General features: G+C 40.2%; 2 protein-coding genes and 1 non-coding gene across 3 annotated transcripts; all 3 read left to right on the top strand.

Moving 5' to 3' along the window:
* The first annotated feature begins 11,694 nt into the window (after positions 1-11,694).
* Positions 11,695-11,766, top strand: trnav-cac. Its single transcript has one exon. It is a non-coding gene; the product is annotated as a tRNA-Val (tRNA).
* A 4,182-nt stretch (positions 11,767-15,948) lies between these two features.
* LOC103181210 (DOMON domain-containing protein FRRS1L) lies at positions 15,949-29,508 on the top strand. The gene is made up of 5 exons (XM_007897519.2): positions 15,949-16,207; positions 18,607-18,691; positions 21,142-21,280; positions 24,538-24,784; positions 27,371-29,508. The coding sequence occupies exons 1-5, from the start codon at positions 15,949-15,951 to the stop codon at positions 27,541-27,543; spliced, it is 903 nt and encodes a 300-aa protein (XP_007895710.2). The 3' UTR covers positions 27,544-29,508.
* Positions 29,509-35,547: 6,039 nt separating this feature from the next.
* tmem245 (transmembrane protein 245) lies at positions 35,548-88,382 on the top strand. Its single transcript, XM_007897518.2, has 17 exons — positions 35,548-36,114; positions 41,018-41,135; positions 42,784-42,882; positions 43,909-44,022; positions 45,980-46,171; positions 48,367-48,536; positions 53,690-53,794; positions 54,799-54,881; positions 56,018-56,108; positions 56,595-56,693; positions 57,740-57,871; positions 67,955-68,077; positions 69,767-69,912; positions 77,431-77,531; positions 79,053-79,227; positions 79,965-80,159; positions 85,219-88,382. The coding sequence occupies exons 1-17, from the start codon at positions 35,548-35,550 to the stop codon at positions 85,259-85,261; spliced, it is 2,553 nt and encodes an 850-aa protein (XP_007895709.1). The 3' UTR covers positions 85,262-88,382.
* Positions 88,383-110,792: the final 22,410 nt, after the last annotated feature.

The raw sequence follows: 110,792 nt of genomic DNA, 5'->3' as shown, positions 1-110,792 counted from the left end.
AACTGTCCTGTAAAGCTCCTCCCACTGCCTGAATGCAGCTGTCTCCCAAATAGCTGATCAGAAAACACTGAGGCTTGGGGCAGTAGCTACTAGAAGGTTACCTGGAGTCTAAGTTCGTGAATACGTATTTGTACATCCAGAGTTTGGAATCCACCTTGATTGGTTTGCAGAGTGGAACCACTTCCAACTGGTGGAACCATCACTCAATGGAAAGGGATGCATGTCTGAGCTGTGGGCAGGAAGACTATTGCAATGCTCTTACACATTTCATGCTGAGCTGTGTTGCCCACCTGGAAGCTCACAGGGAATTCCTGTCATTCAATCTAGTGAGGGCTGAAGCCCACATTTGTCAGATGTCAAATGACCAACTGGTGAAGCAACAACACCAACTTGCATTTATATAGCATCCCTAATAATAATAATCCTTGCATTTGATATAGCGCCTTATCACATCTTCGAGACATCTCAAAGCACTTCACAGGATACACTAAAGTGAATTGACCGTATATTTTGTGGGCAAAACGCAGCAGCCAATCGCTTACAACAGTGTCCCACAATCAGTCGTGGATTGAGTGACCAAATTATTATTTTTTATTTATTTATATGTCAATTTTCTCCCTTTTAATTTTGAAGCAAGGGGAAAGGGTTCTTTGGGGTCAGGTTGATGTGTGGCAGGGTAGAATATATTCACAACCAGCTATTGAGGTATTCCATTTCATTTTCCATTGACCTATCAATTCCTACAGCGGAGAAGTGGTTACCCTGCATTTACCCTAATGGTTGTCTGATATCAAATTACGAACTAGTGAAAACCTTTCTTAGGGCAAGTAAGGAGGAGAGGGACTTTGAGCTGATCTGGCTCCAAGGTTACATCTTTGGCAATGGAATGTCAGAATTGAGGCAACCCTCTGGGGTGGTCTCTGTTGTCAGTTCCTGAGCCAGGTGGGTGCACAGTACAGTTCAGGGCACTGCTGATAATAGCTGACTCATTGACAGGACTTGAAAGGGAAGATGAGTCACTGGGGAGCAGGGACTCTTTCCACTCAACCTCTATTTTTGCTATAAGGCGCTATATCAAATGCAAGGATTTTTATTATTATTAACCCTGCAAGCCTAAGACCTGACGGGTACAGTGGTCCTTGCTGGACACGCAGCAGGGAAGCTTGCCAGACAGTGCTTTCAATGGCAAGAAAGGCTGTTTGCGCTGGTTAGACTCCAGGAGTGCGCATTCCATTCCAGTAAATATCTTGGTAATTTCCATGTTTCCAGGATTCTTGGAACTTTGTTTAGTTTGATTATTCTTCAGCATGGTGATGGGTCTCCATGTGTATTAGACATCTAGCTGACCCCCTCACCTCCACCTCCTGAAAAAAATCCATATGCATTAATACCTTTATTTCTCAAATATCTATCTGTCTCCCTTTTAATAACTCCAATTGATTCCTCGTTCTGTTCGTGTACTGTGATCAATTTTGAGCATCTCACCTTAGGACAGGCAAAGCAATATTAGACAATACAAAGGAAATTCAATAACAACTTACATTTATGTAGCGCCCTTCACGTGGGGTAGAATCCCGGAGCGCTTCGAAATTCATTACAATGGTACGAAGGATGAAGGGCTTTAAATGAATCTAAACTTGCACGAGAGACTATTCTCTATTAATACTTTACCAATCTTATCCCCTTTTCCTCCTCTCACAGAGATGTTGATTCTTGTTGGGATACAGTTCCAGTACCTCACAAATATCCGATAATCAGTGTGAGCCTACACTGAGTAGGACACTGGACATGTGTATTTTCCAACAGGAGTCAGTGGAAAGCAATCAGAAAGAGAATTAAAGTTGTTTTTTCCTCCCTGGCTCAGGGAACAATCAAGGATGAGAATTTTCTGTTACCTTCCAGCTGCTTACCCTCAAATACCCCACCTTACCCAATATATAATAAATTTTATTTTTTAAATGTGGGTTTTTAGCTTCTTGTTTAATTTGAATTGATATCCCGAGTTCCCTATATACCATTTCTACCCTCAATAAGGTTTCCTCTTGACTCTTTGAAAAGCTTAAATTTAGCACAGAAATACACACTATGTATCAGCACAGAATTTAATAACTAAAAGAGCTTGCATTTTTACAATGCCTTAACTTATATAACATCTCAATTAGAAAGAAAATGGAAGATTACTTTTATATAAAAAAGGCAGCTCAAGTTCATAAGAGGTAGATCTTATCTGATCAGCCTCATAGACTTTTTGATGTGTTGAAATTGAATAGTGTACTGCACTTAGACTTCCAAAGGTCATTTGACAAAATAACAAATGAGCGACTCCTTCACAAACTGATGTCACTGGTTATCCAGAGTAAGGCATGGGAACGGATTTGAAATTAGCTGAAGGAAAATAATAATTATTCTTGTATTTGATATATCTCCTTATCACATTGTTAAAAGTCTCAAAGCACTTCATAGGATTTACTGTAAAGTGGTTTGACTGTACTTTGTAGAAAAAATGCGACAGCCAGTTTGGGCACAGCATTGTCCGACAAACAGCAATGAAGAGTGACCAATTTTACTTGGGGGATTGTTCGCTAGTGCCATGGGATCTTTAATGTCTATCTGAACGGGCAGCTGAGACCTCAGTTTAATATCTCATCCGAAAGATTGTCAATCTAAGCTGACACTTCAGTGTAGTGCTGGTGGGGGGTGGCATCTCCGAAAATGCAACCCCCCCACCCACCCAACACTACACTGGAGTGTCAGCTTAGACTGACACTATTTGATACCTCCTCCTCATCTCAGGCACTGACCTTTTCCAATTCGCTGTTTGTTTACTCCAATTCACAGAGCCTGCTCAGAACCTCAGCTTTTGTTGTCTTTAAGACTTTCTTCCGGACATTGACACAGTCCACTTTCTTCCATTTCCGCAATATTGCCCACCTATATCAGTAACCTGCCCCCAACTCAACTGAAACCCTCATCCCTGCCTGCATCACCCCCACACTCGACTTTTTCAAGTCGAGTGTGGAGGTGCCTTTAATGTCTCCCCTACTCCACCATCCACAAACTCCAGATCATCCAGACCCTGCAACTTGCATTCTGTCCCACACTAGGCTTCACCAAGCCCATCAACCATATCCTCGTCTGGCTAACTGTATCCTGCCCGATCAATTTTAAGATCCTGTCTTACCTTCAAATCCCTCCACAGTCTTGCCACACCCTATCCCTGCAATCTCCTGCAATGCTACTCGCATGGCCACTCTCCACTCCAAAAACTCTGATCTGCTTCGTGACCCAATTGGTGAGCAAGCTTTCAGTCACTTTGCCTCTGACCTCTGGAACCCTCTTCCAAAATCCATCTACCTCTCCCTTCCCTCTCTACACAAATTGCTTTGAGTGTAACTTCTCCATCAGCCCTTAACCTCCCTCACAGCTTGGGCTCCCACTGTAAACCACTTTGAGGCATTTTCTCTATGTGTAAGGTGCTATAAAAGTACAAATTGGTGTTGTATAAATTGGTGAGTATAACTCAGCACATGAATTATATGCTGAATGCTGATGACAGGATAAGAAACAGACTAAGTGAATAGGAGTTGATGTCAGGGAATGGCAGATTCTAACTGAGACTCTGATGCTAAAATTACATTTCACAACCACAGGGAGAAGTGTGTTGGGGGTGGTGGGGGGGGGGGGGGGGGGGGGCGGTGTATGAGAGCAGTGTGGTTGCAAGGACATGCTCCACTGAGAGAAGTCTGGCAATGGCAGCAGTGATGACGGGGTTGTGGATGGTTGAGCTGGGGAGGCCAATGAAAGATGACTCAAAAGTTAAGACTGGAGGTGATGAAGGCATGAATGAGGTATCAGCAGCTTGAAAAAGGGTCGGAAGCAGGTGTGGGATGAGGCAAAAAAGCTGTCTTGCTCAGGGACCAAATTTGAGAAAGGCAAGCGAGCTGAGCATTGAACTGAACATCAAGACTGTGCAATACCAGAGAAGGGCGAGCGACTTGGGTTTGTGGTGACCACTGCATTTATGAATTATTGCAAAACGTAATTTCACACTGATGCAGTTAATGTTTAAGTACTTGTTAAAAGTTACACTGCTAGTCAGAGTCTCCTGCTATATTTCAAGAATTGTTAACCCTTACCTTGCTGATCTGGGTATGATGTGCTTTGATGGCTTGTTAACCCTCACATTGCTGACATAGGTTATCTTGCTACGTTTCATGACTTATCATTTAATGTGCTGGTTCTGGTAAAAATGTGCTTCTTTTTAAGACTATTTAACCCTTAACTAGTTGATAGAAACTCACCAAAGTTCCTAATCAAACACAAGGTTAAGTGCTGTATTGGAACTAAGTGATGGTGGATAAAGAAATAAACCATCAATGAATTAATAAATCAACAGCTGCATTTGCTAACTGCATTATCACTTATGTGTTTAATATTTTGGTGAAAGTATTTTTTGTAACCATAGAATATCTGTTACTTGCAGTGTCGATAATTTAAGGCGCGAGCTGGAGAGAGAAAAGATGATGAAACGTCTTTTGATGACTGAACTCTGAAAGGGCAGATTGGACCAGCTGGCAAGGACTGTGGACCAGGGTCTCTGTGTGCCTTTAGTCTGCTTACATTCCTTTTCCCGAATGTCAGACGAAACAGCTTCAAAGCGTGCAGTTTGTTACTCATTCTTCATTGCAATTCATCAAATGTGTTTATCTTTTATTATGCTGAACTGGATGTTTACATGATGTTCCTGGTTTCATCAGGAAGGCAATCTCTTACAGGGAGCCAGTGCTCACTGTATAAAGGGTGTCACACATGAAACAGTGAAGGTTTGCTCTCATTGAAAGGCCAATCACAACCAATGCTGTACAAGGTACACATCTCGGCTCACTTGTGTAAGAAAACAAACCTATATATATTTGCACTAAATTTTGGAGAATATTTTAATAAGACAATGGAAAATGACAGTCATTTTGTACAACCAAGCTATTTCTGAGCCATTACATTTTGCTGGTCTAGTTTTTACATGAAACCGAGAGAGTGAACTCACTGTAGATCTATTAGTATTTAAGAAATGTTTTTAAAACCTGCAGCAGCCTTAATGGAACCAGATGTGGAATTGCTAAATCCAAACTCGTACTTGCATTTCTGTGTTATACAATTTCCCTTCATATATTTCTATGAGAAGGTATATTTTAAATTGAATTCAAAACATTGGCAAACAGATGGGTGAGATGCATTTGGATATTCTTTACAATAAATGTAAACAAAAATCTATCGGAATTAGTTCTAAATGAAAATTGAGTGTTAAATTCTGTTCCCTTATCAATGTGGTACAAACGACTCTCAGGAGATTAAAATTAATATTTTACTGTAAAACTGAAATATTTTGCCATGAAATGAAATATTTGGACTGCTCACATGCATCCGTTTGCTTTTAATTTTTGCTTTTAATACCCTTCCGCAAAATGCTATGCCATTACTGAAAAAAAATTGCATGAAGAATTGAATTTTTGGGAAGCCAAGCAAATAGTTATTGACACAGAAATGTTTAGTTTTACAGTGTGACTCAAGTGACTGCCTCACAGTTTGTTGACGCAATGTTTCCCACAGCCAAATGTATGCTGTCTGGTTTTGTTTGTAAAGAGACTTCATGTTCCTTGGTATGGTAGATCGATTTGTAATGCTGGAATAGCATATTTCTAAAATGTGTGAAGTACTTGGATTAAGTGACTTGCCTGATAGGAACAGCAGACCTCCTCAGTAGTTTCATTCACCATTTTCAGTAATGATACACGATACCTTTCAGGAAATATTGGGACACTCAGCCGCCATCCGAGGTACGCAGACACCAGTTAGTGATGCCAACACCAAAAATAATGGAAGAAGATGAGATGTCTACGAACATTTTTTATTGTAAATATACTTTTAAACTGTGGTTTGCTTATGGAAACTGGACTGGCTTTCAAAAAAGTTGCATATTTTATGTATGATATGAAGTCAGGTGAATTTCACAGGTTGTGCTGCAATCCAATTATTCTAATATATTGAAAACCTTCATCAGTAAATAATACAGTTTGCAGACTTATTTTTCAGGCAAACATGGGAATGTCAAAGCTGGGTTGTATTACCACAGTATGAAATAAGTTACCAAATCCTGTTACAAAATACTGTACATAAAGTCAATTACATGCTGTATTGACATTTTTAAATGTTTATCAGACTTTATTGCTAAAGAAATTCTTTAAAATAATTTTAGGAGATGTTAGGATGTTTCCTGCATGCTGCAGTGATGGATTTATCACTGTTCACTCTGATATGAAAGATCAGTTAACATTTGTTTATTTCAATAATACTCCTGTAACATACTTTACTCATGTTACCATGTTTCAGGCAGATAACTTCACTATTATCATAGGATATCATGGAAAAATAAGACAAAAATGTTGTTGGATATATTAAGATTGAAATGTAACCAACATTATCAATAGAGTTCGCAAGTATAATTTATCACTTTTAATTGGAAAGGTTTGCAGTGCCAAAGGGGATTAGCTGCATGAGTTTGGGACTGCCCAGATGCAATACAGTACAATGCAAAATTGTATTTGTATAGCGCATTTCACGCCTGGAAGACGTCCCTAGGAAATGCAATGAGATGCAATGTCATTGTCTCTTCTGCTCCTACAGACTCTTAGGTCCATTTAAGCAGTAGCCTCTGGCGAGTACTATTATCTGCTGAAAGGCTCAAAGCCTATTACAACGAGTTGAATGCAAGTTTTTTTTTGGTTAACCAGATCCTTAATGCATGCAGAAACCCATCACCATGCTTAAGAGTATCCAGATCACACTGAGGGTCCTTGTACACTTTCCAGCAAGGATAGTGATGAGAAGCAGGAATACTTGATTGTTTTTTCTTTACCTTTCCTTGTGATGCTAAAGCCACAGTGGTGTCCCCGTTGCTGCCGAGGCTAATATCAGCTAACTCAGTTGGGATTTCATTACAAGTCAGGTTTAGTGCTGTGGTCTCGGGCAGCTTGCCCGCCAGAGCAAATTGGTAATCGTGACATACTAGGTTGGGTATCTCGGCAGGGGCTCCCTTCACATACAATGAACTGCTGAGTTTCAACACTCCTACCAAAATTGCGCTTGAATTGGCCGCTCAGGAATGCACAAGAGGGGTTGATTTATTTTCTAATTTGTTTTCTTCCCCAACCACTAGGAATCCTGAGAGAAAATTATCTTCCACTCTGCATCAAATAAACACACCGTTGTGCTGTGCTACCATACACTAATCTTGTAGGATTCAGAGATTCACATTAGTTTTGATATACAATATTACAAATTATTCTGTACCAATGCAACTGAGAAAGTGACTTTATATTACCTTATATTGAGAATGGATTGTCTTTGCCCCCGCCCCCCAATTATTATCTATTCCTCCCACAAACACTTCCTCCCAAAAAGCTTATTGATGCCAAAGTTTCATGGGCACTGGCCGTCCTTTGTTGCCTCATCCAAGTGGACATTTTTTTGCGTGAGTGCCCATCAGACTGCGTGTATGTAGATGTTGTAAGTGCAAGGGGAATTACAGTTTAGCCTGACCCTGGCTTGACATGGTATCCAAGTGTGCACTTTTCAACAAGGCTTGTGTTCAGAAGCAGGAACACTTGAATGACTTTTCTTAACTTCCCTGATGATGCAGTATTAAAGCTACTATCAGCTAACTCAGCACAGAGCAGGGATTGAAGCTGGAACCTTCCTGGTCTAAATGGCTCGGAATAACGTGATGTGGCATATTCACTCACTGAGTCATTAGGGAGTAAAAGAGTTTTATTCTGTTTACCTGCAGTTAGCATTTCAGAGGATGCAAACTTAAACATCGTCTTCATTTTGAGGCCTGTTTTCTGTAAGTTCTTTTATGAACTACAGACACTTGGCTTCAAAGTTGAGACTGAATTCAACAATGTACCAAATTTTGGACTCTATGATTCTACATTCATAAAATACATCTCGAGCTGGGTGGAATTTCTTTCCTAGGTGAGTGGAATTTTTTTAAAAAACATTTTTTCAGTCAGAAGCTTTGTTATGAAAGCAACATGGATTTTCCAGTTAAGTTACTAGTTTTGGAGCATCTCACCAATTACCAAGTAAGGAATGTTAATTTTTAGGAAGTATCAGTAAGCAAGATTCGTCACTGAAATAGAAAAGTACCCATTCCAGTCATTGACATAAAATCCAGCTTGATTGAAAAGCCTTAAAACATTATTATAAAGACATAGCACAATGTGCCAAGCTCAGTGAGAGTCAAATTAATGATGTTCCCAGGCAAAGTTTCAAATCCTTTGATAACAGTTGTCTAATAAATAATGTTTGTTTTCTCCTCAAATCTTACTCCGTTTGGAACATTTGAAAAGAAATTTGGGATCTGAATGATTCATTTAATATTTCCTGCATATTACATGCGCTGTGATTGGTGAATTCATTTTATTTAAAGTGAAATGTGAGCAAACATACATGCCTGCCTGGAAACGCTAACTCGTTTTGTTTATTTTTAATGGTTGCCTTATAAGAAAACCGTTTTATCTCTTTGTCCGAATGTGAACAAATGTTAACAAATCTGCAGTGCCGAACCAAAACATTTCTCAGCTTTAAAGTTTTGCTGTTGATCTTGTTACTCGTCAAACACCTCAAATTGTTTTCTGTAAAAAAAGCACACAGTGCTGACAAACTGCTCTGATGTCTTCTCTGTGTGCCTTCTCCTCTTGTCCCACAATTTAGCGACCCAGAAAGTGCATTGATTCGATCTGTAAGCGTTGTTGGCTGGATTATGAATGGCACTTGAAAGTTTAATTTCCCAATGTCAGAAGATGTTCTAGCACGTACAGTGTCAAGCAAAGAGTTTCCATCTCCATGCTAAACTTCCTTCCAAATTTCTGTGATATTTGCGTGCCCCCGTGATCTGACTAAATTAAAAGCACTGTGATTACTCTAGCAACTATACCACAGAACCTGTCATTCATTCTTGGTGTGATTTGTAACACTTTATAATGGCAGGGAATGTGTAATTTTTCAAACCTGTGTGGGATGAGAGGGGGCATTGTAATATGTAATGTCTTCTAATTACATAATGTTATGTAGAATATCCAATAACACATGGATGGAAAATATGGTTAAAATGCGCCTTGAAGCATTCTTTAAAAACAGGTATAGGACTGATTTCCCCCCTCCCTCTTTCCCACAGATTTCTGAAGATTGACTTCACCCACAGGTCTGCAGACTTAAGATCAGCACCATGGGGTTTTATTAAGCAAGCAGGAATAAGTGGCCCAAACTTATTTCTGGCTGTGTGAGCAGTGATTCATCCCTGCTTTATTGGCTTATTATTCAAACATTATTGAATCACTGAAAAGCATGCTCCTTGCAAATGCAAGGATTATTATTGATCCACCTCTAATGAATAACATGGTTTAATGATGAGCTTTCAAGCGTTCTTTCAATTGAAGAACCATAGAATATTTTTGCTTTATAATGAATGTGCAGCAAAATTCAGTCTGGGCCCCTCACTGAAACTTAATGTTCCAAAGATCTAAATCCAACTGTATATGTCTTTTGAAATTAATGTAACCTCTCTTGAAGCCCAAAGTTTCTAATGGTATATGTTTTAAAGCCATTGCCTTGTCCTCCTGATGTGAAAGGCGCTATATAAATACAACTTGTTGTTAAAATGTAATACTGTATCAGGCAAATTTTTGGACAATGTTTCATTTAGACGGCAGTTTTCTACAATGCCCAAATAGAACGGAAGAAATCCAGCTTCCAAATCAAGACTGAATTTAAGAATTTTTCAGAAAATTCTGCACAATGCTAAATTTTTAAGACATTGGTTTTAGGGCAAAAATTACGACGTTTCAGGTATACAGTGTCAAATGACTTGCTCTACTGAATGGAGTATTTTGGCTCATAGAGCAGATTAAATACAGTGCTCTCCGTGTTAACTGATACGATTATTGCCATGTAGATAGCCAAGTATAAATCTTACATAATTTTTTTATTGATAACAAAATTCAGACATTTAGACGTCAATGAGAGACTTAATTCCAACCCAAATTCTTAACTTTAATATAATACTCCATCCAAGATTTTTTAAGATTTTTGGACGATTTCACTTTTCTATCGAATATTATATTGGATATTTTTTCTAAAATTGTATTACAAATGGTAATTCTTCAAGGAACATAAAATGACTACAAGAGGCGATTAGGTCTGAAGGAATGTTCTAGGGTTTTGAATAAAATTTCCTTTTCAGTATTTATTTTTTTAAGTAAAAGGGAATAAAGCAATGTAATCAACAGCTGTACAATAGAAATTACATAAGCATTAAATATAGTAATTTAACTAGAAGTCTTGTTTTTAAATTTGAATAACTGAGTTCATAGAACATCAACAGAAGCAAGATTTGTTTTTGGCAAAATATTTACAGTAAAAAATCCTTAAAATTTATTACAAGGTTTTAAGTCATTGACCAAGGAAGTTTGACCAATTTTGTGATTTTAGCGCTAATGTGAAGTAGTAAATGTGCACAGTTTAGTTATGGTTGTCTCTGAAATTACCATTTTGTGCTCTTCAACAGTCTGATGACTAGATAGAAAAGAGAATAACTCTCTGTCCTTTTTTAATAAGTAGGGCTCAATGGATTGCAGTTAACCGCTAACTGCTAATATCAAGGGAATCCTCAGTATTGGTTTTAACTTTGGAACATTACACTTTTAATAAGGCACCCATCATTTATCTTTTAAAGTTCTCTTACTATTTACTATTACTATTTACAAATAAGCAAGAAATGAATTTACAATTTATACTAATTGAACTTAATTCACTGCCGTGTGCACAATGTTAAGGCATATGAAGGAACCTCATTCAACTGAATATTTCAATACACCTAGGATAATATTTCTGCTCAAAATATTTGAGTTTTATTTTAAAAAGGCACAGGTCCTAACATGATGTATATACTGCACTTTGAATGTGCTACATCCATTAACATTTTCCATTTTCCTGGACTCTTAATATGTTGGATGTTTTCTGTTGTAAACAAAAGCTCTTTAGGGTTGTACTTGAATCATTTTCAGCTAGAATTTGTAACATACTGATGGTAACATTTATGTTTCATTTGTTGATTTGTATATCATGAAAGTTGTACTGACTGATGAATGTTCAGTGGATTGTATTTTGTAGATTGATAATTGGGTGAAAAAAGCTGATTTGTATCTATGTGGTGGCATTTATGAATGAGATTTCTCACTCTCAAATCAGGCAAATGCTTGTTCTCTCTCCTGCCCTCCCACTGAAGTTGATAGTCATATGCTGCTTTATGATTATAGTTGTTTATTAGGAATTAAAAGTTATGTCAAGCACTGCTCATTGTTTCCTGCATCAAATATTGTACCAACCCTACTAAATTTGCATTGTGGTACATTGCTGCTGTTAGTGTTTATTTATGTGTGCTGATCGATGCTGATTATGCACGGAATTGTACAAATAAAATAATCAAAAAACTCAGTCTTGTAAATTCAATTCATTTGAACATGAGTTGTCAGCTTGACATGAGTACTGTATTCAAGTGCTGACCTATGTTTTCTACATTTGTATTAAAGCAACCAGGAACATTTTGTTTACAGATTAAAACTACAGGAATTGTGGAGTCCTGTAGCTCAGTGGTTAGAGCACTCGCCTCACAAGCGAGAGACCTGGGTTCGATTCCCGGCAGGGCAAAACCTTGGGCAAGTTTCCTTACTCCACACACCTAATAATAATCCCTCCAAAAAAACAAAAACAATAATAAATTGTTCATTTTCAATCCATGACTGTTTGTGGGACACTGCTGTGCGCAATTGGCTGCCACATTTCGTCCACAGATATAGTCAATTCACTTTACAGTCTATTCTGTGAAGCACTTTGAGACGTCGATAAGACGTGAAAAGCGCTATATCAAATGCAACAACAACAAGATTCCATTTATAGAGCGCCTTTCACGTCGGGAGGACATCCCAAGGCACTGGACAGTTGGGTCAGGACCCGAGCAGGGGGAAATGGTCAGGGTGAGGGGAGGGAAGGGAGGGAGCGAGGAGGGGGTAGAGAGTCGAGAGGGGAGCTGAAGGCACGGTCAAAGAGAAAGGTCTTGAGACCGGCCTTGAAGGAGGAAAGGGAGGAGGCAGCGAAGGCACTGGGGGATGGAGTTCCAGAGCCTCGGGGCTGAGAGGCTGAAGGCCCGGCCACTGATGGTAGGGCGGTTGGGGCGGGAGATGTGGAGCAGACCGGAGCCAGAGGAACGGAGGGTACGGGCAGGTAAGTAAGGGGATAGTACGTCGGAGAGGTAGGTGGGAGCGAGGCCGTGAATGGCCTTGTAGGTGAGGATGAGGATCTTGAATTCGATCCTCTGGGGGATGGGGAGCCAGTGGAGGCGAGCGAGGGTGGGAGTGATGTGGTCCCGAAGCCTGGTGCGGGACAGTACACGAGCTGCAGAGTTCTGAATGACCTGCAGCTTGTGGAGGGAGGTGCCGGGAAGGCCGGCGAGGAGAGAGTTCCCATAGTCCAACCTTGAGGTGATAAAGGCGTGGACCAGGGTTTCAGCAGCGTGAGGGGTGAGGTAGTGCCGTAGTCTGGCGATGTTTCGGAGGTGATGGAAGGCGGTGCCAGTTGTGGCGCGGATATGAGGGAGAAAGGACAGCTCAGGGTCGAACAGAACGCCGAGGTTCCTGACTGGCTTTGAGAGGTGGAGAGTGCAGCCTTGGATGCTGATGGTGTCGGCGCCTGAGGTGCGGAGGCGCTGACGTGAGCCAATCAGGAGGGCCTCGGTTTTTCGCACGTTGAGCTGAAGAAAGTTGTCTCTCGTCCAGGACTCGATGTCGGACAGGCAGCTGTCAGGACATCGGTGGTCGTGGAGTTGAGGGTAGAGGAGGAAAGGTAGAGTTGGGTGTCATCCGCATACATGTGGAAGTTAACCCCATGTCTGCGGATGATGTCACCGAGGGGGAGCATATAGAGGGTGAAGAGGAGGGGACCGAGGACAGAGCCCTGAGGGACACCGCACGAGACAGTGCGGGGGCCGGAGGAAAAGCCGTTCGTGGAAATAAAATGAAGACGGTGGGAGAGGTACGACCTAAACCACTCAAGGACAGGGCCTTGAAGGTTGAGGTGGGAGGACAAGCGGTGGAGTAGGATAGCGTGGTCGACTGTATTGAATGCTGCCGATAGGACGAGGAGGCAGAGGGAGCCCCGGTCGCAGATGATCAAGATGTCATTGGTGACCTTGACCAGGGCAGTTTCTGTGCTATGGGCAGCACGGAAACCTGACTGAAGGGGTTCGAATAATGCATGGGTGGAGAGGAAAGAGCGCAGTTGGGAGGCGACAACTCTTTCAAGGACCTTGGACAGGAAGGGGAGGTTGGAGATGGGCCGGTAGCTTGATACCTGCGACGCATCAAGGGAGTGTTTTTTCAAAGTGGGAGTGATGGTGGCAGTTTTTAAGGGAATGGGAATAGAGCCAGAGGAGAGGGACAGGTTGATGATGTCTGTGATAAGTAGGGGAAGGAGGTGGAGCTGGGAGATGTGGAGTGGGGATGGGGTCAAGGGAGCAGGTGGTGGGTTTCAGGGACAGGATGAGTTTGGTGATAGAGGGTGGGGAAACGGGTTTGAAGGTGTGTAGGGGAGGATGGGTAGGGAGTGTGGGAGGGAAGGGGTGGGGGGTGGGTGGAAGTTGGAGGGGGAGTGACCGCGCAGCGGATTCCATTATTATAACCGGATTATTATTATATTATATATTATTATATTATTAAGGACTATTATTATTACAACCGAGTTGTTAGTCGATTGGTGGATCGCTTTTCCCTTCAAGAACTTTTTTTAAATAATAATAATTTGATTACTTAATCCACGACTGTTTTGGGACAATTGGATACCACATTCCCCCACAAAATATACAGCCACTCTGTGAAGCACTTTGAGAGGCACTATATCAAATGCAATTATTATTATTATTAGGGCCTGATAACTACTTACCAGTAGGTGATGGATCACCAGGGAGAAAGGAGTATAATAGAACTCACAAAAACTGAGACCAATGGGAAGATGGCGCAATCAAATTGCGATTCGGATTCTGATGAAATTAAACTTCAAAAACAAGTTGAAGTCATGTTCATTCAGGGTGAATGTCTCAAAAAGAGTTTCATAGAGATGAAATGGAGCACCAATCAATGAGAAAAGGAAGGAAAATTTCAGGGGAGTTTCTAAACACTGCCTATAGAGTAAACTTATATCTTGTTTTGGTCGAGGATTTAGGTGCAATTTACCTAATTAGAACATGTGCTCGTGAGAGGTTTAAATCAATGAGTTAATTGTAGCCTCAAACCCAGTCTTTCCGGGTTGATAGTGTACACCAACGTTCATTTAGCTGTTTGAAAGGACGCGACAAGATCACTCATTTTCATAACAATTTGCATTTATGTTCACCCTTACGGTAAGATATCATCTCGGAGTGATTTACACTAATGGGGTCGGATGCTAAGTAGGGGCAATGGGGGAAGGGAGAGGTGACTGTAGGAGTGGTCGATGACAGTTTAGCTCCCGCTTACCCCCCTTCCACCCCCCCCCCCGTGAGTAACCCATTGGTTGTTTGTTATTATTAAATATATATATAGATAGTAAATTAAAATGCATTTTGATCCAATTCAAAACATTACAGTGAGGCCACATTGCTCCCCGAAATAGTGAGGGGAGTGAGAATGTGGCTGAGTGAGAATGAGGAGAGCAGTTTGCTATGACAGTACAGCGCCCTGGGGGCTGGGTCATGCACACTGTCTGCTTGCCATGTTTGGAGCAGTTACAGTGTCTGTGAGGGGGTGGGGGTGTCTGTGAGGGGGGGTGGGGGGGTGTCTGTGAGGGGGTGGGGGTGTGTGTGGAGGGGTGGGGGTGGGGTGTGTGTGAGGGGGTGGGGTGTGTGAGGGGTGGGGGTGTGTGTGGGAGGGGGTGAGGGGGTGGTGTGTGTGTGGGTGTGTGTGTGAGGGGTTGGTGTGTGGGGGTCACAATGACTGAGCTGTGGCTGCTGTGTGTTGGGGAGATGAAGATGGAGCCACAGAGACTAAACCAGGGAGGAGCGACTTGAGAGCAGCCACACACACACACACAGACACACACACAGAGACACACACACACACACACAGAGACACACACACACACACACAGACACACACACACACACACAGAGAGACACAGACACACACACACACACACACAGACACAGACACACACACAGACACACACACACACACACAGAACACACACACACAGACACACACACAGACACACACACACACACACACACACAGACACACACACAGACACACACACACACACAGAGAGACACAGAGACACACACACACACAGACACACACACACAGAGACACACAGAGACACACACACACACACACACAACACACACACACACACACACACACAGAGACACAGACACAGACACAGACACACACACACACACAGACACACACACACACAGACACACACACAGAGACACACACACACAGACACACACACAGACACACACACACACACAGAGAGACACAGAGACACACACACACACACACACACAGAGACACAGAGACACACACACACACACAGACACAGAGAGAGAGACACACACAGACAGAGGAGGGTGTTGGCGGCGGCTGAGGACCTATTGCTTCTCTCCTCCTCTCTCCTCCCCCCTCTCTCTCTCTTTCTCTCTCTCCCCCTCTCCTTCTCGCTCTCCTTCTCTCTCCCCCTCTCTCTCTCCCCCTCTCCCCTTCTCTCTCTCCTCTCTCCCCCCTCTCTCTCTCCCCCTCTCCCCTTCTCTCTCCCCCCCCTGTCTCTCTCTCCCCCCCCCTGCCCCCCTGCCCCCCCGGGATGGCCCCGCTGCCCCTGGCCCCGCTCCTCCTGTTGGCCGCCGCCGCGGGGTGTGTTGTGGCCGAGGAGCCGCTGCCCGGGAGCCCGGGGGCCGAGGAGGAGGCGGCGGAGCCCGGACTGAGGCTGGAGGAGAGCCGCAGCCCCGAGTCCCAGTCCCAGCCTCAGCCTCAGCCTCAGCCCCAACACCAACACCAACACCAGGACACGTACAGCAGCTTCACCGGAGAGTACTTCGAGACGCGATACTGGGGGGACGAAGGTCTGTGCAAACCCTTCATACTGGGGGGGGGGGGGGGGGGCATGTGGGGGGGGGAGGGGGGCAGTGTAGAGTGGGTGTTGTATGTAGTGTAGTGGGTGTAGGATGTATGTAGTGTGTGTGTGGGGGTGTAGGATGAATGTAGTCTGTGTGTGTGTAGGATGTATGTAGTGTGTTTGTAGGATGTATGTAGTGTGTGGGATGTATGTAGTGTGCGTGTGGGATGTATATAGTGTGTGTGTGTAGGATGTATGTAGTGTGTGTGTGTAGCATGTATGTAGTGTGTGTGTGTAGGATGTATGTAGTGTGTGTGTGTGTGTGTGTGTGTGTTAATGGATGAGCAGGCCACCCACCCCCTGTCTGATTGAGTTGCCTGTGTTCAGCCCCAGTGCAGGTGGGGCCCCTGTGTTGATGGGCAGCTCTGGTGTTTCCTGCTGCTGTTGGAGGGTTTCAGTACGGTGGGGAGTGGGATTTCCAGGCTGGTTTCTCACTGTTGGGCCTGGGATATTTTTTTTGCGCCTGTAAATTGAAAGGGTTGGATATTTTGGTGGCTGTGAGCTGGATCCCAGGCAAGAATTGGTTCTGTGTGAAGGTTCGAGCTGGTGCCACTGAATTGTCATTCCGCATTCAAGTCTGTTCATAGGTGGGGTTTAGAGGATGCAATAAATAATAATCCATACATTTACTGGATGTAAAATTGGTAATTATATATCTAAAGGTGCGGTAATATTTATCCCCCCCCCCCCCCCCCCATCTAGTTGCCCTCCTCCTGGCCTGAATGTGCTGTTGATGTAATGGTGCTATCCAGGGCTATTGACCAGCCTCTGGTAAGTGTCCAAGTGTCCATTCTTCTTGTGAGTCAGTGGTGAGGTTTGGCAGGTTCTTGTGGGACATCAGGTCTTAATCCAAACCCCGTCCAACTTCCGCACACGCGTGACGTTTTCCAGCAGTGGTGAATGAGCTGCAGTCAGAAGAGGAAACACTGGTTGATTCATAATAACAATCCTTGCATTTGATATAGCGCCTTATCACATCATTGAGACGTCTCAAAGCGTTTCATAGAATATACTGTAAAGTGAATTGACTGTATGTTTTGTGGGCAAAACGCGGCAGCCAATTGCACACAGCAGCGTCCCACAAACAGTGAATTGAATGCCAAATAATTATTATTTCTTTGAAGGGATTGTCACCCACAGAAAGCAATTTGTCAATTGACTAACAACCAGATTCTTACTTACTGCTAGATAAACAGAGGTGTATGGAGGAAAACCTAAGGTTTTATCTTTTGGCTATCACATGTAGTATCTTTGATAATAGTTACTGTGGGATATGAGCCTGCAGGTGCTGTCCCTTTGAGGTTCGGTTGTGTAGAGACGCCACAATCCGAACCTCCCCATAATTTATTCGTGTGAATCAGAGATACTGCCAGGAAGGCTATGCCTTTGCCGCTCCGTTGGCTGGGAACAGGATGACAGCAGGCCCTGGTCTGAGGAGAAGCAGAGAAGCTGGAACACGGATCTACCTTGAGCCCTTGGTGACCAGGCTCAGGCTGGGCTTGCCTGGGCCGGAGAGGCTATCCAGTCACCTGACTTGCTCAGGTGGTACCATTTTGATGTGTAAACCTTGGCATCTTATTTGACCCTCAACTGTCCTTTCTCCCCCACATTCGTGCCATGACCCTCTCTGCCTCCCCCACATCCGCAGCATCACCCAGCTCCGCCACTGCCTTACTTCTGAGGCCGCCGAAACCCTCATCCACACGTTCATCACATCTAGGCTTGACTGTGCCAACTCCCTGCTTAATGGCCTTCCCAACTCTTCCCTCCACAAGCTGCAGATCATCCAGAACTCTGCAACTTGTGTACTCTCTTGCACCAGGCTCCATCTCCATGAGCCTATCATCCCCACCCTCATCTGGTTCCACTGGCTCCCCATCCCCCAGAGGGATAGAGTTCAGAATCCTCATCCTTGCCTTCAAGGCCCTCCATGGCCTTGCCACCTCCTACTAACCTGCTAACCCCATATCAACCTGTCCACTCCCTCCGCTCAGCAGGCTCTAGCCTGCTCCATATTCTCCGCCTTGCCCACCCCATCATCGGTGGTTGGGCCTTCATATTCATCCAACATTTCCTTCCCTTGCTCCCTCCCTCGCCTCCTTCAGGGCATGTCTCAAGACTGTCAACTTCGACTGCGCCTTCGGGCATCTCTCTGCCCTCCCTGGTCCCAACTCCTGCTCAGGTATAAATCCCTGATGTCCAGCGCCTGGACGTCTTCCCGACATGAAAGAAGCGATACAAGTGTAATTTGTTATTGCTGTTTTCCTACTTTTTTGTTTTCTCATAGAATATCTATACTTTGTTCATGATGGGTTTGATCTCTGTGTTATGACTTGTATCTTGCAGGTTATGCTTTCCCATCTCCTCCTCCTGTGGACCCTTTTGCAAAAGTTCGAGTCGACGATTGTGGAAAAACTAAAGGTTGCTTTAGGTGGGTGCTGGCTGGACATGTGAATGCATGTCACACAGCAATCTAGATATAATCATGTTTACATCATTAAATGCATGGGTGCTGGCTGTGTGTCTTGTAGGATAATTACCAATAGATCTATCACAACACAAATGATTCCTTTAGACCCTTTCTGATATTTCACAACTCAGTCCTACTCCCCATATACTTTAAGCTTTCTCCTTGTGAAAACATATTTGTGTTGCCTCTCAAAACCATTTAAACTGTGTGCATTAATGAACTTCCTCGCTAATTTATTGCCTTTAATTTTAAAAAAACCTTGACTTTCCTTCTTTTACCTAACTACCTCAATTTTAATTTGTTTCTCCAGACATTGGAATATTTGCCATATATAATTGTATGTTCACATTAATCTTTTCAACTCCTTCATAGTCCTTTGCTCATCTCACAGCCTATTTCCTTAATGTTTCCTCATAACCTTTCCTGAGCTGCACACTGCATCACAGTTCCACTTAACAAATCCTTCATCTTTTAGTTCCTCACTTTGGACCTAAATATTAAATGTAACACTAAATTGATCCCAATTTTACCTGAGGATTGTTGCCCAGGATCCTGGGAGTTGGCCAGAATCTCCCTTCATCTTTTCGAGTATTACCATGGGATCTTCAACATCTATCTAAACCTTTGTTTAAAGACTCATCTGAACTTGGGTGTAAGTGTTGGAGGATTTGGCCTTCAAGGGCAGATAACAGTTAATGAGCAATTTTGTTAAATTGTTGGGGTTTGGTGTGCATCAGGTTATGGATGTTGCTTGAATAAATTAATTACAAAACCTGGAGCAGTGGGACAAGAGTTTCTCCTGGACACAACTCAAGCCAGTGGCAATTCCCTTTGACCTGCATGTAGTTTGATATGCTGATTTAGAAGTCCATACTGTAAAGGGTTACGTATGTACATTATCGTGCATCAGAACTGGATAACACTGGGTGCAATTCTCAGCTGCAGCCTGGATGCTACTCTGATTTATTTGAGCCTTTTTGGAAACTTAAAGCTGTATCTTATTTCATGCTGTTGATTGTACTTCTGATCTTACTGCTGAAAAGGTCACATCAGGAGAGAGAGAGAATGATTTCTAGACATAGCCTCGCTAAGCTTGCAGTAGCATACTTCCTCTTACTCCAAGAGGTAGGATTCCTCTGGCAAAGATCAGGAGGTTAGCAAAGGATTTCAACCTATTTTAGAAAACCGTGCCTGGAGAAATATAGTCCCTAATTTGAGGAAAGCCATCTCGTTTTAACCACATCCCATGGCAGATTTTCCTCCTTTCAGAGCCAAAGTCTATATGTGTATGGATGGGGAAATGGGAAGAGGGTAGTGAAACAAATAACGATAGATTACATTCCATTATGTGCTGCTTTTTTGGTCACCTATATGTCTGATGCATGCAGAAACCATCACCATGTTTAAGAGTATCCAAGCCAGACAGACAGTTCCACCTCCACATGGCAATTTCCATGCCTGGAATGGAATGCCTCCTCTCCCTGGAGGGATGCATTATTCTAACTTAATTCCAGAGAATTTTAGGCCCAGGTTGGAAAGAGCTAAAGCTTGGGGATTTCACAGTAGGGGTTAGGGTACTGCTGGAGTCTAACCAACTAAAAATACATAGCTTGCCATTGAAAGCACTGCCCAGCAAGCTGCCCACTTATTGTCCAGCTAGGACCACCCTGCTGTTTGCACATACATCTTTACAATATACAGTAATGTACTGTGGCATTTAAAATGTGGCTGAACTTTAGATGAAAATAAACCAGCTCTGAGTCAGAGTCCTAAAAGGTGAGAATTTATTGCAGGCGTCATATTGAGATAGTTTACACTGGAGAGAGAAAGTGTATACCAGCCCCAAGCCTCCAGTGTGAATTAGGATATACATTTTAGAGGCATTATCAGTTTCACAGTCCATGAATAGATGTTACCCTTGTTTGACTGACCAATAGTGCAGGTGAAATTACTGTATATAATTTTTATATATGTATACATATACATGACGTATAGCACAGAGCCACAGATTTTCAGGGATGTGAGTGATGAAAGATGAAACGTGAGAGAATGCATTTCATTAATTCTATCAATGTGCATTTAAAGAGCATTTAAGTCACATTGATAAGAAATTAAAAGAAAATGTCTGCAGATTGTGGAAATGTGATACATTTGTGACACAGATATAATCGGCCAATGGCTATCTTAATAATAGTATAATAAGCCTTGCATTTGATATAGTGCCTTATCACATCATTGAGATGTCTCAAAGTGCTTCATAGAATATACTGTAAAGTGAATTGACTTTATATTTTGTGGGCGAAATGTGGCAGCCAATTATGACGAAGGAAGTAAGAAATACATAAAATCAGTTAAGTTTGGACTCACTCTAATGGTATTTGAATTTGTCCCTCCCTTCTCCTTGACTGTAGATATGGGAAACCTGGCTGTGATGCGGACACGTGTGATTACTTCCTCAGTTACCGTAGGATTGGTGCTGATGTGGAATTTGAGTTGAGTGCTGATACTGATGGCTGGGTAGCTGTCGGATTCTCCTCTGACAAAATGATGGTAAGGCTCCCCAAAGGGTAGTTTTAATAGAGATACACATAGTGAAAACAATAATAAGATCACAAACATCGAAGCATGAAGAAGGCTCTTCTGACCCTCTTGATTCCAACCCCCTGCAAACCTTTAACTGCAAACCCTTGGGACGTTCTCTGACGTGAAAGGCATTATATAATTGTCATTTTGTTGTTGTTATCTGAACTTATCCATTCAGAATACGCAGCCTATTGTCCATTCATCATGGCATCAAGTTGTCTTTTAAATGAGTTCAAGTTAAATGACTCAACCACCCTTCCTGAAAAGCTTTTCCAGTTGTCAAGTACTTTCTGGATGAAGAAAAAATGGAATTGTAAACATGTCATCATGTTGACAGCACTTGGTTTCCTACATTCAATATCACATATTAGAGTGAATGTAGGAAAGCAAGTACTGTAAACATGATGAATTTATAGATATTTGTTTTGTTTGTCCTAATAAATTTTCATATACATTTCAATTAATATTGAAAGAATAGATGAATTGGGGTGCAGTACAGTCTGGTCACCATTGCCTGCTAATTATTGGCTTTTCGTGAAAGATACAAAGTGACTGACAGTAATTTTAACCCCACTAAACTAAAAGCACACCCTTGTTTGAATTCTGCTGCTGGCAGTAAAAGAATCCTGACATTTTTGTGCAATAAAAGACTTAAGGGATGATTAAAAATCCGGCTTGCATTTTTGTTGCAAGTGTCATTCCACCCTTAGCAGCACTCTACATACATTTATCCAATTCCACCAAATATGAATCCCTAAGCATTCTGTCAAGAGAATAATAAATGCCTGGAAAATGTTTCAACAACAACAAAGTTACATTTGTATAGCACCTTTCACGTCGGAAGCATGTCCCAAGGCGCTGGACAGACAGAGTTACGGACCCGAGCTGAGGGTCAGGGTGTGGAGGGGGGAAGGCAGGGGGGAAGCAGGGAGTTTGAAAGCACGGTCAAAGAGGTGGGTCTTGAAGGTGGCGAGGGAGGGGGTGAGACAGAGGGACTGCGGAATGGAGTTCCAGGGGGTGGGTGCAGAGTGGCGGAAGGCCCGCCCGCCGATAGTGGGGCGAGCAAGACGGGGGCCAGAGCCCTCTGAGTGGAGGGAGCGAACAGGATGGTGGGGGTTAGGAGGTCGGAGAGATAGAGGGGATATATCAAGGAAATAACAGCAAAGAGATTCGTTTCACATCATAAACCACATAAATAAAGCTTTCTAGTAACAAAGTTATGTTTCTCTTCCCCCCCTCAGCCCCTGTATACCTGTACGTTTAATCACTCCCAGGATTTCCCCATTTCATTAGACGTGTGTAGTGCAATTTGTTCCACATTTCCTTTGATGCAGATCTTGAACTGGTCACTGGGAGGCACACAAGATTTGCTATTTTTCCTCCCTCCTTCCAGGAAACATTTTTGGGGTCTCCCAAAGAACCTGCCTGAGATTGGCAATTTTTCACAGGCAAGAATATATACATCTACCAATTACATTATTGGGCAGGCAGGGATATTGTAAATGACAAAGTTCATATGATCACAAGGTTTACATGTAGATACCCTTCAGCTTATGCATTCAGAATGCCAGCCTAACTGTGATTCCATAAGAACATCAGCCTGTATCTTGAACAAATCCAGTGTCCTGGTTTCTTAATATCTATCCCATCTGTGGATACCCTCTTTGTGAAGAAATACCAGATGTCTGTCCCAAACTTGCCCTCCAGAACCCTGAACCTGCTGTGTTGGCAAGTCTGAAAGTATTTACTTATTAGATTTACTTTCTTATCCTATTTGGCACCCGATTGTTACCAACAAACAAAAGTGTAGAGATGAGAGGGGCTATGTCAGTGTTTACCTGAATTTACAATTGTTCATTCACCTATTCTTTCTAAAGATCTGAAATGTTTGTAATGGAAGTTACAGTATTCAACCAAAAAGTGTATTTAATTTGAGATTCTCTGTTTTCAGTGTATTTGTATGAACCATATGAACATTTTGTTGCTGGTACGGTATTCTAAGATTAGAGATCACAATGCTTTTTAAAAATATTTATATATACTCAGTGAATGTGTGTTCATAACTATAATTTTATCTGTAATCTTAGATAATTAACAACCAAATCCAGACTGAAAAGCATTTTCAACATTGTATTGTTATTCATTGTTTGTATGTTTGATTCCCCAGTGATGCAATATAGTGGGAGAACTGTAAGGGGAGCTCTTATAATAGACATATTGCTCAGCTCAGTTTTAAAGTTGCCATGCAAAATTATAGGAAGCCTTCAAAATACATGGATACCCTCAATCTAAACACTGACTTTAACACTCCTTCTCACGCAAGGATAGTGAACCTTGGCCTTTGTTGTGATTAATTTTATGTCACATTCTAGATACTTACTGTCTTGAGAACTACCAGGTATTATTAAAAAAATGCAATTTATTTTAACATAAACCTTGTAAATCTCACACAGTCTGAAACACTTTATTGCTCCTTCAAATAATGACATAGATTGTACATCATGGAGACAGGCCTTTCAGCCCAACTAATTTATGCCAGTGTTTATTCTCCACATAAGCCTCCACCCCTCCTTCTATTCCCTTCTCTCTAATATAGGCATCAAGTTTCCTCTTTAAAAAAATGATCCTCTTGCAATAAGAATAATCCTTGCATTTGATACAGCGACTTATCAAATATATCATAATTTATCACTTATATACCTTATCACGAGATATTTCAGAACATTTTATAGCATTTGCTATAAAGTGTAGTGACTCTGTACAGTATTTGAATGGAAATGAGGTCGCCAATATACACACAGCAGTGTCTCACAAAACAGTCATGAAATGAATGATCAATTTTATCTGGAAGATCATATCGATCCATACCTTCAGCTGGATCCATCTATACCTTCAAGAGTGAGGTTGATAGATTTTTGGTAGGTCAAGGTATTAAGGGATATGGGGAGAAAGCGGGAAATTGGAATTGAAAGGATTAGTTGAGGTACAGATCAGCCATGATCTAAATAAATGGTGGAACAGGCTCGAAGGGCTGAACGGCCTACTGTTCCTATCTTCCTAAATCACAGGCCTGGATACTATGCTTCAATGTTACAGGCACTATATCAAATGCAAGGCTTATTAATTTTTATAGCACATTCACAACTTTGTTGACAGATAAAGACGATGACTCAGTTAGATCCATAAGCTCTTAACTAAGGCATGTTGTGTTTGAATGTTTGTAGGGAGGAGATGATGTAATGGCCTGTGTACATGATGACAATGGCAGAGTTCGAATACAACACTTCTACAATGTTGGACAGTGGGCCAAAGAGATCAAAAGAAACCCAGCCAGGGATGAAGAAGGTATCTTTGAGAACAACCGAGTGACTTGTCGATTTAAGCGGCCAGTGTATGTCCCCAGAGATGAGACCATTATTGATCTTCATTTGAGCTGGTATTATCTATTTGCATGGGGTCCTGCCATACAAGGTGAGTCAGTATTTTTCTGGTTATAGCTATAGTTAGAGAAATTTCTAAAATGATTCTAATTTTATTTGAAAATGTAAGAAAATGTGTCAAAGGTGCAAAGGACAAACATACAGGGTTTTCAAATTTCTAATAAGAATCTCAGTTTCTAATAAAAAAACCACAGCTTTCTAAATTTATAATGTTTTTATAAACATTATAAAAACCTTGGAGCTGAACAGAATCGAGTGAGCCCTCTGTGGCGGCCTTGGTAGTCCGGTTCCTGATCCAAGCGAGTCCGCAGTATTCCAAGGCACTGCTGATGACAGCACAGCCAGCCTGGCTCATCGGCAGGACCTGGAAGGGCAGACCAGTCACTGGGGGCAGGGAGTCATCCCATTCAGCATCTGTTAACACTGCACAACAAAGCTCTAACAGGTAAGGTTGTCCAAGCTGGACAAGCAGTGGGAAAGCTTGCTAGACAGCAATATCAATGGCAAGCTATGCGGTTTTTAGCTGGCTAGCCTTCAGCAGTACCCCAACACACACTCTGGGGTCCCCAAGCCTTGGCACTTGCCAACCTGCGACAAATCCTTTCCGGAATTAGGTAAGCAGGACGAGCCCCTCCAAGGAGAGAGTGCGCATTCCAGTCCAACAATCTATCTCTGGAATTTCCATGTGTAGGTGGGATGCATAGAAATCTCAGCTTGGTTTGGTTCGGATACTCTTAAGCATAGTGATGTGTTAAACACCCAGCTGACCAAAAAGAAATTCAGTCACTTTCAGAGGACTGTTTTGAGAAGAAAAAATTTGCATGTTTTGTTAAATTGAAAAATTTAGGAAAACAAACAAGTATAGTAATTTGTTTGTTCAGCCGGGTGTCTGACACATTTGGAAACCCATCGCCATGCTTAAGAGTATCCATGCGAGTTCCACGCATCTCACCTACATATGGAAATCCCTGTGTATTGGGATGGAATGTGCATGCTCCCCCTGTTTATTAGTTTTTCTGAGTGAGTTTCATTGGCATCGCTTTTCATTCTCCAATGCGCACTCTGGAGTCCCCCTCGTCTTGGCTCTCGCCAAACTGCACCTAATCCTCTCTGGAATTAGATAACCATATAAACAGGTGCATTCAATTCCAGACACAGGGAAGTTTCCAAGTGAGGTAATACAAACAGAGTGTTAACCTGGCTCAGTTGCTAGCACTTTTGCTTCGGAGCCAAAAGGTTGTGGGTTCAAGCAACACATTGGGATTTTGAATTTCCTAGTCTACTCTGATATTTCATTGCAGTGCTGGGGTTACGCTACATTGTCAGAGGTGTCATCCTTCAGATAAACCGAGGTCCCGTCTGCGCTTGTTTAGGTGGATATTAAAGAACCCATAGCATTATTTGAAAATTACAAATAATTTTGCCTTGTATCCTGGCCAACAATCCCCAACTAAACTAAGCCTTTGAATCAGAAGGTTGTTAGTTCAAGCCCCATATCTGGACTCTAAACCCATATAGTCTGCTTGACACTCCAATGTAGTGCTGGCAGAGTTCTACATTGTCAGAAGTGCCATCCTTCAGATGAGATGTTAAACTTAGGTCCCGTCTGTCTGTCCAAATGGGCTTCAAAGATCCCTTTGTACTATTCAAAAAGAGAAGGGAGTTTATCCTGGCGTCCTGGCCAACAATCCCTCAGGTAAAATTACTCATTCACTTCATGACTGTTTGTGGGACATTGTCGTGTGCAAATTAGCTGCATTGTCCACCCACAAAATACACAGTCACATCACTTTATATTCTGTGAAGCGCTTTGAAACATCTCAGCAACATGATAAGGTGCTATATCAAATGCAAGTATTTTTTATTATTATTTTGTTGCATCCTTAGAAGCTGTTGCTCGTTTTGTCACTGACGGCCTGTTTTATTTAGAAATAACTGAGAACTGCCATGACATACGCCCAATTTCCAATCTTTAATTCCATCAGCCAGGTACAGTTTCAAAGCCAAACAACTTTTTAATGCCCAAGTTATTCAACATCATCACAGACGCTGTGAAGGTTAGTTTAGTCAAATTGTGCCAAACACGCTAGGAAGTGAAGTCATTTATTTTATAATTTGTTTCCTTAAATAAAAAGAAGGGAACATGAGCATGTATATGTTCAGAGAAGGGAGCTTCTCCTGCTTTCCTGGCTAGCATTCCATCAGACAGAATTAATCATTCACTTTATGGCTGCTTGATTTGGACATTTCAATGTTGCGATAAGGCATTAAATCGAATGTAAGGATTATTATTATCTTTTGTGAGAAGATGCTTGCTATCTGAACTCCAATCATATGTTTGATATATCAAGAAGTGAGCCATTCATTTGAATTTGGGAATAAATTTGGATTAGGAGGGAAATATAAACCAGGATAATCGTGAGAAAGAAGCCATTTTGTTTGACATAGCACTCACTGGACAGGGGTGGTTGCTAAAATAAGAACATGCTCAAAGAATGGGATAATGATCTGGAAATAAATAATGAAAATGTTTATAATGTAGGATAGTGTCAAGTCAGCATTTAATCTTTTTACTGCATTTTTCCCCATTCTTTGTGTGCTGTTGCTGACCTGAAAGGCTCAATCACTCGACATGACATCGACTCTCCACCAGTATCCGGCGATGTTGTCAGTATCTACAAGTATGAGGATGTGTTCATGCCTTCAGCAACTTATCAGACCTTCTCGTCTCCCTTCTGCCTGCTGTTAATCGTTGCTCTGACGTTTTACATACTGATGGGGACTCCATAACCGTAACCTCGCAGATGCAGAGAACACGTTGGCATGAAGGACATTGACAGGGAAGAATTTTAAGTTGAAGAGAAACCACCACAAATGTACTGGGTGGAGTAGAACTGAAGATGGAGCGTCACTGAAAATGCAAAGTGTAATGATTTTACTCAAGTAACAAATGGCCAACTGATAATGACCTGTTAATTTTCAGCTACAGATATCAGAAAGGGGTGCCTGGTGGGACAATCGTACATTGACAGAACTGTCGGAGTGCTTGTGTTATTTAAGTTAAGCTCTACGTTCTGTTTCTATTCATCATTGATTCATTTTGTGCTGTGTCAAAGCCGCATGCATCATAAGGACTAATAATTTACTCCAGTGCATCAAACACATGTAAGGAAATTTTTCTGATTTAATTAATGATGAAATAATGTACACACAATTTGGATGTTAAACAATTGTTTCCTTAATTATAGTTCCACAGTCAATGATTATACAAAGATTAAAGACCCACTACTGCAAGACGCGATAATGGGAGCGACCAGGTTGTCAAGAAATGAGTTTTGATCAGTTGCCATATTTCCTGGGTGAGCAGCAAGCAGGTCTACATCTGGTTGTGCTTGACTGAACTCTCTATTTTTATACCTGGTTGGTTATTGTGCAAAGCCCAGACTAATCAGGTAGCACATACACCCTTTGTGGTTAAAGATCTTAGGCCCAATACTGTAGGGCATATTTACCAGCAGTGTTCAGGCTGACAGGTGTCCGTGTGTTGGCTACCAACTAAAATATTTTCTTCCAAGTGTTCTCTCCACTTCTCCTTAACAGAAGGCACATTCCTGGTGATCAAAGCCAGCCCACCAAGTGTTTTTCTGCATCAATTTCTGAGATTAACATTTTATGTGGACGTTTTCCTTACACACAGGAGACCAAGTTACATAATATTTCAGATTGGTTGCTCTAGTTGTATTTTGTTTTTTTGTATTTATCAGATTTGAAGGAAAGTACAACAACAACAAGTAAGTGTACTATGCTTTAAAAACAGAGCCTTGACAAATCATAAGTAATTTATTGTAAGTTGTTATTAGAACTTCTGACTTTTGAATCAATGAAGGAAGTATTTAAAGGGAGAAATAAACCTCTTTTTTTTTAAAAATGTATACCCAGGGACATTTTTGTATATTACTGTTTCTTTGTAGAATCTGTTTGGATGGCACAAAAGTTCAGATAATTTCAAAGAATTTACTTTGTGTAGGGTAAAAAAAGCTAACAGCTTACTTGATAAATAGAATCACAGAGCCAGCTGAGCAATGCTAGCATAAGACACTTATTCTGTGTGTGTTTGTATGTGTGTTTGTGGTCATGCATGAAACCTGGAAAGAGCAGTGATGAGAACTGTTGTGATAGTATTGATATTCAGAGGTCTTTGAATTAATACTATTTCTTGGAAGTTATATTTTGTATTCTTTATGTGCCAAACATTTCTTGGAAATTATATTTTGTATTCTTTATGTGCCAAACATTTTTTCAACAGCTTCTAAAGATGTCTCTCTCTCTCTCTCTCTTACCCTACCTGTAAAGTCTGCTTCAGAACCGCTTCTGCTCATTCTATTCTCACCCCCAAGTGTCCTCTATCACTGCTTCCTCTCTGCCTCAATGTCAGAGCAACAGAAAGTGCCAGATGGTGGACTCCGCTGGCATCCTCAACAGCAGTGAAAGAAATAGACCACTTTCAGGACACCAGGATAGCCCCACTTTTACAGCGCTGGCTGGTACTGTAAGAAGGGGGTCAAAAGGGAACCAATTTAGTGGTGCAATGGAAGAAGATGTAACTACACAAGGGTGAAATGGAGTTGCAGTATGTAGCTTGGGTGGAAGGTCATTTGTTAATCCTTACATCAGGAATTCATATGGACTGACTGGGTTTCAGTAATGTACAATAACAACAATAACAAAATTACATTTATAGAGCGCCTTTCATATCGGGAGGATGTCCTAAAGCGCTGAACAGTTAGGTGTCAGGGCCCGAGCATGGGGGAGGGGTGGGGTAGGGGTGAGGGAAGGCAGAGAGATGGGAGGGAGACCAAAGGCACAGTCGAAGAGAAGGGTCTTGAGAACTATGGGATGGAGTTCCAGAGTGTGGGGGCAGAGAGGCTGAAAGCCCGGCCACCAATCGTAGGGCGAATCGGGCGGGAGACACGGAGCATGAACGGAGGGAGCGAGCAAGTTGGTAGGGAGTCAGAATGGGATAAGGCAGGGTTATGTTATTAGTTGAAGTTAGATTAGAAGATCAGCCATGATTGAATGGCGGGGCAGGCTCGAAGGGCCGAATGGCCTACTCCTGCTCCTACATGTTATGTTATATCAGCAGGTCAGAGAGGCCATGGATGTAGGGTGGAAAGTAGGATTTTCATGAAGAGGAAGCAGAATGCATCTCACAAATATAGATCCTGTGGGGAAGGGGGAGAGGATCTTTGGGTACACATTGTATTCATATGCATGAGGACAATGGGAAGAGGGAGGGAAAGGAAAGCGACCCTGGAAGAGGGAGGGAAGGATGAGAAAATGAATAGAAGAAGCAAAGGGAAGTATTAAAGTTAGGAGGTCTTTTTATTTGGCTACAATATTGTTGCTAAGGGATATTATCTATAGTAATTTGTAAAACTGCTTTATATAATGTTGAATGTAGAAAGGTAAAAATCAGACTCACTCTCCCTATTGATGAGGTTCAGGTACCATCATTTCTCTGCTGCCTTGTTATTGTATTATTCTTCACTGGACTTCTTCCTTCATCAGTGCTCTGGCTGAGACATCCATCAGTTCAGGTGTTTGTCTGTTCCACAGTGTAACATCTTAATGTGAAATAGTTCTTTATTAAAGGAACATTCCAGGAGAAGCTTTGATAATGGCATAAGCCTTGCTTTTTTTCTTGAAAACAGATTTGTTTTTGTATTCCACATTTTTTTAAAAAAAGTTTATTTTATGTGTAATTAGCTTCTCAGACTTATTCATGTGATAAGCCCATACCTGGCCAGCTGTTCCCAGCTTTCCCTATCACCCAACCTATAATTCCAATCTATAATTATGCATTTTCTCCTTAATATAAGGCTAGTGCCTTTCAGTTATTTTATAATTGAATGTTCTATCAATTACTGACATTAATAATTTACTATCTGAACACATTAACTCATCATAAATGCTATAATTTTCTGTATAAAATATTGTGTTCAGTGTTTTGAACAGTAAATGTGTCTTAGTTCTTTCAGAGCTTTCAGAAGTATAGAATGGGATGCAGAGTATCTCAGACTTAAATCGGGTGGTGGACTCAAATATGTGTAAAGGTGCTTGGAACAGGCAGGGAAAGAAGAAAGCGATGGAGAATGGATAAAAATACTTCACAGAAAACATTGCAAAGCACTTTGAGATGTTTGACGTGATAAGGCGCTACATAAAATGCAAGGATTATTTCTCATTATATTTCCCATTTGTTACATATAAACTCATTTTGTCTATTTTCTTTTCTCAAAGCAGTATCTGTGGCATCAAATTCCACCTCGTCTCAATTATACAACAAGGGTTGTGGGACTTACCTTAAATATGTTTGCACATAATGGTGGAAATTTCTTAAATTGTCTTGTGGAAACTTTATTTTTAAAACTGCAATTTTAAGATAAAATGATCTTGCACACTAAGAGTAGGTGACATTTTAAGCCACAGATCCATAGGAAAATAAATGGCTCCTTGTGTCTGTCCTAAAATTTCCTTTCGTAACCTGAACCTCTTGTCATAGCTGATAGTATTGTCATTTACTGTTATGTACTATCAGCAATACTATGATGCAGTACTATGACCCTACAACAACTTGAATTTATAAAATGGCATTCATGTAAATAAACATCTCAAAAAGCTTAACATTGATCAATATGGATCAGTTTGATTAGCAGTCAAAAATCAATCATAAAATGTTTTGCTTATTAACACTCTGATCTGGTATTACAATCCTGCCTGATACTGCTACACCTCCATAAAGATAGGCTTTTGTGACAGAGTTGATCTACATTATTTCTTTCAATAAATGTAGCAGCAAAACTAATCGTTTACTGGGGTATGCAATTTTGATTTAGTGTATTTTAAAACAAAGAATGTATAGTTCTAGAAATTAATGTATAAATGAGACAGCCAAAACAAGTTAGTTATTTTTGTATGTAAATTATGCCTTTAATGCTTGTTGCCGTAAGTGTATACCAAATGCTGCATTGCTTTGTACAGTAAATGTAGTTCATCGTATGGTTGTGCATAGTTGGAGATATTTAATTCAGAATAGTATCCATTGCACAAAAAGGGCATGAAGCTAATTAATGCAATAAATATTGGGTTACGTGTTTGCTGGTGTATTGAAAATCCATGAAATGCAACTTGTACTTTAAGACTGCTATTTCAGTTGCATAAAAGGTAATTAACTGGGGTGGGCTCAACTTTCAGAACCCAGTTCTTGTTTTGAATTTTGAATTTTGAATTTGAAAATTTTTATTACAGTTCTGATTATTATTATATTGTGCTGACATAGTCTTGTGAAAGCTCATTGTATCTTTTTGCGATGAGCATTTTGCCTCTTTCAGTTTTGGATGAGTGATGATGATTTGTTCCATCGCCCCGCATTTAAGCTTCAGAGGCATGAAATTTCACATGTTCTTAGGTTTAAGATCATTCATTGTGTTAATATTTCAGATCAAGTGTAATTCTGGAAAACAGTCTTAAATTCAGTCTTCATTAAAAACAAGAAGAAATTGCTGGGCCCCTAAAGCTGCACCAATAAAGAAAACACAAAATTGAGTATTTTATCACCTGAATGTCTCCAAAACAAATTATGATACCAAATACCAAGTGCTCATCCCTAATATCTTTTTATGTGAAATCCTTCGTAAAAACAATATTCAACAATAACTGCAAACAACAAAAACGGACGCTCAATTTATTTAACTGTTAGAACCATTTATTAAATCAATATTTGGTGATGTCATTAACTATTCTCAATAAAGCAAAACCATATAATTACTAATTGTTCTTGAGTTGACTATTCAGTCTTTGTTGTATTATGATTTTTAGATAACTAACATGGTGTATTTCTGTGATTAGAATTGATCAATTTGAATAAAGTAGAAAAAAGTTAAATCTGATTAGTTTTTGTACTGATTTATACAGAATCTCTGGTCCATTCAGATACAATTGATGAACTTTTAAGATTACCTGTATAACATCCTTGCTTTAAAGCATTGCACTGAATGCTTGTGTATGATAAAATTTGAATAGGAATTCTAGTTAAAAATATTATACATATTCTTCAGTTGAATGTCAACAAGACCGAGGCCCTCCTGATTAGTTCCCATTAGTGCCCTCCACATCTCAGGCGCTGACAGCATCACCATCCATGGTTGCACACTCCACCTCACAAAGCCAGTCCTGGAACTTGGCAGCTTGTTTGACCCTCAACTATCCTTTCTACCCCACATCCATGCCATGATCCTCTCTGCCTTCCTCCACCTTCGCAACATCACCTGGCTCTGCGACTGTCTCACACCTCAGGCCACCGAAAACCTCATACACGCATTTATAACATCCAGGCTTAACTATGCAAACTCCATGCTTGTCGGTCTCCCCACCTCCTCCCCCCATAGGCTGCAGTTCATCCAGAATTCTGCCGCCTGTGTCCTCTCCCGTATCAGGCTCCGCGACTCTATCATCTCCATCCTCATCCCACTCCACTGGCTTCCCAACATATGGAGGATACAGGTCAAGATCCTAGTCCTCACCTTCAATGCCCTTGCTCCTCCCTATCTCTGCAACCTCCTAACCCCCTACCATCCTGCCCACTCCCACCACTCAGCGGCCTGCTTCACGTCCCCCGCCTCGCCCACCCCACCATTGGCATCCTCACCTTTAAGGCCATCCATGGCCTTGCCCCCTCCTACCTCTCTGAACTACTGACTCCTACCAACCTGCCCGCTCCCTCCGTTCAGCGGGCTCCGGCCTGCTCCGTGTCTCCCGCCCGACCCGCCCTACCATCGGTGGCCGGGCTTTCAGCCTCTCTGCCCCCACACGCTGGAACTCCATCCCACGGTCCCTTCGCCTCACTTCCTCCCTTGCCTCCTTCAAGGCCGGTCTCAAGACCCTTCTCTTCGACCATGCCTTTGGTCTCCCTCCCCCCTCTCTGCCTTCCCTCACCCCTTACCCCCCCCCCCCCCCCATGCTCGGGCCCTGACACCTGACTGTTCAGCGCTTTGGGACGTCCTCCCGACATGAAAGGCGCTCTATAAATGTAATTTTGTTGTTGTTGTGCGGGCCTTCAGCCACTCTGCCCCCACCCTCTGGAACTCCATCCCGCAGTGCCTCTCCTCCTCCCTTGCCTCCTTCAAGACCCATCTCAAGAACCTTCTCTTTGATTGCCTTCCCCGATCCAGACCCCCAGCTCAGGTCCAAAACACTGACTGCACAGCACCTTGGCGCATCCTAGCAACGTGAAAGGTGCTAAACAAATGTAATTTTGTTGTTGTTGTGTACATTTGAAAATCTTGGAGACGTGGAGTTCATAATCCAGTTTGACATTCCAGTGCAGTGCTGGAAGAGCACTGGCTTGTTGGAGGTGCTGTCCTTCAGATGAGACATTAAACTGAGGTTCTGTCTGTCCGTTCAGGTGGATGCTTCAACCCCCCTCCCCTCCACCCAACCTCTTCCGAATTCAACCTCCAGTTCAGATATAAATGACTGTCGAGTACCTTGGGTGTCCTCCTGACGTGAAAGGTTATTGTTATTTATCTATTATTGTTATTTATGACTGGAACAGATTGTCAGGAAGGTCAGTACATTGAACTCATTTTAAAAGATCCTGTAATGGGAGGAAGATAGGGTGGGTGTTGTAGAGGGATGAAATCAGATGGGCCAAAGGGTTTCTTCATCCACACCAATTTTGTGATCATCTGTGACAGTCCAATGCAGTGCTGGGGCGATGCTGCATTGTTGGAGGTGTTGTCTTTCTGACGAGATGCACAACCGACTCCCCATCTGCTCCTTCAGGTGGATCTTAAAGAACCCACGGCACTATTTGAAAAGAGTTTCTTGCTCCTGGGCGTCCTGGCCAACAATACCTCGCATAAAATTGGTCATGCACTCCATGGCTGTTTGCGGGGCTTTGCTGTGTGCAATAACCGTCTGCCGCATTCACCCACAAGACATGATCACTGCACGTTACAGTAGAATGGCCACGCGTCCCTGATTTATGGGGATAGTCCCCGAATGAGGCATTGTGTCCCTGGACAGGTTCGAGTTCAGCAACAAACTGAGCAAGAACAATAAAATCTCAAAACAGAAACAAGTTTCTCCAGCATCAGGACTCGTGCTGAGTTAGTTGGTTTTTTTTCTCTACGCGTTCCCCCGATTTGGTTTGCAAAATTCTATTTCACAGTATACGCTGTGAAATACTTTGGGACATCCTCCCAACTTGAAAGGCAAGACACACCGAATTGAAGCGCTGTTTTGGGCTCATCTCTTTAGCCACGAAATGAGGTGAGGGAAGGGGGTTAAGGGCGAGATAGGGGGGACTCTGGGATGGAGTCACCGAGAGAGAGAGAGAGAGAGTGGGGGGTGGGGCGGGGAGCGAAGAAAAAAGCTCCAGAAATGAAAATACATTTGGTCGCCCAAAGTCAACCCAACCGTCGCCGAAAAGTAACCCCAATATTACGCGCCGCCTCTTTATGGGAGGCAGAGTGGCCCCATACGAGTCAGTGTTTTTGAAACCGTAAGAGAAAAGGGGACGGTTTTTTTTCCCCCTTTCCCCCCCCCCAGGTTTGAAATTAAAACGTTTTTTAAAAGTGAAGCACCCACCCGCCCAAAGCCGTTATTTCCCGCACAGAGTGACGCAAACCCGCCCGATTGGGGGGGGGGCGGGGCGTGAAACCGCCCAAACCTGGGGAGGGGGGGAGGACTACAACTCCCGGCAGCCCTCGCGAGCCCCGTTACCAGGCAAACATGGCCGAGGAGATGGCGGCCGAGGGCAAACCGCCGCCCCTGGCCCCGCTGCTCAGGTCCTCCAGCGTCAGCCTCTTCAGCGACCGTGTCCAGCAAGGGGTGCAGCAGCTGCTGCCGCTCCGCTTCGACAAGAACATCAAGCAGGCCTTCTACAACACGGGGGCGCTCATCTTCGTGGCCATCTCGTGCGGGGCGGCCGTGCTGGTCTACTTCATCCTGGAGGCGTTCCTGCGGCCGCTGCTGTGGGCCGTGCTGTGCGGCACCTTCCTGCACCCCTTCAAGACCACCCTGACCGAGCTGGTGCGGCGCTGGCTGGCCGGCCTGCAGGACTCCCGCACGCCCATCCTCCTGGCCGCCCTCATGCTGCCCGTCTGGTTCGCCAACCAGGCGGTGGAGGCGCTGGGCTGCCGGGTGCTGGAGCAGCGCAAGCTCCTGCTGCTGCTGGCGGCCGGCGCCCCCCTCCTCTACCTGCTCTACTGCTTCAGCAGCTGGGTGGGCCTGCAGCTGGTGCTCACTCACACCGGGCACATCATCTCCCGGGCCTTGGAGTACTTCAACACCCTGTGGGTAAGATCATCATCACCACCACCACCATCAGCACCACCACCATCATCCTTGCATTTGATATAGCGCCTTATCGCTGTCTCACAGCTTCACGGGATATACTGTAAAGTGGGCTGACCGTATCGCGTGGGCGCTCCCGCCGTTGCCATTACCCGAGCGCTCTTACGTTTTGCCTGGCGCGCCCTGTTGGCGTCACTCTCTCTGGTTTTCGAGCTTTGGCCGGCGCCGTTAAGCGCCACTGATGACCGACAAGCCGGCAAGCCCGGCTGGTTGGCAGGAGCTTTGCGGAAGCAAGGGTTCTTGCGACTCTGCTTCTGTTGACCCTGCAAGCCAAAGCCCTAACAGGGAGGGTGGTCATAGCTGGACACGCAGTGGAAAGCTTGCTGGACAGCTTCACTATGTGTTTTTTAAACCCCAACACACACTGTCAGGTCCCCAAGACATAGCTTCTGGTAACCTGTACCTAATACTTAAATCAAACTAGGTAAGCAGGGCGTATGGGGCTGGGGGTGGATGGGCAGTGGGGGAGAGAGAGAGCACACTCCCATCTTCCCCAACTGGGAAATTTCTGTGTGTAGTTGGCATGGATATGTGCAGCTCTGTCTGATTTAGATACATTTAAGCATGGTGATGGGGTTTCTGTGTGGGTCAGACACCAGAACGATCAAAAAATGAATGTCTGCGATGAGCTGGACAGTCTTGTCAATCATCAACATATCAACAATGTCTTAGATTAATGTGGATCTGACTTGATACCTTTTATAGTTCCAAGGTGAAACGCCTGGCCACGGAATGGCAGAACAGAGCCAGCCCTCTGTGGCGGTCTCGGTAGCTCGGTTCCTGAGCCAGGCTGGTCTGCTGTATTCCAGGGCAACTGCTGGCTTGTTGGCAGGACCTGGAAGGGCAGACCAGTCACTGGAGGCAAGGAGTCATCCCACTCAACTCCTGTTAAAGCTGCAAACCTAATGGGTAGGGTGGTCCTAGCTGGACAAGCAGCGGGAAAGCTTGCAGCAATATCAATGGCAAGCTATGCGGTTTTAGTTGGTTAGATTCCGTTCGTACCCCAAAGCACACTCTGGGTCCCCAAACCTTGGCTTTTGCCAATCTGCGCCTAAAAAGCATGATGATGGGTTTCCGCATGTGTCAGACATCTGGCTGACCAAAAAACAAAACAAATCTTAGCCACCCTACCACAAGCCAAATATTCAGTGCACTCAATGTTTGACCATTAGCTTTTGGTGATCACAGAGAATTTGTGCAAACTTTCACAGAGTTGGCAGAGGCCACATAGAGTTTTCCATGCTGCTAGACTTCTGAAATATTGTTAGAGATCCAGTTGTGTGATAAACTGTTGCAATTTGGCACCAGTTAGTGGAGTTCTGTGTGTACACTAAATTGAGTAAACTGAACCAGTATGCACAGAACCCTGGCAAGAGTGATTCGGAAAAGGAAGTATAATTCTGGATTCAGCTCCAAATTGTTCTTCTGGTGGAGTGGATGCAGGTTGCTTCAAGCAATCTAAAGGGGCTTTAATTGCTGACCCCAGACATTTATCAATGATTTCTGCATATATCCACAATATATCTTCTCTTTCAATTTGGACTATTTTGCTTGCTATTTGTTCTTTCCGGTCAATCATTGCTGAGCCTTAAGCTACTGAGCACTATCCTCCGAAAATGTCTTTATCTTGCTTTCTCTCATTCCTTCAAAACGGTCTTAACAACATAATAACTCTTTGACTATACCTTTAGGCAAAATCTTAAATCTTCATTTTCCCATTCTCTTAGATCTATAATATTGTTTCCTAGTGTTCATTTCATGCAAAAGAAGTATTAAACGTGCAACTTATATCCTAGTAAAAGGTTTGCTATGAATTAAATTTTTCTTCATTTTAAAGCTTCAATCATGGAACTTCATCAGAAGCATCCTAACAGTCCAAATTCAATTAAAGTTCAAATTGTATAGCTTCATCTGCCTCAGTTAGTGTATTGCATAATTGCTTTCTTTATAATAATTGTTTGAGTTATGTTAATATTTAGATGTGATGGAGTTTTGTGATAGACAGTGCTTTCAATGACACGCTGTGTGGTTTTAACTGGTTAGACTCCACCGTTACACCAATGCACAGTCTGAGGTCCCTAAGCCTGCGCTTTTGTCAACCTGCGCCTTGTAGTTTTTGGAATTAGGTAAGCAGGATGCGTCCTCAATGGAGAGTGTTCATTCCAATAAATATCTCTGAAATTTCCATGTATAGGTGGGATGCATTGAATTTTCAGTTTGGTTTGGATAATCTTAAGCATTGTGATGGGTTTCCGCATGTATCAGGCATTCGGCTGACGAAAATAATGCCTTTTGGTTATGTATGACCTAGTTCATACATAAATTCTCAGACAAGGATATAGGTAACTGACCTTCTATCCTCATTCACATGCTTGTCTGTAAATATTGCTCACAAATTTAGACTTTTCCTCTCACCCTTTGGATAAAAATCTTACATTAACTTTTAACTCATTTTTAACTCATTTTGTTTGACCTGCAGAAGAAGGTCTTTAGAGTCTTTAGAAACTGTTGATGAAGCAACAAATAATGTTGATGATGCAGTGGTTGAGCCACTTTCTGATGTGGTTGCACATACTAACAGTGTAACAGTGTGAAAGCGTTTAATCAGAAACTTATCAAAATGCTGACTGCATCACATCCCACTGTTTATGGCAGAAATCCACTAAATGTGACAGCCACACACACATTGTAGACTGTGATACGGTTTATCGTAGAGGGCACTCAGCATTTGTCCCATGGCTGTCCCCATTAGATTGCCAGCTTTGAGCACATCAAACTGTGAACAGTAGATTTCTTTGTTGGTCCAATATGAAAGGAATTTTGCTAGACATTGTGAACTAATTCAGCCATGAGTGCTGTTCAAAAAACAGATTTCAGCTGCTAATTAAAATATTTGGATTCCAAATATCAGTTGGTAAGATGCACAAAATGTTGAATGAATCATGAGGTAGTCCAGAAAATGACCAGCAAGCAAGATGTTAGCAGGATAGCACTCCTGAACTGGGATGGAGAAATCTGTTTGAAGTGATGCTTCTGATCTCTATCCTGTGATGCTTGAGGGTAATGCCTGCATGTGGATTTGGATAAGGATCAAATTAACTGGGTTGTGTTTGCTTTCCTCTTTCCTCTCTCCTCTTTATATGTAAATGCATTGGGCTGTATTAACCTTCATGAATATAACAATCCTTGCATTTGAAATAATCACATCATCGAGATGTCTCAAAACACTTCACAAGATTTTATAATAATCATTACATTTGATATAGCGCTTTGTCACATCTTCGAGAAATCGCAAAGCGCTTCACAAATATACTGTAAAGTGAATTGACTATATATTTTGTGGGCAAAACGCGGCAGCCAATTGCGCACAGCAGTGTCCCACAAACAGTCGTGGATTGAGTGACCAAATTATTTTTAAGTTTTTTTTGTTTTGAAGGGATTATTACCCCGAGAAATGGGATCCGCCAATCAACTAACAACCGGGTTCCTACTTACTGCTAGGTAAACAACGTGGAGTAAGGAAACTTGCCCAATGTTTCACCCTTCTCGGGATTTGAACCCAGGTCCTCTCACTTGCGACACAAGTGCTCTAACCACTAAGCTACAGGATTCCGCATTCATTTTACTATGAAGCATAATTACTGTGTATTTGTGGGTAAACACAGCAGCCAATTTGCGCGCAGCCTGTCCCACAAACAGCCATGAAGTAAATGAACCAATTTTATTTGGGAGATTATTGGCTAGAACAGCAGGAGAAACTCCCTTCTCTTCTTTTTAAAATAGTATCATGGGATCTTTAACATCCATCCGAATAGGCAAACAGGCCCTTGGTTTAAGGTCTCGCCCTGAAGGATCTGAACCATCTCAAATAATGCATAAATTTAAATTGATATATATTTGAACCATTGAACTTTTTGGGGGGGTGTGTTGTTGTGGGGGGGCTGATGTTTGGAATTGGTTAAGTTAACTCTTAACAAGATTTTTAACAGTTTAAAAAATTACACTGAGCAGCAATTTAAAAAATAATATTTTTTAAAAAGTCATGAGGTTTCGTACTAACATGAATAATTCCCCAAAAAAGTTGGTTTAGCTGGGTTTAAGAGTATCCAAATGGTGCCATTTACAAATGGGAATTTCCCCTTATCTGGAATGGAATGAGTACTCTCTCCTTCGAGGGATGCACCCTGCTTAATGCTGGAGAGTATTAGGTACAGGTTGGTAAGTCCCAAAGCTTAGGGATCTCCAAGTATGTGTTGGGGTAATGCTGGAGTTGGACCAGCTAAAGCCATATAGCTTGCCATTGAGAGCCCAGTTTGTCAAACTTCCCAGTACTTGAACAGCTATGACTACCCTACCCTTTAGCAGAAAAATGTTTTATTACTAGCTTATTGAAAAAATATTAAAATTAAAAATTGATCATTTATTTGAAAACCAATTTATGGTATGTCATCAAATTTAGCATCATAATGTTTCTGAGTTATTGAAGAGTATCCAAGTGTTTTTTTACGATTTGTCATTCAAATATTGTCTATAACTTTTACCAAGACTCGACGTGGACACCTAATGTTAGAAGGAACGAGATCTGACAGAAAATGTCAAATTATGTGCAAGTGGTATAGACTGCCCAAATGACAATATTATGTAATGACTAAATTGCTGTGATCAAGTTAATCTTATTTATAAAATGTGAGTACTTTTTCTACAAATTGGAAATGTTTGCTCAATTAATTAGTTAATATTTAAGTTGAACTTAATAATATTTTGATTTCTGTAGTAATGCTGTGAGAGGGCCACCAGTGTAGTCTGAATGATGGTTTCCTAACTTGTGTGCATTGTTCTGCTGCAGGTGTGGACTATAATCGTTGGGTACTTGCTGGCAGTTTCCTTCAAATGGAACTCGAAAACTGAACGCTATCTTAAAACCATCTCTGTACCAGTGTGGACAGTGCTTCTCTTTTATTTGGGTAGGAAGCACTGTTAAAGTATAACTTGAATAAAGTAATTATTTAGTGTCCTATGAATGGACATTCTAACAATTTTCCAAGCTAACTGTTCTTTGTATATGAATTTCAAATTCAGATAATGTGATGTTATTTCTTTTGTGAGTATGGGATAACAACAACAACAAAAGTACATTTGTATAGCGCCTTTCATATTGGGAGGATGCTGGACAGTCAGTGTTTCGGACCCAAGGAGGTCGGGATTGGGGAGGGTGGAGATAATGAATGGAGCACGTTACCATGATGTGCCATATTATCCAGTTTCATTTGATGCATAAATCTAAATTTAATCTATCACCTTAGCCCTGAGATTATGCTGCACTCAAAACCTATTGATATTCATTATGTATATGTATGTACACTCTTCAAAAAACTGTGGCTTACGATAATTGTCAGTGGGAACTGGCTTTTATTGCAATGGGAGTTGGCAACAGACTGAATGTGATTGACAGTTTGAATGACGATTTCTTGTGAAATCCTTATTGAAGCAGTACAATGTCACATGTCTTGTAGCGTTGCATTTTAATTCTACAGTTTTAAGTTAATGTTTCGTGGGTCTTTATTCTGGTTTCCCTGAGACCCTACTGCAGGTGTGAGCCCGCGAGATAACAAAATCTTTAAAGTCTGGCAAAGAGAGAGAGAGAGAGAGAAAACATGTTTACTTGCAGTTTCAATGGATATTGCTTGCTTCTCTTTGAATACTTTCCCCAAAATTGAACCGAAGGATTCCTTATCTATCGTCCCATGTGGATGTGGTGAGTGAGAGAGCGAGAGAGAGAGAGAATTTAAACAGACATTGTTCTTCTCCATTTGGTCACGGGAAAAAATCTTGACAGCAAGGCGAAACATTTGGTAAATTTGATGCCTGGATTGAGAAAGAAAAATGTTACAAATTGCAATTTTCGTTAACAACAGAAGCTCGAACAATTCATCAACACTGTTTGAACTTTGAGATTGTGGTTAGTGAAGAAAAAGACTGTTGCTTCCTGTTGCCATGCCGGCAATGTTGTCGTGTGATGGCACTATTTCTTTACAATGATGTTTCTATTGAACAGCAGTGGAATTGCACAAAATTCCACGATCCTAACTTAAACCCTGGCCTTTTGTAGTATGATGTAGGTTTAACAATCATTCAACTATTCAATCAAGAGTTATTCAATTATTCTTAGTTTTTCCTTCCATAATGGCTGAAGCTCATTGTGCAACCTTCTTATTTCTTTGAGTTGTCAGCATAATCTGCCACTTTCTTTGATCTGCTACTTGTAATTGCTGAAAACGGTACTTGTGATGTGAACTTCGCTTTTCTTAGCTCAGTTTGCCAAGAATAAGCCATTTGAAATAGTTTCTCTGCTCCCCCATAAAACTCAGCGAAGATGAAAAGGAAAGCTGTGGATGCTGTAAATCTGAAATAAAAATAGTAAATGCGGTAATTACTAGTCTGTCAGTGTCTGAAGGAGAAGTTTAGGTTAGTGTATGGGTGAGACCTTGCTTCAGAACTGGAACTGTTGGACGGGAGAAAGCTCTATTATAGCAAATAGGACTAGACACAAGATACAAATATGTTGCGATTTAAAGTCCTGTAATTTAAACAAATTATTCCTTTTCCTTATAGCATCGGTTGCTGGCTCGTGGCGTATACCGGTGTTTGTGGTGATTGTCATTTTAATGGTAGCGGGAGCACTGCAGGAGAAGGAGGGAGGAAGTGGAGCTGGTAGGTCTGTTGTGTGCGATATTCCCCTTATTTTCTTTTTCCTTGTTTTTTGCCCTATTTAAAAATGGTGAGGAAAATATCCTATGTTTATTTTGTTTATGGTCTCGGTGAAGCATTAAATAACCATTTATACTTTAAAGTTAAATGTTTACACAGATATTTAGTGGGAAACATGAATGTTTGAATACATATATAGGATGTTTCTCACCTTTCTGTATGCAGCGAAACTTGTACAAATCATCTCTTTATAAATCGTATAATACATACGCACGAGTCACATTCAGGTTCCAACCAACAACCTCTTAGATTTCCTTGCATTCGTCGTATTTTATAAATTGGATAAACGGCTAAATTGTAACGGTTTCTTGGTCCCAAATAATCCTAAATCCTATGAAAATCATCTCTTAACTGTAACACCACTATCTGTACTTACTGGCTACATTGAAGTACTGCACGCAGTGTTCTGTATGAAACAAGCACGGGAAACAAAGTCTTGACCCGTCACCACATACGCATTTACTGGCTGCAGTGATGAAGTATCGCATGTGTGGCACACTACAGTGTACTCTGTTGCATCAGGCAATACAGCAATACAAACAACTAAACTCAAGTTAGTAGCAAGGACCTTGTACTTGTTTATGGTATTTGTTAAGTTTTAGCCATATAAAATCTGACTTGTACATAACTTTGCATAATTCATATATGATTTGACTTATGTAAGTTTGCCTGTAAATCTTACTTTGCATAAGTCAAATTAAATGTTATAGTCCCGACTGATATGACTTGTGCAAATTTACCTATATAAAAACTATCAACACTATAACTTTAGCCTCAATACAATACAAATTTACATTTATATAGCACCTTTCACATCATCCCTTTCAATATGAAAGAATTTTAAGTAAATTAATTTAAACTATCTCTAACTTAATAAAGTTTGCAATGTGATGTTTCTTACAACTTCTTCCTACCATCAGGATGATATGGCTTTTCTTTTTGTGTTCTCTTCCCCTTTTGTTTCTGCAGGTGTGAAGCTGCCTGGTCATATAATTCAGATTGCTGTAAGCACATTTAACATGGCAGTATCCATCAGCGGATTTAGTAGTTGCCAAGATGAACGTCTGCCAGACCCACCGCCAGGTAACTGTGTTTATCCACATTTGAACTAATGAGGGAAATGTAGAACTTGTACAACATGTTTGTACATAGAGCAATTTTTTTAAGTATTGGTAACACTTTAGGGTCATTCAAGAAGAAAATCAGGCAGGAATGGCAGTATAGCTTAAAATGACCAATGTTGTGTAATGGACGATCCAAAATGGCCATCTGTAATGTGAGTTGACCACTTTGCTGGCTACTGTTGCCTTTGCATATGATGGTTTTAATGTGCGAAATGTACAGAAGAGAGATGTATAGTAGTTTCATCTTTTTAAAAAGATGTTTGCACACTAATCTTTACATTTACTAGTGTTGAGGTAACGTAAAGGCTGAGACACCCAATTTCTTGACATTATAGCGTTTCTGTGTTCAAGTGTCTCACTTGTGTTAGGGTAACCTGCAGATGTCTCCTCATGGCTTTACTAAATACTGGGAGTTGTCTCATACTGATTGTCTCAGTGATGAGCTAGCTCATGCTTTCCTTTTCTTTCATCCTTCACCCCTTCCCCAAATTACCAGTGAATCTTCCCTGATGTCTATCTAGGTTATTACTGTACTAGGAATGCCCCACGGATGCTCACACAATGGGCAAGCTGGTTAGAGTCCATCTGTACCCCAACACACACTCTGGGGTCCTCAAGCCAACCTTTGCCTAGTACTTTCTGGAATAATAATTGTGATGACAGTGTATAATTACAGTAATGGTTTCTTTCTCCTCTCCCTCCACTTCCTGAGTTTTTGACCATTGACCAAGAAAGTGAGACGATTTTAAAAAGTTGTGTTCCTCTTTGTGTTTGTAATACCAGAAGATCCATTTAGTTATTATTACAAATTCAAAACTAAATAGAAATATTATAACACTTTTGCCACTCTATTCTTTACCGCCTCTCCTACAGTTGAATGTCATCAAGGCTCTCTTGCTTGGCTTCCGTCAGCGCCTCTTGTCAGTTCAGCTCCAAGTAGACCCTGCTTGCTTCCCCGCACCATTGTAAAGAAATAAAGCTTAGCATTTTGGTAGTACAGTATCATAGTGGAACATGTCAAACACTTTGTAGTACTCACTGCAAAGTGTAGTGATTGCTTTTATAGGCAAACACATCAGCTGATTTGCAGCACAGCAAAATATAGGATTGTGGAGTCCTGTAGCTCAGTGGTTAGAGCAGTTCAATTCCCGGCAGAGCAAAATGCTGGGCATGTTTCCTTACTCCTCAGTTTACCTAGCAGTAAGTAGGAACCCGGTTGTTAGTCGATTGGCAGATCGCTTTTCCAGGTTAATAATTCCTTCAAAAAAAATCCCCCAAAGAAGTAAATTGGTCACTTCAAACCACGACTGTTTGTGGGACACTGCTGTGCGCAATTGGCTGCCATGTTTCACCCACAAAATATCCAGTTAATTCACTTTACGGTATATTCTGTGAAGCGCATTGAGAAGTCTAGAAGACGTGATAAGGTGCTAAATCAAATGCAAGGATTATTATTATACATTATTATCCCATAAACAGCCTTGAGGTGAATGACTGATTGATTCAGAAGATTATTAGCCAGAATACTGGGAGAAAATCCCTTCTCTTTTCACCTATCATGGCATATGTAATGTCCTTATGAAGAACAAGGTCTACATGTACAGACTCATCTTTGGGGCCAGAAATCAGGCAAACCAAGATAAGAATATCTTTTTGAAACCCGGCTTCCTAATTGATCCTTAACGCTGTGGTGACGACCTGGAATTCCTCTGTGTAAAGCAGCCAATATGTTTTGAGATGAAACTTGTTGCTGAGGCTACTTTGTATCTCAGACACGACAACTTGACCCTGGTTCACTCAATTTAACTTGATATTTGGTCTGGTCAAGGCATTAACATAGTCTATTTGTTTAACAATTTTGCAGTTTCCAATAATGTTTTGAATATGCAACACTGTCAATTTGTTTTCCTTCCTAGAACCTTTCGAAAATAGAGACCTCCGTGCTTCTTCCTCTTATACTCCACTGGGCATTCCAAGACCTGAGATAGCTTTTATAAAGAAGAAGAAAACAAGCGATATTTATTTTGTGCTCCTCGTCTGGGCGATAGTTGTGGTACAGATCTGGCTGAACCTTTGGATACTGCAGTTGCTTCCTGTGCCCGTGGCTGGTAATGTCTTATCGCATCAAATATCCTACCGTAGGGCCTGTCACAGTGCTGGTCATGATTAATTATACCTTTGGAAATGTAAGGAAAAGTTCAGATTTGGAGGATAGCTGAACTGTAGGACTTGGATTAATTCCAGTACAGTATTAAGAAAATACATTTTCATAAATATTCTTATTGAGATTTCCTGTTTTTCTCGTCTTTCTCTTTTGCCCTGCTTATCTCATCAATTATATGGGATGTGCTCTTAAAGGAAACTTTGTGCTATGAATAGTGCCTAAAATAGACCTCATAAATTAAAGGCCATGGGTATCAATAAGTACTCTGATTTCATTTCATGCCCTTTGTAAATGTAAGATAGTCTCTTGCCAGAGTGCTTGCACTGTTGACCCAAGGCAGTCTTTTGTGAGCATGGTGCTACAGTGGGCCCTCAATACTGTATTTCCTTTTCCTAATTATTACTTGATGCAATTTACACACCAGTAACATGATTGAGATTTCAGTTGTATGTCAGGAATACTTTCTCGTTTCCTGTTCAAACTGATGGTGACAGAGGCTTAAACACGATCATGTACTCCTTCCTTTAACATATTTAAGGACATAAAAAGTTTAAGTCAGGAAACAGCTATTAATACCTGTGGAAAAATAAGCATCAGACTTCTCTTCCTCCTCATTCTTCCATTGTTAATTTATGTTCCCCATTGTTTGGATCTATCAGTATACTGAACAATTTACCTGGATCAACCTTGTTAACTCTCTTCATAACTTTGAACACTTCTATTAGGTCAACTTGAGATCCCTTTTCCAAATAGAAGAATCTCAAATTTCATTAACCTTTCTTTATAATTTTCCTAAAATCTGATATTCAATTGAAATTACGTTTTAATGGCATTAAGATTTTAGTAGAATAATTGCTAATCTTTCTTCATTTGTCCACCTATACATGCAAATTAATGGACAATACCCCTTTAAAAAAGTTACGTGGGAATCATATTGGGATAATCAGTATGGTTGTTTGAAAGAGAGACAGATCCTTGTGTAGTATACGTGTTAAGGGGTGTGGTGAAAGTGCAGAGCATTGGGATTAAATTACCTAACAATGTAATAACCTGCTGGAAAGGGCTCAATAGACTGAATGGTCTCCACGGCAACATTTTCATGTTTCTTATGACATGCCGTCTTCTCCAAGATCTGCTTAGTATATACACAAACACCTAACTAACCAGAGTAATAGGGATTGGGGTGGGGGTTAAGATGCTGTCCAGCAATCTGGATCTTCCGGCTAACTGTTAAACCTAAAGCCTATATGTGGAGATTATTATTAATCATTAATAATAAAATTAATAATAATGAATAATAATAATCTTACATTTGGTGTGGTGCCTTTCACGTCAGGATGATGTTTCAAAGAGCTTCACAGGATATATTGTAAACTGTGTATTTGGTGGGCAAACTCAGCAGCCAATTTTGTGCACAATGTCCCACAATCAAGCATGAAGTAAATGACCAATTTTATTTGGGGGATTATTGGCCAGGATATCGGGGGGAAAGTCCCATTTTGAATAGTGCCACGGGATTTTTAATGTCCACCTGAACAGATTTTAACACAACCTCAATTTAATGTCTCATCCGAAGGACGATTAAACTAAAGTGAAGAAATGCCCATCATTTCCTTTGCAAATTGTGCCCTGCTTCAATGATTTAATTACCATTGGTAGAAGTACCATTGCAAAATCAACTACATACCTCAAACAATGTAACTGTTCTTTCAAAACCAAACTTGTTGTTTGGGGATGGGAGGAAGGAAGAGAAACGGAAAAGGAGACAGTACTCTGTTACAAATGCCTTGAATATCTTAAAAAAAAATTCACTGCTCTATTGCAAATATAATGTCAGGCATTAGACAACTATGCTGTGTGAGCTGATGAGCTGAATGCAGCTGTTTGCTAGGATGTACCATACCAGCTCCTCTTCCCCCACCAAGAAGAAGCCTTTTTGAAGTGTCTCAGAATGTACAGAGCTAGAATCCCAGGTGAAGCAGCACAGCAATTTCACATTAAGGATCCATAATTGGGTTGGTCCACTGAAATAACGCAGAAGTAATTTCACTTCATTTGTCACTGCCAAATATATGTTCACATTTTACTGTTGCATTTTCCATAAAGTGTACTGATAGCTATGTCTTGTTATGGCAACAGTTTGGGTGTTAAAGAAACTGGTCCTTCGTTTTGGAGTAATGAACTTTGCACAGAGGCAGCTGAGTAGCTATTGGGAAATCCTGGAAAACTTTATTAAAGAAAGGCAGGATGCTTTGGCTCCAGGACCCATACGAGGCCTTGGAAGAATCCTAGTAAAAGCTGACATCAAGGTATGTGTTGTGGATTATGATGAACTTCAAATTTACCTGTTTTAGGATTTACCAAGTGATGGAAAGAGTTTTAACAAAAAATCAGTTTCCTTTTTGTTCATGTGCAACAAGGGATATATTTCACAACTGTCAACAATACCTTGTGGAGCATATAAGATCCCCTGAGCATGCCAAATAACATATGGCGTTGTATTGCCTAGTTCATTTGAATGACAAACTACTTTTCCAATAGGGCCAAAGGCCTAAAACTTCAAATGTAGAAACATTGATAATGTGCTCTAAGGCTTGACATTCTGTGTGATCACGTTGCTAATGTATCTTCACCATGTAGTATGAGAAATCTTACTCTAGTGCCCCGAGTGAAATGAATCTTAGAATTATTCACTTCAATAGGCCATCCACAGAGTTTTATTAGAAGTAGAGGTGAGGTCATCAAAGATGCCTTTTATCCACCCTGCATGTTGGTTCTCAGTTCCCATTGATGATTGGTGGTCAATAATTCAATGTTAATGTTTTTTCCTTCATTGTAATGTAAATATTGGGTATTTGGGAAAATATTACTCCTTTTCAGGAAATGTCATAGTTGTGATGGACAAGGTAGAAGAAAAATCCTGAAGAATGTTGATTGGTGACAGTTGCATTAGATATGTTCTATAAAATAATAATGCTGTAAACAAATGTTACATGAAGTATTCTTGACAGCAAAGTGATAATTGGAACAGAGTAAAATAGCTAGCTTTCATATCAGGACTGAGATAGTTAACAAACCTTTGTGATCAAAATGCAGCGCACCTCAGGACTATCTGCAAAGGTCCACAAAAAGAGATGCTGTACCTTTAAATTCTTTACAATCCTTATGTTTTTTCTTCTACCTTTCCTCATACCAAAATAACAGGGAGGGATTTGTCTCCCAAAGCCTCTCTCAGGATCATTCTTGATTTATTGCTGGAAGATAAACTCACTAAGGTCACTGGCCTGCTGTTTTTTGGCTTATTCTGCAGGGAAGAGTTGCAAGCATTTTAAAATTGAAAAATAACCTAATTTAAATGGCATAAGACACAAGTTAACTACTAAAAGTATGTAAATGTGAATCCAGTAAAATATTGCATTAAAATGAAACCAATGGCTAGTTTAAGATTTTATGTACGTCACAAGTTTTTCTACATGTTTAAGCTTTTCTAAAATGGGATTTTGCTGATCTAGTTTTCTTAAACGCCTAGAGTAAGCAGTGATGAATTGGTTATGTATGACTTTCTGTAATGTGTTTATATCAAATGCAATTTCAGTGCTTCCTCTTGAGTTTATCCCCTTCTTCTTCTATCAAATATTTGCTCAGTTAGAAATAGATGTGATAAAATAGAAGGATCTCTACTTTCTTTTGAAGGCTGGGATCAATGATAAATTTTAAGTGTAAAATAAGTCTGGGTTTTCTATAAATAACTTTCAGGGCCTTGACTTTGAACAGCTGCTATCAAGCTTCTTGCCAAACTACTAAAGGAAATAACATAGTAAACCTCTACTGTTGCTCAAGTAAAAGGGCCTTTAAATTTTTAATGGATAGTAATGCTCAGCAATAACAAAAAGAAACCTGATGAAATGTCTGCCTCTCTGTTTAACCAATCCCTATTACTCTATTCTCTGAAATCCCTACTGAAGAGCACGTATAATTTAATGTGAGACGTCATTTTTAGCAGCTAATTGTTTTTATATCCATATTATCTCCTGTCATTGAGTGTCACCTAATGCATTCATACAAACAGACAGTAGTTCCTCTTGTAATAAAGCAAATGGTTCCCATCAATGTCCTCTCTCTGACCTCCTCAACCTTCCCTGCTTCCTTCTCAAACTGCGCAACATCGCCATCCAGTAAAGACCTCAGCTCTCCTTCCTCCCTCGCATTTGGTCCCTGGCTAAGACTGATTTTTTTTGCCTTTGTCTCTCACCAAATGCCACTAAAACCGTTATTCAACCTTTGTTATTTCCTGCTTCAACTTATCAATTGCACTCCTCACTGGTTTCCCTAGATTCACCATCCGTAAGATCCAGCTGATCGTAAACTCTGCTGCCATATCCTGACCTGCACCAAACACTGCAAGCCCATCACTCAAGTCGTCACCAGGCTCCACTGTTACCCAACAAATCTGTTTCAGGTCCCTGCCCTCACCTATAAATTCCTTCATCTCCTGATCTCTGGGTCTTCTACCCCACTCTTCTGCTTGCCTCCACTGCTGGGCTAACTTGGGATTGCTGCTGTCCCCCACGGCTTTCGAGCAGCATCGGTGGAGAAGCTTTTAGCAACTATAATAATTACTTTTAAATCCTTGCATTCATACAGCGTTGGGAAGATATCTCAAAGCGCTTCGTAGGATTTATTGTAAAGTGTAATAATCGTATATTTTGTAGGCAAACAATCCGAATAAGCTTTTAACCTTCAGAACTCCCTTCCTCTCACCTACTCTCTCTGTCTTTCTTTAAATCCTGCCTAAAATGTTACCCCTTTGACCACATCTATTGTCACCTTCCCTCCTTCCTTGCTTGGGTTGTGCCTCATCATTGTGTACCTCAGTCTTTATCCTATTTGAAGAGCTCTATAGAGAAGCAATTTTTTGTTGTAAATATTCAAATATATTACACATAATTGTAATGAAGGTATTGTCGATGCAAACTTATAAGAATGCATCTGTATCAACTAAATCTGCACATTTTATTACTTTTCACAATGTTTCATCAGTAACCCTCAATATCCTTTTGTCTTCTTCCTAAAGCTATGGCATTGGCTTAATAAGCAGGTAACTTGCAGGTTGCCATTTCAGATCAAATGCTACTCATTTCATTTTGTGCACTTAGAGCTTTAAGCATGGATGTGCAGTTCTCAAAACCTACTGTGGTTGGGGTGGGGGATCATTATTATTATTAAGGTTGCATTACTTTTCAGCACAAAACATTGTCTCATTCTAAGCTGTAGGAGGTCAGATTTTAACATGTAAATTTTGCTCTCTTAAAAAAAGAGGCCTGTAACTGCATTTAAGGCACTGAAGAGTAGTGCACTGAATTATTTCAGCATTGTGTACACTGGTACACTTGAGTTAACATTTTGTTTTTACGAAAGTCAGAATATATTTTTGAATTGTTTGTTTTTCTGTCTCCCCGACAATATTTACGGTATCAGCCTGGCGCAGATGATAATAGTATAATACTTACATTTAATATAAAGCCTTATCACATTGTCTGTCTCAGAATTTACTGCGGCAGCCAATTAGCAATGACCTGTAGATAGCCATGATTTGAATGATGAATTGCATTTGGGAGAATTGTTGGCCAGGACAAACTGTCCTCTCTTTTCAAATCTTGCTGTGGGATGTTTAGTGTCCTTCCGGGCTGGCAGATGGGTCCTCAGTCTAATGTCTCATCCAAAATAATGCAGCAGTGATAGATGCTTCCCAAACAATCTGCTGACGTACCAGCCTAGACTGTGAGCTCATATCACTGGAAGTGCTTCTGACTGAGCCAGGCTAACACCTATGGCACTATTGATGCTGAGTGACATGTTGTGGGTTCGAGCTCCATTGTGGGACTTTGAACTCACAGTCTAGGCTAACACTCCAGCACAGAGCTGAGGGTGGGCTGCATTGCACTTGACAATAAATCCTTTGAGATGTCAAGGATTATTACTCAGTTGTGATTGAGTATTTAAATATGGCACAGATATTTTAAATCTTTGTAGAGTACTTAACCATTTAAGACATTTTAAAGGTTCAAGGCAGTTTTATATTAAAATAAAATAAAATATTCATAGAATTCCTTACTATGACCCAGTAAGTATAGGTGCACTGTAATTGCATCACATCTTGTCATAATACAACTACATTATAGCTGAAATACAGTTCTAGTTTACTAGTTGCCTGCTTACATTTTGAATTGATGAGTCAAATCCAAGGATTATTGTAATCTGGAGTTATTAACTTGGTTCAAAGGGAATGTCAGTTGTTTTAGAAAATGAATGGATTTTAAAATGTTGATCTTCTACAGCTTACAGCATCTTTTAATTTATTTTCTATTTGTTTTACTATTATGCATGAATTAGTTTCACATTTTGAAATGTTAACTTGTTGACCTTTGATGCACTTTTAGCAGTTCAAAATGGTGCTAATTCTCTTAGTCTTGTTCTGTGATTACTGAGATCTTATGCATGGACATGAAGAAACTTGTGTTACTGAATGAGAAGTTAGAACTGTTAATTGTTTACTTGTATTTAATGTACATTACAGTGATTAGTTTTTTGTTCTGTTTACTTTATTGGTACGGTTACTATTGTATTGGTGTGTTTCTATTTTTATTACTAAAATTAAAACACAAATAGGACTCCAACACTTCCATCTTCCCCTTTCAAGTAAATACACGTTGCAATAGAATTTTGACAATGGATACACATCTTAGCTCACGTTAATGGGCAAAAATGATAAATTGATAATGCACTATTGTAATCTGAGGTAATGAAACATTTGAAATTATCCTTTTGACAAAATGTTTGAAGCTCTGATATTTATGTTTATTTCTGGAAAGTGAATGTCAGATTTTGATTTTTTNATCTTATTTTTTCTTCTATAACTGTATAACTTGAACTTAGTTTGACAAAATGTCAAACAATTCCACAGGTTAACGAGATGCAAGCTGCCCGTTTTTACTTTTCACTTATTAGCACAAGATTTTATTTTTGCCTCAAAATCTTTTATTTTGGGGGGTTTTCTTAAACACAATTGTAAATAAATGAATCATAAAATATAATCTCACATGAGAACATAAATAGTGAACCCTCTCAGGTCTGAAGTTTAGTTGTCTGTCATTACCCCATCATTGCGGTATCTTCAATTACCCTTAATTCATACATGATGAATGATTGAAGTCAATGCAGAGAAAATAAAATGCAAAGGGCTAACAAAATAGTTATTAGGTTTGTATTTTGGAGTTAGCTTTTACTCTGTTTTCAGTAGTGCCTCAGGCAGGACTAAAGGGAAGAGCTGGTATATAATAGCTACGTATCTCTGTATTATGTATATAAGTAACACCTTCAGCACAAGTTTCTACATGTTTTCGCTGATTTGTTATTTTGATGGAATTAAGTTGTCTTCTATGAAAAATGTTTCTTTTTTCAGATGATCTTTTGGTTGGAAAAATCATTGGACAAATTAATCAGCATTTTTATCATATTTTTGTTGGTGATGGGAACATTACTGCTGGCCCTACTCCTTACTGCAAAGGTATGGTTTGTCTTTTTTTGCCACAAAAATAATCTGAGAGAAGGTACCTCTACTGTTGTATCACATTCAAAAGTGATGTTACTTTTTCAATGCTAGTTTAAAAGGTTCTGTAGCTTTGTAAGGTATCCTTGGAGCTAAGCAGGGTCTCCTTGGAGCTGAACTGGCTCCAAAGTGACATGTCTGGCAATGGAATATCAGAATGGAGTCAGCCCTTCGTGGCGGTCTCAGTAGTCCGGGTTCTGAGTCAGGCGGTTCTGCAGTATTCCAGGGCACTGCTGATGGCAGCACAGCCAGCCTGACTCATCAACAGGATCCGGAAGGGCAGACCAGTCATTGGGGGCAGCAAATCATCCCTCTCATCTCCTGTTAACCCTACAAGCCATAGCTCTAATGGGTAGGGTGGTCCTAACTGGACAAGTAGCGTGAAAGCTTGCTGAACAGCAATATCAGTGTGCTCACCAACAGTAGATGTTTCCTTTTTCTTTTCAAGATTAACTAGACATTGTTTTTAAAAATTCAGCATATAATGTGACATGAATCATTTGTGGCAACATATGCAGAGTTGCAAATTTAGAACCCCGAACTCATCAGCTAGTTATGTCCTGGATTACATATACAATTATATGAGTTTAAGTTGCACATAAGTTGTAAAGTACATTTTTGCCAGCTCACCTCTGACGAAAATTGATGTAAGATACCCAGCTGGTTTAAAAAAAAAAAGAAATTAAGTACTTAAGTAAGTCATACTCACAAATACTACAGGCAGGTGTAGACAACTCGGTAGAACGGTGGAACCCCATCATAAATCCCACATAAAAATCTTACGAGTCCTCTTAATTGAAAGAAAGCAGGAGATTGCAAAAGTGAACAGTGTGCTGTATAAGATAACAAAACATTTGGAATTGGAACTCCGAAATAATTTCTCACTTCAAACCTTGAGAGAGTAGTGTTTTCTACTGCTTCATACTCTTTCATGCTGCTGATATTTACTGTAACTTCTACAGGTTCACCAGGAGAGTGTACACATTATCCAGGTCACCAGCAGCTTGATTAATGAGACTGTCGCTAACCATCCTGAATGGGCAAAGTAAGCAGCAAAAGCGTTTCAGAAACAGAACATCAATTTACACTTTTTTTTTCCTCTTTGTCTTTCCTTTTCACTTCTTAATGTAAAATACTTGTCCTGGCATTGTCCTGTATGTTTTCCAATGTTGTGAAATCGTGCTCAAAGAGGAGAAAAGCCCAAAAGGAAACATGCCCAAACAAAACACTCTGCTACATCCATCAAAGTGATGGCTTCATTGTAAGTGGTAATGAGTAGGAAGATAACACTTTAGTTAACCTTTGTTTTGCCTGTAAAATGCATGAAATGTGTGTTTTGGACAAGTTCCCTAAAGTAGGAAGCACACAGGGCAGCTCGTATGATGTTATATTTAAAAACGTGTCTCTCCATCCAAACCTTTGGTCAATATCTGTAAATCTGTTATATCCTTGCTACTTTTGTGAAGTACATGGAATTCTCAATTTGGTTTGAATATCTTTAGCATGGTGATGGATTTCCGCATGTATCAGAAACCCGGATGACCAAAAAAAGTGCACTGAGATGTTTTTAGATTGAAGATATGATATAAATACAACCTGTTGTAAAAATTTCTGGAGAAAATATTAGTAAGTGGAAGCAAATAGATTTTTTGGGGGGACTTAATTGACATTAAAAAAAATTACACTTGCATTTGATGTTGTGCCTTTTACATTGGAGGACATCTCAAAGTGCTTCACAGGATTTACTCTAAAATGTAGTGACTGAACAAAACAAAATCGTGTAGTTTGTTCCCATTATAACGGTGGTTTGGATCAGTAAACTCAGACCCTATCTTACCTTGGGTTCGAGTGCCACTGACATCACTTCCTACACCTGATGAGCAAGAAGTGCTGCTAACTTCATTTCCTTTGTGCTGTACACGCGCAGGAAGCTGGTCAGTCAGTGGCAGGTCCAGAAGTATACCGCAGCTCCGGTCTACAGGTCTAGTTCGGGGTCTGCAACCTAAAGAGAACAGGAGGTCACAGAGATAGGGTGGGACATGGCTGCAGAGGGGTTTAAAGCTGTAGTTTTCATAATTATGTGTGAAATGCTTTTGATTTTTATGATCTGTGTAACTTTCAAATCTTATTCTTCATTCTTCAAGAAATGCCTGATAATAGTCTCTTAATTTTATTTTCCAGCTGGCTTCCTGAGGCCCAGGTAATACAGAATGCACTGAATTCTGCTGCCAATAATGTGTACCAGTATGGAAGAGAGTGGATAACTCACAAGGTAAGACACCGATGCTGGAATTCATAAAGGTGAAATTATAGGTTGATTTCTGATAGTTCCTTGTTGATAAAATTCAACTTTAGTGTTAGTATCACTCCAAATAGAAATACATGCACAATGTGGAAAAAATGAGCATGAAATGAGAAAATATATTTTAGTTGACAAAAGGCTGTTTAGGAGTTGAGAGACCTTAGTTGTTAAGGAGATCAATGAGGTTTCCTTCCCTCATTAATCTTAGGATTCAGAAATCATCTGAATTGCATTTGATTGAAGTGTGGGAATTAAAGACACAGTGTGCTTCGTGTTTTTCAATTGAAGTTAAAATGGTTGCGTTTTACTCTCCAGACAGGACTGGCTCTAAGAATCTCTCTATTGGTCCACTGAGGACTGACAAAAAATGATTACAGGAAGCTGTCAGGCACATCACATCATCTTGTTTATCATTAAATTGCTCTTTGTTTGTTGATATTATTTCTGTTTGTTCAGCTTCATAAGATTTTGGGTGACAAGATGAACAACACAGCTGTAATAGAGAAACAAGTTCTGGAGCTGTGGGACAGACTGTATCATAATTGGTTTGTAAAGGTATGTGTGTTGACTGCACTTTCGGTCATCTTTTCCTTTCTCTTCAACTCCTACCCCAAGCTTTTAAAGGCACTTTTGAGATGTTTCATCATTTTAACCATCCAAAACCTTCTGTTTTGAATAGTGGCAAACTTTCCTCTATTGTTAAGTTATGGCATTGGCAGACTTCCAGCCCCCAGTGATTCGTCTGCTCTGTTCTTGACTGGTCTGTCAAATTCAGACAACAAGCTTTAGAATATGGTTGACCCATCTGGCTCACGAACTGGACTACTGAGACTGCCACGGAGGATTGACTTGATTTTAGTCTTCTATTGACCCAAATTTCCCCCAAAAGATCTGTTTTGTTACCTTCAACTTGAAATAACGGAGGCACCCTGGATGGGAGCTGAGCAGCATCATATGAATTCAACATTAATGAGCCCAGTTTGTGGGACTGTCAGAGCAGAGACCAAAACCACTGTAATGAATCAGCAATTCCACCAATGAAGGGTGTTGCCACCATCCCGTGAAATTTGTACCAATTACATTTAAAAACTTCAAAGATCTAGGTTTTGTCATGACTTCAAAATGCATATTTTTGGAAACCCAATGTTGGAATATGAAACGAGAAGCTATAATAAATGATAAAGCGACACTTTATGAAATGTAGTGACGTTCATGTGGGGAAGGACTGCAGCTACTCTGCACCAGCATATCCCTGAAACATATTTGGGATGAGGCAGGGATAGTTATTGTCTGCTGGCATAAACTACAATGAGTTCCAGTCTGATCAGAAGTATTAATTTAGTGTGAAATGAAGCAATAATTTAAATTGGATCCGTAGCTCATGAGTATGTTGCTCTAGGGCCCATTTTGGCACTGTAGGAAATCTACATACTTATATCATCCTTGTAGCTGTGTGGAGTGGATTTTTGCTACTTTACAATGAAAGTTTGTTCTATCTAAATGTATTTATGTATTCCAACATTTAATCAATTACAGCTGGCTTGTTTTGTCAAATTCCCTTTTCACAATGGTCCCTGAACTTGTTGTTTAAACCATTTTAGAATGTAACTCATGCTGGAAGACATAAAGGTTACAAGTTGGCCATCAATCGACAGAACAGTTGGCTTGGAGACATCTTAGACTGGCAGGATGTTGCGTCTTTTGTTCACGAGAACATTGAGATGTTCCTTTCTGTGAGTATTCTAGCTTTTAATCGGTGATAAGTTCTTCTTTGTGATGAGATGAGCCCCAGAGCACAATATATTTAGTTTTAAGAGAAACATAAAGTAATATCTGGCAAATAAGTTGTACTCTTGTGCATGTACATTGTTTATGGCCTAGCTGTAAATTATTTGGATTGTATTATTGTATTTAGTATAACTGCCATCTTTGTGGTGTCTTATTAAATTTTTGAGTTAATTTTTACACCTTGCAATAGTGAAATTGATTGAGTGCCCTTATGGTTACTGATTTGAAGTCCTGACATCGGTTTGATATTGTATATTTTACAGCTGCAATAATATAATGGATGTTTTACTCCTAGTTCTCCCAAATCAGGTGCTGCATGATTCCTTTAAATTCCATCTTTTCATTCTTGCCTTGAGCAGGTTACGTCTTACAAAGATTTACAAAGAATGTACAGCACAGAAACAGGCCACTCGGCCAAATCAGTCTGTGCCAGTGTTTATACCCACATAAGTCTCCACCCTCTCCTTACTCCCTCTAGTGCCCTTCTATTCCCTCTTCCTCATATGAAGGTCTAGCTTCATCTTCAATGCATCTGTAATATCTGATTCAACCTCTGATTCAACTCTCAATGAGTTCCACGGTCTCACTACCACCTGCAAGTTGTAGTTCCTCCTATATTCTCTTTTAGATCACATAATCACTATCTTATATTTGTGTTGCCTGGGTATGGACTCCCCAATTAGTGGAAACAGCTTATTATGTTAACTTTAATCAACCATTTTATAGTGTTTAAACACCTCCATTCGGTCACCTCTTAAATATCTTTTCTCTAGCAAAAAAGATCTACTAACGTGTCCAGTATATCCTGATAGCAATAATCTACCAACCTTTGTCTCATCCTTGTAACCCTGCACTGTACTATTTCCATCATTGCTATATTCTTTCTATAGTGGAGACCAGAACTGGACATAGTCCTCCAAATGTGGTCCAACCAGCAACAGCAAAGAATTGCATTTATATAATGCCTTTCATGTTGGGAGGATGCTCCAAGGCGCTGCAGGTCTTATACAAATTCAACATCAATATCTTATATTGCTACAGTAACTTGGCTTTGTATAATTAAATGAATACAGTCTTAACTCTAGTAGCTAGGATAATAAGCCCATTAATGGCCAGCCTTTCTCTATTGCAGTAAAAATCTCCAAAGACACTGAAAACAGTGGGATTACTTTATAGCATTACTGAATAAATAATCCTAGTTGTGCAAATGGGGACTCTTGGTATCTGAAAGCACATCAAGCTGAACTGTACGAACTCCATCTGATTTGAATGGAGTTCTTGCAATTTGAGGGGAATTCTAACTCGATTCCTTATTAAGTAATTCTGTTAAAAGTCTTACACATTAGACTTCACTACAGCTAACATAATATAATTAGGTAGCTGTAGTATTAATAAATGCTGCATTATAATCTAAAATCTGTCTCCATTATGAAGAATTATGCAAGGATTATTAGTTATATTGGTTGTACCAATAACCCCAACGGGGTTACTTTAGCACATTTATTTTGAACAATCCTGTGGTACGTGCACATTTTCTGTCAAGTTTTTAAGAGTTACAAATCATAGAATATTACAGAAGGAGACCATTCGGCCCATTGTGCCTCTGCCGGCTCTTTGGAAAAGCTACTCCATATCCTTGCAAATTTTTCCTCTTCAAGTATCTATCCAATTCCCTTTGAAAGTTGTTATTGAATCTGTTTTCACTACACTTTCAGGCAGTGCATTCCAGGCAGTAACAACTCTCTGTGTAAGACAAAATTCTCCTCATCTCCCCTCTGGTTTTTTGCCAATTATCTTCAATCCATGTCCCCAGGTTACCAACCCACCTGCCAGTGGAAACAGTTTCTCCCTATCTCCTCTATCAAAACCCCTATTTATTATGAACACCCGTATCAAATCTCCCCTTAACTTTCTCTGCTCTAAGGAGAACAATCCCAGCTTCTCTAATCTCCATTCTGGTAAATCTCCTCTGCACCCTCTCCAAGACCTTGATATCCTTCCTAAAGTGTGGTGCCCAGAATTGGACACAGTACTCCAGCTGAGGCCTAACCAGTGACTTATAAAAGTTTAGCAGAACTTCTTTGCTTTTGTACTCTATGCCTCTATTTAAATTTACAAAGCTAATGGCTTTGAAAAACATTCTTTGTGGAGTCTGTTATTGCTAGTGTACAGTAAAGCTGATGCATACAGAGAATATGGATAGCCTTTATTACATTGTATTAGTAAAGTTTCTTTATCATTCTTTTTGGTTAGTACTTTGATGAATTAACACCTGCTTGATATTACAGTATGGATTTTATATTTTGTTTTTATAGAAAGCTTCAGAAATATAATGATATTGTGCCTCCCAGCACACCCAGATCGGCTGTAACATGAGTTAGATTTAGGATAGTGCCCCCTCCACTTTGCCCAATTACTGGCCCTTAAACACAAACCGACAAACAGACCTCCACCACTACGTGCATATCTATTTTCCACATTACAATCCTTATGGCCCCGCTGAAGTTCACTAGTTAGTCCTGAACAATATTTGGTTTTGTGCTGTGGAGTTACTGTACTTTGTCAGTAAATCATGTTACTTTAACTCTTTCTAAATATCTATCAGGCTTGGATTTGAACCTAAATTCCAGAGGTGAATGCATGCTCTAAAGCCTTGCCCAAATCTTTGGTCTTTGTGATAGAATGCAGGAACTAAGTGTAGAATGAGAACAGGCAAGTCAACATGTCAATATGGAAACCAGTAGACCTTTAATGACTAACCAATACAAATATTTTTTTTCAACAATCCTCCCTTGTTTATTTCTCCTGCCTTCTTTAAATTCCGTGGTAATGCAATATTTTTTAACCTAGAAGTACACAATGGATACCTCTTTGTTGCCATCTGAAACCAGCCACATGGGATGCATGAATGCATAGATCTTCAGATGACTCTCTTCTCTTGTCTGTGATAACCTGCCTGAGATCATGAGCTTGCCATGTGGAGAATAATGTTCTGTATTTTTGTAACCTAGAACCTATATAGTCCCTTTTATATCACAGCTACTAGGAAGGTAATTTGTCCAGAGTGAAACGTGGATAAGAATAAACTGGGAAAAATATTAAAGGTAAATGTTACCAAATGCTTGATAAAGGGCTGCTCGTTTGATGGGATAATGGCAGTGACATTCTGTTCCGTACACTGTGAATATCTTGGTATTAATCATTTAAAATTCTTTATTCCATCTCCTTCATTCAGATGAAGGGTTATTTTATGATACTTTAACAATAACTTCTAAATGATTTGCAACTTTTTATACCAGCTTCTCTTTGTCAGATGCTCTCTTTTTTCAAAAATAGGATCTTTTCAAAAATAAACCTTAAGCAATGTCCAAGACTGAAAAAGACCATTGCTACCGCTCTCCAGTCCCAGAGCAAAATAAAGAATCCTATACTGTTAAATAATCTCTTTGTCTGATGCGCTTCAATTGATTTCTTGACAAAATAGCTAACTAATTCTCTCAAATTCATTCAGACAAACTTTCTCTTTGGTTGTGCATTCCTCAGGATTACTCATGAATAAAAAGTGCTTGTAACCCTCCCATCGTCAAACTTGCAAATAATTTGATGTAATTAATTTTTCATTCGATGTAAAATGAACACAAAATGATTGATGCATTTACCTGCATCTGGAAATATGAACTTTAACTAGGATGGTTTCTAGACAATCCCCATGTTTGTTGGGGACTAAATCAAACCAGTTGCAAACAGGTTCTAGTGCTCTAACAAATTGACTTTGGAAGGCTGCAATGTTTTCTCAAGCAAAATAAGTGGAACAGAGTTCAAAGTATTATGTTTAAGCTCTATGAAGCACTTTGAGAAATCGTCCCAACATGAAAAGCATTATATAAAAATAATTGTTGCATTGTGAACAAGAAATGCACTGGTGTATTTTACTTACTGCGATTGAAAAATATTTTTGTTGCAGGAATTGTTATTTTATTAAAACTCCAATCCTAAATCTTATTTCATTCCATTGTCTTCAGTTTTTTTAAAACCAACTGATTAAAACTTTTCATGTGGCAGCCTGACTCAGTAGATAGTACTCTTTCAAAATTAAGTCTTTCAAAAGGTATGGTAATGCTAAACAGTTATGGAATTGTTTTATATTATCAGAACTGGATTTTTTTCCTGCTTTCTTTCTCATTCCCTCTCATTCCCAATTTTCTCTGTGTATTAAATTCTTTCTCAAGAGTGTGGTCTGCCTGATGGTTTCCATAGTTTCTACTTGTAGGCATTTTGTCAAGTCAGTGAAAAACAATCCTGCATCAAGCTAACTATGCAAGCTGCTTTTGGAGGAGAGGTAGCGGAGAGAAAATTACCGAAAGAAGCAAAAATATTTTGGCTGTTGCGGAAAGGATCGAGATCACTGGTAGAATTCAGTCAATAAGAACTGCAACAATTACCAAACGAGATTTGTGCATTCACCATTCTTTGGCAAAATCTGCAACCAAGTATTGTACTATTTAGTAGGCAACAAGAACAGAGGATCTTTGACACCTCCATTTTGTGTAACTCTTTAATATGCAGTAAGGCATTGGCCTGTTTAATCCCTTTGTATTCCTGTTCACTGTTAGCACCAGCGTGATACCAACGACAAAATAAAAAGAGATGCAAAAGTAACCCAAAATATCAGTAGAAGTACACCAAAAAAAGGTTTTCGATAACTATTTTTACATTGATAATGATAATGTACCACTCTCATAGGTAGGGCTTTGAGTTGCACAGTTCGGGGCATTTCTGCACCTCCAACTTTGTTTTGGATTACTGTGTGCCTGTGTACATACACCTGTCCGATGTCCTTCCTCAGAGCTGGTTAAACCCCAGGGCAGACACGTTATCCTAACTCAGAGGATAGATTTTTAAGACATGTTCAAAAACATACATTGTGTTGGGTATGCTGCACCTAAATTCTTTGTAATTACAGCTTCACAATTAATATTATGGTGTTATTGACTAAAGAAGGGCCAAGTAAGTATTCTACTATGTGTCTATGCATATGAATTATACCTAATATTTTGTGAACTACTACACAAATTGTTTTTGACTTAACTGGTTTTTAGCAGTTTTAACATTAGTATTATCTTTAGTTTCTCCTTTTATTCAGTTTGATCTACTCTACAAACACATGTGTGCAAATTGTAACATGTCAAAGAACAGTAAAGGTAAAATGAAGGGATTTTTCCTTTCTTTCACACAAACTACACCAAAACCTACAAAACAGCAAAAGTTTCACATGTAGGATTGTGGAGGATATCAAGGTGAATAAAAAGCTTGTGCAGTTCTTTGTGGTGAGATTGGTTTCCAAAGTTGAAAATTTTAAAAAGGAGACATTTTAATCCTATTATTGCCAAATGTTCCAAACAATAAACTGTAGGATTGGAGAAAATATTTTTCTATCTTATTATCATCACTTTTAATGTTAATATGAGTTTTAATTCATGATCAGTAATTTATTGCAATTTTTTTTGTTGAAAGTGTGCTTAATTTGGAATCTGCTTAATACTTAATAACAAGCTTAAAAATGATTATTGTTGAAGTAACAGTGCAATTAAGATTTGAGTTAATTGTTATTAATCATGACATTTACATTTTTCTGTGTACTGGCCTAGTTGGTTTTGCCTTTTTAGACATTTTCCCATTGTTTACAAGAGTGGGGTGGAGATTTTAGAGCCTTTTCTCATTTAATTTAGCTGAGCACAATCTGCTGGAGTTTTTATAAAGTGGAACTAATGGAATAATGTTGCTGCAGGCACACTTTATGAGCCATCCAAATTGTGAATAAAATGTGTCAATCCTGCATAAGCAGTCTTAAGTGGTAGCTGTGTGGTGTATACATTCTTCCCATATTTGAAGCAATTGAGAGAAGATTACACATAGAATGTTAAATGCTGTAATAATAATAATTATTACATTTAGTTCAGCACCTTTTATTTTGGGAGGACATCCCAAAGTGCTTCAAGTGACACACTTTTCAGTGACTGTGTTTTGTAGGTGAACATGGCAGCCAATTTACACAAATAGCCATAAGTGAATGACCAATCTTGTCGTGGATTGTTGGCTAGGACACCAGGAAAAATTCCCTTTTTTTTGAATCGTGCTGTAGGATCTTTAACATTCACCTTATCAGGTAGACAGGACTGTGGTTTAACATTTCATTCAAAGGATGATACCTCCAACAATGCAGGACACCCTTAAAATTGCATTGGAGTGTCATCTTAGCTTATATACATTCCAAGTCCTGACCTGGCGCTTGAACACAATCTTCTGACTCGGAGGTGAGAGTACTATCAACTGAGCTAGGCTGGCACGCAAATGTTGCATTTGTTTAATTATTATCAGGATCTATTTGTCAGTGTTTCTGATTTGGTTGGGTTTGATGCACTTGACACATAAGGGAAAAATTGGCTGCCACGTTCACCTATGAAAGATGTAGTTGCTGCACTTTACAGTAAATCATGTGAAATACTTTGAGATGTTGCTGACGCGAAAGGTGCTATTTCAAATATTATTACTGAGAAAACCATATGCTGTCAACCTCAGGAGCCTGGTTCTTGAGCAGTGCTCTAAGGCACTGTTGATGACTGACCTGCTAGCTTGATTTATTATTAGGACTTGGAAGAGCAGACCAGTCAGTAGGGGCAGGAATTCTTCCCACGCAGCTCCTTTTAGCCCTGCAAGCTAAAGACCAGGCAGGTAGGTGATACTTGCTGGAAAAAGCAGCAGGAGGCTTGTCAATGTCTGCAGTGACAAGCTGCGTGGTTTTAATGGATTAAACTCCAGGAATATCCAAATGCAATATTATCCATTTAAATTATAATGCATTTCCGATAACCAGGTTTTTAAAATAGTAATTTTAAGTACGTGTGTGGAATATTTTTACATGCTTAGTTTTACCTTGATTAGGATGTGCTGCAGAATAATGCCAGTAGAGGGCAGCATGAAGCTGATGATTGAAAAACGCTCCTTTAACAACTGTTTATAGCAGAGATTTTCCTGCAGATTTGTGATTTTTATTTTATTTTATTTTAGAATTCACATGTATGACCTATGCTGAATTACTCTGTAATGTTACGTCTTGGTTTGCTTGGGGCTTTTTGATGGACAAATTATTAAGATAATATATAGTCCCAAGTGTGATTTTGACCAAACGATTTAAGGACTGGATTTTTAAAATTAGAATAGAAAATCCATATTTTGAGAATAAAGTTTAAATTCCATGGCAGTTCACTTTTATATACAACAGAGTATGAGGAGTGGGGAAAAAATAGAAAATCTTCTTCCAGCACAATGATAGTGTCATATTTTGGTTTCCTCTGCAGTCCCTTTGTAACACAGTTTGTTTTATGAATAAATGTGCTTCGGTTGTAGTTAGATTTCATATACAAGCTTGTTTGGAGTATTTTTTGTGGCATTCTGCTGCGAGGAGAGTGTGAGGGCCACCTGGGGCCAACTTTACTCTTATTTATTTTGTAGTTAGTACAGAGGCAGCAGATTTCCTCAATGATGCAGCTAAGGTTGGCACCCAGCCTTGTGAAGTTATTGTGAGCTTAATCTTCCACCCTATCATTTTACGACCAATACATTGCCTTGTGTTTTTTAAGTGTTGGAAACTCAGATTTTAGGTTTTTAGTAACATTTATTTTTTAGCCACTTGTATCCATGCTCTAATCAAAAATTGCTTCTGCTGGAATATAATTCCAGATGTGTCTACCCTTCGGTATCACACCCGAACTTCATGCATGTGTTGACAATGAAAATTCCTCATGTTTCTAAGTGCCTTTGATACAAATGAAGTTTTAAATTCATCAAAATTCTATTTTTCCTTGCCAAATACTATTCAGCCAGAGAAAATAAATCCTAAAATGTGAATATTATGCACCATCTGTTAGTCTTGTATAAATGCAGGTGCATTAAACACGATGTGTAAACAGAGTGAAACACAGATGCCTTTAATTAAGAAATGAACAGCAAAAAGATTTTGTGATTAACTGAATTTTGTGTTGTTTATTCCAGTTTGTTCCCTGGAAACTGAGTTGATCTTAAAAATATGTACGAGGCAGCCCTTGTGTAATCTATTGGTTGCACTTGGACTACAAAGCACATGAGATAATATGCAGTCGTCACGCTGGAAGGAAATTATTACCTATTAGGGTTCTTTTGTGGCACTCTGCTGTGAGGAGAGTGCAAGAACCTGTTACGTTCTTCATCCCACATATATCTGCTGTGAATCAAACCGAGTTGTCATGCATTGAAATCTAAAAATATTTTCAGCAGAGAAGCAGGAGTTCCATTTTAAAATATAACAGTTGTTAAAGCGTACAGGTACTAGGATCAGTTAATAGCTCCTGACTCTCGAGTCAGAACAACAACAACTACTATTTGCATTTATATTGGATTTTCTTCACACGGGTAGCCTCTCGGAACACTTTTAGACCATTGGTTCAAGCTCCATGCTGGAATATTGAACTCACAGTCTGGGCTGACACTCCATTGCAGTTTGGAGTGCTGCATTGCCAGAGGTACCATCCTTCAGATTAAAATGAGATCCTGTCTACATTTTCAGGTGGACACTGAAGACCTCATGGAGCTATTAGAAGAGGTGGTCTGGCCATCAATCCTCAGATAAAATTGGTCATTTACTTCACAACAATTTGTTGCTCATTACTGTGAAAACTGGCTGCTGCTTTCGCCTACAAATTCCCAGTCACTGTAGTTTACAATAAATTTTGTGAAATGCTTTGAGATGTCTTACCACATGACGAGGTGCTATATTATTAAGTTGTTATGTAAAGTTAATTTACCGTAGTTGCTAGCTGACATGTGTTTGATGGTAAAGCTTCGCTTTTATTTTAAAATTTCTAGTGGCATATTTTGCTGAATATAAAAATCTGGCCCCAGAGATTACTCCAAATACTTGAACAGTTGACTGCCTACCCGATAACTGTGAGGTTGACCTGTGATTGCACGTCATTCAAAACTTGCCTGTCTCAGTTGAGAGATGATTTTTTTTCTTGGACACCTTGTTCAATGGAACATTACATGTAGCAAGATGTTCCTCTCATTCCTCTGGCTCAGGAAAATAAAATCATCAATTTGTGATTGGACTGTGAATTGTGAATTTATGCACTATATAATAATGTTGGCAGTAACGTTAATGTAAGGGGACTTCCGAAGCCTAGATCTCCACAAACTGGTAAAACGGAGTTAAATTGTGCAAAACACAAACATTATGTAGAGTAGTATTTGTGTTTTGCACAAATTGCATTTTTTTAGGTCTTCCCAATTGTTTAGTTCCCAAAGTCAAATCATAGTACAAATCTATCTGGAGGTGGTGATGTATGTACCCCTAGGTGGCCCAGGATTGGGATCTTCCTCTAACTTGTATGGAATGTCAAGGTTTGGAGGCCTTTGCTGTGCTTTTTTTTGATATATCGGTTTATTTATCATACCAAGGCGTGATCTATTCCAGAACTTTATTTTTTAGGTACTCAATTAAATCTCCACTGCTGACCAAGTAAGCTATAGGCAGATTTGTAGATTTTGACTGACTAACGGGGTTGTAAGAGACAATTTTTTTCTCAATTGGTGGAAGGGGGAAATGAAAAATCGCTTTCTTTTGTAAGTATCTTGCTATGTGATGGGCCTCACTATACTCTCAGGAAATCTTATACAAACAGGAGTCGATGTACCGGTATTGTATAGAAGAAAGTGAAAGTTTTTCAAGTTTTTCTCATTATCTTGTGTACATTCAGTTTATTTTTGTAAAGAAATGGTGTAAAAAAAAAATTGCGTGGCCTTTCCAATTCCTCACTAATTGTGTCCACTAAAGTGCGCATTTTGCTTTGTATGGATTTTGTTGTGAATAATTTTCTGTCAACTCACACACTGAACGACTGTTACTTTCTGCTTTTGAAAACTAATCAAATGAAATACTGAAATTACGGAGGAGCAGAATTGAGAGGATTTACGTTCTGTATTTGTGTTTACAGATACTGGAGTCTCTCTGGATTGTGATGAGCCGCAACGTGAGCTTACTGTTTACAACTACCACCACCTTACTTACTGTTCTGTTTCACAGTGGTACAGCACTTCTCAACTTTGCTCTCTCATTGGTGAGGAATTTAGCATGGCCCTGTGTTATACTGTTTGCTCAGTGCAATATATGGTATACTGGGGTAAAATTGAACTTGCTGTATATATTGTACAATTTATATCTTGACACTCATTGCACGAATCTTAACTCCTATGTTTGTTGTGGTGCTTTTATGTATCTCAAGTGTTCTGTTGTTGAATGTTGATGGAATATCATAGTAGTGTTGAGGAAGCAAGTGCATTTCACAGGTGAAACAGGCACACGGGCATTGTCTCAAGTCATGTTTCTTTTTCTCTCCTTCCCTAACTTTACGGTCTCCAAGCCAAACTATTTCTTATCAAGGAATAGTTTGGGAATGTTGAGTGGGGGTGACTATGCAACTTGGAAATCCGCCCTGTCACTTTGTAATTGAGTGCTAGGAAATGCACAAGAGTAGCTCAGGATGATTTTGCCTCTAATATACTTCCTCTCATAGACTAAGCACTTTGCTGACTTATCCTGACCGAGTGCAGAGATAGAGAACATAATGCAGGAAATAATGCTTTGCTGCTCCTATCACCATTTAGTTTTCCATCATAAAGGTGGTCTTGGAAGAAGACAATGCTTTCCCTGATGAACACAATGTTCACTGCTAGAATTGAATCAGCTAAAATGGTATTGGTTAGATTTCTGTTGTTTTTCAGTTAGCATTATCCCACCTGTTACGGCCAAGTGGAAAGAATCCTGTCTTGCAGTGACAAGTCCTCCTTGTGCATCCCATTTACATTGATAAGCCAGTCAGGTCAAACAATTGAAGGCAATAGCTGGACGTCTGCAGATCTGCTTGGCTTAGATATTGGACAATAAATCTGTCACAGAGAGTTGACTCAGCTTGGATCTTTCAGGAATGTCATCATTCCCTAGGGAATCCCCATATACCTCATATTTCCTTTCTTTCCCGTCCCCCCCCCCCCCCCGGTTTCCTCTTCCTATTTAAACTTTCTTTAGACTGGATCAGCCATTTGTTTCTATATATTTCATCAGTTAGTTTGCTTCCCTACATTCAACATTTATTTTAAAATAGCAGCAATTTTATTTTCCAAAAATGTCTTTTGAGTTAGCGGAAAGCAACCCTAAAAGCTAAATTTGCAGTAAATGTAAAGTCCAGACTCTGAAAATCGTTGATTTTTGATACAAAAGTTTTGGGTGAATCCTGCCACAAAATGCTATCCTTCCATTTGGTATAGTGACTTTCACTTTGAGAGGACTATTCAAAGTGCTTCACAGGATGTACAGTAAAGAGCAGTGAAATGCAAACACGACAGCCCATTTGTACACAGCAAATAGCCACGAACGGCCACCAAGTGAATGACCTTTTTTTTATTTTGAGGGATTGTTGACCAAAACACTGGGAGAAACTCCCTTCTCTTTCAAATAGTGCGATGGGGTCTGTAACATCAACCTGAAAAGTTTGAACTTCTCATCCAAAAGATAGCACCTCCAACAATTCTGCACACTCCAGCACTGCATTAGCGTGTCAGCTTGGACTATATGAGTTCCATGGTTAAAGCAATTACAAATCCCTACACGGTGGCATCGAGCTAATGCATTGATGGTCCAAAAAATGTTTCCCCAAGTTTTTGAAATTGTAAGGTTTTGGTTCAGTTATCCCAAAGCAGTTTCATTTCATGTTTCTGGTAACATGACTTGACTTTGATTGCTCCTGCAGGTAATTTTCTTGACCACGTTGTTTTACCTCTTAAGTTCGAACGATGAATGCTACAAACCCGTGAAATGGGTTATTAGTCTGACTCCACTTTCCCAGCCAGGCCCTTCCTCCAACATTGTGGGACAGTCTGTGGAGGAAGCCATACGGTAGGTTAATACCAATCTGCGTGTGTTCTAACTTTGATAGCACAGACATTTATCTATTCGCAACAAAATAACACAATTCCTGATAGTTTTCAGAAAAGCATTCAGTGATTATTTACCTTATTTATTAACACTTATTTTGTTTAATTGTCCTCATTTTAATGATATAATAGGTGGTCCATTTTTCTATACTAATTAAGGATGATTGTTATAAAGATTTGCATAGGTGCACATTGGCACTTTACATTCTAGCAAGATGTAAAGGTGGAATGCTTTTGTGCTTGTGTAACTGTGGTGAAGTGTTTTTGAAAAGTTACTCTGCGAGGAATCAGAGACAACAGCATGTGCATGCAGTTCCATTTGACCACCCTTCCCACCCACTTCTCCTTATTCCTTAAGTAGCATGTTTGTGTCTCAGTCTCTTGAGTGAATCATTTCTCCCATTCTTCACTTAAAGTTCCCATTTTGCTTGCTCTGGTGGAGGTATTGCACACTACCAAGTTGCATGTTGTGAGAGCCTGGGTGCAGCTTGGTGTGTGCGATACTTTCATGTGAGTGCATGCACACGGGTATGGCTACAGCTTGTGGAGATAGGCAGGTAAATGCCAGCAATTAAACCATTGGTTTTCAGAAGCACAGAATGTGCTCTTTCTTAAGTTGCATGTGAATTGAGTATATATTTTTAAATACAGAAGCAATCGGTAGTTTTCACTTGGAAAATATTTTCCTTTCAGCAAACAATGCAGAATTCAGTTTGAATTTCAGGCAGATTTGAAATCTGTGTTCCCATCTAAATGAACGTATGATAGTATTTTTATGTTTTCGTTGTAAATTAGTGTCAAGAAATCATTAAAGGTGTAGGATCTGATCTTTTCTACAATGTTTGTTTGCTGTATACTGATGCTTATACTTAGTCTTGACTTCCGTTAAGTCACCTTTGTTTATTTTTATACAAGTAGAATTTGAATTATGCTCCTCCCATGTTCGAGCTTTATTGTGATTCACTCCCATGATTGATGATAATACTAATAATAATCCTTGCATTTGATATAGCACCTTATCACATCTTCGAGATGTCTCAAAGCACTTCACAGATTATACTGTAAAGTAGATTGACTGTTTTTTGTGGGCGAAACGCGGCAGCCAATTGCGCACGGCAGTGTCCCACAAACAGTCTTGGATTGAAGTGACCAATTTATTATTATTAGTTTTTTGAAGGAATTATTACCTCCAGGAAAGCGATCGGCCAATTGACTAACAACTGGGTTCCTACTTACTGCAAGGTAAACAGGTGTGTGGAGTAAGGAAACTCGCCCAGCATTTCGCCCTGCCAGGAATTGAACCCAGGTCTCTCGCTTGCAAGGCGAGTGCTCAACCACTGAGCTACAGGATTCTACCTAATGGGGAATCTGATGTCTGAGATGCTCCCCCCAGACTTAGTCAGGACATTGACCTATTTATCTGCACCCTTTGTTTAGCTTGAGAGTCATGGACAAATTGGCCTGGATGGTTTCTCTTTCTTTTGGACATGAAGGTTTTGATCTACCTTTCCACCAAGGTATCAGCCTGGCTCAGTTGGTAGCATTCTCGCCTCTGAGTCAGAAGATTGTGGGTTCAAGCGCCACAATCCATCTCGCAACTGACACTAAAGGCTACTTACGACAGTGAAAAACAATTATACATACTGCCACTATTTGAAAAGAGAAGGGAGTTTCTCCCAGTGTCCTGGCTGACAGTACTCCAAATAAAATGTGTCACTCAACCCATGGCTGTTTGATATTACTGTGCACAAACTAGCTGCCAGTTCCACCCACAAAATGCACAGTCAATCCACTTTACAGTATGTCCCGTGAAGCACTTTTGAACATCTCGATGACTTGATCAAAGCTATATCAAATGCAAGAATTATTATGATGAATCTAATCTAATGAAGTTTGCTCTTCAGTACTTCACTCAAGCAATATTACCTTAATTTTCCAGTTTAGCCCAAGCATGAGTGCCTAGCGAAGCGGAAAGAAAACTTTGACACTATGGCATGGAAATGAACCATTTGGCCCAACTAGTCCGTGCCATTGTTTACACTCCACACAAGCCTCTGCCCCTCCTATTCACTTTTTCGATATCTCTCTACTTGTTTCTCTTTCACGAAAGAGATCATGTTTTCTCTTAAAATATTTTGATGCTTTATTTTTAAACAACTTGCATTTGTACATTTGTAATTTTAAATGACACTACCGCTACATCTTTTTAAACTTGATTTCCAATTTATTTCATACTGTCATCATTTAAAAGTGGACACCCTGATTATTACTCTAAGATGATCTTTAAACTTTCTTGCTTTATTCTAGTAATCTAGATATTCTGTAATCCCCTCCCCCAGTTTTTAAACTACTGTTTTCTGACTTTAAAGCGCTGTCAGTAAATTGTGCAAAAGAGAAGAAAAGGTTGCAAATACTTCAAAACAGAATATTTGCTTTTTTGAAAAAAATTGAAGGTTCCCAGGAAATGTCTTCTGATTTCATGACTCATTTCCTCTCCCTTGGAAACTGGCCATTCCAGGACTCTGCTCATATTCCTATCCGTTCTGATGTACGCTATAGGGAAATGTGCATAGTTTCTGGACCAGATGCATCCATTTATATAAGGATTGGTACTTGGAGCAGACTGGAAGCATCCAGGCTGGAAATGATTAACTCCAGCTGAGTACACAGAGGTACCAGACTGCAGTTCAATTATCAAGCTCTGCTGCTTCAGGTTGGCTTCCCGCTTGGCCCGAATCACCCAATTCCTGTGTAAATGAATGGAGCACTCTGGGATGCTTGCAGGCTGTCCCTGTAACAGGCACATTGAAAGCTTCCTGGCGTGAGCAACAGTCTGAAATGGGATGTCATCAACAGAATGAAATGAAACATCCTGAAACTGAAGGAGCAAGAGATGTTACTTATTTTTGAAAATAAATGGACAAGAACTTGGCACTGAAAGTGTTTCCCTTAGCCTTTCTTTCTCTTTTAATAATTAAAGTTCAAAGGGCTGCTATTTCAGGAATCCCTTCAACATCCATTTCAGGCTTGTTAAGAAGCAGCTCTTTAGGGAGTCCCATGTATCAGCACCAAGAACAGCCTAAATGTTGATCAGAAATCTAGACACCAGGCCGATAATTGTGTGTGTTACTTGAGAGATTGCTGCAGTGTTACAAGTGCTGCCTTTGGGGTGAGATGTTAAACCGAGGTCCTATCAATCGGTGTTGATGGTTCAGGTGGATGTGAATGATTCCTTGGCACTAGTTTGGAGATGGGAAAAGAGTTTTCCCACTATTTTGGTTAACATTTCTACCTCATCCAAATTGTCAAAAAGGGTAATTGTTCATTTTACTGCTGTTTGTGGGTGTGCTACTTGGATAGATTGTCTGTTGTGTTTGACTATGTTAGTGTCACTGCTTTGTGGGAAGTGCTTTAATAATGCAATGTGATGAGACATTGCATTAATTTTATTATGTGTAGAGAGATGGCAGCAACCAAGTAAAAAGAGACTAAAATCTTTGAATTTGTTATACCCCAGAAATCAGCAGCAACTGGGCAACTAGGCATTAACAGCCAATTTACCTCACCCACTTACATTAAAATGAGGTGATCTTGATGTTTCTCCTTCATCATAATAGGTTTAACCAGAAGCTTCCAAGATTTTTTTGAAATCTTAGAAATTTAAGAGACAAGCTGATTTCCTAGTTTGAATTGAAATAGTCATCATAATAATAATAATAATCTTTGCATTTGATATATCGCTTTTCACGTCTTCTAGATGTCTCAAAGCACTTCACAGAATATGCTGTAAAGTAAATTGACTGTATATTTGTGGGCAAAACGCCGCAGCCAATTGCGCACAGCAGTGTCCCACAAACAGTCGTGGATTGAAAATGACCAATTTATTATTGTTTTGTTTTGGAGGGATTATTATCAGACATGTGGCGTAAGCAAATTTGCCCAAGGTTTCGCCCTGACTGGTGTCTCGCTCCCAAGGAGAGTGCTCTAACCACTGAACTACAGGGCTCCACATTTGTCCTCCCCTCTTCAAGAGAAAGAGATTCTAAGACAAAGTCTAGACAGACAGACAGTCTTGAAGAAAGATTCCTTAACTGGAATGCATTGTCTGAAAGGGTGGTGGAAGCCGATTCGATAACAGCTGTTAAGAGAGAAGTAGATAATTATTTGGGGAGGACAAGTTTGCAGGGCTATGGGGAGAGAGAACGGGGGAGTGGGATTGATTTGGAAGCTCTTTTCAAAGACTCAACACAGACACGATGGGCTGAATGGCCTCCTTCTGTGCTGTATAATTCTCTGATTCTATGATATGATTTTATAAAAGAGGAATCTATTAAACCTGCTTCATCACTGATCGTGTAAACACAGAATAGCTACAAAATATTGCGCTAAGATGCACAGCCACATGTCACAATCTCCACCTCCCAATAATAATAATAATCCAGACATTTGATATAACGCCTTATCGCATCGTTGAGATATCTCAAAGCATTTCACAGAATATATATTGTAAAGTGTAGTGACCAATACCTACTGAGTGCTTTTAGTTTTCTGTCTGTTTAGATTTCTCACAGTGGTCACCTTTATGATCTGTCTGACACTGGCCATTGGACCAAATTATGAACTCCAGTAGGCATGCCACATCCTCTTTTAACACAGTACTGTTAAAGCTGTCAGAGGCACCGGATTCAAGGCTGGCCCCAGCGGTGAAGCTACAATATATTAATGCAGAGTATTGCCCTGTCTTCCCGATCTACATAATGTTTCTTCCTTTATTTCAACACAAAAATCTATCTGACCTTTTACGCTATCCTATAAAACCACCCGCTACTTAATTGTGAGGGAAACAGTTTTAGAAATAACTGACAGTTTTATTCATTAAAAGATATCTGTTTAGCTCATCCAATTATGGAGTTTTTCTAACTGTTATGACAGTTTCTAATGTTAAATTCTAAAATAGCTGCAGAACACATTTTGGTACTATCAATCACACAGCAGTGTCTCCAGTGTTTTGGAAATGTAATACAATATTTCTGGCTGCAAATTCTGTTAATATTGGCAGGAAAAGGCTACGGAATAGACTTGATAAATATTGCAACAAGGACTCATGTTAACTCTGGAAGCAAGAGCCAGACCAGAACAACAAACCAAAGCCTTTACCCTTATGCTCCATAGGTCCTTCATCCATACCTGACGCAGCAGAAAGGGTTTTTCAAGGAATGTTCAGCTTCAGTTTCTCATTCTGGAATCTGTTCAAGATGTACAGTGCTACAAACACAGCTTACATAGCGATTTTGGGGGGAAGGGAATGCAGCCTCTTCAGTTTTTTTTTGCTCACTAATGCCCTCCCCTTGGTTGACATCAGTGATTTTCCTTTAACTGGAGTAAAATTCCACAGGCATCAGTCCAACACACTTTCCTGAAATGCTCACTGTTAAGGTTTATTATTGCCCATGTGCACCTCCAGTAGGGTTACAGGATAACATTCATGCTGGAATTCTGCCTGATTTCTCTTTTCCCCCTATTCTTCCCCACCACCTTCCCTCAACCTGGGGTACTAAGGCCTATTGAAAAGCACTGGTAGAACCCCATCTAATATCAGCTAAGTCAACACAGACCTAAGATTGAAAATGGGACCTTACCCATGAATGGTTCAGTACTCTCTGGATGAACCCGTGCGTTGTCAATGATAACCTAACTGCCTCTCTTTACAACATGCGTGTAAATAAAGTTAAAAGAATTGCTAAACTACATTGCCAAGTCCGTTGAGTTCAAATCACGGCTTAAGCTATACATTCCTCTAGTCAAATCATATCTGATACAGTTTGTGCGCTATGATTCAAGGTGCAGTGCAAACAAACATGGCTGATTCCCACTTTTAATAGAAAGGGTGGTTGAAGCCACGATACTGGTTGTATTACTCACTTGATGCTGTAATGGGAAGAAGGTAGAGTTGGTATTCTGGAAAAATAAGATTAAATAGGCTGAAAAGCCTTTTTCTGAACTTCTCTTGCAATCTTGAGTGTATTGTGCTAGCCTGTGCTGTTCAGAATGTCTCCATTGTTTAGCAAGTTTATACTATGTAACTTTATATTCTTTCAATATTTTTCTTTTAACAACAAACAAATTTGTTGTGTTTTTCAAATGCCCATTGTGTATGTTCATTCTGCATAACAGAAACAATATTATTACTTTCCTTCTTGTAAGACAATTGGCTTCTGCAGTCTCAGTGACCTTTACATTAAAGTTTCTGGCTCAGATTTTATCATAAGGATCCAATCTTAATTTTAAAAATTTTAATTTTTTTTAAAAGGACAGATCCTGCTGTAGTTTCCTTTTCCCCAAATCACATTACAAGCCCGTAATCTATACGGAGTATAACTACACTTAATGGTAGAAGTGTATTGCCTTTTTGAACTCTAGGTGATGCAATGATGGGATTGATTAGGATGGAAGACAAATATACAAAATGGGTTGTCATTGAGTCAAACAGGAAATATTGTACTAACATTTTTCAGAGTTTGTGTGAATTAGAAAATTAATGTCCAGACTCACCAAATTAATGTAATTAATGCAGATGTTGTTATGTTGAGAAATATTTAGTGCCTCCTAGAAGGTTAATCAAACAACTACTTGTTTCACTACAAATGCAGGTGCAGAAATAAATTACAATGAATCTGCCATGTATTTTTCATAATGGGAAGTTTACTCGCCAAAATAGTCACCAAACAAATAAAGGAAATGAGGAAGTGAGTCACTTTATCCTTTTAGCATTCTCGACTTTTAATTTCAAAGGGTAAAATTTTGTAGGTGAGTCAAGTTCCAAGTAAAATTACAAACGTGTAAAACCTTGGCTGCCCTTCTTTATTTAACTGGAAACCTAGCTGCAGGACTATGGCAGACTGCAATAAAGCCACTCTTTGCACCCAAGATAATTATTTACAGAGGCATGAAAGTTGACTGCATCTGGAGCAAGTGGTATTCCATCACATAGGTATTCCTGTGTTTAATAACTAACCAACGATGACATTTTACCCATATTTGGATGCAGAAGGTTTGCCAGAAGTTGCATTATTGGTCACTGTAAGAGATCCAAGGATGCTCCAGGATGCAATGAGTAAGTATGGAGAAAGACTTTCAATGGTGGAACAGCATTTGGTACAGATCATTGTTTTATTATGAATGAAATAGCATGGATTAGTTTTGTCTATGTTTCTACCCAAAGAGGAAGATGACTTAATAAAAAAAATTACCCTTTTTAGGCCATTTTACTCCATCAGACAACAGTGATTCAATTTTTCCATTATTTTAGGAAGGGCTTTAGAATTGTATGAAAAACTGGACAGGAAATATAACAGGTAATTTTTTTAGGAATTTTATTAGTTTCATATATTGTGTTGCAAGTGGCAATGTTGGCATGTTCAGATACAGTACTATATAAAATAAACCAGAAAATGTAATTATTCTCTTTGTGCTCTATCAGTGGTGTATTTGATGCTTCCCTCAAGATGGCTGCTTTTTACGGGCTTTATACATGGCTGACTCACACTATATTTGGCATCAATATTGTCTTCATTCCTTCAGGTAATTAATTATCTGTGCATTTCCATTTTGCTCAGTGAAGGATAAATTGCCTTGTTTGTTTAGTATATGTGAACTTTTGTGTTAATAACCCTATCATTGTGAGTTACTTTGTTGTTTTCACATTCACATAAAACTGTGAAAAAGTCCTGTACGTTAGAGCATTTCAAATTTGTTGCTATACTAAGAGCTACATTAAAATACAGCCTGTTTTATGAGGAAATTCTAATAATTGGATTTTTTTAATAAATCTAAAAAAAACTGAAGATGCTAATTATCTGAAATTGTACTTGATATACTGTTGAAGATCAGCTAGGCCAGGTTAAAGTTTGGTGCATAACATGATTTTATATAGTGCAATGCATTGGTACACTTGCAGAGAAATCATTGCTTCAAGGGAAAGAGTGGCGAGTATATGAAGGATGATTTAACTGGACACCTTCTTCCAGACACAGGCTTACTATACTATCTGTTGTATATTACTTTCTGAAAGATTTTAAATAATTTATGATTAGTGGACAGTTGTGATCACTTCATAGAAATCTTTGACACTAGGCAGCCAATCGAGTGAGTCATTGTATTAGTATCTGTTCTCATTTCTCCTTTAAAGCCAATCTGTTCTATTTCCATTTCCCTATTCTTTACCCTCTCAACACTTCTTTAGCATAAGCTTACTAATTCTCTTTTAAATGTCCCAATTAACTCTGCTCAACAATCACCCCAGCAAATCATTCCATGATCTGACAACCCTCTGGCAGGAAAAAAATCTTCCTAGCTTCCTCTTTCATGCTCGTAATTTTAATCTTGAATGAACATCTTGAACCTTTTCAGGCTGTATAACTCAGCAACTTGAAACAACGCAAAGGCCTAAATGTTCTAAACATCTTATTTAATTTATTCTTTTACTTTACATGACTGGTGACTTTTCTCAGTCTTCACTCAAAATAGCTCAGTGGAATCTGCCCAATATGAAGAAAATGGAGAAATATTGGCCTGAGAGACTTCCTTCCTTAAATGGTTTGCATTATAATCTGAGGTCAATGTTAAAAATGGACGCTTTAATTTATGAACAGAACCTAGTGTCCTCCAACCTTTAATAATTTTGAAGATGTGTTTGGGATCAACCAGGTGGATTTCAGTTGTTCCTGATTTAAAATTTAAAATGATTGTTCCTATTTATCAACTGAAACTAATCGTATCCTTCATCAAATTCCATAGCTGAGATATCAATGAGACCTTAGGTGCCAGCACTGTGTACATTTGATATATTTATAGCAAAGTAATCCTACCTTGTCCCCAGTGTTGAAGATTATTAACATCTCTGAGCTATGATGAGGTTAATTCCCACAATTTGCTTTTCACAAGTGGTGTTGCTTTAAGGCTAAATCAGGTTGACTGCCTAATTGATGCTATGTAGAAGATAATTAGACTTGAAGATTGGTGCAAAGATTGGAGATTTGTAAATTCACACCAGAGTCGTACTTTACGTAGTAAAACATATTGTGCAATTATGTATTTTGGTAGCTCTGGCAGCCATCCTTGGAGCAGTCCCTTTCCTGGGAACATACTGGGCTGCTGTGCCAGCTGTTTTGGACCTCTGGTTAGCTCAGGGAGAGAACTTCATGGCCATTCTGCTGCTCGTCTGTCATCTGCTACCAACATACTTTGTGGATACAGCTATTTATACAGATATTTCTGGGTAAGTTTCACATGGTATTATTTTGTACATGGCATGGGTGACAGCACAGTAAATAAAAGACGCAGCATGGGTATCTCTAGAGGCAGTGCTGCCCCTGATAATAAATAACATAAATTGAAGCCGGGTTCACAATCACAATTGGAAACAACTATAGCCACTTTGTGTTGCACCTGCTGTAGAATGAAATTAAAGGTTTCAATGTTTATAGAAAAAATGAGTGGAAGACATAGAATAGGATTAGTTTAGATAGGGTAAAATTAAAGTATGAAAAGTGAATAGGATAGAGAGAAAAGAGTGGGGAAGAGATGAATTGCGAATACAGGCAAAATGTTATTTTTATTTAATTGCAATAGTTGAAGATTAAATTTACAGTACTAAAGCTGTACATGATTTGGGAGCAGTGTTATTGCTACAATAGTATGCTCTGTATCACAACTTAGTCCATGAATAACATGTGGAATCCGGTAGTCGCTTCGTCTCACCCCTGAAAACACGTGCCAATGGTAGAACGGTAGGGTCTGTAGACGTGCAGAAGAATCTAGCTGGCCAAGTGAAGGGACAGGTAGAGGAACAAGATGTGAGCAGGTTGGAGAGGCTATAGATGCATCCCATGTTTTAAATCTCACTCTCCAAATTGTTGTTCTAAAACAACAAATATTGAAATATGCCTGTTTTTTTAAAAAAACTACCTGGAAAATCTAATTTATACTATTATATTTGTATTGTTTAATTCATAGAGGTGGTCATCCATATCTCACTGGTCTGGCAGTCGCTGGAGGAGCTTACTACCTTGGGATAGAAGGAGCAATCATTGGACCTATTCTGTTATGCATATTAGTGGTTGCCTCCAATATTTACAGCGCAATGTTGATGAGTCCTTCTCCAGGAGTGCCAACTCCTTCCCAGACACCCTCCCTATTGCAAATGCAAAGGTAAGTTTCTATGGGAACATCCACTAAATTCATTATATGACAAAACAAAAACTGGTAAATTCCATTATCTTTTAATATAAATGCAGACACCATAGATTTTATAGCCATAAAACTTGATCCTCATTTTTCATTAGGTTTCATAAATAATGAGTCAATAATTGTGTAACGTTCAAATCGTCTTAGTAAGGCATTTACGTTTGTTTAAGATTAAATAAAACTAACTTTAACCTGTAGAACTTTCAAAGTACTAACCATTGCTTTCCCCACATTCGGTTTCAAGTACGAATGAACCCTGTTATAATGTGCTTTATTCTAACGGGATTGGGTGCCGACCTTGATATTGGACCAAAATTTTTTTTGACTTCTGTTTTGTCAGCCTGGCTCAGTTTGTAGCATTCTCACCTCTGACGCAGAAGGGTTGAAGCCACATGTCGAGACTTGGAACTCATATAGTCTAAACTGAGGCTCTAATCCAATGCTAAGGGAGTGCTGTATTGCCAGAAGTGCTGTCCTTCAGATGAGATTTTTATCAGAGGCCTCATCTGCCTATTCATTGGTCGTTAAAGCATTATTCAAAAAGCGAACAGAGTTTCTCCAGGTGTCGTGGCCAACAGTCCCCCCAAATAAAATTGGTCACTCACTCCATGGTTGTTTGTGGGGGATTGCTGTGTGCAAATCGGCTAACCTGTTTGCTTCCAAAACAGTCACCACACTTTGTAGTATATCCTGTGAAGCGCTTGGGGATTTCCTCCCAATGTAAAAGGCACTATATCAAATGTAAGGATTATTATTATTGGATCATCACTACTGTCACTTTGCTCAAGAATGATGCCACAACAGTCTGGTGATCTGGAACGCAATCATTTTGGCTTTGGGTGCTTTTAAAATAAAACTTCTAGGTCCTTGGGTGGCAGCCAATATCACTTCCTACATGCTGCACATAAAGTGATATCAGCAGGAATATGATGGCCACAAATTGGTCATTGTTTAGCACACAAAAGTTGGCCGGCTTTCTGCACGCATGTGTAGTGAATGCTGATTGAAATTGTGCCCCAATGAACTCCTGGTTGGGATTTTATGGAACCTTGGACAAGTTTCCTTACTCCACAGACCTGATAATAATCCCTCAAAAAAAAAACAATAATAAAATTGGTCGCTTCAATCCACGACTGTTTGTGGGACACTGCTGTGCGCAATTGGCTGCCGCATTTCACCCATAAATATACGGTCAATTCACTTTACAGTCTATTCTGTGAAGCGCTTTGAGACGTCGAGAAGACATGAAAAGTGCTATATCAAATGCAAGGATTATTATTATTACAACAATATTCCCCCGTAGAAATGGTGGGCTTTGTCAGGCAGCAACATCTCCACATTTTAATATACCTGGTAACTAGACTAGTCATCAAAGGATTAATTTCCTCTTGGATTAACAAATAACCATCTTGGACCTGGTTTCAAATGACTGTAGTTATGGTTTCATTATCTCAACATAACTTCAGGATCACAAAACTTAAATATTTCATACACCTTGTTCTTTATATTGCCTGTACTTTAGTTTGCTAATCAGACATGGGTTGTTTTGCAGTACCTTTTTCATTTTTTTTGTCCATTAGTCTTGTATTTATAGTTGTAAGGTGTCACAATATTGTGCATTTGTCTGATTCAATTTATTGAATGCCCTCCGACCCTTGCTTACTTTCAAACAGAGGCTGTTACTTCTACCTGCACCCAGGGTCACGCTTAAACTATGCAGCATGTGCTTGCTTTCCACAGGTGCAAATGAAAAACTTAAATGGCCAGGAATGAACAATTGCAAACCAGGTTTCATTTCATAAACTCGTCCTTAGAAGGCAAAAATATAAACCTCACAAATTTAATTTGAATTTAATTTGTTTTACTATATATAGACCAAATAATATATGCAGTAGAGCCTTGTTCTAACAAAAATGTTGGAATCCATAAATCCTAACCCCTGTATAGTAAAGCGTTCACATGCTTAAACAAAAAATGTCTAGCTTGCTCGTCATCAGGTTGCTATGGACATTGCTTTTTGCACATGCCCAGTTAATAGGAAGCGATGTTGGTGACAATCTTAACCTGGAAGTCTGCTATTTTAGCGTGCACAGGAAATGAGCTGCAAGCATGTGCAGTGACTGGGGTGAATACTGAAATTGAACTTTGCTACAAAGAAACAAACTATTTACAATTTTTATCCTTTTTAGTTTCATCTATCATGATTTCATACTGGATTCGGGTTATATTCGTGAGAGTGGCATTTAGCGAGCCTGTCTCGCCTTCCTCGGGTTTGAAGTTTGTGTCTGGCTCTTTTGAATCTAATTTTTTGTAAGGTGCAGTTCCTTGCATATAAGAATCCTGTTTGCTCAATTTTAGTGTGAAGTGTTAGGGAATTGAATGCTTTAGTAGTTGATCCATTTTGCTTGACACATGAAACAGGCTATCATAAGACTGCATATGCTTTATGCCTTAAACTGACTATATCTGCATTTCAATAATCTGAGGAAATGAGCTACGTCAAGCTTCTTATTCACCGCTGCATACTTATGTCAGGAAGAACCACTTCAATGTGCACAAAGCATTCATGTTCTGTTTAAAACAAACGTCGTTTCAATCTAGGCAATTCCCTATGAAAACAGACCTTCAGATAAAACAGAAGTAAAATTTAAACTTTTGAGGGCGCACTGAAGAAAATAAACGCACACTCCCATTAGTGGTATGGCCAACTCTTGCACAAACATGTAGCCAATTTGGAGTCATTAATAATAATCTATAAGTGTAACTGGCTCCTTTTTTACAGGACTATGTTGTTTAGATCTGAGTGTACAAGACAACAAGTACTTAGGCATAGCTGCACTTCAAAATGACTTGAACGTTTGGGTTAGGTTAACAAATTGGGTTAGCTGTCACGTTAACAAATTGGATGAAAATCTTTCTTCTCCTCGTCATTCTCTGGCAGACCAGGAACTGCCAAGGAGTTAATTCCACTTATTTTAATCAAGTAGTGAACAACATGCAGGGAATTTCTAAACGCTCCCTACAAGACAGCTACCTGGAACAATTTAAAATCTTTCACCAATGTCTGCTTCAGCTCAGGATGATAAGTGCTCCAACATGTTCTAAACAGTTATTTCTTAAGAGTCTTGTCACTGCCTATTTTGCTTTAATCCTAATGTGAAAATTGACGAAATGAGGAACATTAGATCAATTGTATAGGTATGGTCTTTAAGAGGAGTTCAGGCTCCTCGATTAACATTTTGACCCGGTGCTGGCTCAAACTGTTGTGTATTTTCTCTGTGAAAGTACTGGTCACATTGTGCCTCATATATAACAGAGTGGGGAAGGATTATATGATAAGTGCCTAGATGTGTGTTTTTTTTCCAAAAGGAAGCAAAAGAAAAAAAGAGAATAAATACCTCCTCCTTACACAAGCCAAAAGAGAGGAGACTTCTTATAATAAAAACAATCCTTGCATTCGTTATAGTGCCTTTCATGTCAGAAGGACATCTCAAAGTGCTTCACAGGATATATTGTAAAGAATAGAAGGATTGTAATTTGTAGATGAATACAGCAGATAATTTGCCCATGACAATGTGCCAAAAATAGTCCTGAAGGAATGACCAATTTTATTTGGGGGACTGTTGACCAGGATACCAGGAGAACTCCCTTCTCTTTTTGAATCGGCAGGCAGGACCTTGGTTTAAAGTTTCATCTAAAGAATGGCACCTTCAGCAATGCAGCTCATTCCCAACACTGCATTGGAGTGTCAGCTTAGATTTGAGCTCAAAGTCCTGACCTGGGGCTTGAACTCACAACTTTCTGACTCATAGGTGAGAGAGCTACTAACTGATCCTATTAGTACGGCTGAATTTGCACCCTTGTTTTGTAGATGAATGATGTGCCTAACCCACAGTGTCACCCAGGTCTCTAGCTGGAGTATATGTAAATGGATTTGTCAGGAATTCATAACAGAAGGCTTTAAGATTATTTGGTATTCTGTTGTGCCACATAAAGTATCATTTGCTTCCATTCTAATACATGTTTCTTTTGATGTTGAATGTAGTAGGAAATGAAAATCAAACAATCAGTAGTCTTATAATAAACTGCATAACAAGATGTTCTGGTGCATGTAAAAGATAATCCACTGAATATATAGAACAGGGCAGAGGTCATCACTTCTCTTAGTAGCCAACTTAATTAACTCCTTCATGGTGGTTCTTTGCCTGGTATGCAGAGGGATGGTCTCCTGACATGAAAGGTACTATATAAATGCAATTTGTTGTTGTAAGTGGCTGCTGCTGAATTACTCTGGCTAAGCTGAATGTGATACTTTCCGTTGCACCAGAGAGAATGCACATTCAATTCTAGACACAGGAAAGTGTCATTGCATCAGTGGCCTACATATGTGAAACTGGTTTCAATACTCTTAAGTATGATGATTGGTTTCCAAAAAGTACAATTCATGCTTGGTTCCAATACCTTTACAATATTCCAGAGTCCTGTAACACTAACCAACACTAACTGTATCCATTAGGGGAGGTAAGCAACTGGTGAGGGGGGAGAGAAATGGAGTTTGTGTGGGGGGGGGGAATTAAACGCTGAATAATGCACAAAGTCAACTGAACCTGTTGATAACTTGTGACTATAATAATTATTTTATTTGTTGATTGGTGGGTCACTTTCCAGGGGTAATAATGCCTTTTAAAAACAAATAATAATAATTTGGTCACTCAATCCAAGACTGTTTGTGGGACACTGCTGTGCGCAATTGGCTGCCGCGTTCAGCCACAAAGTAAACAGTCAATTCACTTTACAATGTATTCCGTGAAGCGCTATGAGCCATCTCAACAACGTTATAATCTGTGTAAAGAGTTGTTCAGCAACCATTATGTTTAAATTTTATAACATAATTGCATTGAAGTAACGGATAAAGTTGAATTACTTTTGTGAAAAATAATGTTCATAACAGATTGGATTACAATTGTTTGAGAGTAAATGTTCAATATATATAGTTGTCATGATTTTTATTACTTTGTTCTAGACCTTTTGAAGACAGTCCTGAGGAAGTGAGATCTGCTGAGTGACTGAATGTAATTATCAACTTAGCCTGAGAAGTCCTGGCTCATCTACCTGCTGCTTCCTGCACTAACTCTCACACAGTCGTGGCCTTCCTTTACTCTCCAAAGAGGAACATTGAATTAGCAGAAACTCTGCATTAAAATTAATTGTTCATCCACGCTATAGCTGGACATAGATCTGAACATTAAAGCAGAAGGAATGTGTTCCATCATATTATTTTCCAAATGTGTGCTATTGCTATTGTTAGCCTGCTGTATTTGTGGCAGAAATACTTAATACTTATACAGCCTGTGAAGTGCTGGAACTGAGTTTAATCTTGATAGGTCAACCGATGCAGTTTAACCGCAATGAAAGCTGGGAAAGTTTGATAGGCTGTGTTTTCCTTTATTTTAAAATCTGCATCATAAAGCTGCATTTTGATGTAAGTTGCAAAAATCCTGGAAACATCCAATTATGTACAATTTTGCTTTCTTTGGTTTTCACTGATATGAGAGATGGTTTATTATAGTGGATTCAATTGTGCATTCTACACAGCTAAACTGCCCTTAATCCCATCTGCGGAACTAGTCAATTCCCATTGAAAATAATGAAGGATTCTGAAATGTCCTCCTCTGCTTCTTTGAGAATATTTGGTGGTTTTCTGTATTCTTGTCCCTCCAAGTTCACAGACTTGTTGAGAGATTTGGGGGGTAACCCTTTAGTCCACCCCAATGGTACTTGAGCAACTCCCAGGAAGTGCACAAGTGACCTGATAACTACTGACAATGGATTACCAGAAGTTACAACAATAGGCTTATTTCAAAACAGCTTGAGCTATAATGAAGTTTGGTAGTCCTAAAAGGGCAGATCAAGTAGGCCAAAGGATCTCTTTCATCCTTCTTGTGATTTCTGTGCATAGTGCTACTGAGGTTGGGATTCCTCTTGCTTGGTTCTATTAACCCTGCAAGCTAAAGTTTAGAGTGGTCCCAGCTGGATAAGTGGCTGGAAGCTTGCAAGACAGTGTTTACAATAGCAAGGCATACAGTTTCCACTCCTGAACCTATACTGGGGTTCCTAAGCCTTGCCTTCTTTTAACTTACGGCTAATACTTTCTGTGATTAGCTAAACAGTGTTGTTCTGGGGAGAGTGCACATTCCTTCCAGACGAAGAGAAATGTGCAAATGTAGTTAGTTTGCATATGTGGAATTTCATATGCCTTGTTTATTCACAGTCATAGTGGTTGTGTGCAATGCTTTATGGACATACATTTATACTGTAGTTTATAAATATTATTTACAACTAGTTTAAACTGCTCATTAATAAATTTGGTTGTAAGTTGTCTAGCGGTGTATACCATTTACATTTTGTAGCCACAAATGTATGTTAACATGAAACAATCCATGATTTGAGCTTTGTTTTTTTGAATTATTGTACTTTTTAAAGCTCAGGATCAAGTTCATTTAGATTGATTCTTATATACACGATTCTCCCCAATAACGCTTTGGAAGTACATATGGTTCTTTTTGAATCATGGCTAATCCACTTAGCTCTTTACTAGTTAGAGTTCAATAAATTAATATCTTGGTGCTTTTTATTTTTTTTAAAAATGTTAGGGGGAAGAGAGAGATTGAAAGAAAGGTAACAGGATTCTAGGAGACACGCCTGACTAAGTCAGTCTGGTTCTCATTATTTTTGACTGTTGACCGGTCAGTTTATGTGATTAGTGAGACTTGGAAGTGAAGGTGTGCCCTGAACTCCCTAACAGTCGGGCTGAATCAGACTATATATTAGTAAGCTGTGCCACTACCTTTATCTATGAGGATATTTCAACCAAGTTTGAGTTCAACGTTGGCCAAAAGTTTTCTGTTCAAAGTGAATACAATGAATCTAAAGTAATTGGGAGCATCAACTTTAAGTAACATAATTTGAATGTAAAGACCGTATTTAAAGAGACTGCAATTCTTACTTTTGAGAGGTCACTTTCAAATCTTATCAATATCAAGAAATGATGATTGAAGTTTGAGAGCACAGTAAAATAACAGGAATTTAGTTTGCCACTGATCCATTTTTAAGCTATCATAGATGAGGGAAGACCACAAGTACACGTAGAACAACAACAATAAGATTACATTTGTATAGCACTTTTCACGTCGGGAGGACATGACGGCATTTCAAACCCAAGCTAAACACTAAATCCCGTAAACCACTTTGGATGTCGTCCTGATGTGAATGGCTCTATACCAAATGTAAGGATTATTATTTCAAGTTTACCTTCAAATACACAGTTGTTGCACTGTGTTACAATATGTTATACTTTACACTTATACAGCTTGTGAAGTGCTTTCGGAACATTTTAACATAATGGGCACTTTTTATGTGTATTACCAAACACTTTGATCTTTTTGTAAGTGAGGACAACTAGGATTCAATCTACAGAACCAACAAATGAGTAGACACATTTTAAATTGTGTAATTATCAGCACATAAATGATAACTCCCATTTTGTCACAATTATTATACTTAAATAGCAGAAACATCAGCAACCTGATCTTAGGTGGTGCCTTTCATGTAGAATAACAGAGGAAGTTGGGTTTTGAATATGGAGCAAGAAGGAACAAGGATTTTAGGAGAGAGTTCCACAGGGGTCACAATAAGAAATGGAGATTATGAAATCTTTCAAGTAATCTGTCCCAAAGAAAACTCAACTTTCAAAAGATCTTGAGGAATGTGTTGCTAGCAGCTTTTTAAGTAAAGATGCAAAAGACAAAAGGAAATGTTTTATATCTTAAAAATACAGTACAGTAGTAATTGATTATTCTATTATTGCTGATAGTAGACTATGTACTTCTGAATTTTTATCACCATTTTTACACAGCATTTAAGTAATGTATTCACTGTTGAATGTAAAGAGGTGCTTCTTCCTAATTTATAATTTTGCAAAAAAAGAATAATTTTAAATACAATTTCAAGGTGTGAGCTGATTCTCTTCATCTATAACATTTCTCCACAGGAAATGGAATGAACACTTTGTGGGAAATAACTTCTCTTTCATTTAAAAGAAAATTATTTCTATACTTAGGAATACATCGGAGTCCTGTAGCTCAGTGGTTAGAGCACTCGCTTTGCAAGTGAGAGACCTGAGTTCAGTTCCAGGCAGAGGGCGAAACCTTGGGCAAGTTTCCTTACTCCACACGCCTAATAATAATCCCTCCAAAAAACAAAACAATAATAAATTGGTCATTTTCAATCTATGACTGTTTGTGGGACATTGCTGTGCGCAATTGGCTGCCGCGTTTGCCCACAAATATATAGTCAATTCACTTTACAGTGTGTTCTGTGAAGCGCTTTGGGACGTCCTCCCGACGTGAAAAGCGCTATATCAAATGCAAGGATTATTATTATTACATCTTTGTTTCAGAAATGAAAAGTGGGAAATGTTCACTTGTTTATAGTTTTAAGATTCAAAAAGTGTTTTATCATTTGAATATTTTGAATACATTTTTAAATTTTGAAACTGTTTTAAACACTGTAGGACATTTCTCCATAAACTTCATCAGGATTAGTAATCCCACTCAGTAGAATTTATTTTGTGTCCACCAGCCATTTTCAGTAAAGTGTTGTATGAATCTGTATTACTGAGTTGCCACTTTATTCTAAAATGGAAATGCATCCAAAGCTATTGAATTTGGTCTATGAAATAAATACTCTTTTGTGTGGGTTGGTTTCCTAGGCACGGTGATTCCTAATGTAATTAACAACGATGTGTTTTGCAGACAATTTGATGATTTAATTTACATCAATTCTTACCAATGTAACTGATTTCATTTGTGTCCCTTGTCAACAGTTAAAATGATTTTTACAAAATTAGAATTTGGTGGGGGAAAAAATCATTTTATACAGCATTACTCCAGCTTCTTAGAGTTCATGCACAGTTTCTCTCATGCACCATGAAAGTAACTACAGTATAATGCTTTTACTGTACAGCTAATTCCAGCATTCAGCATAAGAAAGAATTTGTTGTGTAAATTATCAACATGGTGACTTTGATATAATGCTATTTCACCTTTGCTTAAAAAGCTGATATTTGGTCCAGGAATGGTGTTTACACTCAGCGATGCAGCTGTTAACAGCTGTATATATATATATTGTAATGGTAATGTCATCTGGACATAAGATATCAGCATTTCAGTACAGTATATTTTGTTTTTTATTACTGTAGAGTGAACAGTAACAAATGGAACAATAAATATAAAATATATCCTCAAAAGTGTTTCTGTTAATCATTCTTGTGTGCAACTGATAGGTAAAGCAGTTTTATATTGTTATGCAGTATTGAGGCCTTTGCACTAAAATGCTTCTGTTTCTCTTAATGCTGTATACAGCTGACATTTACACATGTAGAAACAACATCCACTTGCATTTATGTAGTGCCCCTCACACAGGGTAGCGTCCCAGGGCGCTTGACAGTGGCGGAGCACGATTCCGAGCCGGGGAAAGGGAGATGACCGTAGACACGGTCAAAGAGGAAGGTCTTCAGGTACAACCTGAAAATGGGGAAGGAAAGAGCAAGGTGGAGGGAGAGAGGAAGAGTGTTCCAGAGTTTGAGGGCATAGTAGCTGGCAGAGCGGCCACCAATGGTAGAACAGAGGGCGCGGGGAACAAGCTGAAGGCTGGATCCAGTCGAGCGGAGGCAGCGGGTTATGGGTTGCAAGTTGGAGAGGTAGGGAGGTTCCCGGGCATGAAGGGATTTGAAAACAAGTGTGAGGATCTTGAAATCGATCCGTTCGATGATTCGGAGCCAGTGGAGCTTGGCTAGAACTGGTGTGATGGGGGTACGGAGTTTAGTACGGGTGAGTATGTGGACAGGAGTTTTGGATTGGTTGGATCCTGTGGACGGTGGAGCTGGGGAGTCCGGCAAAGAGGGCATTTGAGAAGTCCAGTCGGGAGGTGACAAACGCGTGGTCCAGAATTTCAGCTGCATTTGGGATAAGGTACGGTCGGAGGCGGGTGATGTGGCGGAGGTGGAGCAAGGTGGTCCTGGTGAGGGACCGGATGTGGGGAAGGAAGGACAGCTGTTGGTCGAACCTGATGCCTAGGTTACGCACTGGTTCGATGAGTCTAAGGGATAGGTTCAGACCGAGAGGTGGTGCAAAAAACAAAACAATTTTTAAAAAGTATTGATGTAGCTAATAAGTTCAGTGTTTGGACATGTTTTAATACTCACTCATCCAACCTGTTCTGATATCAGATTAATACTGTACTTTCCTCACCTCCTGACTGATGGGGATGGTTTTCTACCATTTTATGAACTGGAACAAACAAAGTGGTGGTAATACAATGTGGTGTAGCAGCCATATTCTGCCAGTGAAGAGGGGTACCATAAGCGTAACATAGCACCTGTCCCACAATTCCTACAAAGGAGACCATGTGCACTTCAGGTTCCCAATGTTTAGATTTACATAGATTGTAAATAAGCACAGAAACAGGTCATTCAACCAAATCAGTGTTTATATTCCATGTGAGCCTCCACCCACTCCTTACTCCCTCCCATACCCTTCTATTCCCCTCTCCTTCATGTGTATATAAAACTTCCACTTAAATGCATCTGTATTACCTGCTTCAACCATTGAGTTGGGCAGTGAGGTCCACAATCTCACTATCCTCTGTGTGAAGTCGTTTCCGAATTTCTTTTCCAGATCCCCTAGTCGCTATCTTACACTTGTGTCCCCTGGTTACTGACTCCCCAGCCGATGGAAACAGATTATTTATGTTAACCTTACCAAACCGTTTTATAATTTTAAACACCTTAAACATCTTCTCTGGGGAAAAAAGACCTAACCTATCTAGTCTTCTGATAGCCGTAACCTGCCAGCCCTAATATCATCCTACTAAATCTATGCTGTTCTCTTTACATCGTTGCTATATCTTAATTGTAGTGTGCTGACTAGAATTGGGCACAGCAGTCTAACCAAGGTTTTATACAAATTCAGCATTGTCTCCTCATTTTTGTAATTTATCCTTCTGCATATAGAGCCCAAGACCCCATTGACACTTTTTATGGCATTATCTACTTGTGTTGCTACTTTTACAACAAATGACAACAAATTGTATTTATACAGCGCCCTGCTCATGGGATAGTTTTTAGAGATTTACTTTTAGAGATTTGTAGATCTGAATACCCAGATCTCTTTGCTCCACCACTCTTAGGTTCCTGCCATCCCTCTCCACTTTCAAACCTTTTCTGAAAAGAACTATTTTTGACTGCCTGCAGTCTCCTCCTCCTCTCTCACCCCGCTCAGGGTCTGACTCCATTTTTGTGAAGCACTTTGAGATGTAATCCTGTGTAACTTGCAAAAAGAGAAGCAAAAGTGGAAGTTGGTTACTTAGTTGAGATTTGATTTCCTCCCCTTTTGTAAGTTGCTTTTTGAATTTACCCCATTCAGGTTTAGTAAAATGAGAATTCAGCCAAGCGACCTTGTCACCATTGCACTGGAACCATAGTGAGGTACCGTAGGTTGTCTCAGTCTCAAATATTTTTTGCAGGGATGCATCTTAATAATAATAATAATCCTTGCATTTGATATAGCGCTTTTCACGTCGGGAGGACGTCCCAATGCGCTTCACAGAACACACTGTAAAGTGAATTGACTGTATATTTGTGGGCGAACGCGGCAGCCAATTGCGCACAGCAATGTCCCACAAACAGTCGTAGATTGAAAATGACCAATTTAATTATTGTTTTTAGTTTTGGAGGGATTATTAATAGGCGTGTGGAGTAAGGAAACTTGCCCAAGGTTTCGCCCTCTGCCTGGAATTGAACTCAGGTCTCTCACTTGCAAAGCGAGTGCTCTAACCACTGAGCTACAGGACTCTTGTTCTCTTCTCCCCAGATACTTAACTGTGAGAAGCATTCAAAATAAATTGGTGGAATTAAAGGCACTGATGGTAAATGATAATTACAATGTTTTAGGGAGAGAGTTTCACAGAGGGCGAGCAAAGTGGCTGAAAGCTTGATAAAGTGGAGAGGGTGGAGAGTTAGTAGCATGCCTAAATCAGCAGAGTTGAGGGTGTGGGATTTCAGAAGATCACAGAGGAAGGGTAGGGCAAGGGCGTTTGAAAATTGAAACAAGGCATTGAAATTAATCTGCTGGGAAAGAGTGAATTAGTTGATCCTGGCAAGAATGATAAACTCACAGAACCAGGTGTGGGAAAGAACATAGGTTGCAGAGCTGGAATTTATGGACAGCTAAACCAGGAAGGTGGGCAAGTTAGAGAAATGAAATCTGGAGACAGTTTGAATAAGGATTTGGGCTTCTATATAGGGGGTGCGGTAGGGAATGGAAGCAGACAATCATGTGGAGACAGTGGAAAGCAGATTGTGCAATTGTGAAGGAATTTGTAGGCGAATGAGAATCTTGAAGTCAATCCATTGGAAGAAGGGGAACTAGTGGAGTTTATTGAGGATGTGGATAATACCCACAAAGCATTCTAAGCCTCTTGTGAGTAAAGAACATAGAAAGCGAAGTATGGATGATCTGGAGCTTGTAGGTGGTAGAGGTAGTGGTAGAGGTGATGAGGCCAGGGAGAAGGGAATTTGTTGAAGTTGAAATGGAAGGTTCTGAACATGTGGATGAGGGTTTTATCAGCACTGGGTGGGGGGTGGGAGAGGAAGGGTGGGGTGGCTAATGTGGCAAAGATGCAAAAAAGTGGTCTTAGTCAGGGTTTGGATATCCGGAAGGAAAGAGAGTCGAGGGTCAAACTGAATACCAAGATATCACGCTAGCTCAGTGAATTGGAGAGAGAGGTCAGGAAGGTTGAAGAAGACAGAACCAGAAGCAAGAAGGTATTGACGGGAGCCGAGGAGATTGGCTTCCGTCTTGGTAACTTTGAGCTGAAAGAAGCTAAGGCTTATCCAGGACTGGAATCAAGAAGAGCAATAGATAGATTTAATGCTACTCTGGTTGGGTCTCTCCCCAATAGGCTGAATGGCCTATCCCAAAGGCCTAAGTGTCTATGTTACCCAATAGGTCATTGGAAGACCACAAGCAAGTTAGAGTAATTTGGTTTATTCAGTAAATGCCTTTATGCATGAATAAATGGACTAATAGATAAACTGTAAATATGTTGAGTTCCCTCTGTACATGTAACTGTCGTTGATAATTCTTTTTTAATGGTAAATCATCTGACTGTTTCCATTCTTTCTGATGAGGCACAAAACTCTGATTATGTTGAAATGAAAAAAAAAGTATGTTTCTATTGATGGATTTTTGGCTTGTTTGTTCTAGTTTGTTTCCACTGTAACAAGCTGAGGCTGATGGGTTGAGTATCCATTCTAAAGTGTGTTAACTCAGACACAAATGTTGTATTTTTCTGAAGTAATGATCCCAAATTGATTCAATCTACAAAAGCTGTATTGTGGTCCTTGATGGGGACAGCACTTGTAATTGAAATCAATATCATTCACTTTCTCAACTATTATCCTAGTCGCAACCCATTTATCCTAGATTTTGCTTCACACAGCTAATAGGATTGGAAATATGGCCACTTTAAGCAGATCTCTTCTATCTGCAATGTATTTTGTAGATAATATGAAAGTATCCACAGGTAAAGATAATAATAATAAATAATAATAATAATCCTTGCATTCGATATGGTGCTTTCCACATCTTCTAGATGTCTCAAAGCGCTTCACAGAATATATTGTAAAGTGAATTGACTGTATATTTGTGGACGAAACGCAGCAGCCAATTGCGCACAACAGTGTCCCACAAATAGTCGTGGTTTGAAGTGACCAATTTTATTTATTTTTTTCTTGAGGGATTATTATCAGGCATGTGGAGTAAGGAAACTTGCCCAAGGTTTTGCTCTGCCTGGAATCGAACCCAGCTCTCTCGCTTGCGAGGAGAGTGCTCTAACCACTGAGCTACGGGACTCTACAAAGATATCAAAGTAATTATGTTAAGTAGGAAAATCTGAGAATAAATCCTCACAATGTGGATTCTACAACACCACCAAATTACATTTATAATAATAATATAGCATCATATCACGTCTTCGAGGCATCTCAAAGCGCTTGACAGAATATACTGTAAAATGAACTGACTGTGCTCTTTGTGGGAGAAACTCAGCAGCCAGTTGCACACAGCAGTGTCCCACAAAGAATCATGGATTGAGTGACCAAATTATTTGTTTATTTATTTATTTTGAAGGAGTTATTACCCCCGGAAAAGCGATCCGCCAATTGACTAATAAACGCGTTCTTAATTACTGTTAGGTAAACAGAGGCTTGTGGAGTAAGAAAACTTGCCCAAGGTTTCGCCCTGCCCAGGAATCAAACCCATGTCCTCTCGCTTATATAGCATTTTTCTTGTTGGAAGGACGTCCTAAGGTACCGTCCCAAGGATTCTATGGTTAAATATGTTACATTAATCTCAGAGATTAGATGCTACCTGGGATTTTCCAGCCTTGGAAAAGCTGCTGGTACTTCATTGCAGAAATTCCTTGTCTTCACTGAATTAGATAATGACAGGAAGTCTGTCTGTCACCAAAGAGCTCTCTAACGCTCGAGATTTGTTTGCCTCTGCCTCCTAGCTATGCACAGTGATCCGTGTAGGTGTTAGATGGCGAGGGAAGAATCATCTAAATAGAATCATACAATTTGCTAGTACAGAAATAAGTTAGCCTATTCTTTTTTAGTCAGCTGATTATCTGATATGTGAGGAAGCCCATTGCCATGTTACATGTGGAAATGTCCTTGCGTCTGGTTTGGAATGTGCACTCTCTCCCTGAAGGGACGCACACTGCTTACCTAATTCTGGAGAGTTTTAGGTTCAGGTTAGTGAGAGCCATTTCCTGGGGACCATGGCACTGCTGGAGTTTACCAATTTAAAACAGTATTTATGAACACTGATTGGCAAGTTTCCCACTGCCTCTCCAGCTGAGGCTACCCTGTCCATCAGGACTTTGACTGCAGGGTTAACCAGATCATAGTGGGAAGAATCCCTGCCTCCAGTGATCATTTTGCCTCTCCGAGGTGTGATGAGGAGCCAGGCTGGTTTGTTTGTCATTGCAGTACATCAGACCTGCCTGGCTCAGGAATCAGACTGCTCAGACCTCTTCTGAGGGTTGATTTGATTCCAACATTACATTGGCAAACACGTCATGTTGGAGCCAGCTCAGCACAAGCAGCGCTTCCCCCCAGGAAGATTTAATCTATCAATTTTTTCTTTTTTTTGGTATTTTTCTTGACACGAGCCAGCCACTTGGTCTAAATCTCGCTCTTCTGCAGTTTCTCTGTACCCTTTACATTTAGTGACACAATAACTTAATATCTCTGAGAAATTATCTTCTTCTGCTTCATTTACTAAGAACCTTTCCATTCATAAAGCTGGTGCCCTTACTTTAGGTCAGCTGACCAGATGGTTTGGGGAACAAATATTTCTGACCTATCAGGGGTCTAAAATCTGGAGACATCCAGTCATTATGTATACACTGTTACAGGCAGTAAAAAGCAGCTTGAACTGCAGGTATCAGTTTCTTATTTGTTTGCACTTATTTCTGGAACAGATTCAAATGATTTGGCAAACACAGGTGACTCACTCCACGTTGCAGTCTCTGGGTGTCACTTACTGAATTAGAAAAGCAATTTTATAATTTGGCTGGACAAAAAGGAAATTCTTTAATTGTACTGGAATTTGCTCCACGTTAACAGTTGAAGCTCATTGTGTGGTGGGGCATGGTTGGTAGTTGATTCCATCTCCGCTCCATGGTGCATCCAAGTCTGGTCCAGCATGCATGTCCTGGTCTATACTGGTGGCCGTGTCTTCAGCCACTAAGCCCTGAAGCTCTGGAACTCTCTCCCTCAATCCCTCTGCCTTGCCCCCTCACTCCCCACTTTCAAATCCTGCCTAAAGACCTTCCTTATCGATCATGTTTACAGTCACCTTCCCACTCCCTCTCCCCCTGGCTCGGGGTCTGACTCCACCACTGTCAAGCGCTCCGAGACGCTACCCCATGTGAAGGGCACTATATAAATGAAAGTTATTGTTGTTGTTCTGGTCTCTGCAGTTCTGGGTCTTTCATGTGAGCCGCACAATAGAACTTGCCACCTAGTCCTTCTACTCTGATAGTCATACTGGAGAGAAAAAGTTTGAGTTTTTATATGGCCTCCTCACATCAAAACATTTCAAAATACTTCACAGTAACTACAGTCAAGGACATTGCCTGTTTTACATGCAATGATTGCTTTGCATATGGGAGGGTAACAAAAACAAACAAGAAATGAATGCAGCATCTGAATAATAAACAAGAGGTGAATGATCAATGTATCTGGCCAGGATATGGGAAGAAATGTTTTTCTTTTTTGGATAATGATACAGTATTTTTAACATCCACCTGAAACAGACGGCAGATGGAATTTTAGTTTAATGTCTCACCTAATGGATGGCACCTCTGACAATGGAATGCTTTCCCGGTAATGCACTGAAGTTTAACTTCAATTCCATAGTATTCTTGCTCGTAGATGAGAACGTCACCAACTAAACTAAGGTAACATGGTTGGACCAAAATGAAGGGCAACTCAGAGCAGCTTTTAACACATCTAATGTTTCCACAAAATCTCTCTTTTCTACCTCTCACTCAGAAGCAGGATCCAGATGAGTTGAGTCCCCATAATTAGGCAAACTATATTTGTTTCAACCCCCCCCATACCAAAAATGATCAATCCTGATCTTAGCTGATGAATATGATCTTCCTTAGCAACAGTAATAGACAATATCCATATATAAACATCTGAATGCTGTAAATATTAATCTAGATTTTACTGGTCAGCTGAGAAACAGACTCTGGCTTATTCTGACCAATAATAAAGCAATCAACCTACCAATTCTACAATGCCCCCCACCCTCCATCATTGCCAAAGTGTAAAGTGAACAGATATAGCTAATTGCAACAAGAACACTGCAACTTGTACTGGAGAAAATAGAAATGGGGATGATTTATGCAGTTATTTGGATCTTTGATCTCATGCACACAAGCTAACTGTGATCAATCCAACTCAATTAGAACTGAATGCTCCCAAATTAAATTGCACTCTGTCATTGTCTAGTGTGCAGTTCTTGTCACCATACTTACGAGAAAGATAATAATAATCCTTGCTTAGGAACAATGTTGCAATAATGGAGAGAATGCAGTGTATATTTATTAGGATGTTACAAAGGATGAATAGGTACTGATATGAAGAGAGATTGGACACGTTAGAGCTTTTCTCTGCAGATGAGATGATTGATAGAGCTGATAGAGGTATTTAAAATTATGAAAGATTTATTAAGGTGGATATTAATAGGCTGTTTTCATATTTTGACTAGTCCAAAAGAGTGGAGCATAAATATGATAGCCAGTATCAGATAAAACGGAGTTTAAGATGAGTTTTTTTGTACACCGAGGAGAGTGAGAATGTGTAACTCGGGCTGCCTCCAGTACGCTCTTGACAAGAAGTGTTGATATTTGATGATGTAAACTGCTGAATGCTTCAACCAAGTGCAAGGTCGTGATTTCAGATGATTGTGTGTCCGGTGAATGTGTTTGCTATCTATTTTGCCAATTCCTAGCATAGGGAGGGGGTGATGGAGTGGAAAAAATACTGATTTTATCCTCTTCTCCCTGAAAGTATTCATCAAAGGTGGGAGGAGGAGGTGGAATTTGTGATTAATGCAGAAGCCATTAGTGCACCAGATAATCTGTCAATTCTATTTCCCTTTCCTTGTATTTGTGTAGATTTCAAGACAAAAGTCAGTTAATTGGGTATTTATTAATAATAATAATAATCCTTGCATATAGCACTTTTCACATCTTCTAGATATCTGAAAGTGCTTCACAGAATGTACTGTAAAGGGAATTGACTGTATGTTTGTGGGTGAAAAGCAGTAGCCAATTGCATATAGCAGTGTCCCTCAAACTGTTGTGGATTGAGTGACCAAATTATTATTGTTTTATTGTGTTTTTTTTGAGGGATTATTATCCCCGGAGAGGCAATCTGCCAATTGACTAACAACTGGGTTTCTACTTACTGCTAGATAAACAGAGGCATGTGGAGTAAGGAAACTTGCCCAATGTTTCGCCCTGCCGGGGATCGAATCCAGATCTCTCGCTTGTGAGGCGAGTGCTCTAACCACTGAGCTTCAGGACTACAAATGTTTTTGTTACCTAGGCCACAGGAGCATTTGAAAGTGAGGAACAAGAATCTTGAATTTGATCTGCTGGGGGATGGAGAACCAGTGGTTCGTGGTAAACTTTTCACTCAATGAACCTGCCTGCTTCATGTCCCCCACTCTCTCTGCCCCACCACTATTGAGCCTCCAATTTCTGGAATTCTATCCCAGAGCCCACTGAATTATTCCAGAGTCCCACTGAATTATTCCTCCTTCCCTCCCCACTTTCAAAGCCACTGAGATTGATAGATTTCTTGTGGATAAAGGGATTCAGGGATATGGGGATAAGGTGGGTAGGTACGTAGAGTTAGAATAGATCAGCCATGATCTTATTGAATGGCGGGGCAGGCTAGAGAGGCCGAATGGCCTACTCCTGCTCCTAATTCTTATGTTCTTATGTTCTTTTTAAGATGTACTCCTTTGACTGCTTTTGATCATCTATTTTCCCCCTCACCCCCACCAGTTTTGGTTGCCCTGTGTGAAGTGCTTTGAGACGTACTCCTGATGTGAAAAGTGCCAAATTAATGAAAATTTATTGTATTCAATATTAACATGGGGGTTCTTGGTTAACCATTTCTTCTAATATTTCTTGCAGTGTAGAAAATGATCAAGTATATCTAGGAAAATGTATGCTGTATCCATGGAAACCTTCTATGCAAAACAAAATCACAGGTGTAAAGAAAATCTACCTAATTTAATTCCTACTCTGAATAAATCTGAATAAAAGAAAGTCCTGGGTTCAAGATGAAGATGGTTAAAGAAGTAAGTCTTAAGGTGAGATTTAGTGCAATCTGACATCGAAGGTTTTGATAATTGATTCATTTTAACTTTGAGGAAAGTCATGCTTGTACTGCTGTAAGACCAAACCTTGGTCTATATAGATATGAATATTTGCACACAGTTTCTTTAATAAACATAACCTGTAGAGTCCTGTAAATCAGTTGTTAGAGTACTTGCCTCGCAAGCGATAGACCTGGGTTTGATTCCCGGGCAGGGTGAAACCTTAGGCAAGTTTCCTTACTCAATACTGTTTACCAAGCAGTAACAACAACAAGATTACATTTGTTATAGCGCCTTTCACGTCAGGAGGACGTCCCAAGGCACTGGACAGTGTACAGCATTTCAGAGCCGAACTGGGGTCAGGGGGGAGAAGGGAGGGGAGGGAAAGGGGGGTGACCAATGGCATGGTCGAAGAGGAGGGTCTTGAGGTGGGACTTGAAGGAGGCTAAGGAGGGGGCGAAGCAGAGTGACTGGGGATGGAATTCCAGAGTTTGGGGGCAGAGTGGCTGAAGGCTCTCCCGCCAATGGTGGGGCGGGTGGGTCGGGGGACGTGGAGCAGGCCGGAGCCGGCTGAGTGGAGGGAACTGGCGGGTTGGTAGGGGGTTAGGAGGTCACAGAGGTAGTGTGGGGCGAGGCCATGGAGGGCTTTGTAGGTAAGGACCAGGATTTTGAAATGGATCATCTGAAGGATAGGGAGCCAATGGAGTTGGACAAGAATGGGGGAGATGGGGTCACGGAGTTTGGTGCGGGAGAGGACTCGGGCTGCAGAGTTCTGGATTATCTGCAGCCTGTGGAGGGAGGAGTTGGGAAGGCCGACAAGCAGGCATTTGCATAGTCGAGCCTGGAGGTCATGAAGGCATGAATAAGAGTTTCAGTGGCCTGAGGGGAGAGGCAGTGGCGGAGTCGGGCGATGTTACAGAGGTGAAGAAAGACAGAGCAGATCATGGCTTGGATGTGGGGAAGAAGACAGTTGAGGGTTGAACAAGACACTTAGGTTCCTGACTGGCTTGGTGAGTTGAAGTGTGCAACCATGGAGGTTGATGAGTAAGTAGCATCCCGGTTGTTAGTCGATTGGTAGATTGTTTTTCCAGGGGTAATAATTTTAAAAAAATAATAAATTGGTCACTTAATCCGCGACTGTTTGTGGGACACTGCTGTACGCAATTGGCTGCTGCGTTTATCCCACAAAAAATACAATGAATTCCCTTTAGTATATTCTGTGAAGCGCTTTTAGACGCTTGAAGACGTGATAAGGTGTTATATCAAATGCAAGGATTATTTAGTTATTACACAGGTCTAGTGTCTGAGGTGGAGCTTTGAAGTTTAATTTATTTCTTATCAGTCGTATAGAAAACATGTTGGACAACAATTTACCTTAATATAGCGTGTGTAAAAGAGCATCTCAAAGCATTTGACAAATGTAGTGCTGGACATAGAGATCCATAGAGACGCTGAACTCTAAAGGCCTGAATAAAGGTTAACGAGTGAAATACCAGCCGTATCGTTTTCCAACCTTTTTATGGACTTTGGCGATTTGGGATTTGCACGTTGATATTTGTCAATCTTGAGGTGAATCTCTTAGTTTAAAATTTGCAAACCATGAATCATAATTGGTGCAAAAATCCAATTTTCAATATAACTTTTTAGATATCTGCACCAGAGGATGACCTTCAGATGGCTGGGCCTTTCCCTGGACTTTGTCACTGTAAGTACAGGTGTTCAGAGAGAAAGTAGGGATCATTCACAAGTGCTAGTCCAGGATTGTGAATTCAAACAAACACTATAAAGAGGCTGTGTCCAACCTAGGCTGGCATTGTTTGCATTGAAGGTATTTCTAGGTAAGTTTCTTCACCCAAATACTGCAGTTTCCAGTTTAATTTCAGTCATGAGTTTCCAATTTTGATTCACACACCTCCAAGGCAATGAAAGGTGTGTCCTGGCAAACAGATATTCTTACAGCGTGACTGAACAAACGTTCACCCTGAAACTACCTAGTATAGATTTTCACATCCGTGTTCAGTCAGAGGAACTGTTTGACTAGGCAGGAAGCCAGTGATTGTAATATAAGTGCAACAACAAGATTCCATTTATAGAGCGCCTTTCACGTTGGGAGGACGTCCCAAGGCGCTGGACAGTTGGGTCAGGACCCGAGCAGGGGGGAAATGGTCAGGGTGAGGGGAGGGAAGGGAGGGAGCGAGGAGGGGGTAGAGAGTCGAGCGGGGAGCTGAAGGCTCGGTCAAAGAGAAAGGTCTTGAGACCGGCCTTGAAGGAGGAAAGGGAGGAGGCGGCGAAGGCACTGGGGGATGGAGTTCCAGAGCCTAGGGGCTGAGAGGCTGAAGGCCCGGCCACCGATGGTAGGGCGGTTGGGGCGGGGGATGTGGAGCAGACCGGAGCCAGAGAAACGGAGGGTACGGGCAGGTAAGTAGGGGGATAGTAGGTCGGAGAGGTAGGAGGGAGCAAGGCCGTGAATGTCCTTGTAGGTGAAGATGCAGAGAAAAGGCTGATTAAAAATAGTCCTTACATTTGATATAGTGCCTTTCACATTGATGAATGGGAGTGTGTGTGTGTGGAGAGGGAACAGAGTCAAACTAAGTTTAGAAGGGAGTGGCGGGGGAGGAGTGAGAGTCTGTTGGGGACCCTCACATTTACTCCACTCACAGCCCCTCACATCTGAGATGGTAATAATAATAATCCTTGCATTTGATATAGCGCTTGTAAAGTGAATTGACTGTATATTTGTGGGCGAACGCGGCAGCCAATTGTGCACAGCAATATCCCACAAACAGTCGTAGATTGAAAATGACCAATTTATTATTGTTTTTGATTTTGGAGGGATTATTATTAGGTGTGTGGAGTAAGGAAACTTGCCCAAGGTTTCGCCCTCTGCCTGGAATTCAACTCAGGTCTCTCGCTTGCAAAGCGAGTGCTCTAACCACTGAGCTACAGGACTCCACGGTAAGCGGGGTCTTCTTGGAGCTGAACTCCAAGGTGACGTGCTTGGCAGTGGAATGTTGGAATTGAGCTCGTCCTCTGTCCAGTTCCTGAGACAGATGGGACTGCAGTATTCCAGGGCACTGCTGATGACCACAGCCAGCCTGGAAAATCAGCAGGTCCGGGAATAGCAGACCAGTCACTTGGGACAGGGAGTCATCCCACTTAGCTCCTGTTAACCCAGCACAACAAAGCCCTTAACAGGTAGGGTGGTTCCAGCTGGACAAGCAGCAGGAAAGCTATCAATGGCAAGCTATGTGGTTTTAACTGGTTAGTCTCCAGCTGTACCTCATCACAGACTCTGGGGTCCCCAAGCCTTGGCTCTTACCAATCTGTGCCTAATATTTTCCGGAATTAGGTAAACAGGATATGTCCCTCCCGAGAGACTACAAATTCCATTCCAACAATCTGTCTCTGCAATTCCCACGTGTAGATGGAATGCATGGAATTTTTAGTTTGGGTTGAAAACTCTTTTGCATGTGTCAGACACCCCCCAGCTGACAAAAAAAACTCTGACATCGACTCTACCCACAGACCCTCACATCGATTCCTGGTAGAAAATTACATGGACCCTCTTAATAAATTATATCCCCACTACATCTCCTCCCTCTCCTCCTCATAGCCTTAAGGTGGTTTTGATTCATTTTCTTTCCTTTTGGGTTTCATGAAGGCTTCTGGTATTTCACCCATGTTGGTTATTCATATGTGAGCTTTTACAGTCAGGGTTAGCTGTGGAGAGGGGGCATCATGGCTGACAATTTAAACCGAGGTCCCATCTGTGTTCAGGTGGATCCCATGGCATTATTCGAAAAGAGAAGGGAGTTTCTTCTGGTGTCCTGGCCAACAATCCCCCAAATAAAATTGGTCACTCATTTCATGTCTGTTTGTAGGTCAACACAATTCAATACAAAATTACATTTGCATAGCGCCTTTCACGGGGGTCATTCCAAGCAAACTATGTTGGGAGGACATCCCAAGGCACTGGACAGTCAGGGTTGGACCCGAGCAGGGGGTTTGGTATTGGGGTAAGGGAAGATGGAGGGTAGGGAGGGCAGGAGATGGCTGAAGGCTTGATACATGCCTTGAAGGAGGAAAGGGAGGGAGCGAGGTGAAGGGAATGTGGGATGGAGTTCCAGAGGGTGACGGCAGAAGGCCTGACCACTGATATGCGTAAATTGGATGCCGTGTTTCACAGACAAAATACACAGTCAATCCACTTTACAGTATATCCTCTGAAGTACTTTGAGATTTCTGAATGAGGTGATAAGGCGCTATATCAAATGCAAGAATTATTATTATTAAAACCAGCTTCAAGTTTCCCTTGCCTCATTTGAGTTTCCACTGTTAATATGGGCTGTCACTTCATCTGTACGATTGCCTGCTGACAGTGCTGTTACCCTTTGCTTATTAAATTATTTTCATACCGTGCTTGGCAGTACATCTGCTGTTTTATTAAATAAAACGTTTAATCTATTTGGAGAAGTTGTTGCAGAAACAGGAAGTTTGCTTTCTCACAACTTTACTGCTTATCAAGATGATGGGACTCTGACTAGCTCTATAAATCATTTTGCCTGAGACTAGATTAAAAATACCTACACTATCGTGACAGACCTCCAGAACATTCAATTAGGAATGAAACATTGCTTGCAGATCGCGCTGGAGTAAAAACTCATTGCTGTCGTACACAACCAGCCAGAGACACATGCTTAGTGTTAGCAATCAGTTCTGTCAAAAGGCCACCTTGTACCATTTCCAGACAGGAAAGCTTTAACAGCTGAGAGGCCTACACAAAGTAAACAAATTCCTGAAACCCCTGCTGTCTGAATGGATATACAGTCCGGCAATATGAGATCTTTGTGAATGTGTCACCACTTCCCCACTTATTTTTATTTTTCCTAAAGTAAGAATTTAAACTTCTGACAATATTTGGTTGAAATGAAATAAATTGCTCAGAATTGCAGTTTTTTTTTGGAAGCAATACTTTTTGGAAGAAATGTTCTAGCTTTTGTTTTGTGAAATTTGAAAGTAAAACCTGACGTGCGTCACCGGATTATGAGGTGATCTGACCAGGAAATGAGCCATTTTGAAAAGGTTAAGAGGAGAAATGAGTTATACTGTACATTGACGTTTGATCTTACAGCAAATTAAAGCCCAAAGAAGGCTGGTAGTAAAGCAGTTACATTTTGTTCAAAAACATGCAGATGTACCTGATGTTCTTACTGCACAAAATCACGTGTTAACTTGAGAACTAAAGTTCTTGATACCGACATAAAGTATTAAAATAACGCCAAAATGCATATTTTTCAGACACCGAAAGAGAATAGTTCAACATTTAATATTCAAGGATAAATTCCTGATCTATGCTGAAGCTGAGTTATCTGATCTTAATAGCAATCACACGGCTCATTCCAAAAACTTGTGTTCTCATGTAAGCCTTCCTCCCTACTGCTTGTCCTTGGATGGCCCACTTGATGAGCAGTGCCTGGCAGAAGGGAAGCCTGTGGATAATCCTTAGGAGCGGCATCCCTAAAAATGGGAACAGGGAGTCTGGAGAGGGACAGGTAAGGGCACTGATATCCATCACTGTGGTTGTCCTGTACATGTGATTTACCTGATTTATGCGCATTGAGTCAAAAAGAGTTGATTTGTTTGGTCATCTAATATCGCTGATATTGCCTGCTTCCTGTACAATATTCCATGACCCTTACAATGTATTTCAGCTACAAACTTGTTAGTGTAGGAAACAAAGGAGTTACAATGAGCTGTTTTGTAAGTGTCCATATTTGTAAAGGGAATTGTCATCTCCTGCAAAACAGCACAGGGTAGCAAAAATCAGTCAGTATCTTTCAGACCTATGCCTTGCTTATGATTTTCCCAGTGTATATAAAGACACGAACTAATTTAAACCCTTCATCCAGAAAAAAATATTTAGGAACTTGACTAAACTTAGCTCAACCTTTAAACACCATAATTTTTTTATAAGCAACAGCTGGGAAGCCTTTTGAAAAGAACTAGTAATGGTGATGCCAATATTAGACATGTTTTTCTACATACTTTAGCACTTCAAATGAAACTGTAAGCTCTCTCCACTTTCTCTTTTGAATCTTTTATGTAAAGGAACACTGTGGGGATGTATTTTTAAAAATGGGATTCCATAAAAAGGAATCCTTTTGGAATTCCCACTGACATTTGGGACTGAGACTCTAGAACTGGATTGTGTTGGAGTCGAGTTCCCAAGTGTCGTACCTCCTGTGACTGGAAGAAGACCCATTCCCATGACTCGGATTTTTTAAAGAATCCTTTTAACCAATGACATGATAAGGCCCTAAATCAAATGCAAGGATTATTATTATAATTATTATTACCAAATAATGAAAATTAGACCCCACCACTCTAATACTAACATTTTATCCTCATCCTCACCTACAAGGCCATTCACGGCCTTGCTCCCTCCTACCTCTCCAACCTACTATCCCCCTACCTACCTGCCCGTACCCTCCGTTCCTCTGGCTCTGGTCTGCTCCACGTCCCCCGCCCCAACCGCCCTACCATCGGTGGTCGGGCCTTCAGCCTCTCAGCCCCCAGGCTCTGGAACTCCATCCCCCAGTGCCTTCGCCGCTTCCTCCCTTTCCTCCTTCAAGGCCGGTCTCAAAACCTTTCTCTTTGACCGTGCCTTCAGCTCCCCTCTCGACTCTCTTCCCCCTCCTCGCTCCCTCCCTTCCCTCCCCTCACCCTGACCATTTCCCCCTCCTTGCTCCCTCCCTTCCCTCCCCTCACCCTGACCATTTCCCCCCTCCTCGCTCCCTCCCTTCCCTCCCCTCACCCTGACCATTTCCCCCCTCCTCGCTCCCTCCCTTCCCTCCCCTCACCCTGACCATTTCCCCCCTGCTCGGGTCATGACCCAACTGTGCAGCGCCTTGGGACGTCCTCCTGACGTGAAAGGCGCTTTATAAATAGAATCTTGTTGTTGTTGTTTATCAATCTGCGGAATAAAATATAGCTTTTTTCCCCCAAATATCATTTCAAACAAAGCTTTTTTTAATACAGCTCCAGGCCTGACATCTTCCACGTGGATTGCTGAATAGACAATCAGCTCTATATTCCTGTTTACGTGGAGCTTGAAAATATGACTGGCACAAAGGGAGTTTTAACTTTGCATCTGTTACCTCAGCTGATCCGAAACAAAATTGGGTTAGAGGCTTGCCAGAATCACAACAAAATAAATTCCATTTTACAATACTTTCTTGAGAAATTGGGGTTTAATATCATTACATCCTCACTTCAAAACACACACACACTTCGATCACCTGCTCCAGCTATTGTTTGAGGTTATCCTGGGTTAGGTGAAACAACTAACAGAATAATAGGCTTGTTTTTGTTTGGAGGCACTGAGCCTTCAGTGGTACATGTTGTAAGCACTTTCTGCTGCCAATAAGGAAGCCTTTGAATTATGTAACAATTCGTTGGCAATCGATAGGATGCCTTCCACATCCCTGCCTGGTACTGCTTGTTCATTCCCACTGCAGGCACTGGGGCTGAGTGACTGCAGGTGCCGCTTGACTGAATAACAGACACTTTACCTCTATTGGTTTCAGTGGGTTTTGCAGTGATTTTTAGACTCAGAGGAACTTAAATTAATCTAATCTAAAACCTTCCAGATGGTACATTTTCCATCAAGCATCATTGTGTGTGCTAATTTTAATAATCCGCCTCTGTGTCTGCATTGTCAGCCTTTCCTGAAACATTGTGATCTTTGTTTTCTCATCCTTGTTGACATTGTTGACTCTATTTGCATTTGGTTGAGAAACAGGAATGTTTTGGACGCTGAGTATCTGACACATACAGATCCCACCATTATTAAAAGAGTATGTAAACGAGATTGAGAGTTCCACATATGTACACCATCTACACTTGAAAAATCTTCCTGTGTCTGGAATGAAAGGCGCTCTATAAACGGAATCTTGTTGTTGTTGAAATACGGACCATATCTGGAATTCCAGATAATATTAGGTCCAGGTTATCGAAAGCCAAGACTTGGTGACCATAGAATGTGCGATGGGGGTACTCCTGGTGTTTAGCCAGATAAAACCTGCATAGCTTGAGAGCACTGTCTGATAAGCTTCCTGGTTCAGGAACTGGACTACCATGACAGAATGTTGACTCAATTCTGACATTGTGTTGCCACGCAAGTCACCTTGGAACTAGTCCAGCTGCAGGGGGGCCCATTCCCCACCCTCCAGAGGGATAGCAAGGGATGAGAGGAACCTGAATGTGTTTAATCAGATAGCCTATAATAGGGAGCATTTGACATAGCTCCTTATCATGTTGTTGAGACGATTCTAAGCACTTCACAGAATATACTGTAAAGTGAATTGGTTGTATATTTTGTGGGTAAAATACATAGCAGTGTCCCACAAACAGTCATGGATTGCCTAAATTCAGTGTAGAATTTAAAGTCTCGATCTTCTCAGCAATCCTGTTGGGGAATGAGAGATTTAGTGGTCAGGATGACTGCTTGGCTGGGACACAATTGGATTGCCGGTCATTCTTCAGGTTCATGCATCAAGAATGGCTATTTAGGAGAGGGTCCTGGCCAGAGTTGCTAACTTCAGCAAAGGGAGGGAGGGAGGGAAGGACGGAGAGGGGGAAAAAGAAAAAAAGAAATCAGAGACAAAAATAAATCAATCCATACATTTGAATAGAAATTCATTGGAAGGAAACATACTTTGGGACAAGCCAAAAACACATGCTGTTCTGCAATACTGAAGCAAAGACATCTCCCACAGTGGAGCAGATTGCAATGTGTCAGAAGATTAATTGAAGGTGGCTGTAAAGAGGGAAAGCTCTTACAGTGCACACCATGCAAGATCATGTGGGCTTGGCGGACACTCTCTAGGACAAATGTTCCTCAGGTTTTCTGAGGTATTTGCACTTCCATTAGTACAAGTTTAACAAGCAAAACAGAAGTATTACTCCCTAATGACCAGTTAGAAACTATCCTCTGGGTGTGGGAGGGGCTAAGAAAGCTCCAAGCTGACACACATGGCAATGGAATATTAAAATACAAATCAAACGTGACTTGTCAGCAGACAAGGTACAGACCAGTCACTGGAGACTAGAATTCTTCCCAATTCCTGTAAATCCTGCAAGCCAAAACCCCAATGGTCCTACCTAGACAAGCAGAGGGAAGCTTGCCATTATTCGCAAATGTAACAGATTAAATTCCATCAGTACCTCAATACAAACTCTGGGTTCTTCTTGGCATTCTTGAACCAAAACGCTCTGGAATTAGGTAAGCGGGGGAAGTTGGGGCTACATCCTTTTGGGAAAAATAATGCAAACTCCATTCCACGTAAATGGAAACCATACAGAATCTGGGAAATTTAGTAGTTTGTTTTGAAACTCTTAAACATTGTGATGGCTTTCTGCATGTATCAGACACCCAGTTGATTATGTGGATATGAATACTTTCTTCCCCTGTACTTGTAAAGCTGGATACTCATGCTTTTTAATGCAAATACCATTTTACTAGTGAATATGATTAACAAAGCAGTAAAATATTCATACATAAGATTCTACTGCAAGACAACACAACAGACAAAACTGTTTTTTCAGATAAATCTTTAATTTTAGGGTTGGGTTTTTAAACTCGGTCGTAATCTATGCCATAAATAAAATTCAAGTTAATTTATTTAAAATTTAACATCAATATGTTTAAACCTAAAAATAAATTGAACAAGGCAGGGTTATTCATCCCATCAAAGCCTCTCTGTCCAGTGACCCACCCTATGATGAATTCCACTCCACTAATCGTCTTGCAGCAAAGTTCATCCATCCTCATTATGCAACCATAGACCTCCAGGCAAACAACACACCCTGGTCCCAGCAGGCAACATTCCCCCAACACATCTTGGCACCAGAACTCAAATTCTGTCATTAATCTATCTTTATCCCCATTTATTTCTTTAAATCAGTTTGACAGAAACATTTATAACAAGTCTTATATCATAGGTATGAGATATTTTTTAATGCGGGAAAATTAAATCATAATCTGGATTTATGTATACTGTACATCGGTTTTACTTTGAACAGTTATTACCGTTAAACATTTCCAAAGGCAGATCGCAAATCAATGTATACAAGAAGATGTACTGAAGAAAATCGTTCGGCCTGTTCATTCTGAAACAAAATGTCTGTTTTCAACAAGCTCAGTGAGCTTTCTGTATATTTTTCTCTTAAATAGATTTTCCTCCTCTTTCATAGCCAGAAAGTAACAGAATAATGGTCACCTTATACCACTTGATAACAAATAGTGACTTCTTATTGTCTATCAGAGAAGCTCCACGTTGAGCTATTCAGCTAAAGTTTTAAATCTATATTCACAGGAACATACAAGACTAGGAAATAACATTGTGGTTCATCCAGACAGTCCCAAGGCTTGAGGAGTACCAAACTGTAGTATTTTATACTATTATAATAATAGCTTGTTATAGAACAGAACAGAAAGAGGCCAATTGGCTCATCAGATCTGTGCTGGTAATTTTTTTTACCATCGTGATCCAACTAATCTACAACCACTCTCCTGTGCGTTCCCCATTTAACGTTACGTGTTTATTTAATTCCATTTTTAAAATAATTTACTTAGACACCTTCAACCCTACAATCACTTCTTTTGTCAAAAAATATATCTTGGTCATCTTGAATTTAACCAACATACCTAACCCCCTGTCTCTCTGGTCAAGTCTGTCGACCTATTAGACACTCATGTTCCCATGGCACTGTTCAAAAAGAGAAGGGGGTTTGTTCTAGTGGCCTGACCAACAATCCCCAGCTAAAACTGATCATTCTCTTGTGGGACATTGCTGTGCGTAAATTGTCCATCACATTCGTCCAGATGTACTGTAACTCTACATTACAGTATAACCTGTGAAGCACTTTGAGATGTCCTCCCAACATGAAAGGCAGTAAACCAAATATAAGGAGTATTTATTCTTTTCTCCAAAGTGAACATTCTCACATTCCTAGGCTGGGCAAATAGAAAAATGCTGGATGGCCATTTTTTTTGGGGGGGGGGAGGGTGACCACACGCAGCAGGGAGGCTACAGGAGCTCACCACCTCTTGCCTCTCAGAGCCAGCACCGCACACAGACACAGAAACCCAGAGAGAGAGACACACATATACACAGACACACACTCACAAAGAGAGAGACAGCTCCACCCACAGTGACGTCAGGTAAACAGGGCGAGTGGCCCGTGGACCAGAAACTACATTTATGGTGCGTTTGTAGCTGACGGGTTTGGTGTAGTGGAAAATGCGAGGCCAACTTTCCTATTGGCCCAGCTCATAAGTCATAACTCACGTGGAAAGTGATCAGGGGTTTTTTAACCCATTTTTAGTGGACATCATCCATAGAGATGGGGTCAAATTCCACATGTATGCGGATGACACCCAACTCTACCTCTCTGCCTCTACCCTGGATTCCAGAACCACTGTTGGCCTCACATCAAGTCCTGGAATGAGAGCTAACAGCTAACTTCATGCAGTTGAATGTCAACAAGACCGAGGCTCTCCTGCTTG

This window comes from Callorhinchus milii, unplaced genomic scaffold (assembly GCF_018977255.1).
Source record: "Callorhinchus milii isolate IMCB2004 unplaced genomic scaffold, IMCB_Cmil_1.0 Scaffold2, whole genome shotgun sequence".
NCBI classification, from domain to species: Eukaryota; Metazoa; Chordata; class Chondrichthyes; order Chimaeriformes; family Callorhinchidae; genus Callorhinchus; species Callorhinchus milii.
Note: the sequence above shows the minus strand (reverse complement) of the source record. Positions and strands in the feature narration are given on the sequence as shown.

Bases quoted from the DNA above. Each gene is read 5' to 3' on its own strand.
- LOC103181210 (XM_007897519.2), top strand. From the start codon at position 15,949: ATGGCCCCGCTGCCCCTGGCCCCGCTCCTCCTGTTGGCCGCCGCCGCG. The intron at 16,208-18,606 runs GTCTGTGCAAAC...TGTATCTTGCAG, and splicing joins GCGATACTGGGGGGACGAAG to GTTATGCTTTCCCATCTCCT. The intron at 18,692-21,141 runs GTGGGTGCTGGC...CCTTGACTGTAG, and splicing joins AAAACTAAAGGTTGCTTTAG to ATATGGGAAACCTGGCTGTG.
- tmem245 (XM_007897518.2), top strand. From the start codon at position 35,548: ATGGCCGAGGAGATGGCGGCCGAGGGCAAACCGCCGCCCCTGGCCCCG. The intron at 56,109-56,594 runs GTAAGACACCGA...CTGTTTGTTCAG, and splicing joins GAGAGTGGATAACTCACAAG to CTTCATAAGATTTTGGGTGA. The intron at 69,913-77,430 runs GTAGGTTAATAC...GTGCTCTATCAG, and splicing joins TCTGTGGAGGAAGCCATACG to TGGTGTATTTGATGCTTCCC.